General features: G+C 45.6%; 6 protein-coding genes and 1 pseudogene across 6 annotated transcripts in view; all 7 read left to right on the forward strand.

Moving 5' to 3' along the window:
* LOC121461250 (apolipoprotein L6-like) overlaps positions 1 to 413 on the forward strand; it is a 761-nt gene extending 348 nt beyond the window's left edge. Inside the window, exon 1 of the mRNA XM_041672231.1 lies at positions 1 to 413. This exon is cut by the window's left edge and continues 348 nt beyond it. Within this exon, the coding sequence (XP_041528165.1) occupies positions 1 to 164 (164 nt within the window). The 3' untranslated portion in view covers positions 165 to 413.
* Positions 414 to 26,561: 26,148 nt separating this feature from the next.
* Positions 26,562 to 33,457, forward strand: LOC121461467 (apolipoprotein L6-like). Its single transcript, XM_041672550.1, has 3 exons — positions 26,562 to 26,682; positions 30,326 to 30,512; positions 32,668 to 33,457. Exons 1-3 carry the CDS (start codon positions 26,562 to 26,564, stop codon positions 33,455 to 33,457), a joined length of 1,098 nt encoding a protein of 365 aa, XP_041528484.1.
* A 10,497-nt stretch (positions 33,458 to 43,954) lies between these two features.
* Positions 43,955 to 64,542, forward strand: LOC121461346 (apolipoprotein L3-like). The gene is made up of 4 exons (XM_041672381.1): positions 43,955 to 44,090; positions 57,066 to 57,168; positions 60,477 to 60,666; positions 62,760 to 64,542. Exons 2-4 carry the CDS (start codon positions 57,156 to 57,158, stop codon positions 63,574 to 63,576), a joined length of 1,020 nt encoding a protein of 339 aa, XP_041528315.1. The 5' UTR covers positions 43,955 to 44,090; positions 57,066 to 57,155; the 3' UTR covers positions 63,577 to 64,542.
* Positions 64,543 to 76,730: 12,188 nt separating this feature from the next.
* Positions 76,731 to 83,168, forward strand: LOC121461533 (apolipoprotein L3-like). Its single transcript, XM_041672636.1, has 4 exons — positions 76,731 to 76,892; positions 78,006 to 78,097; positions 80,449 to 80,575; positions 81,072 to 83,168. Exons 2-4 carry the CDS (start codon positions 78,085 to 78,087, stop codon positions 81,934 to 81,936), a joined length of 1,005 nt encoding a protein of 334 aa, XP_041528570.1. The 5' UTR covers positions 76,731 to 76,892; positions 78,006 to 78,084; the 3' UTR covers positions 81,937 to 83,168.
* A 14,750-nt stretch (positions 83,169 to 97,918) lies between these two features.
* On the forward strand, positions 97,919 to 106,794 carry LOC121461532 (annotated as a pseudogene).
* A 6,362-nt stretch (positions 106,795 to 113,156) lies between these two features.
* LOC121461386 (apolipoprotein L3-like) lies at positions 113,157 to 120,524 on the forward strand. Its single transcript, XM_041672461.1, has 4 exons — positions 113,157 to 113,277; positions 116,324 to 116,412; positions 117,530 to 117,656; positions 119,183 to 120,524. Exons 2-4 carry the CDS (start codon positions 116,400 to 116,402, stop codon positions 120,075 to 120,077), a joined length of 1,035 nt encoding a protein of 344 aa, XP_041528395.1. The 5' UTR covers positions 113,157 to 113,277; positions 116,324 to 116,399; the 3' UTR covers positions 120,078 to 120,524.
* Positions 120,525 to 123,404: 2,880 nt separating this feature from the next.
* The window catches only part of LOC121461232 (apolipoprotein L3-like), a 10,502-nt gene continuing 7,118 nt past the window's right edge, over positions 123,405 to 126,788 (forward strand). Inside the window, exons 1-2 of the mRNA XM_041672191.1 lie at positions 123,405 to 123,569; positions 126,547 to 126,650. Coding sequence (XP_041528125.1) covers positions 126,638 to 126,650 — 13 coding nt within the window. The 5' untranslated portion in view covers positions 123,405 to 123,569; positions 126,547 to 126,637. The remainder of the gene's footprint in view (positions 123,570 to 126,546; positions 126,651 to 126,788) is intronic.

Raw genomic sequence — 126,788 nt, forward strand, 5'->3', positions numbered from 1 at the left:
CAGGTCTCACCCTTGTGCTAGATGTGGTCAGTCTCATAGAAGACTCAAAGCATTTGCATGAGGGTGCAAAGGCAGAGTCTGCTGCAAAGCTGCGGCAGAAGGCTCAGGAACTGGAGCAGAAGTTGCAGGAGCTCACCCAGTTGCATGACATCCTGACTCAGTGACCTCTTCTTCACTGCAGCTCAGAACTGTAGGTAGGTGCTGCCCTGAACAAGGCCACAGACACATGAGAGGCTCTGACTGTATCCCATCACAGCAATGCCCCTGTGGCAGGAGTGTGTGCTAGAGGGAGAGGACACAGTCTGGGGAAGTGATGAGGTTTAATTGCTATTGAAGTTTAAAATCTGCTGCAATTGGATGAGATCTGTTGAGATGCACATGGAGGGCTAACCTTATTCTATAACATTTGAAGAATAAATTTATAAACACTGACCTGTCAGACTTTGTGTGTTTTTTCCAAATGATAACATGTGTTTTCTAAATTGTTGACTATAAAGAGTTAATAATTGCCTCCTGATTTTTATCGTGATTTTAAAAACTTGTCTTTCTTGTGGTTTAACAAGAATATTTGAAATTTATACAAGAACCATTTTCCTTATTTGTGTAGCGCTCCCCATAGATGCACCCTGAAGCTGGAAAGGAGCGGGGTCCACTTCTCCCTTTGCAGCTCAAGCAGCCTTCTTCCCAAGGTTCTGAACACTGGGCTGAGAGATGACTTGTGTGTATTGTAGGTCTTATCTGTTAGAGGAACATTCTTCTGCTTCTCAACCCCTTCGATCCTTCCTTGGACTGGAATGTCTGGTAAGCGAAAGCTTGATGTGGACAAAACCATCTCCCTGGGGTGCCGAGCAGTGACAGAATGGAGTGCTGGCCCGGACAAAATTAGAAAAGTACCTACCTGTTTCCTGAGCTGCCCAACAACTTGCTCCTCAGTGCATGGCGTCCTCTCTACTGCTGAGCCCATTTACCCATGTTAGTGAACACTGTGCCAGGGCTCAGATTCTGACCCTGAACAAACTCAGGAGCCATCACCAGAGCTCACCACATCCTTGACCTTGAACCCTGCACTCTCCCCTGACTCCATCAGTCTGGCCCTTAGGGCACAGATTACTTGAAGAGCCTGTGCCTTTGTCACTGCACTCTTCCAGGCTCTCAGGACTCTCAAAACAACTGCACCATAGCCCTTTCAGTGAATGACCACTTCCATATTGCTGCCCACCTAGGAAGACACTTTCCTTTATGAAGGAGAAAACTAAGCCATGGAGGATGTGGCAGAAGAACTGAGACAGTCCATCATGACTTCTCATAGATACAGAAACTTTATGGGTGATGAAAGTATTATTCTAGTAGGTAGCAGGATATTATCAAAATAGAGATGCATTTAAAAAGTACTTAAAATGAATGTATGTGATGTAACAATGTATCTCAGGTGTTAGAAGTGCTATTAGCAAAAGAAAAGGCTATGGACAGAGACCAGTGAGGCTCAGAGATGAGTAGAGGCCCAGAAAGGGACAGGGGAGATGGACAGGGTGAAGGAAGGACAGTGCAGAGGAGGAGCTGTGACCAGGTCTGTCCTTGCCTAACACAAGTGACAGGCAGCAGGACTGTGCCTGCAGCTGCTGCCCCTGGGGTCTGTGTTCAGTTCAGGCACCAGGGGTGTCCTGTATGTGGGAAGATAGGATGGTCCTCATGATGGGCTGTGACTCCTCAGACACGAAAAATGGAAGGATTCATGGTGTCCACAGCACTGCAGATGGCTGTCCCTGGCACGTGCTCAGTCAACACAGACCCAGCTGTAGCGGGTGTGACATCTGAACCCAGCTATAAAGATAAACTATTGAAATGGAAATGATGGAGGAGAGGAGAGTTGGGCGGTTGTCCTGTGAAGTAATAAGGGCGGCGGCGGGGCTGCGTCCCCAACACCCCAGCCGCCTGCCTGGCTAGCTTATGCCCCAAAATAATTACACAGACACTGTATTCTTTTAAGCACTGCTTGGCCCATTCTCTTCTAGGCTAATTCTCACATATTAATTTAGCCCATTTCTAATCATCTGTGTATGGCACCCCAAGGTGCGCTTACCAGGAAGATTCTAGCCTACGTCCATCCTGGGTCGGATCTTCATCCTGGGAGCAGGGCATGGCGTCTCTCTTAGGCGTCTCCTCCCGAGCGGAGAGCTGTCGAGTCTGAGCTCACTTCCTCTTCCTCCCAGCGTCCTGTTCTGTTTACTCCTCCCACCTATCCTCTAACCAATAAAATGGGCCAGGGCAGTGCCTTTATTAGCCAATGACCTTCCTCCATCATTTCCCCTTTTTCGGTTTAAACAAAAAAAAAAAAAGGCTTTAACATAGCAAAATTACATATAACAAAACAGTTATCAAGTAAAAGTTACAATAATCTTTATCATAACTAAGGAAAACTGTAACTATAACTAACTATTCTTAACTCCATCAAAGACTCCAGAAAGATATATTACCTAAGTAAACAAGAACTAAGAAACTTCAAACTCTAGAAATGACAAAGACATCTCGCTGCCTGGACAGTCACCCAAAGTTCCTCTGTACCGTTGGGGCATCCATCTTCAGCCTTCAGGCCCATGGTATCCAGCAAACATTTCCATAAAGCAGGAAAATTCAAAGTCAGTTCAGTCACTATCTGTTGTGTCCTGCAGAATGTCTCGCAGACTCTTTCAAAATGAATCAGGAACCCCGAAAGATCATCTCACCTTAGGCAAGTTCAGTAGTCCTCTCTCTGCGGGTTCTCTGTGTCCAGTTTATGCAATAGTTCAGGCAAGAGCAGTTTCTTGCCCAAATGGCTATCAAACTCCATAACGAGCCTCTTCGATGCCCATCTTCCTCTTGAAGTAGATTGGTGCTGCCAGGAGCAGAGTGTCTCATTGTCATGAAAAGTCCTCAGTTATTAAAACATCAAATGTCCTATTCTGTAATCTTTGAAAGACATGAAGAATGTCTATCTAAAATATATCTCTATATATCTAGAAAATCTAACTAACATGACTACAAGCTTTACTATTATCGATGATTCTCCATTAACAACCTATATTTCTTAATTATACAGTACATATTTAAATGAACTACACAATCACAATACCTTAATCAAAATCAGAAACACTTATACATATAACAAAATTGACCTTAAATCTCTATCAATAAAGCAAAATCTATACTAATGCAAATTATTTATATCTATATCATATCCCCCTTTAAATGTAAAAGAACGTTTATAAACCATATTTGGGAATATGGGCGCAGTTTTTTCTCTCCAAACTGCCTCCTGCTGAATGGGGGCGTCGTTAATTAGGTCTTTTATGGTATAACCTGTGTGCTAGTTTCATCTCAGTTGGCAGTTGAGCGAAGCAATTTTTTGAAGATGTTTACTGCAACCCTTCAGGAGGACGTGGTCCATCATACCAAATCGGAATAGAAGAAATGAAGAGCGTCTCATCCTCTGTGAAAACAAAATAAGAAACTCCTTTCCAAAGTATCATGTCCTTAGATCCAAATTCATAATATCTATGTTGGATTAGTTCAGCAGTATTTATAAATAAATATCTTTTAGCATCTGTTTCTCCTTCCTCAGCATTTAAACAATTAAAAGAGAGCATAATAGCATACAGTATCAAAATTCTCTGTGTATTTTTCATCTTTGTGCAGCTTTGTTTTAACCTCTATTTTGTTTATTTTTACTTTTAACTCTTTGCTTTTTGAGACAGGTTCTCTGTATCTTTGACCTGAAGTAACTCTGTAGACCAGGCTGTCTTTGAACTCTCAGAGATCCGCCTGTCTCTGCCTCCCAGGCATTCGGGATTAAAGGTGTACACTACTACACCTTGAACTCACAGAGATCTGTTTGTCTCTGCCTTCTAGGCACTGGGATTAAAGGCGTGTGCTACCACACACAACAACTCTCTTCCTTTTTTTGTTTTTTACTTTAAGAACTTCAACTTTTAGTCTGCATATATTTTTAACACACTGTAAACCATTTAAAAATTTTCTTTGTCTTTGAATCTCTCTTTACTGTATATCTCTCTTTTTCTGACCACATGAGTCTTTAATTTACCAAGCAGTATCAGTAGGATTACAGGCGTGGCTTTGCCGGCTGGATCCAGCCCATTCCTTAGCTTTCCAGCCTCATGACTGAGGTACTGGCTGTAGCCAGCAAGCGAGCTTCAGCAGCCTGTACTTGCAAACCGCACAAACCGCCTGCGTAAAAGAGTCAGAGTTTGTCCTGGCAGGATAGCCCAGAAAGCCGGCATTTTTAAACGGCGCAGCTTTTTTCCTGCTACGGCTAAAAACCGAAAAGCATGCGTTCAGCTTTTCGTCAACACCGTTTAAGTGTTTCGTGGCAGGACCTCTTAATGAGCTGCAGGCTTTGCAGCTAAAGCTGAGTCAGGAAGCCTCTCTTAGATGAGGCGCTTGCTTGCCTCTAGCAAGCAGAGTAGAACCGAGAAATTGCTGCTACCAAGAAACCAGGCACAATGCTTTCATTTTGTTCTATAATTACTTCCCAAGCTGTCTCAGGCTTATGTGGAAGCAGTTGTCCACATGGGTGCCATATGAAGTAATAAGGGCGGCGGCGGGGCTGCGTCCCCAACACCCCAGCCGCCTGCCCGGCTAGCTTATGCCCCAAAATAATTACGCAGACACTGTATTCTTTTAAGCACTGCTTGGCCCATTCTCTTCTAGGCTAATTCTCACATATTAATTTAGCCCATTTCTAATCATCTGTGTATGGCACCCCAAGGTGCGCTTACCAGGAAGATTCTAGCCTATGTCCATCCTGGGTCGGAACTTCATGGCATGTGTCTGCCCGGAAGCGGGGCATGGCGTCTCTCTCAGGCGTCTCCTCCTGAGCGGAGAGCTGTCGAGTCTGAGCTCACTTCCTCTTCCTCCCAGCGTTCTGTTCTGTTTCCACCTCCCACCTATCTTCTAACCAATAAAATGGGCCAGGGCAGTTCCTTTATTAGCCAATGACCTTCCTCCATCAGTCCTGTGTACAGGGAGGGCACAGGACCCTCAAGGATTATCACCAGGGTGTCACTTTATGGTGATAGACTGTTCTTTACCTGATTGTCACAACGGCTCTACGAACCCATGTCTCTGATGAGTAATCAAGGACCCTATGAGCACATGGACTGAGTGCAGTCACAGCGAGGAAACTGAAGCTGTCCTGAGGTCAAGCTCACTGGGCAGGCATGGCAAAGGCAAGTGTTTACCACATGGAAGCCGTGAACAAGGAGTGACAGGAGGAGACACAGTCAAGAATTAGCATTCGATGACATGCTCCGAGTGACCCATGGTCTCCAAGTGTAGCCCACTTCCTTACAGACTCCAGAATTCTACTCATTCAGTAAGTTAAGCAACTGATCAGGTCAGAGCCTTCTAGAACAATCTCTGCAATTCAGACACAATGAGAGGCATGCGCTATTAACACACACGCTGTCTGCAATTCAGTCACAATCACTATGACATTTCACACCTCACCTTCTTCCCTGCTATTTCTCCATGATGAGTTCTGTGCTATGAGAGGAAAAATGGGAAGATTTTTTTTAAAGAACTCAAACAAGTTTTAGGATGAATTTATAGAGTTGATCTTCTGCTCCCTGCTGGGTGGAGTGTGATGGTGGCCTTGTTCTAATGCAGTCCACATGACAAAGAAAAAAAGTAAATACTAAAGAAAGTGAAGTGACTGTGGATACCTCTTACCACAGGGTACCCTGTACATGGTGGGCAATGAAAGATCTCCGAAGAAAGATCTCATCTGGGATAATAGTTATGAGATCCTCAAGAGACAGATCCAAGTATCAGTCACCAAGTTGGCTCAGGGCCAAAGGCTGAGTATGGACAGAGCAAGTGTGCACAGTCGGGGTCTCCTCCCCACAGAGCCATGAGCCCTAGCATGGGGGTCCACACCCAGGTGCTATTACCTCCATTGATATTAACTATTATGGCTGCTACACACTGGTCCCTCCCCCAGATGCCAGAACATTGCCATCATCTCTCCCATGTGCCCATTCAATCCCTTGCCATTGCCACAACTTGAACTGACCAACTTTTCTTGGATCCGAATAGGACAGGAGGTCACTGTCTTGGCTAGGACGACCACAGCTGTCAGGACCACTTCTGTCGTCTGCCAGTTCTGTGACTTCGGTAAGGTCATTGCCACTTCCTGACGTAGTGCCACTGCTATTGAAATTTAGTTTTAGAGGAACAGGATCATGACATGGAGTGCTCAGAATATGGTCAGCATACAGTAGGTGCTCCTGAAAGTTACCATTAAAAGCCTAGAATGAGAAAAACAGAGTCAAAAGTCTTCTTGTAAGTGAGAAGACTCAAGAACTCATTTGGGGACAAGTCAGAAAGGTGTAGACATGATCAACCCATGTCCCCAGGTTCTGTCTCAGTCACTCTCCTCCCATGTGAGGAGCTGTAACAACAGCAGGATCCTCTGGGCTGAGGAGGCCGAGACCCCCCAGTGCAGCAGCACAGAGCTGGGCTGACCCTGACTGTCTCTACTGAGATTTGGAGCCCCAGGTATGCTTCATAGGAATGGAAATGCAGGCTGATAGGACATGGTGGTGACAGCCTAGGATAAATGATAGGTCAGGGATGGAAAACCAAATGCCAGCTCCCTTCCCAAAGCCCAGAGAGTCCAGTAGCAGTGTCATAGTCAGGGTTCAGGAGATACTGTGAGTGACCCTAGATAGGAGCTGTAGGTGGAAGGCTGGGAAAGCAGGGCAGGAAAGAAAAGGGGGGGGGGGTTGACAGGTGTCTCTTAGAATAGACATGGCAGAAACTGCTGGAACCTTGCAAGGCCTCCTTCTGAAGGCATGCCTCACTGCAATGGATTTCTACTCTAAGAACTCTGTGCAGGGAACAAATTCAACACTGTTGTTCAATCCATAAAACAGTAAGAAAACCCAGGTTGAGGCTGGACTTTGCAGAGCACTGGCTGGGTCCAGGTCAGACAATGAAAAATAAACCCGAGCTCACCAGTCTCTATGTGCTTCTTGCTTCTTTGCTGGACAGTTTCTACACAACAGCACATTGGGTGCCTGGTGAGTGCAGACAGATTTTATCAGAAGCCAAACAATTTGTGGTGTGTGGTGTCAACCAATCAGAGGTCAAAAGACATAATTTTGGCCTAGCAGGTTGACTCAAAGGATGAAGGCACCCTCCTCCTGTAACACCCGATTTGGTGTTACACCCTCGGTACAGTTCGCGCGCCACTGTACCAAACGCGAGTCCGGCAAGGGCCTGGAGATTGAAAAGAACACACAGAGAGACCAGGGTCATTCCAAAGGAGATCAGCCGAATGCCACTTTATTCAGCCTTGGGGAAGTCCTTATCTACCTAACTGCAGCACAAGGATCTCTGCCCAGGCAGGTGGGATATTACCTTATTAACAATGGAGTGAATGCCCTGCAGCTAACCACCAGGCAGGGCAGAGATAGCACAGAAACACACAGGAAGCTTAGTTAGTTGATCATAAACTGTCCCCGCGAATGCACCCCAGGAATAAGGGAGACCAGGACCCTACATCCTCCAAACATGGTGATGTGAACTGATCCTAGGGACACCCATGGTGGAAGGTGAGCACTGACTTCTTCAAGTTGTTCTCTGACACCCCTAATATGGCACTCCCTACAAAACACACACCAATACTGAGTTAATAAAAATAATGAAATATTTTTTTTTAAAAAGATTTTGAGATTATCTGAAATTGAAAGAAAGGAGGAAGCACAGCCCATGAGTCTTGGGTTCTTCCTGAACTGGGAATGGGATGCTGGCCAAGATGAGGTCTCAGCTCACCCATCTCTGACTCTCTGATGCTCTATAGACTTGGGTAGAATAAATGGCATTTACTGCTCAGGAAAAATAGATGCAAGAACAATCATACAAGAGAAGGTGGCATGGGAAAAAGAAAACAGGATGTGTTGGAATGCAACTTACTGTATATAGTCTTTATTGGAGAGCTATGGACGATGTGTGGTCAGGGAATCAGGAAGCCTGGTGGCCAGCCAGGGATTAGAGGGAGGCCTTTGGGGTGAACAGGATAATGGTGACATTCATCAGAGCCAGAAAGTGGCTGTTATTGTCTCATTAACACTGAGGACGTCAGGCCCATTTCTAACACAGACAGCACAAGGGTCCTGTGGTAAAGTCCCATGTGCCACTGAAATGGCAAGGAGACCCTACCGGGAAAGTAGGGTGGGATTTCCCATGGACACACTTGATGGTTGTATCTCAAGATGGCTGCAGTCAAGCCAAGTTGGGTCTCTGCCATGACACACTGAACCTGTGTAGTACTGGCTGACTGATGACCTTGGTCCCAGATACCTAGCTTCCCTTCATTGTGAAACTTCTCCCAGGGAGTCAGAGAATTGAGTCCTCCATGGCCTTCCTGTGTGCTCACTCTCTCTCACACAGGCACTTTCTTTGGCCTCTGTCATCTACAAACCCCTCTGGAACAATGGATGAAAGCCACACCTGTCTGCTTGGCTGGGCACAAGTGCATTCCTCACCACCCTGTAAGGCCCAGATCGCCTAGACTCAGGGACCTGTATAAAGGGTGTGTGAGGGTCAGTACAGAGAGATGAGAGATAATTAGACAGCAAAACTCCTCCTTCAATCTGCTTTTGGCTCCCTCCTTGACCTGCAAGAGTGTTCAAAAATTTCTTCTGTTACTGCACCTGCACATTCTCCACAGGGGCCTTCTTGACCTTGAGAACACAGATTTGTTTAAATACTTGCTTGCAACCCCCTAATAGCTTCTACTTCCCTTTAGACAACCCCTACAACCTCATGATAAATACAGGTGAGTGCTGTACCCAGGGGGTCCTAAGGCCCCTCCAGGGTAAGGATCACACACAGTGGCTTGTTAAGGACAGACTCTGGGGCCTGCTGAGTGACGGTGAGGAGTGAGAGAGGGAAGAGCATTGGTGACAAAATGACATGGTCTTCATTCCCTCTTCACATTGACGAATACACCTGCCAGAACTTTCTGAGGAGGCGGTAAGGGACCATTCTCAGAATCTTCTGTTTGTGGAGAAGTGGCAGGGCTCTGTGTGAGCCCACACTAGGGCATCGATTCCCATATATCCATGCAGGTTACTGAGTAGGGTAGTGGGTAACACATTTGCTTTTCAGGCTGTTGCTGAAGTCTCTGCCATGTCAAAGCCTAACACACGTACACATGGCAGAGGCCGGGCCTCCTGCTGAGATGATATCTGGTAACGGAGACATCCTTAACCAATTTCTCATGTACCCGGGTTACCTGAGTACCATTCCAGTGGACGTACTGCAACAGGCTCATGTCACAGGCATGCAGGTTTCTTGCGATTCCTAGCCGATTTCAAAATGGCCTCGGCCGGGCCGTGGTGGCGCACGCCTTTAATCCCAGCACTCGGGAGGCAGAGGCAGGCGGATCTCTGTGAGTTCGAGACCAGCCTGGTCTACAAGAGCTAGTTCCAGGACAGGCTCCAAAACCACAGAGAAACCCTGTCTCGAAAAACCAAAAAAAAAAAAAAAAAAAAAAAAAATGGCCTCAAGTGGGCATTTACAAACATTTTAAAATTGGAACCCTGATTGCTCTTCGAGCAGATGAGGGGGGGGGACTTGATCGGGGGAGGGGGAGGGAAATGGGAAGCGGTTGTGGGGACGAGGCAGAAATCCTTAATAAATAAATAAATTTAAAAAATAAAAAAAAATTTAAAAAAAAATAAATAAAAAAAAATTGGAACGATCTAACTTACAACAAATTATACTCCAAAGCGTGTGTTTTTTTTCCAGGTGCAGCGCTCTCGTTCTTCCCCTCCCCTTCTGCTTTTCTTTCTCTGTTCATTCGTGACCATGCGGTTCATTCCACCCCCACTTCCATCTCTCTTTGTGTGTTCATTCACTGATGGCCCTTTTGTCTCACTCTGACTTATAGTCCCACCTCCCGCTCAGATCCTGCCTAGTGGCTGGGACCTGGTTCTCAATTGCCTTTTTATCCCACCTGATTCCCCCCACCCCAGCTCCCACCTAGCGCAGAGAGCCCCAGTGACTCCCTCATGCGGCATAGGAATGCTCAGGCTCCACTCCACAGACAGCTCTTTTGTCCCGCACCCACTTCTATCTCTTTATGTCTGTTCATTTGCTGATGGTCTTTAGTCCCACCCCGACTTCTGTAGTCTCCAGTACATGGACAGCATGGCTATGAGGGGCCCTGGCACAGGCCGGGGGCTTGGCCTTATGTTCTGCATAGCTATTTCCCTGGTCTCTGCCATCCACGCTCAGGCCACTCTGGCATCTCCATTGCGGCCCCGCCATTCCCCGCTGACAACAAATCCGTTTTTCCCCGTCTTTCTACTCTAAAACTCTGTAAATAATGTTTCATCCTTATGTTTCTGTACCCTCTGGAAATTCCTAGTCAGCTGACACAGGTCTCTAAGGCTGTTCTATTTGTTTCTCTATTAAAATAATGTGGCCACAATGTGTTTATGTAAGTATGAAACTGTGTTTTTGTGATGTGAATTTAAGTTTTGTGTATATGTGTGCTTCCAGATTACAACAGCTCTAAAAATTTAGCTTATATGCCCAGTTAATACCAGGTAATGGTACCTGGTTCTCAAGTACCTCTATAGAGCTGAGATCATGGCATCTTAACAATAATAGAGCTTTTAACACAGAGACGTGCCAGTTTTGGCAACACCCTATGTGTCCTCTAAGAAGACAGAAGACCTTCCACCTTGCCTCTGGGTTTGGCAAAGCCACCCACACAGAAGTATAAAGAGGCCTTTTACCACTCCAGCTTCCTGGACACTTCACCTGGGGAATCGATCTGCTCATCGTGCCAAGATATGTAGACTAAACCTTCTCCCTCACAGGAAAATCTTTGGGCCTGATAAGTACAGCTTCTAAGACTGATGTTCTCCAAGGGTAAGGAGAGGACTTGGGATTGCCTCCTAGCCAGAAGCTGTCTTGTTTTTGCTCATCTATTCCTCCCAGATCTGTCTAAAGGCATTTGACAACTCAAGGTACTGTACTTTAACAGGCTTCATAGTCCAGGATTAACAGGTTTCACTCTTCAGAGGTTCAGATTCCCAATTTCCTCGAATAGCCTTCTAACCTAAAATAATAGCCTTTTGTTATGACACCAAGAGATAAAATCTGTTCTAGTTCTCTTACAGGTTCCTGGAAAAGTTCTATCGCTATATCAAAATCAGGTCTGGTAAAATCCAAGGTTTTTAATTTTTAACCCCAGCCAGTTTGAAGCATTTTTTGCAGGTTACTCCTGCTGCCAATGTCAAGATCAACCAACAAAGCACTCCCAGGATAACACCAAAAGCATCTTTACCAGTCCTGGGAATTTACCATTGTTACCAGCTCTCCTGGATCGGGACACTTGCCAACTCTTCTGGATCGAGGACACCTACCAACTAAACTCTGGTTTCATCTGCTATTGTGTCTCATTCCATGGCTAGTCCGATTTCATAGGTCCAGTAATAACAATATTTTTTTCTCCTAGACACCTGCCTCTTTACCTCACTCAAGAAACAAATGCCTGGCATCTCCAGGATGACAGTGAACAGGATGCCTTTCCCGCCACAACTCCCACTGAGCGTGAACCCTCCAACTTTCAGCTCTCCCCTCTACTACATCGTCCCATGCCCACAGGAAGTAGTCAAACTTGAGTCTATGCCCTTTTTCCAAACAGAGCTTAAAATGTTGGTCATAATTATTGCCTCAGCTGTTACCCCTGTATCCAAAGAGTCTGGAATGTTAAGTTGGGAGCTTAACCCAGCCCTACCCAGCCCTACCCAGCGTCTGGCATCCATACCAGTCCTCTGGCCTGGGAGTTGCATTGGTCAGGAGTCCAAATCCCAGCATGCCAGGTCCAGATCTCTCCCCAGGGGAGGGTCAGGACCACCCCCACAGGGTACTTAAGTGGGCTCGCAGAGGAGGAACACGCGGATCCGAGTTTGCGTGTGCTCCCCACTTTCCTGTCTCCCTTGCCACACTCTTGGCAACCTAAGAGTGCTGTATTTAATAAAACATGGTTATAATTTGGTTTAATCTTACCTAATTGGATTTCTTTGCTAAGGCAGAGCAGCTCATCTTAGAGACTGGCACCTAAATAGCAGCTTGACAAGGGTGTCCCCAGGATCATAGCTGCTGAGCAGCTGTGAGTCCACTTGCTCTACTCAGGCTGGAAACATTGGCCTTGCGCTTGTCTCTGTCTGTGACTCAAATGCACAGCCAGGGACTGAACACACTGCTAAGGAGAGCTGTGTCCATCTAACGCAACCAGAAGATTCTTCCGTAAGTAGGGAGATATCTGTCTATGCCCACGGTCACTCTTAAAAAGACTAATTCCCCCATTTTATAAAGTGAATTAGGTATTGGCCAGGGTCACAGATTCATCAGCCTATGGCTGAACTAGCATCCAGGTTGGAATCTGGCTGCTTTCTCCTCTGCCTTAGAAATCAGCACAAGAGACTGTAGGACACCCACAGATGGGTTCACTGAGGGGTTCAGTTAGTTCCAGACAGCCTGATGTGTGACTAGGGCACCTCAGAGGGAAGGTGGCTGTTCTGGGTGCCCTCTGGGAAATGGGGGGATTGAGGATGTGAATGGAGAGAGCAGAGAACCCAGAGTCCTCCCATTCTTGTGTCCTGACCATCCTGGAGTTCCCTAAGATGTTGCCACAGGAACGAATGGGGCCAATGTGGACGTGTGAGATACAAGGAGCCCAGAGACTGCAGCGTGAATCTCCCAGTATGTGTGTCTGTGCCAGGATCCATGGTGGAACCTGAGGCCCAGAAAAGAGTGTCCTGTTCTGGATTCTAGAAGGAAAGAAGTCAGTGGATGTCCAGCCTGCACCCCCTGGCCTTAGCCAGGCTCTCTTCAGTCTGTGGGACTGCAGAGGGGGTCAGAGGATGTTCTGTGTGCTGGGTGGAAAAGACTGCCAGCCTGGGGACCCAGAGAGCAAAGTGCACAATCCTGCAAAAGTGTCAAAGGCTGTGTGTTTGAGAGATCAAAGGGCAGAGCCAAGAGAGAGGCCAGCCATGTTTCTGTACAAGCAGAGAATATTCTAGAAACTTTGGAATTATTAAAAATTACATGTTCCCCTCAGGATCAGAATCAGCTGTGTGACATCGTGCACAGTACTTTCCCTCTCAGAATCTCTGTTTTTCTTCAGATAAACAGAGTTAGGATTGGCTGCTCTGCTCATCCCTAGCAGGGCACTGCTCTCCTTGGTAGCCTGATATCTGGCAAACTTTGTACCACAGGCTTCAAAACGTGTTTCTTTTTTAACACTTTGTTTCTGTGTCTTGGTGTCCTTGGGTTTCGTGAACTCTAGTTGAGTGGTGTGTGACTAGTCTTGGTTGTCATCTTGACTACATCTGAAATTAAATTAAAACCAAATGTAGGGCACACCTGTGAGGAGATTTTACTTAATTTGAAGTGGTGAGGCTCACTTTCAAGCCAGATATTTAAAGTTGTAAGATGCGTCTTTAATACAGATCTATTGTGGAAGAAAGCCCTGACTCTAAGCCATGCCTTCTGCTGGAAGCCTATATAAGGTCATAGAAGAAGGAAGTTGTTGATCTTTGGCTCATTGTTTTCGCCTCACTAACAAGTCCATTCCTTCACCGCATTACAGCCTCCTTCTTCAGGATTCCCGCATATACTGAAGACCAGCCGAGACATCCAGCCTTGGGGACTGAGCAGCATCTGGAGTCTTCAGCCTTCCATTCGTAGGCAGCCACTGTTGGACCAGCTGAGCCACAGCCTGTGAGTCATTCTAATAAACCCCTTTCTATGTGGAAACATGGATTCTGTAAGTTCTGTTACTCTAGAGAACCTGACTAGTACAGATGGTCACTTCTCCCCAACTTACCCTACTTGGGCCTTAAGCAAGTTACTCTGACCTGCACCATGCATGCCAGCAAAGGTTTCCATGAACTCACATTCCTGTTTCTCTGCTGCATAGCTGGGGAGCTGCGGCCCCACCTGAATGTATTACAGTCCTGGGTGGGTGTTGCTGACTGTCCTACAAAACTCCACAAGCTTCCACAGTTGACAACTACAGTGAGGATGTGTACCCACAGCTGGACCAATGGGCACCTTCCAGATGTTTAAATCCTTTGGTCATTAAGTTATTTTTAAGTTTCATCTCTGTGTTAATGTGATTTTTACGAATCTGGTATTAATGATATGACTCCATCACTGTCACCCTGATCTCAGTCAGGGTGTTAGCATTATTGAAAAGATATGATATTTGCCCTGAGGAGCTGCCCCAGACTTCACATTGGGGAGGGGAGTTCACAGCACCTGCCATGTCTCAGACTTCGACCAGCTCCTGTTTTTGAAATATTCTTTTTTTTGTTTTGTTTTGTTTTTGTTTTTCAAGACAGGGTTTCTCTGTGGAAGCCTGTCCTGGAACTAGCTCTGTAGACCAGGCTGGTCTCGAACTCACAGAGATCCGCCTGCCTCTGCCTCTCAAGTACTGGGATTAAAGGCGTGCACCACCATCGCCCGGCTTGAAATATTCTTTATTTCATTATAAATTCATGTGAGTATGAGAAGGCTTGAACAAGGGAGAGGCACAAAACTGGGATTCTAACACTTGGGTGTGGCAGGTCTAAGATTAGGAGTTCAGGATTCTCCTGGGCTACACAGTGAGTTTGAGGGCAGCCTGGGCTATGTACACACTTGGAGGGTTTGGGCAGAACACTTAGCCATTAGTTACAAGGTCAGAGTGCAGTCCTGAGAGTGAGCCGCCAGTATCTTCAGCTCTTCCCACACCAACAGGTCATTCACTCTCGTTTTGATCAGGTCCCTGGAGGAGCTGATGCCTCCGACCCACACTGCTAAAAACATGTTTCTTTCCTTCCCAGCTTCCAGGAAATCCCAGTGCAGCTTGTGTTTCTATCTTAATGAAGTCTTCCCCACTCCCAAAGACTCCTGAGGACTGGTCAGAATGAAGGAATGAGCGTCCTCACACACTGGCTGTGTTAACGCCCTTAACCCAGTTCTTCTAATCCTACAAATGTCATAAGGAAATTAGCACAAATGTAGGCTCTAACTGGCAGGGAGAACATTCTTTGCATCACTATTAACATAATGATTAGGATCACCACAAAGTCCCGGAGTCAGGGAGAAGAGCAGGGTCAAAGACACGCACACACACACACACACACACACACACACACACACACACACCAGGGCTGGGGACAGGCAGGACTCTAGGTCCTGATAGGACAAGGATATTGCAGAAGCAAGGAGGTTGTGGTCCCTTTGAATCACAGAGGACCCCAGTGTATTTACTAATATGTGGACCTGATACTTGGCACAGGGAGTGCTGTGGAAACAGAAGAACCATTTATAACACACACAGACTATGATGCACACATGTAATATAAAGAGGGGGGAATGCAGTTGTGTCTTTAAGACAGTGGAGTTTAGTCATCTGAGAGTGAGGTGTGGATTACCATGTTCAGGGTTCAAGTCCTCCTCTGCCAATACTGAAAACTCACACACATTATCGAAATATGTGCCTGTCAACCTCCATGACATGGAGTCTCAAGAGTCTCAACCTGATAGAGCATGTCCAAAGACTCCTATGTGTGAGTAAGAAGTCAGAGCATCATGGACAGTAAGTGTCTTGGTTTGGAATAGGAATGGCCTCCATAGGCTCATACATTTGATGCCTGGTCGTTAGGGTGTGGGGCTACTTGAGAGGGATCAGGAAGTGTGGTGTTGCTGGATTAGGTGTGGCCATGATGAAGGAAGTGTGTCACTAGGGGTGGACCTTGAGGCTTCACAAGCTCAGGGCAAGCCAGTGTCTCTTTCCTGCTACCTACGGATCTGAATGGAGGATTCTCACCTATAAAAGCACCAGGTCTGCCTGCGTGCCACCATGCTCACGACATGAAGATAAATGGACTAAACCTCTGCAAGTGTAGACAAGCCCCAAATAAATGCTCTCTTTTGTAAGAGTTGCATTGGCTATGGTGTCTCTTCACAGCAGTAGAACAGTGACTAAGACAGTAAGCTTACGATATTCCAGCCAGTCATTGGTTACACATGCCTTTAATCCCAGCCCTCAGGATGCAGAAGTGTTGTAGAATATTATTTTAATGTGTGCTACTTTTTTATGCTTTAGAATATTTAAGTAAAATTCACCTATCAAGTTTCAGGAGGTCTCCCTTGATCAAACCTGATCCATATCGTTCCTAAAGAAATCAACAACCTCTCATCTCTTTTGGGAACAAAACACTAAAGCATTTTGATATCTACTTGGAAAATACATATTTTGACTTCTTTTCAACTTAAGGTTTTCCTAAAGTTCAGTTTTGCAGTCAATTCACAATCCCATTCTCCCAGCAGCTGTCTCTTGCCCATCAGCCATCAAAAAATTCAAAATCAACACACAACTACACAGGATCTAGACTCCCTATGGATTTCCCATCTTATGTGACTTTTTCCTTTTACTCTCTCTTTAAAGACTTAAGTGTATAAATTTTGCATTTTTATGATTATTCACTTCTTCGTTCTTTCTTAAGCCTACATACCTTATAAAACACACTGGAACCTGGTTAGAGGTTTCTCCATCTGGACCTCTTTTATTGTGTATCTTTTCTGACTGCACGAGCAAACTTTAAAACTGCTAACATACACCTGGATCCTCGGGCATGGCTTTTAATGGTAGGATCTTCCCTATTTTCAGGTTAAGAAAGCTAGGGCTAAATCCCCAGCCTGGTCATAGGTAGGTGAACAAGAACTGCATTGGCCCTTTCTAGAGCTCTAGAATTCCAATGCTTACACTGTGTCAGGCATTTTTACTTTTTTAAATTTTTATTGATTTTTATTGAGCTCTATCTATTTCTCTGCTCACCTCCCTGCCTCTCCCCTCCCCTTCAACCCTCCCACAAATTCCCATGCTCCCAATTTACTAAGGAGATCTTGTCTTTTCTACTTTACATGTAGATTAGATCTATGTAAGTCTCTCTTAGGGTCCTCTTGTTGTCTAGGGTATCTAGGATTGTGATTTATAAGCTGGCTTTCTTTGTTTTATGTTTAAAAAGCACCTATTAGTGAGTACATGTGATAATTTCTTTCTGAGTCTGGGTTACCTCACTCAAAATGACGTTTTCTAGCTCCATCCATTTGCCTGCAAAATTCAAGATGTCGTTTTTCTTTCTGCTGTGTAGTACTCCATTATGTAAATATACCACATTTTCTTTATCCATTCTTCAGTCAAGGGACATTTCGGTTGTTTCCAGGTTCTGGCTATGACAAACAATGCTGCTATGAACATAGTTGAGCACATGTCCTTGTGGCACGGTTGAGCATCCTTTGGATATATACCCAAAAGTGGTGTTACTGGGTCTGGAGGAAGGTTGTTCCTCATTTTTCTGAGAAATCGCCACACTGACATCCAAAGGGGTTGTACCAGCTTGCACTCCCACCAGCAATGCAGGAATGTTTCCTGTACCCCACAACCCCTCCAGCATAAGTTGTCATGAGTGTTTTTGATCTTGGCCATTCTTACAGGTGTAAGATGGAATCTCAGAGTTGTTTTGATTTGCATTTCTCTGATGACTAAGGACGTTGAACATTTCCTTAAGTGTCTTTTAGCCTTTTTAGATTCCTCTGTTGAGAGTTCTCTGCTTAGGTCTGTACTACATTTTTTATTGGATTATTTGTTCTTTTGATGACTGATTTCTTGAGTTCTTTGTATATTTTGGAGATCAGATCTCTGTCTGATGTGGGGTTGGTGAAGATCTTTTCCCATTCTGTAGGCTGTCATTTTGTCTTGTTCACCGTGTCCTTTGCTTTACAGAAACTTCTCAGTTTCAGGAGATTCTATTTATTAATTGTTTCTTTTAGTGTCTGATGTGGAGTTGGTGAAGATCTTTACCCATTCTGTAGGCTGTCATTTTGTCTTGTTGACCGTGTCCTTTGCTTTACAGAAACTTCTCAGTTTCAGGAGATTCTATTTATTAATTGTTTCTTTTAGTGTCTGATGTGGAGTTGGTGAAGATCTTTTCCCATTCTGTAGGCTGTCATTTTGTCTTGTTGACCGTGTCCTTTGTTTTACAGAAACTTCTCAGGAGATCCTATTTATTAATTCTTTCTTTCAGTGTCTGTGCTATTGGGATTATATTTAGGAAGTGGTCTTCTGTGCCATTGCGTTCAAGTGTACTTCCCACTTTCTCTTCTATGAGATTCAGCGTGGCTGGCTTTATGTTGAGGTCTTTGATCCATTTGGACTTGAGTCTTGTGCATGGTGATAGATATGGATCTATTTTCATTCTTCTACATGTTGATATCCAGTTATGCCTGCATTATTTGTTAAATATTCTCTTTTTTCCATTTGATATTTTTTTTGCTTCTTTGTCAAAAATCAGGTGTTCGAAGGTATGTGGATTAATATCCGGGTCTTTGATTCAGTTCCATTGATCCTCCTGTCTGTTCTTATGACAATACCAGGCTGTTTTCAGTACTGTAGCTCTTGTAGTAGAGCTTGAAGTCAGGGATTATGATTCCTCCTGAAGTTATTTTATTGTCCAGGATTGTTTTGGCTATCTTGGGTTTTTTGATTTTCCATATGAAGTTGAGTACCGTCCTTTTGAGGTCTGTGAAGAATTTTGCTGTGATTTTTCTGGGCATTGCATTGAATGTGTAGATTGCTTTTGATTAGATTGCCATTTTTACAATGCTGCATACCCAAGAGCATGGGAGATCTTTCCACTTTCTGGTGTCTTCTTCAATTTCTTTCTTCAAAGATTTAAAGTTCTTGTCATACAAGTCTTTCTCTTGTTTGATTAGAGTTAGTGCAAGATATGCTATTTGTAGCTATTGTGAAGGGTGATGTTTCTCTGTTTTTGTTCTCGATCCATTTATCATCTGTGTACAGGAAGGCTACTGATTTTTTGGTTAATCTTGTATCCTGCTACATTACTAAAAGTGTTTATGAGTTGTAGAAGTTCCTTGGTAGAATGTTTGTTGTCGCTTATACAAGCTATCATATCAATAGCAAATTGTGAGAGTTTGACTTCTTTTCCAATTTGTATTCCCTTGATCTCCTTTTGTTGTCTTATTGCTCTAGCTAGGACCTCAAGAACTATATTGAATAGATACGAAGAGAGTGGACAACCTTGTCTTGTTCCTGATTTTCAGTGGAATTGCTGAGAATTTCTCTCCATTTAGTTTGATGTTGGCTGTTGGCTTGCTGTATATTGCCTTTATTATGTTTAGGTATGTTCCTTGTATTCCTGCTCTCTCCAAGACCTTTATCATGAAAGAATGCTGCATTTTGTCAAAAACTTTTTCAGCATCTAATAAGATGATCATGTGGTTTTTATTTCATAGTTTGTTTATATGGTGGATTACGTTGACAGATTTTCATATGTTGAACCATCCCTGCATCTCTGGGATGAAGCAGAATTGATCATGGTAGATGATGGTTCTGATGTGTTATTGGATTTGATTTGCCAGAATTTTGTTTAGTATTTTTGCATTAATGTTCATGAGTGAGATGGTCTGTAATTCTCTTTCTTAGTAATGTCTCTGTGTGGTTTGAGTATCAGGGTAATTGTAGCCTAATAAAAAGAGTTTAGCAATGTTCCTTCTGTTTCTATTGTGTGGAACAATTTGAAAAGTATTGGTATTAGTTCTTCTTTGAAAATCTTGTAGAATTCTGAGCTGAAACCATTTGGTCCTGGGCTTTTTTGGTTGGGAGACTTTTGATGACTGTTTCTATTTCTTCAGCAGTTATAGATCTGTTTAATTTGCTTATCTGGTAGTGATTTAATTTTGGTAAGTGATATTTATCAGAAAGTAGTCCTTATCCCTTTACATGTTCCAATTTTGTGGAGTACAGGTTTTTGAAATATGATATGATGTATTTCCTCAGGGTCTGTTGTAATGTCCCCTTTTTCATTTTTGATTTTGTTAATTTAGATATCCTCTCTCTGACTTTTGGTTAGTTTGGATAAAGGTTTGTCTATTTCGTTGATTTTCTCAAAGAACCAACTCTTTGTCTCACTGATTCTTTGTATTATTTTCTTTGTTTCTATTTTGTTGATTTCAGCTCTCAATTTGATTATTTCCTGCTGTCTAGTTCTCTTTGGTGAGTTTGCTTCTTTTTGTTCTTTCATATGTTTTCAAATGTTCTGTTAATTCACTAGTGTGGGATTATTTTCAGCTTCTTTATGTAGGCATTTAGTGCTCTCAACTTTCCTTTTAACACTGCTTTCATTGTGTCCAATAAATTTTGGTATGTTTTATGGTCATTTTCATTAAATTATAGGAAGTATTTAATCTCTCCTTTTATTTCTTCCTTGACCCATTGATGATTCAGGTGAGAATTGTTTAATTTTCATGTATTTATGGGCTTTCTGGAATTAGTATTACAGTTGAATTCTAATTTTTAGCCATGGTGATCTGATAAGATACATGGGGTTATTCCAATTTTTTTTATATTTGTTGTGGTTTGTTTTGTTACTGAGCATGAGGTCATTTTTTGAGAAGGTTTTATGAGGTGCTGAGAAAAAGGTATATTCTTTTGTGTTTAGATGGAATATTCTATAGATGTCTGTTAAGTCCATTTGAGTTATAACATCTGTTAGTTCCCTTATTTCTCTGTTAATTTTTTGCCTGACTATACTGTTTAGTGGTGAGAATGGAATGTTGAAGTCTCCCACTATTAGTGTGTGCGGTTTCATGTATGATTTAAGTTTTAGAAGTGTTTCTTTTACATATGAGGATGCCCTTGTATTTGGGGCATAGATGTTTAGTATTGAGAATTCCTCTTGATGGATTTTTCCTGTGACTAATATGAAATTACCTCCTTTGTCTCTTTTTATTGATTCTAGTTTGTAGTCTATTTCATTAGATATTAGGACAGCTAATTCAGCTTGTTTTTTAAGGTCCATTTGATTGGAAAAAATTTTCCCAACCCTTTACTCTGAGGCAATGTCTTTCTTTGAGGTTGAGGTATGTTTCTTGTATGCAGAAGAAGGATGGATTCTGTTTTCGTATCTAATCTGTTAGCCTGTGTCTTTTAATAGTTGAGTTGAGTCCATTTATATTAAGGGATATTAATGACCAGTGATTGCTATCTCCTCTTAATTTAGTTTATATTGTTGGTGATGTTATTGTGTGTGTTTTCCCCTTTTTTGGGATTTGCTGCTGTGATTTCATCAATTGTCTGTGTTTTGTTGATGTAGCCAACTTCCTTGGGTTGTAGTTTTCCTTCTAGAATTTTGTATAGGGCTGGGTTTGTGGCTAGGTGTTGGTTAAATCTGGTTTTGTCACGGAATATCTTGTGTTGTCCTTCTGTGATGATTGAAAGTTTTCCTGGCATAATAGTCTGGGCTTGCATCCACCGTGTCTTATTGTCTGCATAATGTTTGACCATGATCTTCTGGCTTTCATTGTCTCCAATGAGATATCAGTTGTAATTCTGATAGCTCTGCCTTTATGTTACTTGGTTTTTTTCCTTTGCAGCTCTTAATATTCTTTCTTTATTCTGTATGTTTAGTGTTTTATTAAGTGCCAAGGGAACTTTTTTTCATCTAGTCTGTTCGTTGTTCTGTAGGCTTCTAGTATCTTCATAGGCATATATTTCTTTAGGTTGGGAACGTTTTCTTCTATGATTTTGTTAAATATATTTTCTGTGTTTTTGAGTTGAACTTCTTCTCCTTCTTCTATACCTATTATTTTTAGATTTGGTCTTTTCATGGTGTTCCATATTTCCTGAATATTTTGGGTTAAGCTTTTGTTAGATTTAATGTTTTCTTTGACTGGTGAGTCTATTTCCTCTATAGGATCTTCAGCGCTTGAGATTCTCTCTCCCATCTCTTGTATTCTGCTGTTTATGCTTGCATTTGTGATTCCTGATCTTTTTCTCATGATTTCTGTTTCTATAATTCCCTTGGCTTGTGTTTTCTTTATTGTCTCTATTTCAGTTTTCAAGTCTTAAATAGTTTCTTTCATATGTTTGATTGTTTTTTCTTGGTTGGTTTTCTTTAATGGATTGGTTGATGTCTTCCAATTTTTTTGTTTGTCTTTTCTTCCATTTCTGTGAATGAATTTCTCATTTCCTCTTTAAGAGTTTCAAACATTCTCCTCAAGTTATTTTTTAGGTCATTTTCTTCTGCTTCATCTATATTTGGTGTTCAAGTCTTGCTGTTGTAGGGTCTCTAGATTTTACTGGTGGTCTGTTGTTCTTTTTGTTGTTGCATGTGTTCTTACCTTGTGTATTCATCTTTTCCTCTAATGGGTGTGGTCATGACTGTCTGTGATTCTGATGATTAATCTTCTAGGTGCCAGTGAATCCAAGGCTCAGGTGGTTGTTCCTCATGGTACAGTTAGTGCCACAGTTCTAGTTACCCCATTGGTCTTATTCCTGGAAGTTGCTCAGTACTCCTGTGTTGTAATAGGAGCGGCAGGGCTGCGTCCCCAGCACCCCGGCTGCCTGGCTAGCTTATGCCCGAAATAACAACACACAAACTGTATTCATTTAATCACTGCTTGGCCCATTTCTATCTAACCTCTTCTAGGCTAATTCTCACATATTAATTTAGCCCATTTCTAATCATCTGTGTAGCACCCCTAGGTGCGCTTACCGGGAAGATTCTAGCCTATGTCCATCCTGGGTCGGAGCTTCATTGCAGCCTGGGAGCTGGGAGCATGGCTTCTCTCTGAGGCGTCTGCTCCCAAGAGGAGAGCTGTGGAATCTGAGCTCACTTCCTCTTCCTCCCAGCGTTCTGTTCTGTTTACTCCTCCCACCTATCTTCTAACCAATGAGGGCCAAGCAGTTTCTTTTTATTTAACCAATGACCTTCCTCCATCACTCCTGGGCTTTGCTCTGCTCCCATGGAGTTTTCTGTCTCAGGCCTGCTCTGGCCTAGGTATCGGCTCAGGTCTGTTTCTATAAAAGTTTCTGGCCAGGATCCTTTCCTGCAGAGGTCCCTGGCTTGGGGTTGGTCCTGTAAATGTCTCTGGCTCTGATCTTCTCGCTCAGAGATCCCATACTCAGGTGTGCTCAGACTCCCAGAGGATCTGGCTCAGGCCTACTCCCTTAGATGTCCCAGACTCACACCCAGACCCATAGAGGTCCTGGCTTAGGCCTACTCCCTCAGAGGTCCCAGACTCAGCCTGGACTTGTAGAGATCTCTGGTTCCTGCCTACTCCCTCTGAGGTCCCAGACTCATGCCCAGACCCATAGTGGTCCTGGCTCAGGTCTACTCCCTCAAAGGTTCCAGATTCATGACTGGACCCACAGCAGTCTTTGGCTCTGGCCCACTCACTCAGTGGTTGCTCCCTTCTATCTGCTCCTGTGGAGTTCACTGTCTCAGGTCTGCTCTGGCCCAGGGCGCTGGCTCAATCCTGCCTCCACAAATGTTCCTGGTCTGGATCTGCTCCTGTGGAGCTCGCTGTCTCAGGCCTGCTCTGGCCTAGGAGGTTGGCTCAATCAAACTTCTGTAGAGCTCTCCACTTTAGGCCTGCTCTGACCTAGGTTGCTGACCCAATCCTGCTTCTGCAAATGACCCTGGTCTCTGCCCGCTCCTGCTCCCATGGTGTTCACTGTCCCAGGCCCACTTTGGCCCAGATCACTGGCTCAGTATTGCTCCTATGGAGTCATGACCTCATGCCTGCTCTGACATTTTTACTTTTTAAATTTGTTCCTACTTAATATACTAGCTGCTCAAGGTATCAGTGTCTCATACAAACTCTTTCTTTGTTGTTATTTTTCAAGACAGAGTTTCTCTGTAGTTTTGAAGCCTGTCCTAGAACCTGCTCTGTAGACCAGGTTGACTTCAAAGGCACAAAGATTCCACTGTCTCTACCTCCCAAGTGCTGGGGTTTAATGTGTGTGCTACCACTGTGTGGTCCCCATAGAAAGTCTTAAGGAGCCGTATCCTCCCTTTTTTTTTTATTCAACTTTCTCAGGCCATATGGAAATATAGCCCACATTAGTTTGCCAAATGTGGTTGGGTTTTTTATGACTCTTTTGGGAGCCGGCCATCCAGCTACAAAGCAAGCCATGAAGAGTAAAATTTACTGAAGTAAGAGAATGGAAAAAGCCAAGAGGTAAAAGAGAAACAGGTTAATTTAAGTTACAAAGAGCTGATAAGAAACAAGACAAGCTAAGGCTGGTCATTTATAAATAAGAATAAGCCTCCATGCGTGATTTATTTGGGAACTGGGTGGCATCAACCCAAGGAAGTAAGAAAACCAACAACACACAGGTATGTGGAATTCAGTGAGTCAGAGACCAGCCTGGTCTACAAGTGGGTTCCAGAACAGAAAGGGCTACATAGAGAATCCCTGTGCCAACTCCCCCCCCCACCAAAAAAAAAAACAAGAAAGAAAGAAAGAAAGAAGGAAGGAAGGAAAGCATAATCAATACTAACAGGGTACTGTGAACAACCCCCATGTGGCTACCAAAACATTCCTCTCCATCTTTCATTCAGTGTTCAGGGTCTGTTGTTTCTCCATAGCTGTGTCCTCAGCTGACACCTTCTCCACTGTCCCCAGAATGCCATTAGTCCTCCTCCTTGCCTGGACAGAGGGCAGCAGTGCTGGAGCCACAGGACAGGCTTCTTGAATAGCAGTCACAGCACCTGGAAGCAGACATGTTTGAGTCACTTTGTTTTGGCCCTTGGCAGTCATCATCGAATCTGTGCCAGGATCTGTGGGTCACCAAATCCCTGGTCACAGCAGCTGTCCTCATTCTGTCCCACAGGTTATTATTTCCTCTTGTAGCCTGGCACCCGGTGAGCTGTAAGGAAACCTCTCAGGATCCTCTGAGTGACACCAAGACCAAGCAGCTGTCATAGGCTCCACAGGTAATCAGTCTATTCTCTGCTGCTGCTCATGGCCTAGGACTGCCAGGGCCTCCCTGCTGAGGCCTGCTGAGGAGTCAAAGATGCAGAAGGAGAACCCCAAGGGGAAGCAGAGAGTTCCCCAGTCCTGGGTCAGAGCAGCCTCCCTCCTAGCTTTGTTTTGGGATGCATTCTCAGGAGTAACTTCAGCAATACCCAGTCTGAAAAATGGAAGCCAAGGAGGTTGGAACGGAGGGAGCAGGAGGCAGGGAATGTGAAGATGGGAGACAGCTCCAGCCCTCTCTTGGTGGCTCGCTCTCAGCTGATCCTGTGGCGCTGTCCCTGAGGAGGGAGCCCACCCTGCACCAGCTCAGACACCCACCTGTTCTAACTGCTTCAGCAGGAAGTTTCTACACCCACAGTCCATATATGTTACCTGGAGACTGTCTCTTCATATTACCTATTCAGGGCCAAGTGTCCCCATGTGTCCAGGCAGGCTGGAGTCTGCTGCAGCCTCTACTGCACCTCATTAACTTCAGGCTACCTAATCCCCATCCCCTGCACAGCCAGGACCAGAGCTTGTTTACCAGGTGTGTTGGTCTCAAGTCAGGCCTGGTTTTTCTTTTGTCACGTTAAAAAAAAAAAATGAAGTTGAAACAGAAGACCAGAAAAAAAACAACAACAAAAGTCTGCTCAGAAGTGACTCTACCCAGGAACAGCCCCCTACACCAGCCCTTGATCCACACTGGTGTCCTGAGCCCTGTGCTCACTGTCTTCTTCCCTCACCTCTGCTGCTTAGGCGGTCAAGTCATTTGCTCAACTTGACCAACACACACTGCACAGCAGGCATGTTAAAGAATGAGAGAGAAAAAACTACAGAGCTGTGCACTGGGTCAGGACGTCAATAGAACTTCAATGTGGCCAACTTATCCCAGCCAAAGATGTACTCCCCAAAGAGCCTCCATGTGTGCGTTAGAGAGGAGCTGGGGCCTTCATGGCCATCACAGTGAGATTCACAATAACTGAGACATGGGAAGAGCAATCCTGCACATCAACAGATCATAGAGACAATGCGGTGCGCATGACGATGGAATTTATTCAGACATAGAGATGAATGAAAGTGTGCCATCTGCAGGACAATGGTGGAACTGTGGGGCATCCTGTTGACCAAAATAAGTCAGATTTAAAGACAAATATTGACTGTTTTCTTTCAAATGTGGAACCTAGACTAGAGAGAGAGAGAGAGAGAGACAGACAGACAGACAGACAGACACACACACACACACACACACACACACACACACACACACACGGAGAGAGAGAGAGAGAGAGAGAGAGAGAGAGAGATAGAGAGAGAACATAGAGGGACATAGAGGGGAACTATTAGCCAAAGGCAGACTAGTAACTGGAGAAGGTACCGAGTGAATATTGCCAACACACATGATAAACTTGACTGAAATGGTGTTTCAAAACTCTCCACACTGGACAATAAATAGACGTTAATAACAGAGAAATCATGCAATAGAATAAAGAAGGGAGGAAAGCTTAGATGTGGGGCACTTAGAGCATGCAGGAGGCTCTAGGGTCCATGAGGAAGGATACAGAGCACGTGGAGTCTGCAGGGTAAGTATTCCCTTCTAAATGGGGAGGCCTGGAAAGCCTGGGCAGGTGCTGGGGTGCCAGATCCTGACACACGAGGAAACCAGGGTCAGCATGGAGGGTCCCACCAACCAGAGACCCCCGTATGCTGCTGATCTTAGCGTGTCCATCACAATAGCAGAGACCCCCGTATGCTGCCGATCTGAGCGTGTCCATCACAATAGCAGAGACCCCCGTATGCTGCCGATCTGAGCGTGTCCATCACAGCAGGAGTCTTTACTGGCACTTGATCTCAGTAGTGTGTCCTTGAAATGTCATTTTGAACCGTGAGAGGCACACCCTCCAGGTATGTTACAACACAGCTCGTCCTCACTCCCTTCTCTTTAATATCATAACCCCCACATCGCGTGGGCAGGAACTGACCTCAAGTGACCTGAGAAGATTTGCAGCCATTACAATGTTGGTCTCCTTTAACGGGAAGTTCATGTTTTCTTTGCCGCCTTTACTGCCAGAACTGCCCCGTATGCCTCCTCCCTTCTTCTTCTTCATTCTCCTTTTCTCCATACCCCTCTCTTTCCCTCTTCCCTCTCTCTTCCCTGTCACTCAAAAGAAGTCTTGCTATGTCACCCAAGTTGACTGCAAACTCACAATCCTCCTGTCTCATCTGCGATGTGCTGGGTTATGGGTCTGCACCATCATTTCAGGATTCCATTTATCATACATCAGAAATGCTGACTAGGAGCCGGGCGGTGGTGGCGCACGCCTTTAATCCCAGCACTCGGGAGGCAGAGGCAGGCGGATCTCTGTGAGTTCGAGACCAGCCTGGTCTAGAAGAGCTAGTTCCAGGACAGGCTCCAAAACCACAGAGAAACCCTGTCTCGAAAAACCAAAAAAAAAAAAAAAAAAAAAAAAAAAAAAAGAAATGCTGACTAGGGCCGGGTGGTGGAGGCCAAGCCTTTAATCCCAGTAATCATGAAGCAGAGGCACAAGGAGCTCTGTGAGTTCAAAGCCAGCCTGCTCTACAGGGCAAGTTTTAGGACAGCTATGGCTGTTACACAAGAAAACCTGTTTCAAAAAACCAAAAAAATATTCGTCAGTATTGCTATAGGATAGGGTCATTTCAGGTTCCCTATCTTCATCTGGTGATGGATGGAGATAGAGACAGAGACCCACACTGGAGCACTGGACTGAGTTCCCAAGGTCCCAATGAGGAGCAGAAGGAGGGAGAACATGAGCAAAGAAGTCGGGACCACGAGGGGTGCACCCACCCACTGAGACAGTGGAGCTGATCTATTGGGAGCTCACCAAGGCCAGCTGGACTGTGACTGAAAAAGCATGGGATAAAACTGGACTCTCTGAGCATGGCTAACAATGAGGGCTGATGAGAAGCCAAGGACAATGGCACGGGGTTTTGAACCTATGTAATGTTCTGGCTTTGTGGGAGCCTAGCCAGTTTGGATGTTCACCTTCCTAGAAATGGACGGAGAGGGGAGGACCTAGGACTTACCACAGGGCAGGGAACCCTGACTGCTCTTTGGACTGGAGAGGGAGGGGGAGAGGAGTGGGGGGAGGGGGAAAAGGGTGGGAGGAGGGGAAGAAGGGTGGGAGGAGGGGGAGGGAAATGGGAGGCTGGGAGGAGGTGGAAACTTGTTTTTTTTTTCTCCTTTTCTCAATAAAAAAATGGAAAAAATAAATAAATAAATAAATAAAAGCAGAATCATACAAAAAAAAAAAACCAAAAAAAGAAATGCTAGGTAATTCGATATTTAACAATAATTAATTGGATATTTCAGAACAGGTAGTGATAGTGAGAATTGAATTTTGAACAATCTTTTTTAATGATTTATTTATTTTAATTTTATATAAATATGTCTTTTTCCTGCATGTATTTCTGTGTGAGGGTGTTGGATCTCTGGCGCTGGAGTTACAGACAGTTTGTGAGGTGCCTGTGGGTGATGGGATTTGAACCCGGTACCTCTGGAAGAACAGCCAGTGCCCTTAACTGCTGAGCCATCTCTCCGGCCCTATTTTGAACATTCTAAAGTAAATGATAAAATTTTAAACTAATAACATGCTAATTTATCATGAAATATCCTACTGTGTTACATACATACATACAATTACAATGGGACAATTAAAAATGAATATTCAAAAATCACTTAAAATTATTGTTAAAAATTTAAATTCTGAATTAGTAGAGTCTTGGCATATGTGTGTGTGTGTGTGTGTGTGTGTGTGTGTGTGTGTATGTATGTATATATATTGAATAATCCACAAATACTCATTCTTCCTGTCTTCTTTGTCTGGTATTGCCAAATCCAATTCTTTTTAATGTTTTGTTTGGGTTTTTTTCATTTATTTTTCAATACAGAGTCTCACTTCGTAGCTCTACCTCTCCTGGAACTCCCTATGTGGACCAGCCTGGCCTAGAACACACAGAGACCCACCTGCCTCTCCTCCCGAGTGCTGGGATTCAAGGTATGCACCACCATGCCGGCCTGTATTGGCTTTGTAAAATTCTTCTCTTGGCTCTGAGACCACTCGCTCATTTATTCTGTACAAGTTAGTTGTTAAAGCTGACGTCACTCACTTTTGTCATTGTTGTAAATAATGAAAGCAGATTATCTCACTGACAATATTGCTTATTTTGGTCCATTCTGGAAGGGAGGCAGGCTGGGCAGTCCACATCATGGCGCACAAAAGCAGTAACATGAAAGGCCAAGACAAGACGGCAATCAGCCCCAAAGACACATCCCAGCTGCCCTCCTGACCCCAGCCAGGCTCAACTTCCCAAGGTGCCTCAGCTCAGTCTGAACCACTCATGCACTCAGAGAATTAGGATCTGTTATTTCTGGGAACTCCCTCACACCCCACCGAGAGAAGGGCTACTGATCTCCCAGATATTTATTAACCCAGTGAATTGAAACACAGGATTAATAACTGATCATCCAAGTGACAAAGTCAATTTGGGACTAGAGAGTGGCTCAGCGGTTAAGAGCACTGGCTGCTCTTTCATAAGACATGGGTTCAGATCCCAACGCCCACATCAGGTTCCCAGCAGGCTGTAACTGCAGCTCCAGGGGACCCAAGGCCCTCTTCGGTCACCAGAGACACACATGGTGCAAAGACATGCGTACAAGCAGGCAAACATTCCCATACATAAAATAAAAATCAAGGGAAAACATCACATTCAAGGACTGGGCCCCAGGCACACAGTAGATGGATGCCATCACTGGACTCTCCCTCTTCCTGGGGATGAGAGACTCACTTTCTAACTGTTCTGAGCTGAAAACCATACATGTCTCTGCAAAGCACCAAGACAGTTCCCTGGTATATCTGTCCTCTCAGGATGCCATCACAAAGTGACACTGGGTAGGTGGCTTAAAGAGAAAAGATCTCTTCTCTCACTGTTCTGGAATCCAGCAACCACAATCAAAGTGTGGCAGATTAGCCCTGGGGGGGGGGCACTCTCTTCCAAGTCGGTAGAGGGAGCCCATACCCTGTTCTAGCCCAAGGTCTCTCTTGTGTGTCTGGAGAGAAGAGAGTAAGGGAAAGGGAGAAAGGGGAGGGTGGGGGAGACAGAGAAGGAGGGAATGGAGGGAGGACGCTTCTTCTGGCTGCTGTGAGGACACTAACATTCTGGGTCAGGGACCTCGCTCACAACCTCACTTGCTTCCTTCTCTATCTCCAAATACAGTCACCTGGGGAGAGAGCTTTAACAAATGTGTTAAGAGACATAACTTAGTCCCTACCAAAAGTGACACCAGATTATACCTGAAGGGACAGATGCTCAGAACACATTTTAAAACCTAGTTCCTGAAGCCATTCAGGGTCTCCAGCATGCTCGTCTAACCATATTCCTTTTCCTTCACATCTAGAGAGGAAAGGCTTCATCATGTCTGTGGTTGAGTATCTCTGGGACAAATGGAGCACAATGGCCCTACAGCTCCTGCCGATCAAAGACAAATTCAGAAAACAACTTGTGGAAAGAGCTGGTCTGTCCAGTTTCTCTCCATTTGATTTGATGTTGGCTGTCGGCTTGTTGATTGTTTATATCATATTTAGGTATGTTTCTTGTATCCCTGATCTTTGCAAAATTTTTATCATGTAGGGGAGTGAATTTTGCCAAAGGCTTTTTCAGCATCTAAGAAGATGATCATGTGGTATTTATCTTTCAGTCCATTTATATTGTGGATTACACTGACAGATTTTCTTACACTGAACCATCAAGTAAGAGATGAATCCTACTTATTCATGATGAATGATTTTTTTAAGTGTTCTAGGATAGAGTTTGCCAATATTTTATGAACTTTTTGCATCAGTGTTCTACATGGAGACTCTTTCGTTGTTGCATTGTTGTGTGGTTTGGGTTAAGGTAACAGTAGCCTGATAGAAAGAATTGTACCTAGCTTTTCTATGTGGACTCTGGAACACAGAACTCAGGTCCATGTGTTTGTATGGCATACACTTTACCAAATTAGCCACATCCTAACGGTGCATCTAGATATTAAGGGAGAATTGTCTGCTATCCTCAAGACACAGCACAGTTACGTGAGAGCTCACACGGGGTGACACACACCAGGAAAGATGCGTTGGCAGAGAAGCCGTATTCTGACACGAGTTAGCAGTCAAGAAGGAGCTGTTCAGGACTGCTGCCCTAAGGGAAAGAGACAGAACACTTCTGGATAGGCATTCAGCTGGAGACTCTGGCAGACAAGCTGAGTGAGGGGCAGTAGTGAGCAGGGAGCAGGGGCACTGTGAAGCTGACCTCATGGGATTCCTCCTGAAAGAGGTCAAGACTAAGACATCAAAAGTTAAACACAGGAACTTGATTGAGTATTGAGTATCAAAAGCAGAGCAGTCTCACAACCTGACTTAAGATTCTTGACAAGTCTGGGCAGGGAACATCAACCATCCCAGAAAAGGCATGGAAAGCCAAGGTTGAGCCACACTATAAAAGTAGCTTAGAAAAGCTTAATAAAGTTGACCAAGGAAAAGTATTTGTCCACATAAGTCTCAGTGTCCAGAAGTTTTTTGGGCCTTGATCACATACACAGTCCCCATGAGAGACCTGGGGTCTCCCTCCCTCCTGGAGTCCATGCCTTTAGTGTCTAGATTCCCTGGAGGTCAGAAATGACAGCAAAATCTCACCACACATCACCTTTCTCAGCCTGGGAATTCTAGCGAGAGCTAGGGAACCTACATGTTGTGTTTTCTCTGTTTTGCCTGCAATGGAAACACTTGCATAGGCACAGTGAGGTGCCTTGGGGATAGGACCCACATAGAAGTGGGGATCCACTCATGGTTCTTTATCTTATGCTCACAGCTGGAAGGGAGCTTTGTGTGCTGGGCTTTGAGGGGAAGGGTCTTAGCTGTGAGCAGCCCCACCAGCTCAGGTGTACACACAGCTGCAGGGCAAAGAGACATCAGCTTCAGAGAATACCTGTTCAGGGTTTCTCTCTCAGGGGTGTGCAATATGTACACACTCAAAATTCAAGTCCCCAAGCAAATGTGGACATCCCTGACCAGCAGGTCACTGTAGGGTAGACAGGTCAGTTCCCAGTAGCTGATGCCAAGAGAAGGTTTTTATTTGGGCAAGTGTTCTCTTCAGTGAACACTGACTTACCTAAAATAAAGGGTTATTTTTTCTCTAACCTCACTTCTCTGTGTTTTAGAGTTCCTACAGAGAAGTATGTTGGTAGTGATGACATTGGCCTTGAGGAAAATCCATCTTTATTAAATCTTTTAAAAATGCATTTAAAAATGTGTGGTAAGTGACTTGAGATAACTCAGGAGTTAAGAGCACTGGCTCCAGATGACCGAATTGCAGTTCCCAGCATCCTCATGATGGCTCACAACTGCCTGTAACTCTGGGTCTAGTGATCCAATTCCTTCTTCTGCCCTTCATGACACCAGGACTGCAGATGGTACACACACACACACACACACACACACACACACACACACACACACACAAAGGCAAAACACTCAAACAAATAAAATAAAAATTTTAAAGGACTCAGTAATATGGTTTTTAACTCATTGTGTCCTTAACAATTAAATGTTGTGTGGTGGATCCAACCTGCTCATCAATGCAAGAACGACATTATACAGCTGTAGCACTCTCCTCCACTTCACTCCAGCAGATGCTCTGATTGCCACAGGACAGATCTTTCCAAATTCTCGTCCTCACTCTGTTAGTTGGTCTCTCCCTTTACAGGAAAGTGAAAGATGCCTCACGTGAGAAGGAAAGGTTTCTGGAAGTTTATCCACAGATGAAACGGGAGCTTGAGGAGAGCATCAGGAAGCTCCACGCCCTTGCAGACATGATTGACAAGGTTTACAGGGGCTACACCATCACGCAAGTGCTGGCCAGCTCCACCAGTGCTGTGTCTGGGTTCCTGACAATCCTTGGTCTCGCTCTGGCACCTGTGTCAGCAGGATTCAGTGTGGGACTTTCAGCCACAGGCTTGGGGCTTGGGGCAGCAGCGGCTGTGATGAGTGTTTCCGCAACCATTGTGGAAAAGGTAAGCATGGTGTTCGTGGAAGCTGAAGCCAGCGAGCCAAGAAACAACGACACCGAGGAGAACATACAAGACTCTTTGAAGGAGATCACCACCAGGCTTGTTTCTGTATCTAAGAGATTTGTTAACACTGTGGATGACATAAAGAAGAACATTGATGCCATCAAGCTGACCAAAGCCAACCCTTGCCTAGCAAATAAAGCTAAGCGTCTAATGACCACAGGTAAGGTGTCAGCCAAAAGCACTAAACAGGTAATGAAAGCCTTTGGAGGCACTGCTCTGGCAATGACCAAAAGAGCCCGGATCATGGGTGCAGCCACTGCAGGTCACTCCCTAGCGCTAGATATAGTCAGCATCGTAAAAGATACAAAGCATTTTCAGGAGGGTGCAAAGGCAGAGTTTGCTGCAAAGCTGCGGCAGCAGGCTCGGGATCTAGAGCAGAAGTTGCAGGAGCTCATCCGGGTGCATGACAGCCTGACTCAGTGACCTCTTCTTGAGTGCAGTGCGGAGGACTGGGGGTGGAGTGTGCTGGGCAGAGCCATGGACACTTGATGGTTCCTGAATGTATCCTCTTTATACCAATGCCATAACAGTGGTAGTGCCTGCTAGAGGAGAGGCCAGATCAAGAGAAAGGAAACCAGAACACAGAACACATATGGGACAGGCTTGTTATCTCCCGCTAGACTCTACCTTCATCTTAGATCTAACAACCTCCAGCATCCCATATGAGGACCATGCTCCCAAGCTGGGAAGAACATCCAAGGCCTGACTAAGCCACAGCACAACTGCTCCCCAGTCCCACCTACCACACTGTCCTAACAGAGGCTCACCATCCTCACAGTTCCCCGAGCTGCCAACTTTCCCACTGCTTTCATATTGACCTTTTACTTCTTCGTAGTTCTGCCTCATTCTGTGTTTTTCCAATTATTTCCCAATCTTACCATCAGATTCTGGGTGTGAACCCCACTTCTGTCTTCATGGTTTGGTCACATGGAGTGATGGATTTTGGTGGAATGCTCAGAGGGTGGAAAGGAAGGGAGGCTGGGGACACCATCTGCAGGGTCATAACAGGTTCTTGGTCCTATGTGCCAGCCGTGGGCTCTACAGGAAGGAGGGGTGACAGGATGTGGTGGTGAGTTCTGCTCTCTGTAAGCAGACTCTTGGGAAAATCTCAAGGCTTAATTTCTACTGAAGTTTAAAACCTGCTCTAATTGGATGAGATCTGCTGAGATGCACGTGAAAGCTGCACTTGCTCCATTATATGTGAAGAATTAGTTTGTAAACACTGGAAACACTGGCCGGGTCATGCTTTGTGTTGTATGAAAATGATATCACGTGTTTTCTAGATTGTTGACTACAGAAAGTTGATCATTGTCTCCAGATTTCTATCATCTCCTCTTTTTAAAACTGTTTTCTTTATTGTGGATTAACAAGAATATTTGAAATTTAAACAAGAACCGTTTTCATTCTTGATCTCACCCTCCCCTTCTGGCAACAGAAGCACCCTGAGGCTGCAGCAGTGAGCAGTGTCCCCTCGTTCCTTACCACTCAAGTGGCCTTTTTCCCAAGTTCTGAACACCTGAGGCAGAGAGATGACCTTTGTATTCCTGGGTCTTGTCTGTTAGAGGATCATTCTTGGGTCACACAGCCCCTTCTGTCCTTCCTTGGAAGGGATGTCTGGCCAAGGGACAGCTGGATGTGGACAAAGCCATTGCCCTGGGGACTCAGAGTGGGAAGAGAACTGAGTAGTGGACAAACATGGGAAAGAAATCAATCTGCATCATGAGCTGCCTAGCAACTTGCTCCTCAGTGTCAAAATTCATGGAGTCCTCTCTACTGCTGAGCCCATGTGCCTGTGTTATAGTGAACACTGTGCCAGGGCTCGGATTCTGTCCCTGACCAAACTCAGGAGCCATTGCCAGAGCTCACGACATCCTTGACCTTGAACCCTGTCCTCTCTCCTGACTCCATCAGTGTCCTAAGGACACAGATTACTTGAAGAGCCTGTGCCTTTGTCACTGCACTCTTCAAGGCTCTCAAGACTCTCAAAACTACTGCACCATAGCCCTTTCAATGAATGATCACTTAGGTGTCCAGTGCCCAGAGAGCTCCCTGCAGCTTCCAGTCCATGGTCATTTCACCTCCATGGTTCTGCCCACAAGGAACACACCTTCCTTTACGAGAGAGACAGACAAGCATGGTGGGTGTCGGTGAGAATTGACACAGCCCATGGACACTTCTTATAGATGCAGCATTAGTTCATGTGTGGTGAAAGTATTCTAGTAGGTAGAGAGATACTTTCAAGATAGAGATACATTTAAAAAGAACTTAAAATGAATTTCTATGATGTAATAATGTATCTCAGGTGTTAGAAGTGCTCTTAACAAGAGAGACCAGTGAGGCTCACAGATGAGTAGAGGCCCAGAAAGGGACAGGAGAGATGGACAGGGTGAAGGAAGGACAGTGCAGAGGAGGAGCTGTGACCAGGTTGTCCCTGCTGAACACAAGTAACAGGCAACAGGACTGTGCCTGCAGCTGCTGACCCCAGAGATGTCTGCACTGAGCTCAGGCAGCTGAGGGGTGTCCTGTATGTGGGGAAGATAGGATGGTCCTCATGATGGGCTGTGACTCCTCAGCCACAAGAAGGGAAGGATTCATGGTGTCCACAGCACTGCAGATGGCTGTCCCTGGCACGTGCTCAGTCAACACAGACCCAGCTGTAGTGGGTGTGACATCTCAACCCAGCTATAAAGATAAACTATTGAAATGGAAATGATGGAGGAGAGGAGAGTTGGGCGGTTGTCCTGTGTACAGGGAGGGCACAGGACCCTCAAGGATTATCACCAGGGTGTCACTTTTTTTAAAAATATTTATTTATTTATTATGTATACAATATTCTGTCAGTGTGTACGCCTGCAGGCCTGAAGAGGGCACCAGACCCCATTACAGATTGTTGTGAGCCACCATGTGGTTGCTGGGAATTGAACTCCGGACCTTTGGAAGAGCAGGCAATGCTCTTTACCTCTGAGCCATCTCTCCAGCCCCCACCAGGGTGTCACTTTATGGTGATAGACTGTTCTTTACCTGATTGTCACAACGGCTCTACGAACCCATGTCTCTGATGAGTAATCAAGGACCCTGTGAGCACACGGACTGAGTGCAGTCACAGCGAGGAAACTGAAGCTGTCCTGAGGTCAAGCTCACTGGGCAGGCATGGCAAAGGCAAGTGTTTACCACATGGAAGCCGTGAACAAGGAGTGACAGGAGGAGACACAAGAATTAGCATTCGATGACATGCTCCGAGTGACCCATGGTCTCGAAGTGTAGCCCACTTCCTTACAGACTCCAGAATTCTACTCATTCAGTAAGTTAAACCACTCATTAAGTCAGAGCCTTCTAGAACAATCTTTGCAAATAGAGATACAAACAGAGACAAGCTCTGTTAACACAAACGCTGTCTGCTATTCAGCCAAGGGGACAAGCACGATGATATTTTACACCTCACCTTCTTCCCTGCGATTTCTCCATGGTGAGTCCAGTGTGAGGAAAAATGTAGATTTCAGACAAGTTTCAGAATGGACTCATAGAGTTAGATGATCTTCTGCTCCCTTCTGGGTGGAGTGTGATGGTGGCCTCATTCCATTGCTGTCCACATGACAATAAGGAAAAAAAATATAAATGGAAGGGAAGTGGCTGTGGGCACTGCTTACCACAGAATACCATCTACAGGGTGGGCAGTGAGGCCATTCTGAAGAAAGATCTCATGTGGGATTACTGTTGTGAAATCCTCGGGAAGCAGAGCCAAGTATCAGTCACCCAGTTGGTTCCAGGCAAGAGGCTTAATGTAGACAGAGCAAGTGTGTACAGTCGGGGTCTCCTCCCCACAGAGCCATGAGCTCAGCATGGGGGTCCACACCCAGGTGCTATCACCTCCATTAATATTAACTATTACGGTTGCTACACACTGGTCCCTCCCCCAGATGCCAGAACATTGCCATCATCTCTCTCAAGTGCCCATTTTATTCCCTCTCGTGGTCACAAGTCCAACTAATGAACTTTTCCTTGAATCTAAATAGGACAGGAGGCCATTCTCTTGGCTAGGATGCCCACAGCTGTCAGGACCACTTCTATCATCGGCTAATTATGTGAATTTTGCGAGTTCCTTATCACTTCCCAACTAAGTGTCATTGCTACTGCTATTTAATGTAAGAGGAACAGGAACACGACATGGAGTGCTCAGAATATGGTCAGCACACAGTAGGTGTTCCTGAAGTTACTATTGAAAGCCTCATGTGAGAAAATCAGAGTCAAAAGTCTTATAAGCGAGAAGACTCAAGAACTCATTTGGGGACAAGTCAGAAAGATGTAGACATGATCAACCCATGTCCCCAGGTTCTGTCTCAGTCACTCTCCTCCCATGTGAGGAGCTGTAACAACAGCAGGATCCTCTGACCGAGACCCCACAGTGCAGGTGCACAGTGCTGGATTGACCCTGGCTGTACCTACTGAGATCTGGAGCTCCAGCTCTGTTCAGTAGGAAGGGGAATGCAGGCTGATAGAACGTGGTGGTGACAGCCCAGGATGAGCAACTGGTCAGGAATGGAAAACCAAATGCCAGCTCCCTTCCCAAAGCCCAGAGAGTCCAGTAGCAGTGTCATAGTCAGGGTTCAAGAGATACTGTGAGTGACCCTAGATAGGAGCTTGAAGGACCCAGCGATGACAGTCCAATAGAGGCCTGAGTCTCAATAGTTTACCTGAGGCAATACAGGGTTGCAAGAAAGGCTACAAACTGAGACCACCCAGGAACCACCCAGGAACAGCCCATCTGAAGGAAATTCCAAACTTTGTAAATAGGATCACCTTCCAGCACACCTCCATCCCTTTTCACCAGCACACCCCTAGACAAATGTCAACTAGTTAGAGTCTTAAACCTTAGAAATTCCTCACCCCTACCTTCGCTACTACAAAAACCCTACCCTAACTGACATCAGGGCTCTCCAACTATTCCAATATGATGGACACACAGAAAGTCCAAGTTTGCAAACTTGTGTAAGAATAAAGGCTCTTTGCTTTTACATACAGGACTCGGTCTCTAAGTTGGTTTTGCGGGGACTCTGTGATCTGGGCATAACAGAGCTCTAGGTAGAAGGCTAGGACAGCAGATCTGGAAGGCAAGGAGGAACTGACAGGTAGTTCTTAGAACAGTGTAGTGATATGAGCTGCGGGGCTGTGTCCCCAGCACCCCAGCCGCCTGCTAGCTTATGCCCCGAAATAATTACACGGACACTGTATTCTTTTAAACACTGCTTGGCCCATTAACTCTAGCCCTTACAGGCTAATTCTCATATTCCGATTAACCCATCTCTAATAATCTGTGTAGCATCAGTCTTACCGGGAAAGATTCTAGCCTACGTCCATCCTGGGTCTGAGCTTCATGCGTCTGCCCAGGAGAGGGGAGCATTGTGTCTCTGAGCTCACTTCCTCTTCCTCCCAGCATTATGTTCTGTTTATTCCACCCACCTATGTTCTAACCAATAAAACGGGCCAAGGCAGTTTCTTTATTTTTTAACCAATGACCTTCCTCCATCAGAACAGACCTGGCAGAAACTATTGGAACCTTGTCAGCCCTGTGTCTGAAGGCATGCCCAGCTGCAATGATTTCCACTCTAAGAACCCTGTGCAGGTGGCTACATAGGGAACTAATTAAACACTGTTGTTCAGTCCACAAAAACAGTAAGAAAACCCAGGTTGGAGCAGGAAACTGCAGAGCACTGGCTGGGTCCAGGCCAGACAGCGAAAAATAATCCTGCGCTTCCCCGCTGTCTGTGTGCTGCTTGCTTCTTCGCTGGACAGTTTCTGCACAACAGCACAATCGGGCCTGGTGAGTGCAGACAGATCTTACCAGAAACCAAACAGTTTGAGGTGTCCCTATAGAATTGGAAAATATCTTTACTAATCACTAATCCACTCCAAAAACATAAGAACTCTGGAAATTAGTCATTAAAAGAACAATTAATCCAATAAAAATATATGCAACAGACCTAAACTGAAAACTCTCAATAGATGAACTTAAAATGACTGAAAGACATTCAAAAAATGTTTAAACATAACATCCTTAATCACTGGAGAAATGTAAGTTAAAACAACTTTGAGACTCCATCTTATCCCTGTAAAAATGACCAAGATCAAAAACATTGCTCACAACTTATGCTTAAGAGAAACTCCTCCACTGCTGTCAAATTCTCAGAAAATTAGGCAACAAACTATTTTAAAACTGAGCTATACCTCTTTTGGGCCTATATACAAAAGATGCTCAACCATGCTATAAGGACACGTGCTCAACCATGTTTGCAGCAGAATTACTTTATCATACACAGAATCTGAAAACAACCCAAATGTATCTCTTCTACACACATCATAAATGAGACAGCCACAAATACCATAAATATCTTTGAGTAACTCTAATCCCACAAATTGAAAAACCTGTATAACAAGTACTTTAAATCTTTGAAGAAAGAAATTTACGCCATCAGAAAATGTAAAGAACTCCTATTCTCTTGTAAAGACAGCGCCAACATAGCAAAATTGACAATCTTACTGAAAGCAACCTACAGATTTAGTGTAAATGCCCATTAAACTTATAACAAAATTTTTCAGACTTTGATAAAATAATCCTCCACCTTATGAGAAAAGACAAAAACTCAGGATAGCCTGAACAATCTTAAAATCCTGTCCAATCAAGGAACTTTTGAATGTATCACAGTCTCTGACTTTAAACTTCACTACAGAGTCATAGTACTGAAATCAATCCACCTTGGATACGAATTCCCCTGCCTACAAACAGCAGACTTTTGACAAAGAAGCAAAATTGTGAAACAGAAAAGAAGCATTTTAACTTGCTTATTTTAGAGGCTACCTTAATTTAAATCTGTCCTTTTTTTTTTTTTTTTTTTAGTTGAAGCTGTGCTATATGGCATAGGGTAGGACACAGGTTTACTTTGTCTGTTAGACTGTCTTTCTGAGCTCTGTAGGCGGATTTTTAACATCTGTTTTATTTTAACTTGTAAATCATAAAATTAGGAGAATTTTTGAATTTCTTCCTTTGTTTTATAGACTGTGTAAGGTTAAACTTGTTCTCTAAAGTTACTTTTGTTTCTGTTTGTTTTTTACCCACAGGTGGGTTAGATTAACTGGCTACTGTGTGCACATGGCACCTCAATCCTAGTGGTAACTTTGTGATTTTGGGGCCAAAAGTCATTTTTTTTAATTTTTTTACTTATTGAGCAAGCAATAAAAGTTGTAATTTTGTGTCTATTATGCTTACAGATTTTTAATAACTCTGCCATTGTTTCTGCTCCATTTTTATTTTCTTTAGTTACCAACATATATAACCAAATACTTTTTTATTCCATATAAGTTATTTACAATTTTTTTTCCAATTTAAATTTTGTCCTGCTTTCTTACATTTTTTTTTTATTCTACATCTTTATTTTTGAGTGCTTCCTACTCATGCATCCACCGATTTTTCTCACGGGTGCTGGTCACTTTTTTCATGTTTTGTGGGGGTACACAAATCAGCCTTATGTTCTCCTCCATCCATTCTCCCATTTCTCTTGGGGATTTAGCGATCAGCATTTATGATCACTCTTGTGTTGTCCCTTCTCCGGGGTCATGGAGTTCGGCGGTCAATAGCACATTGTCTTTTTCATACTTCTTGTTTTTCCTCCAGCATTTCTTGGGGGTCAGTAGTCAGCACCACATTTCTCTTTAATCTGGGGGTTTAGTGGTGCCCCACGTTGGGCGCCATTATGTTTGAGCCCATGTTGCTCCAACACAGATAACTATTTTCTCTAACTGGACTGAAACGGAGACACAAAGAATAATCAGACGCAACTTACATGGTCATCATGGAAGGGCATCTCAGGGTTCTTTCTCCTGACCATCTTCCCACGTTTATTATCCAAACAGCTTATATACCATCACATAAATTGAGTGGAAAATACATTAGGCTGTCTCCTAGGTAACCAGGTGAATGGCCTTTTGTTACGTCTGCATCTACCTGTTTGCCAAGTATGCTAGCTGTCACATAGGCCTGAATTAGCATCTCTATAAGAAAGATATCCTCCAAATTACAAAGGAAGGAGCACCAAACATCCTGACCCTTTAAGTCATCAGCTTCAGCCCACACCTCTCCTCAGGTGATCTACATTTATAACAGAAGAGAAGGAGCAGCACATCCTGGCTATTGTTAGGCAGAGACAGCTTGTCTGCAGAGCTATGTGACCCCTCGGATGGGGCCTATGGCTTTGTCACTTGGCTGCCAACACCCTAGAGAAATATGGGCCTACACCTCACCTGCATATGTGTGTCAAACTGAGGTGAGTTATCTGCACTTTGTCATTGAAATAGGGTAATTGTGGGTTACACGCCATTCTCTGCCTACAGTCCCTCTACGACCCTCCTGGAAATTGGCGCTTCTTTATAGGCTTCTTCCTGGATTCAGACTGTCCTTCAGACTCAGTGGCTGGGGTAGTGGCTGCCTCTTCTACTTTCAGGTGGTCACTTAGAGATGTGAGCCCTGGATGAACTTCTCTTCCCTGTGTTTTGCAGTCCTGGGATGTTTGTCCCTTGAATAACTTCAGATGCCCCATTTCATATGGTTGGAAGACTCCTGTCCCTACTATGTGATGTCCCTAGAGAAAGGGAGACCAGGAGAGAGGTGGACGCATGTTTTGGGCACCTAGTACCAGTGTGCAGCATGTTTGAGTTGAGCATACTCCCCATAATGTTAACTGGATGGTTGTAATAACCAGGGAGCCTGGATGCCATGGCTGCAGAGCCCTCTGAGGTCCACTAGGTGGTGCTGGTGATCACCCCTTCCTCCCAAAGCCAAAGCAAGTTTACTTCCCTTTGCATTAAGGCCACACTCCCAATGGCTGCAATTGCATCTGGAGCAAAGGTCTTTTCGGCATCCCCACCTCTGGAGTGGCAGCCACACTGCATGACATTTTTTGTCATGTCACTGGTCTGTGATCCATTTTTTTGCATTATCTTCAGGATGTCCAAGTGAGATGGTTTCTCCTTGTTTACCTGGAGGTTGATATTTTTAGTTCTCTCTTTCAGGCAAATCTGTAGACTGTCCTATTGCTCCATGTTGACTCTCCTCATGACTGTATTAATGTTCTGGTTCATTCTACGCTCTGCTCTGAGACTCCCTTCCAGGCTGTCACTCAGCTTTCTGTGGACATTTTAACGATCTGCACCTGACTGCGAATTTCTCACTCTCAGGCTAAAGCCTTGGTGATGGAGGGAAAAGAGACAGAGCGGGGGAGTGTGGAGAAAGAGAGCAGCAAAGAATAACTTTACATTTGATAATCCTATTGGTTCCCTCTGTGTGTGTGTGTGTGTGTGTGTGTGTGAGTGTGTGTGTGTGTGTGTGTGTGTGTGTGTAAGTGCCTGGTTGTCTGTGTGTGTGTGTGTGTGTGTGTGTGTGTGTGTGTGTGTGTGTGTTAGTGGTGCCTGGTCGTCTGTGTGTACTCCACTTGTGTGCCGTGCCTACAGAGGTCATAACAGGCTGTCAGCTCCTCTGGACCTGGAATCACAGGAGGCTGTGAGCTACTTGATGTGGGTGCTGAGACTGAACTACCCAGACTCCAAATAACTTCAAGGTAGAAAGTATGGTCACAAGAGTTTAATGTCTGATGGTAAATCTTGGCTTGGGCTTGGAAAGTCTCTGAATCCTGAGATTTAAGCCATTACCTCTCCCAGTAGCTCAGTATCCTCAACAGAAAGTCACAGCGCTCCCTCCATATTAACACAATCACTGCTGTCTGTTATAAACCAGGAAAGTTCTGGATAATAAGAAATGATGCTTAAACTCCAGTCCGATGTGGAAGTAAGCGTGTTGGCAGCAGTAGTGTGGATCTCTCAAGAGTGAGGATGGCCACCAAGCTCCAAGGACACACGAGTGGAATGGAACCTGTCCTGACACAAGGGTCAATGGCCAACGACGTCCAGCCTTGTTTAAATCCCATGCAGCATGGAACAAAGCTGACTTGTTCCACAGTCGTCACTACCTGTTGTTGACTCAAACTTCCTGTCTGCAGTGGGCTTTGGCTCCTCTATGCAAGGGGTCATGTGATCCAATGTGTGGCAGAAGTATCAATATTGGCAGGGGGCCGCTATGCACTGTGCCTGCCACCATCAGTAGCTCTGTCCTCATCAAATATCTGGGACACGGAGGGACATTCTGCTGAAGTGCAATAGGGGATGGGAAGGTTGGTGCAGGAGAATTGTCTGTATTCTGTCAATCATGTTTTAAATAAACGCTGATTGGCCAGGTAGAAAGTATAGGTGGGAAAACCAGGCAGGAAGTAGAAATGGTACAATGAGAACAAGAGAATTCTGGGAAGGAGGAAGTTGATTCCTCCCACTCCTGCCCAGATCACCGAAGCAGCAGGATGTGATCTGCCCCACTGAAAAAGGTACTGAGCCACATATCTAACACAGATCAGAAAAATGAGTTAATCAACATGTGAGAGTTAGCCAGTGAGAAGCTAGAGCTAATGGGCCAATCAGCTTATAATTTATGGAGACCGATGTGTGATTTTCTTTGGGGCTAAACAGTTGTGGGGTACCAGGCGGGACCAAAACCACAACAAACAGCAGCCTGGCCCTCGTGTTACACACGGGGGGAGGCTTGCCAGAGCAGGAAGGGGTGGGGGTGATCTGTGCAGGGGTCCTCAGTTTGTGCTGGTATGTCTCACCGCTGTGGGGAGCCCACCAGAGATGGGGTTGGCCAGAGCAGAATTGGGAGTGTTAAGCTGAGGTCACTCTGTTGACTAGTATGGTGGGCAGGGCTGTGGGTGGCACCCTCCAAGTGTCCATTCCAGTGTGTAGATTGGATCAGGGCTGCCCAGGCAAGACTTTCGCTTTCCATTTCCCAGCAGGGTCCTTCAGGCCAGAGGCTGCTGCTCCAGAGACTTTTGCTTTCCATTTCCCAGCAGGGTCCGTCAGGCCAGAGGCTGCTGCTCCTTCTGACTTATGTTCAGCCGTGACCAGATCTACACAGCCTAGAACATCTGGGTCCTGGAAAACTCATTCCTGCAGAGACTCCTTGGTAAGCTGAGCCTCCTTGGCTGCTCTGCCTCCTCATCCTCACAGGTTTACCTGGGGAAAGAGGGATAAATGCCTCATTGTAGGGATGAGCCCAGGGAACTCAGGCATCATCGCCAGCCCAGAGTTCAGAAGAACCTGCAGCCAGGTTGGCATCTGGATATTTCCCTCTGCACTAAACACAAGAAAGGATGGGCAAACCCTCAGATGGGGTCAGCATATGGTCTAGGGCTCAGCTCAGGGTCTAGGATGCATAGGGTTCCAGACAGCAACTCCTGACAGAAAGCAGATTCTGGGTGTCCAGCAGCTGGGGAAATGGAGAAACTGAAGGGTGTGGAGGAGGGCAGGAGACTCAGAACTCGCTGATCCTTGAGAGCATCTGACGTTGGGCCAAGACTATGGCTGCCTAGACCAGCTGGGGACAAATGCTGATTTGGAGATACAGGAAGCCCAGAGGCTGAGCCACCAACTGTCTCTGAGTATGTATCTCTGTCATGCCATGGGGAAACTGAGGACCTAGGGAGTGGCTTTTTCTGAAGAGTCTGTGAAGAGGCTGAACAGGTGGGTGTCAGACCTGACCTCTCTGGGCCCTCCCTGACCTCTGTCCAGCCTGTAGGGGATGGAGGAGAGAGAAATGGTTCCCTGTGTATTAGCTGGGGAAGGGTGTCAGTGTTGGGGCAGGAAAGGAAAATGTGAACAATCAGGTAAACAACTCGCTGAACTGTGTGTTAACCACAAGGTCAAAGATCAGACTTCAGGTGTGTGTTTAGGGAGGGGGTTTAGTCCCCTGTGCCCGTCGAAGAGAACATTCTAGAAACATTGGAGGATTAGAAGAGGCAAGGAGGACAGAGAGGATAGTTAAAAAGCAAGCACTTGTTATCCTTTATTGATGCCATGTCCTCAGAAATTGGTGACTCTGTGTCCAATAAATGTCTCCCAGAGCCCAGATCAGGGGCACTGTGGGCTCAATAGGACAGTATCCACTTAGATGGATCTGGAACCAGCATTGGGCTACTACTCGGAACATGGCTCACACTGGTGCTGGACCAAGACTAATGGAGAGAGAGGCCCAGGAAAACACTGTGTTCAGTCCACAGAGGGAATGCAGAAGCCAGTCAGAAAGAGGAGGCCTGGGAGATTTCAGTGGGTGGAGGATGCAGGCATCTTATGGGGAGGAAAAGGCTAGGATGGGCCTGAAAAAATGGAAGTTGCTTGAGGGGATTAGCAGGAGGGACTGCAACAGGCTGGGACCTCTGAGAAAGGTTCAAGGTCTGGAACCTGACCCTGGTGAAGGAATGGACTTGTTAATGAGGCGAAACCATGGAGTCAAAGATCAACAACTTCCTTCTTTCATGACCTTATATAGGCTTTCAGCAGAAGGAGTGGCTTAGATTAGAGTCAGGGCTTCCTTCTTCAACAGGTCTGTGTTAAAGAAGCATCTTCCCACTTTAAATATCTGACTTAGAAGTGAGCATTGCCACAACAAATTAAGAAAATCTCTTCACAGGTGTGTCCAACATTTGGGTTTAATTTAATTCCAGATGTAGTCAAGTTGCCAACCAAGACTTGTCACACACATCTCTACCAAAGTCCACTAACTCCAGGGAGTGCACTGCCACCAGACACAGAAATTAAGTGTTAGGCAATAAACACTTTTGAAAGCTGGTGGTACAAAGTTTGAAACATAGTTTCGTTGAGCTAAGGCTGACTGGGAAGTGTGTGTGTGCCTGTGTTTATGTGCACTTTGTGGGATGTTGTTTAAATTAGTTAAAGTGAAAACAGTTTATATTTTAACAATCTACACCCTGAGTCCTTGACTGATCTGGGATCCAGGATTTGGGGCCTGGCTTCTTCCCTCTGAGCATCTCCAGCATCAGAGACAAGCTCCTTCTTCCTGGTACCCACTTTCCCATGGCCTCTGCGGCCAGGTATCCAGCTACCAAAGAGAGCAATGCCTGCTAGGGATGAACAGAGCAGACAATCCTAACTCTGTTTATCTGACGAAAAAGAGATTCTGAGAGGGAAAGTACTATGCACGATGTTACTCAGCTGATTCTGACTTTCAGGGGAAATGTGATTTTTAATAATTCCAAAGTTTCTAGAATATTCTCTGCTTGTACAGACACATAGCTGGCCCCTCTCTTGGCTCTGTCCTTTGATCTCTCAAACACACAGCCTTTGACCCTGAATCCCCCGAAGGTGGCTTTTAACAGTTGGATCTTCCCTCTTTTCAGGTTAAGAAAACTAAGGCTAAAATCCAAGCCTGGTCATATGCAGGTGATCAAGAACTGCATTGACCCTTTCTAGAGCTCTCAAATTCCAATTCATTTCATGGGCATGGTGGCATGCAGGCAGACCTGGTGCTTTTATAGGTGAGAATTCTACATTCATATCAGCAGGTAGCAGGAGAGAGAGAGAGTCTGGCTTGCCCTGAGCTTGTGAAGCCTCAAGGTCCACCCCTAGTGACACACTTCTGATGGAGGAGGGTCATTGGCTAATAAAGGAACTGCCTTGGCCCATTTTATTGGTTAGAAGGTAGGTGGGAGGAGTAAACAGAACAGAACGCTGGGAGGAAGAGGAAGTGAGCTCAGACTCGACAGCTCTCCTCTCGGGAGCAGATGCCTCAGAGAGACGCCATGCCCCGCTCCCGGGCAGACACAGGCCATGAAGTTCAGACCCAGGATGGACTAGGCTAGAATCTTCCTGGTAAGACCGGTTCTCACAGATTATTAGAGATGGGTTGATCGGGATGTGAGAAATAGCCTGTAAGTGCTAGAGCTAAAGGGCCAAGCAGTGTTTAAAAGAATACAGTGTCCATGTAATTATTTCGGGGCATAAGCTAGCCGAGCAGACAGCCGGGGTGCTGGGGAGGCAGCCCCGCCGCTCTTATTACTACAAATGGCGCCCACGTGGACAACTGCTTCCACATAATGCCTGAGACAGCTTGGGAAGTAATTCTAGAACAAAATGAAAGCATTGTGCCTGGTTTCTTGGTAACAGCAATTTCTCAGTTCTACTCTCATCTAAGAGAGGCTTCCTGACTCAGCTTCAGCTGCAAAACCCTGCAGCTCATTAAGAGGTCCTGCCACTAAACACTTAAACAGTGTTGATGAAAAGCTGAACGCATGCTTTTCGGTTTTCAGCTGTAGCAGGAAAAAAGCTGCGCCGTTTAAAAATGCCAGCTTTCTGGGCTGTCCTGCCAGGGCAAACTCTGACTCTTTTACGCAGGCGGTTCGTGCGGTTTACAAGCACAGGCTGCTGAAGCTCGCTTGCTGGCAGGGACCTTAAAATGCCATAGAGTTGTGGCAGTAAACATGGCTACAACTGGTACCTCAGCCATGAGGCTGAAAAGCTAAGGAATGGACTGGATCTAGCTGACAAAGCCACGCCTTTAGTCCTACTGAGATTGCTTGGAAAATTAAAGATTCGTATGGTCAAAAAAAAGAGAGATATACAGTAAAGAGAGATTCAAAGACAGAGAAAATTTCTAAATGGTTTAAAGTGTGTTAAAAATATATGCAGACTAAAAGTTGAAGTTCTTAAAGTAAAAAGCATAAAAAAAGGAAGAGAGTTGTTGTATGTGGTAGTACACACCTTTAAGCCCAACACTTGGAAGGCAGAGGGAGATTGACCTCTGTGACTTCAAAGTGTGGTAGCACACGCCTTTAATCCCAGTGCCTAGAAGGCAGAGATGAACAGATCTCTGTGAGTTCAAGGTGTAGGAGTGTACACCTTTAATCCCGAATGCCTGGGAGGCAGAGACAGGCGGATCTCTGAGAGTTCAAAGACAGCCTGGTCTACAGAGTTACTTCAAGTCAAAGATACAAAGAACCTGTCTCAAAAAGCAAAGAGTTAACAGTAAAAATAAACAAAATAGATGTTAAAACAAAGCTACACAAAGATGGAAAATACACAGAGAATTTTGATACTGTATGCTATTATGCTCTATTTAAATTATTTAAATGCTGAGGAAGAAGCAACAGATGCTAAAAGATATTTATTTATAAATGCTGCTGAACTAATCCAACATAGATATTTTGATGCCTTGACTTTGAAATTTGGACCTAAGGACATGATGCTTTGGAAAGGAGTTTCTCATTTTGTTTTCACAGAGGATCAGACCTTGTGGATTGCATTTATCCCGATATGGTATGATGGACCACGCCCTCCTGAAGGGTTGCAGTGAACATCTTCAGAAAATTGCTTCACTCAACTGCCAACTGAGATGAAACTAGCACACAGGTTATACCATGAAAGACCTAATTAACGACGCCCCCATTCAGCAGGAAGCAGTTTGGAGCGAAAAAACTGCGCCCATGTTCCCAAATATGGTTTATAAACGTTCTTTTACATTTATAAAATGTAAAATATAAAAGGGGGATATGATAGAGATATGAATAATTTACATTGATATGGATTTTGTTTTAGTGATTTAAATTTAAGGTCAATTTTGTTATATGTATATGTGTTTCTGATCTTGATTAAGGAACTGTGATTGTGTAGTTCATTTAAAAATGTAATGTATAATTAGAAATATAGATTGTTAATAGATAATCATAATAGTCAAGTTTGTAGTCATGTTAGTTAAGATTTTCTAGATGTACATAGATATATTTTAGATAGGCATTCTTCATATCTTTCAAAGATTATAAAATATGGCATTTTAAATGTTTTAATAATGTTTCATGACAATGAGACACTGTGCTCCTGGCAGCACGAATCTACTTCAAGAGGAAGATGGGCATCGAAGAGGCTCGTTATGGAGTTTGATAGCCATTTGGGCAAGAAACTGCTCTTGCCTGGACTATTGCATAAACTGGACACAGAGAACCCACAGAGAGAGGACTACTAAACTTGCCTATGGTGAGATGATCTTTCGGGGTTCCTGATTCATGAAAGAGTCTGCAAGACATTCTTCAGGACAAGCAGATAGTGACTGCCTTTGAATTTTCCTGCTTTATGGAAATGTTGGCTGGATACCATGAGCCTGAAGGCTGAAGATGGATGCCCCAACAGTACAGAGGAACTTTGGGTGACTGTCCAGGCAGCGAGATGTCTTTGTCATTTCTAGAGTTTTAAAAGTTGCTTTTTTCTTGTTTGCTTAGGTAGTATTGTATCTTTCTGGAGTCTTTGATGGAGTTAAGAATAGTTAGTTATAGTTATAGTTTTCCTTAGTTATGATAAAGATTATTGTAACTTTTACTTGATAACTGTTTTGTTATATGTTATTTTGCTATGTTAAGGTTAAAGCCTTCCTTTTTTTGTTTAAACAGAAAAAGGGGAAATGATGGAGGAAGGTCATTGGCTAATAAAGGAACTGCCTTGGCCCATTTTATTGGTTAGAAGATAGGTGGGAGGAGTAAACAGAACAGAACACTGGGAGGGAGAGGAAGTGAGCTCAGACTCGACAGCTCTCCTCTCGGGAGCAGATGCCTCAGAGAGACGCCATGCCCCGCTCCCGGGCAGACACACGCCATGAAGCTCCAACCCAGGATGGACTAGGCTAGAATCTTCCTGGTAAGACCGGTTCTCACAGATTATTAGAGATGGGTTGATCGGGATGTGAGAAATAGCCTGTAAGTGCTAGAGCTAAAGGGCCAAGCAGTGTTTAAAAGAATACAGTGTCCGTGTAATTATTTCAGGGCATAAGCTAGCCGAGCAGGCAGCCGGGGTGCTGGGGACGCAGCCCCGCCGCTCTTATTACTACACACTTCCTCCATCATGGCCACACCTACTCCAACTGTGTCGGGCATTTTTACTTTTTTTAAAAAATTTTTATTGATTTTTATTGAGCTCTCCATTTTTCTTCCCCCCCCCCAACATATCTCTCCCCTCTTGTTCAACCTTATCCCATGGTCCCTATGCTTCTAATTTACTCAGGAGATTTTGTCATTTTCTACTTCCCATGTAGATTAGATCTCTCTTAGGGTACTCGTTGTTTTCTAGGTTCTCAGGGATTGTGATATGTAGGCTGCTTTTATTTGTTTTATGTTTAAATACCACTTATGAGTGAGTACATATGATAATTGTCTTTCTGGGTCTGGGTCACCTCACTCAAAATGATGTTTTCTAGCTCCATCCATTTGCCTGCAAAATTCAAGATGTTGTTATTTTTTTCTGCTGTGTAGAACTCCTTTGTGTAAATGTACCACATTTTCCTTATCCATTCTTCAGTCAAATGGCATTTAGGTTGTTTCCAGGTTCTGTCTACGACAAACAAAGCTGCTATGAACATAGTTGAGCACATGTCCTTGTGGCACGATTGAGCATCCTTTGGAGAGATACCCTTAAGCAGTATTGCTGGGTCTTGGGAAAGGTTATTTTCTAATGTTCTGAGAAATCACATCACTGACATTCAAAGGGGCTGTACCAGCTTGCATTCCCACCCGCAATGCAGAAGTGTTCCCTTTACCCCACAGCTCTCCGGCAGAAGTTGTCATGATTGTTTTTGATCTTGGCCATCCTTACAGGTGTAAGATGGAATCTCAGACTTGTTTTGATTTGCATTTCTTTGATGACTAAGGATGTTGAACATTCCCTTAAGTGTCTTTCAGCCATTTTAGATTCCTCTGTGGAGAGTTCTCTGTTTAGGTCTGTATGATGACAATGTCTTGATTTCTTTGTATATTTTGGAGATCAGCCCTCTGTCCGATGAGGGGGGTTGGTGAAGATCTTTTCCCATTCTGTAGGCTGTCGTTTTGTCTTGTTGACTGTGTCCTTTGCTTTACAGAAGCTTTTCAGTTTCAGAAGGTCCCTTTTATTAATTGTATTTCGCAGTATCTTGGCTACTGGGGTTATATTTAGGAAGGTCTCCTGTGCCAATGCAATCGAGTGTACTTCCCACTTTCTCTTCTATGAGGTTCTGTGTGGCTGGCTTTGGTTGAGGTCTTTGATCCATTTAGACTTGAGTTTTGTGCATGATAGATATGGATCTATTTGTATTCTTCTACATGTTGATATCCAGTTATGCCAGCACCATTTGTTAAATGTGCTTTCTTTTTTCTATTTGATATTTTTTGCTTCTTTGTCAAAAATCAGGTGTTCGAAGGTGTGTGTATTAATATCTGTGTCTTTTATTCCATTGGTCTTCCTGTTTGTTTTTATGCCACTACCAGGCTGTTTTAGTACTGTAGCTCTGCAGTAGAGTTTGAATGAAGTCAGGGGTTGTGATGACTCCAGAAGTTCTTTTATTGTACAGGATTGTTTTGGCTATCCTGGGTTTTTTGCTTTTCCATATGAATTTGAGTACTGTTCTTTCAAGGTCTGTGAAGAATTTTGCTGGGATTTTGATAGGCATTGCATTGAATCTGTAGATTGCTTTTGGAAGATTGCCACTTTTACTATGTTAATTCACCTCCCCAAAAGCATGGGAGATCTTTCCGCTTTCTGGTGTCTTCTTCAATTACTATCTTCAAAGATTTAATGTTCTTGTCATACAAGTTTTCCACTTGTTTGGTTAGAGTTACTCTGAGATATTTTATGCTATTGGTGGCTATTGTGAAGGGTGATGTTTCTCTGATTTCTTTCTCAGCCTATAATGTTTCTGAGTTAACCTTGTATCCTGTTACATTTCTGAAAGTGTTTAGGAGTTGTAGAAGTTCCTTGGTAGAATTTTTGGGGTCGCTTATGTAGACTATCATATCATCAGCAAACAGTGAGAGTTTGACTTCTTTTCCAATTTGTATCCCCTTTATCTCCTTTTGTTGTCTTTTTGCTCTAGCTAGGACCTCAAGAACCATATTAAATAGATATGGAGAGAGGGAACAACCTTGTCTTTTTCCTGATTTCAGTGGAATCATTGGGAGTTTCTCTCCATTTAGTTTGATGTTGGCTGTTGCTTGTTGTATATTGCCTTTATTATGTGTAGGTATGTTCCTTGTATCCCTGCTCTCTCCAAGACTTTTATCATGAAGGGATGTTGTATTTTTTCGAAAGCTTTTTCGGCATCTAATTAGATGATCTTGTGGTTTGTTTTTTTTTTTAATTTCTCAGTTTGTTTATATGGTGGATTACATTGACAGATTTTTGTATGTTAAACCATCCCTGCATGTCTGGGATGAAGCCAACTTGATCATGGTGGATGATGGTTCTGATGTGTTGTTGGATTTGATTTGCTAGATTTTTTTTTTTCAAGACAGGGTTTCTCTGTGGTTTTGGAGCCTTTCCTGGAACTATCTCTTGTAGACCAGGCTGGTCTTGAACTCACAGAGATCCGCCTGCCTCTGCCTCCCGAGTGCTGGGATTAAAGGGGTGCGCCACCACCGCCTGGCGATTTGCCAGAATTTTATTTAGTATTTTTGCATCAATGTTCATGAGTGAGAAGGTCTGTAATTCTATTTCTTAGTCGTGTTTTTATGTGGCTTGGGTATCAGTGTAATTGTAGCCTCATAAAAAGAGTTTGGCAATATTCTTTCTGTTTCTAGTGTATGGAATAATTTGAGGAATATTGGTATTAGTTCTTCTTTGAAAGTATTGTAGGATTCTGAGCTGAAACCACCTGTTCCTGGGCTTTTTGTGGTTGGGAGATTTTGATGACTATTTCCATTTCTTCAGCAGTTATAGATCTGTTTAATTTGCTTATCTGGTTTTGATTTAATTTTGGTAAGTGATATTTATCCTGAAAGTTGTATATTTCCTTTAAGTGTTCCAAGTTTGTGGAGTACAGGTTTTTGAAATATGACCTGATGATTCTCTGTATTTCCTCCAGGTCTGTTATTATGTCCCCTTTTTCATTGCTTATTTTGTTAATGGGGATATTCTCTCTCTGCCTTTTTGTTAGTTTGGATAAAGGTTTGTCTATTTCGTTGATTTTCTCAAAGAACCAGCTCTTTGTCTCATTGATTCTTTGTATTGTTTTCTTTGTTTCTATTTTGTTGATTTCAGCTATCAATTTGATTATTTCCTGCCGTCTAATTCTCTTGGGTGAGTTTGCTTCTTTTTGCTCTAAAGTTTTCAAATGTTCTGTTAATCCACTAGTGTGGGATTTTTCCAGCTTCTTTATGTAGACATTTAGTACTACGAACTTTCCTGTTAACACTGCTTTCGTTGTGTCCCATAAATCTGGGTATGTTATGTGGTCATTTTCATTAAATTATAGGAAGTCTTTAATTTCTCCCTTTATTTCTTCCTTGACCCATTGATGATTCAGTGAACATTGTTTAATTTCTATGTGTATTTATGGGCTTTCTGGAATTAGTAATACTATTGAATTCTAATTTTAAGCCATGGTAATCTGATAAGATACATGGGGTTGTTCCAATTTTTTGTATTTGTTGAGGTTTTTGTTACCAAGTATGAGGTCAATTTTTGATAAAGTTCCTTGAGGTCCTGAGAATAAGGTATATTCTTTTGTGTTTGGATGGAATATTCTATAGTGGCTGTTAAGTCCATTTGAGTCATAACATCTGTTAGTTACCTTATTTCTCTGTTCATTTTTATGTCTGACTAACTTGTCCAGTGGTTAGAGTGCAGTGTTGAAGTCTCCCACTATTAGTGTGTGGGGTTTAATGTATGGTTTAAACTTTAGAAGTGTTTCTTTTACATATGACTGAGCCCTTGTATTTGGGGCATAGATGTTCAGTATTAAGATTTCCTCTTGATGGATTTTTCCTGTGACTAATATGAAATGTCCTTCTTTGTCTCTTTTAATTGATTTTAGTTTGAAGTCTACTTTGTTAGACATTGGGATAGCTACACCAGTTGTTTCTTAGGTCCATCTGATTGGAAAATTTTTCCCTACCCTTTACGCCGAGGCGATGTCTGTCTTTGAGGTTGAGGTGTGTTTCTGTATGCTGAATAAGAATGGATTCTGTTTTTATATCCAATCTGTTAGCCTGTATTGAGCCCATCTGTATTAAGGGATATTAATGACCAGTGATTGCTATCTCCTGTTAGTTTACTTTTCCTTGTTGGTGATGTTAATTTGTGTGTTTTCCCCTTCTTTGGGATTTGCTACTATTAGACTATCAATTGTCTGTGTTTTTGTTGATGTAGCCAACTTCCTTAGGTTGGAGTTTCCCTTCTAATATTTAGTAGGGCTGGGTTTGTGTGTAGCTATTGGTTAAATGTGGTTTTGTCGTGGAATATCTTGTTTTTTCCTTCTATAGTGATTGAAAGTTTTGCTGGGTATAATAGTCATGGGTGGCATCTGTGGTCTCTTATTGTCTGCATAATGCTTGACCACGACCTTCTGGCTTTCATTGCCTCCAATGAGGAATCAGGTGTAATTCTGATAGGTCTGCCTTTATATGCTACTTAGCCTTTTCCCTTCACAGCTCTTAATATTCTTTTTTTATTCTGTATGTTTAGTGTTTTGATTATTAAGTTGCAACAGGACTTTTTTTTATCTAGTCTGTTTGGTGTTCTGTACCCTTCTTATATTTTCATAGGCATATCTTTCTTTAGGTTTGGAAAGTTTTCTTCTATGGTTTTGTTAAATATATTTTCTGTGGCTTTGAGTTGAACTTCTCCTTCTTCTATACCTATTACTCTTAGGTTTGGCCTTTTTTTATGGTGTCCCATATTTCCTGAATATTTTGGGTTAAGCTTTTGTTAGACTTAATGTTTTCTTTGACTGAGGAGTCTATTTTTTCTATTGTATCTTCAGTGCTTGACATTCTCTCTTCCATTCTTTGTATTCTGCTGTTTATGTTTGCGTTTGTGGTTCCTGATCATTTTCTCATAATTTCTGTTTCTATAATTCTCTTGTCCTGTGTTTTCCTTATTGTCTCTATTTCAGTTTTCAAGTCTCAAATAGTTTCTTTCATCTTTGATTGTTTTTTCTTGGTTTTCCTTAAGGGATTTGCTGATGTCTTCCAATTTTTTGTTTGTCTTTTCCTCTATTTCTTTGAGGGAATTTCTCATTTCCTCTTGAAGAGTCTCAAACATTCTCCTGAAGTTATTTTTAATTCATGTTCTTCTGCTTCATCTATATTTGGTTGTCCAATTCTTGCTGTAGTATGCTCTCTAGATTTTACTGGTACTGTGTTGCTCTTTGTGGTGTTGCATGTGTTCTTAACTTGTGTACTCATCTTTTCCTCTAATGGGTGTGATCGTGACTGTCTGTGATTCTGATGATTAATCTTCTAGGTGCCAGTGAATCCAAGGCTCAGATGGTTGTTCCTCGTGCTACACTCAGTGCCACAGTTCTAGTTACGCCATTGATCACTCCTTATTCCTGGAGGTTGCTCAGCACTCCTGGGCTTTGCTCCACTCCCATGGAGTTTGCTGTCTAAGGCCTGCTCTAGGCTAGGTTATTGGCTCAGATCTGTTTCTGTAAAAGTCCCTGGTCTAGATCTTCTCCTGCAGGGCCCCTGGCTTGGGGTTGGTCCTATAAACGTCTCTGGTTCTGATCTACTCCCTCAGAGGTCTGAGACTCGAGTGTGCCCAAACCCGCAGAGGACCTGTCTCAGGCCTACTCCCTCCAAGGTCCTAGACTCACGCCCAGACACACAGGGATCCTGACTCAGGTCTAGTCCCCCATAGGTCCAAGATTCATGCCTGCACCTGCACCAGTCTCTGGTTTTGGCCCATTCGCTCCCTGTACCTGCTCCTGTTAAGTTTGTTGTCTCAAGTCTGCTCTGGCCCAATCCTGCCTCCACAAATGACCCTGGTCTGTTCAGCTCCTGCTTCTGCTCCTGTAGCATTCACTGTCCTAAGCCTGCTTTGTCCCAGGTCGCTGCCTCAGTCCTGTCCTTTTGGAGTTTGATGCCTCAGACCTGTTCTGGCCTAGGTTGCTGGCTCAGTCCTGATTTGGCCTAGGTCACTGGCTCAGACTTGCTCCTATGGAGTTCACTACCTCAGGCCTGCCCTGTCCTAGGTCACTGGCTCGGTCCTGCTCCTATGGAGTTCACTACCTCAGGCCTGCTCTGACATTTTTACTTTTTAAATTTGTTCCTACTTAATATACTAGCTGCTCAAGTTTTCACTATCTCGTACATACTCTTTCTTTATTGTTGTTATTTTTCAAGACAGGGTTTCTCTGAGTTTTGGACCCTGTCCTAGAACTAGCTCTGTAGACCAGGCTGGCTTCAAAGGCACAGAGATTCCACTGTCTCTGCCTCCCAAGTGCTTGGATTTAATGTGTGTGCCACCACCATCTGGCCCCCATAGAAACTCTAAAAGAAGCCATATCCTCCCTTTTTTCAGCTTTCTCAGGCCATATGGAAATATAGACCACACTAGTTTGCTAAAATGTTGTGAGGTTTTTTTTTTATTACTCTTTTGTGGGCCAGACATCCAGCTACAAAGCAAACCATGAAATAAGAGTAAGATTTACTGAAGTAAGAGAAAGGAAAAAGCCAAGAGGCAAAAGAGAGAAAGGTTAATTTAAGTTAAGAAGAGCTAAAAAAAAAAAAAAAAAAAAAAAAGACAAGCTAAGGCCGGTCATTTATAAGTAAGAATAAGCTTCCATGTGTGATTTATTTGGGAGCTGGGTGGCAGTCCCCCAAAGGAGTAAGAAAACCAACAACACACAGGTATATGGAACTCAGTGAGTTAGAAGCCAGCCTGGTCTACAAGTGGGTTCCAGAGCAGCCAAGGCTACATGGAGAATCCCTGTGCCAAAACACAAAAAAACAAAGAAAGAAAGAAAGAAAGAAAGAAAGAAAGAAAGAAAGAAAGAAAGAAAGAAAAGAACTCATAATCAATACTAACAGGGTACTGGGAGGAACCCAAAGGTAGCTACCAATATATTCCTCTCCATCTCTCATTCTGTGTTCAGGGTCTTTGTTTCTCCACAGCTGTGTCCTCAGCTGACACCTACTGCACTGTCCCCACATTGACAGAAGTCCTCCTCCTTGCCTGGACAGAGGGCAGCAGGGCTGGAGCCACAAGGCAGGCTCGTTTACATAGCAGTCACAGAGTCTGGGGAGCAGACATGCTTTGAGTCACTTTCTTTCGGCCCTTGGCAGTCAACATCGAATGATCTGTAGGTCACCAGATCCCTGGTCACAGCAGCTGTCCCCATTCTATCCCACAGGTTGTTATTTCCTCCTGTAGCCCGGACACCCGGTGAGCTGTAAGGAAACCTCTCAGGATCCCGTGAGTGACACCAAGACCCACAGCTGTCATGGGCTCCACAGGTAATCAGTCTGTTCTCTGCTGCTGTTCATAGCCTAGGACTGCCAGGGCCTCCCTGCTGAGTGCCTGCTGAGGAGTCAAAGATGCAGAAGGAGAACCCCAAGGGGAAGCAGAGAGTTCCCCAGTTTGGATTAGAGCAGCTGCCCTCCTAGCCATGTCTTTGGATGCATTCTCTGGAGTAACTTCAGCAATACCCAGTTTGAAAATTGGAAGCCAAGGAGGGAGGAACGGAGGGAGCAGGAGGCAGGGAATGTGAAGATGGGAGGCAGCTCCAGCCCTCTCTTGGTGGCTCGCTCTCAGCTGACCCTGTGGCGCTGTCCCTGAGGAGGGAGCCCACCCTGCACCAGCTCAGACACCCACCTGTTCTAACTGCTTCAGCAGGAAGTTACTACACCCCAGAGAGACCTTGCCCACAGTCCATCTATGCTACCTGGAGATTCTCACCTCCTATAACCTATTCAGAGCCGAGTGTCCCCATGTGTCCAGGCAGAGCAGAGCCTGCTGCAGCCTCTACTGCACCCCATTAATTCCAGCGGACCTAATCCCCATCCCCAAGCTGTGTCAGGGCACCTGCCCTACACAGCCAGGACCAGAGCTTCTTTTCGAATGTGTTGGTCTCAAGCCAGGCCTGGTTTTTCTTTTGTCATGTAAAAAAGTGAAGTTGAAACATAAGACCAGAAAAAAACCAATAACAACAACAAGAAAGGTCTGCTCAGAAGTGACTCTACCCAGGAACAGCCCTCTACACCAGCCCTTGTTCCACACTGGTGTCCTGAGCCCTGTGTTCACATGTTCTGCTGCTGGTCGTGAATGAAGGCCTTTACTGCTGGAACTGCCCCGTGTGCCTCCTCCCTTCTTCATTCTCCTTTTCTCCCTACCGCTCTCTCTCCCTTGTCTCTCTCTCTCTCCCCTGTCACTCAAAAAGTCTTGCTATGTTTCTTAAGCTTACCGCAAATTCACAATCCTGCCTCATCTGCAATGTCCTGGTTATGGATCTGCACCATCATTTCAGGATTCCATTTATCACACATCAGAAATGCTGACTAGGGCCAGGTGGTGGTGGCCAAGCCTTTAATCCCAGCAATCAGGAAGGAGAGGGGCAGGTGGATCTCTGTGAGTTCAAAGCCAGCCTGCTCTACAGGGCAAGTTTTAGCACAGCTATGGCTGTTACCCAAGAAAACCTGTTTCAGAAAACCAAAAAAAGAAATGCTAGCTAATTTGATGTTTAAGAGTAATTAATTGAATGTTTCAGAGCAGGTAGTGATAGTGAGAATTGACTTTTGAACAATCTTTGTTAATGATTTATTTTAATTTTATGTAAATTTTTCTTTTTCCTGCATGTATGTCTGTGTGAGGGTGTTGGATCCCTGGTGCTGGAGTTACAGACAGTTTGTAAGATGCCTGTGGGTGATGGGAATTGAACCCGGTACCTCTGGAAGAACAGCCAGTGCCCTTAACTGCTGAGCCATCTCTCCGGTCCTATTTTGAACATTCTAAAGTAAATGATAAAATTTTAATTTATCATGAAATATCATACTGTGTTTCATAATACATACAATTACAATGGTACAATTGAAAATGAATATTCAAAAATCACTTAAAATTATTGTTAAAAATTTAAATTCTGAATTAGTAGAGTCTTGGCATATATATATGTGTGTGTGTGTGTGTGTGTGTGTGTGTGTGTGTATGTATATATATTGAATAATCCACAAATACTCATACTTCCTATCTTCTTTGCCTGGTATTGCCAAATCCAATTCTTTTTAATGTTTTGTTTGGGTTTTTTTCATTTATTTTTCAATACAGAATCTCACTTCGTAGCTCTACCTCTCCTGGAACTCCCTATGTGGACCAGCCTGGCCTAGAACACACAGAGACCCACCTGCCTCTCCTCCCGAGTGCTGGGATTCAAGGTGTGCACCACCATGCCGGCCTGTATTGGCTTTGTAAAATTCTTCTCTTGGCTCTGAGACCACTCGCTCATTTATTCTGTACAAGTTAGTTGTTAAAGCTGACGTCACTCACTTTTGTCATTGTTGTAAATAATGAAAGCAGATTATCTCACTGACAATATTGCATATTTTGGTCCATCCTGGAAGGGAGGCAGGGTGGGCAGTCCGTTTCGTGGCGCACAAAAGCAGTAACATGAAGAGCCAAGACAAGACGGCAATCAACCCCAAAGACACATCCCAGCTGCCGTCCTGACCCCAGCCAGGCTCAACTTCCCAAGGTGCCCCCAGCTCAGTCTTTGAACCACTCATGCACTCAGAGAACTTAGGATCTGTTATTTCTGGGAACTCCCTCACACCCCACCGAGAGAAGGGCTACTGATCTCCCAGATATTTATTAATCCAGAATTAATAACTAATTAATTAGAACTCAGAATTAATAACTAATCATTCCAGTGAGGAAAGTCAAGTTTGGGACAAGAGAGTGGCTCAGTGGTTAAGAGCGCTTGCTGCTCTTTCATAAGACATGGGTTCAGTTCCCAACGCCCACATCAGGTTCACAGCAGGCTGTAACTGCAGCTCCAGGGAGCCCAAGGCCATCTTCCGTCACCAGAGACACACATGGTGCAAAGACATAAATACAAGCAGGCAGATCTTCCTATACATGAAATAAAAATCAAGGAAAAACATCACATTCAAGGACTGGGCCCCAGGCACACAGTAGATGGATGCCATCACTGGACTCTCCTTCTTCCTGGGGATGAGAGATTCACTTTCTAACTGCTCTGAGCTGAAAACCATACATGTCTCTGCAAAGCACCAAGACAGTACCTTAATATATCCTCTCAGGATGCCATCACAAACTTACACTGGGTAGGTGGTTTAAAGAGAAGGCCTCTTCTCTCACTTTTCTGGAATCCAGCAACCACAATCAAAGTGTGGCAGATTGGCCCTGGGGGTTGGCAGAGGGAGCCTGTACCCTGTTCTAGCCCAAGGTCTCTCTTGTGTGTCTGGAGAGAAGAGAGTAAGGGAAAGGGAGAAAGGGGAGGGTGGGGGAGACAGAGAAGGAGGGAATGGAGGGAGGGCGCTTCTTCTGGCTCCTGTGAGGACACTAACCCTCTGGGTCAGGGACCTCACTCACAACCTCACTTGCTTCCTTCTCTATCTCCAAATATAGTCACCTGGGGATAGAGCTTTAACAAGTGTGTTAAGGGTCACAACTTAGTCCCTATCAAAAGTGACACCAGATTATACCTGAAGGGACAGATGCTCAGGAACAAATTTAAAACCTAGTTCCTGAAGCCATTCAAGCTCTCCAGCATGGTCTTCTAATCATATTCCTTTTCCTTCCCATCTAGAGAGGAAAGGCTTCATTGAGTCTGTGGTTGAGTATCTCTGGGACACATGGAGCACAGTGGCCCTGCAGCTCCTGCCGACCATAGATGGATTCGGACAACAACTTGTGGAAAGAGCTGGTTTGTCCAGTTTCTCTCCATTTAATTTGATGTTGGCTGTCGGCTTGTTGTTGATTGTTTATATTATATTTAGGTATGTTTCTTGTATCCGTGATTGTTGTAAAACCTTTATCATGAAAGGGGGTGGATTTTGCCAAAGGCTGTTTTCGGCATCTAAGGAGATGATCATGTGGTTTTTTTCTTTCAGTCTGTTTATATTGTAGATTACATTGACAGACTTTCTTACATTGAACCATCAAGTAAGAGATGAATTTTTCTTGTTCATGATGCATGATTTTTTAAGTGTTCTACGATTAAGTATGCCAATATTTTGTGAAGTTTTTGCATCAGTGTTCTACATGAGACTTTTTCATTGTTCCATTGTGTGGTTTGGGTTAAGGTAACAGTAGCCTGATAGAAAGAATTCCACCTAGCTTTTCTATGTGGACTCTGGAACACAGAACTCAGGTCCACGTGTTTTCCTGGCAAACACTTTACCTGATTAGCCACATCCTAACGGTGCATCTAAATATCAAGGGAGAATTTTCTGCTGTCCTCAAGACATAGCACAGTTGTGTGAAAGCTAACAGGGAGCGACATACACCAAGAAAGATGCCTTGGCAGAGAAGCCGTTTTCTGACACGAGTTAGCAGTCAGGAAGGTGCTGGTCTGGGCTGCTGCTCTAAGGGAAAGAGACAGAACACTTCTGGAGAGGCATTCAGCTGGAGACTCTGGCAGACAAGCTGAGTGAGGGGCAGTAGTGAGCAGGGAGCACGGGCACTGTGAAGCTGACCTCATGGGATTCCTCCTGAGGGAGGTCAAGACTAAGATAGCAAAAGTTAAACACAGGAACTTGATTGAGTATTGAGTATCAAAAGTAGGGCAGTCTCACAACTGACTTAAGATTCTTGACAAGTCTGGGCGGGGAACACCAGCCATTGCAGAAAACACATGAAAAGTCAAGACCAAGCCACACTATAAAAGTAGTGCTGAATAGTATAATAAAGTTGACCAAGGAAAAATATTTCTCCACATAAGCCTCAGTTTCCAGAATTTTGCAGGGCCTTGATCACATACACAGTCTCCATGAGAGACCTGGGGTCTCCCTCCCTCCTGGAGTCCATGCCTTTAGTGTCTAGATCCCCTGGAGGTCAGAAATGACAGCAAAATCCCACCACATGTCACCTTTCTCAGGCTGGGAATTCATTCTAGGGAACCCACATGTTGTGCTTTCTCAGTTTTGCCTGTTACTGAAACACTTGCATAGGCACAGTGAGGTGCCTTGGGGATGGGACCCACATAGAAATGGGGATCCACTCATGGTTCTTTATCTTCTGCTCACAGCTGGAAGGGAACATTTTGTGCTGGGCTTTGAGAGGAAGGGTCTTAGCTGTGAGCAGCCCCACCAGCTCAGGTGTACACACAGCTGCAGGGCAAAGAGACATCAGCTTCAAAGAATACCTGTGCAGGGTTTTCTCTCAGGGGTGTGCAATTTGCAGAGTCTCAAATCACAAGTCCCAAAGCAAATGTGGACATCCAAACCAGCAGGTCACTGTAGAGTAGACAGGTCAGTTCCCAGTAGCTGATGGCAAGACCAGGATTTTTATTGGGAAAAGTGTACTCTTTGGAGAACACTAACTTTCCTAAAATACAGTTTTTTTTCTAATCTCACTTCTCTGTTTTTTAGAGTTCCTACAGAGAAGTATGTTGGTATATTGGCCTTGAGGGGATGCCATATTTATTAAATGTCTAGCAATAAAAATGTGTGGTAAGTGACTAGAGATGACTCAGGAGTTAAGAGCACTGGCTGCTCCTCCAGGTGGCTGACATCCAGTTCCCAGCATCCTCATGATGGCTCACAACTGCCTGTAACTTTGGGTCTAGTGATCCAGTTTCTTCTTCTGCCCTCCATGACACCAGGACTGCAGATGGTACACACACACCTGCAGGCAAAACACTCAAACAAATAAAATAAAAAATTTAAAGGACACATTAATATGGTTTTTAACTCATCGTGTCCTTAACAATTAAACATTGTGTGGTGGATCCAACCTGCTCATCAATGCAAGAACGACATTATGCAGCTGTAAAACAATCCTCCATTTCATTCCCAGCAGATGCTCTGATTGCCACAGGATCTTTCCAAACTCTCTTCCTCACTCTGTTAGTTGTTCTCTCCCTTTACAGGAAAGTGAAAGATGCCTCACGTGAGAAGAAAAGGTTTCTGGAAGTTTATCCTCAGATGAAACAGGAGCTTGAGGAGAGCATCAGGAAGCTCCACGCCCTTGCAGACAAGATTGACAAGGTGCACAGGGGCTGCTCCATCACCCAAGTGGTGGCCAAGTCCACCGGTGCTGTGTCTGGGGTCCTGACAGTCCTTGGTCTCGCTCTGGCACCTGTGTCAGCAGGATTCAGTTTGGGACTTTCAGCCACAGGCTTGGGGCTTGGAGCAGCAGCGGCTGTGACGAGTGTTTCCACAACCATTGTGGAAAAGGTAAGCACAGCGTCATTAGAAGCTGAAGCTAGACAGCTTCTGACAAGGAGCAACGACACTGAGAATGACATTAAAAGCAACAACATTGAGAAGGACATTACAGAATCATTGGAGAAGATCACCACCAGGCTTGTTTCTGTATCTAAGCAATTTGTTAAGAATGTGGATGACATAAAGAAGAACATTGATGCCATCAAGCTGGAAAAAGCCAACCCTCACCTAGCAAATAAAGCTAAGCGTCTAATGACCACAGGGAAAGTGTCAGCCAAAAGCACGAAAGAGGTGAAGAAAGCCTTTAGAGGCACTGCTCTGGCAATGACCAAAAACGACCGGATCTTTGCTGCAGCCACTGCAAGTCACTCCCTAGCACTAGATATAATTAGCATCATAGAAGACACAAAACATTTGCAGGAGGGTGCAGAGTTTGCTGCAAAGCTGCGGCAGAAGGCTCAGGAACTGGAGCAGAAGTTGCAGGAGCTCATCCGGGTGCATGACAGCCTGACTCAGTGACCTCTTCTTCAGTGCAGCTCAGAGGACTGAGAGTGGAGTGTGCTGGACAGAGCCATGGACACTTGATGGATCTGAATGTATCCCCTTTATAACAATACTACAATGGTGGTAGTGCTTGGTAGTGGTGCGGCCACATCAAGAGAAAGGAAGCCAGAACACAGAACACAGATGGGACAGGCTTGTTACCTCTCACTAGACTCCACCTCCCTCTTAGATCTAACAACCTCCAGCATCCCATATGAGGATCACGCTCCCAAGCTGGGGAGAACATCCAAGGCCTGACTAAGCCACAGCATGGCTGCTCCTCAGTCACACCCACCTCCTTACAGAGGCTCACCATCCTCACAGTTCCCTGAGCTGCCAACATTCCCACTGCTTTCTGAATGCTTGGGTAGAGACTTCTCCTCCTTCCTAGTTCTGCCTCATTCTGTGTTTTTCCAATTGTATCCCAATCTTATAATCAGACTCTGGGTGTGAACCCCATTTCTTTGTTCATGATTTGGTCACATGGAGTGATGGATTTTTGTGGAATGCTCAGAGGGTGGAAAGGAAGGGAGGCTGGAGACATCATCTGCAGGGTCATCACAGGTTCTTGGTCCTATGTGCCAGCCGTGGGCTCTACAGGAAGGAGGAGTGACAGGATGTGGTGGTGAGTTCTGCTCTCTGTAAGCAGACTCTTGGGGAAATCTCAAGGCTTAATTCCTACTGAAGTTTAAAACCTGCTCTAATTGGATGAGATCTGCTGAGATGCACGTGAAAGCTGCACTTGCTCCATTATATGTGAAGAATTAATTAGTAAACACTGTAAACCGGCCTGGTCATGCTTTGTGTTGTATGAAAATGATATCACGTGTTTTCTAGATTGTTGACTACAGAAAGTTGATCATTTTCTCCAGATTTCTATCATCTCCTCTTTTTAAAACTGTTTTCTTTATTGTTGATTAACAAGAATATTTGAAATTTAAACAAGAACCGTTTTCCTTCCTGATCTCACCTTCCCCTTCTGGCAACAGAAGCACCCTGAAGCTGCAGCAGTGAGCGGTGTCCCCTCGTTCCTTACCACTCAAGTGGCCTTCTTCCCAAGTTCTGAACACCTGAGACCGAGAGCTGACCTGTGTACTTTCTGGGTCTTGTCTGTTAGAGGATCATTCTTGGGTCACACAGCCCCTCCTGTCCTTGCATGGAAGGGATGTCTGGCCAAGGGACAGCTGGATGTGGACAAAGCCATTGCCCTGGGGACTCAGTGGGAAGAGAACTGAGTAGTGGACAAACATGGGAAAGAAATCAATCTGCATCATGAGCCGCCTAGCAATTTGCTCCTCAGTGTCCAAGTTCATGGAGTCCTCTCTACTGCTGAGCCCATGTGTCCGTGTTATAGTGAACACTGTGCCAGGGCTCAGAATCTGTCCCTGAACAAACTCAAGAGCCATTGCCAGAGCTCACGACATCCTTGACCTTGAACCCTGCCCTCTCTCCCACCAGTGTGGCCCTTAGGGCACAGATTACTTGAAGAGCCTGTGCCTTTGTCACTGCACTCTTCCAGGCTCTCAGGACTCAAAACAACTGCACCATAGCCCTTTCAGTGAATGACCACTTTAGGTGTCCAGTGTCTGTCCACATAGCTCCCTGAATCTTCCAGTCCATGGTCACTTCACCTCCACAGTTCTGCTCACCAGGAACACACCTTCCTTTATGACAGAGACAAACAAGCATGGTGGGTGTCCGTGAGAATTGACACAGCCCATGGTCACTTCTTATAGATGCAGCATTAGTTCATGTGTGGTGAAAGTATTCTAGTAGGTAGAAGTATATTTTCAAGATAGAGATACATTTAAAAAGAACTTAAAATGAATTTCTATGATGTAACAATGTATCTCAGGTGTTAGAAGTGCTCTTAGCAAAAGAAAAGGCTATGGACAGAGACCAGTGAGGCTCACAGATGAATAGAGGCCTAGAAAGGGACAGGGGAGATGGACAGGGTGAAGGAAGGACAGTGCAGAGGAGGAGCTGTGACCAGGTTGTCCCTGCTGAACACCAGTGACAGGCAACAGGACTGTGCCTGCAGCTGCTGCCCCTGGAGGGGTCTGTGTTCAGTTCAGGCATCTGAGTGTGTCCTGTATGTCACCAACCCATGCTTTGCCCATCGGAAAGTGACCTCTGGATGTGACAGTGGTGGTGGTGGTGTTGAGGGTGGTAGTGGTGACAGCAGGGAGGGTGGAGCCCTTGGCAGGGGTCAGGGCACCTAAGGGACCAATGAAATTAAAATGGATCCGCATGTGCAGGGCTGGGACAGTGGAGGTGAAGGAGAGAAAGAAACACGGGTTACACATTTATCACCTTTAATGGGCACCTGGTGCAGTCAACCTACTGTGTACACGCGGAAGCTTAGGTAACAATTCCTCCTCAAGGGAATTTAATTATGAAAAATTAAAACTTCACTTCTAACGAACTTAGGATAAAGTGCTCACCTCAGACCTGTGTTCTTGTTGCTTCACTTGAAACCCAACTGTACCTTCACTTCCCCTGACTTTGAAACGGCTAACACTTAGGAAAGCTATCTCTTCAATTAGAAACAGCAGAAACTGCTGGAACCTTGTCAGCCCGGCTTCTGAAGGCATGCCTGACTGCACTAGATCTCCTCTCCAAGCGCCCTCTGCAGGTGGCTGTGCAGGGTATGAATTCAACACTGTTGTTCAGCCCATAAACACAGTGAGAAAACCCTGGTCTGGGCTGGACTTTGCAGAGCTCTGGCTGGGTCCAGGCCAGACAGTGAAAACAGCCCTGAGCTCCACAGCCCTCTGTGCGGCCTGATTCTTTACTGCTCAGCTTTTCCACAGCAGCGCATTCAGGGCCCAGTGAGTGCAGACAGATTTTATCAGAAGCCAAACAGTTTGTGGTGTGTAGTGTGCAACCCCTTGGGGTCGGAAGACATGGTTTTGGCCTGGCAGGATGGCTCAAAGGATGAAGTTACTTTCCTCCAAACATGGAGATGTGAACCTGATCCTGGAGGACCCCCTTTGTGGAAGGTAAACACCGACACCTTAAGATGTTCTCTGACACCCCTAAGCCCGCCATGGCACCCACTCATTCCCTCCAAAACACATGCACACACTGAGTTAATAAATGAAATTAAATATCATTTATAAAAGATATTGAGGTTATCTGAAATTGGAAGGAAGGAGGAGGCTCAGCCTATGAGCCTCAGCTTCTTCCAGAGCTGGGAATGGGGTGCTGGCCTAGACAATGTCTCAGGTCACCTGAGTCTGTCTGCCTGATGCTGTATAGACTTGGGATGGATAAACATCAGTTACTGCTCAGGAAAAATGGATGAAACAGTCAACCATGTAACAGGAGGCTGCGTGGGACAGAGGAAATGGACAGGAAGTGTTGGAATCCCACCTGCCATAGTCTTTAATGCGGAGCTATGGATGATGTGAGGTCAAGGGAAGCAGGAAACCTGGTGACCTCCAGGGATTAGAGGGAGAGTTTGTGTCCTGAGCAGGATAATGGTGACATTCACCAGAGCCAGAAAGTGGCTGCTCCTGTCATTAGTATTCAGGCATCTCTACTGGCCTGCCCTTGGGGTCCTGACAGGATCCGTCCTCAGCTACAGCCACTAACAGCACCTCCTGTGCACATCTGCTACATTCCCTTTAAACGGTGGGCCTTGCCCACCTACCGTCTCTCTCTCTCCTCTCTCTCTCTCTCTGTGTCTCTTCTCTCCTCTCTTCTCTCCCCTCTCTCTGTCTCTCTCTGTCTCTCTGTGTCTCTCTCTGTCTCTCTGTGTCTCTCTCTGTCTCTCTGTGTCTCTCTCTGTCTCTCTCTGTCTCTCTGTGTCTCTCTCTGTGTCTCTCTGTGTCTCTCTGTGTCTCTCTGTGTCTCTCTGTGTCTCTCTGTGTCTCTCTCTGTTTCTCTCTGTCTCTCTGTGTCTCTCTCTGTGTCTCTCTGTGTCTCTCTCTGTCTCTCTCTGTCTCTCTGTGTCTCTCTCTGTCTCTGTCTCTCTCTGTGTCTCTCTGTGTCTCTCTATGTCTCTCTCTGTCTCTCTGTGTCTCTCTCTGTGTCTCTCTGTCTCTCTCTGTGTCTCTCTCTGTCTCTCTGTGTCTCTCGATGTCTCTCTCTGTCTCTCTGTGTCTCTCTCTGTCTCTCTCTGTGTCTCTCTCTGTCTCTCTGTGTCTCTCGATGTCTCTCTGTGTCTCTCTCCCCTCTCTCTGTCTCTCTGTGTCTCTCTGTGTCTCTTTCTGTCTCTCTCTTTCTGTATCTCTCTCTGTATTTCACCACTCTTGTCCACAGGGACCAGTCTTGCCCCATTCCTGCCCCCCTCTGCCCCTCTCCCCCTTCTCCCTCCCCTTCCAGTAAACCTCCTGTGTGAGCCTCACTGCAGGACGTGACTTCTCAGTGCAGAATTTCCCAGTGTTGTAATTTTCAAAAGCAGCGAGAGTGAGAAAGATGCCGAGCCACAGAGCTCACGTGGAGGGTGTTTGTTGGGGGAAAGGGAATGGGAGGAAGGGGAAGGGGAAAGGAGAGACCAGCCTCTGGGGACAGGAGCACCAGAAGAGATGCGGGGGGTGGGGGGGTGGTAGTGAGCAGGCCCACCTTTTACAGGGGAACATAGCAAACGTGCACAGGAGGAGCTCTTAGTGGCTGCAGTGAGGACGGATCCTGTCAGGACCCGAAGGGCCGTACAGATGCCTGAATACTAATATTTGTCTCACTGACATCCGGGATGCCAGATCCATTTTTAACACAGCCTGTGGTAAACTCTCACGTGCCACTACAAAAGCAGGGTGCCCGGGTGAGAATTTTCCTCTCTGAAGCTAGTTTTAGAGACTCGGGTCTTTTTCCTGTACAAACAGTTAATTTCCTGAGCTATGATCCTATGTTAGTTGAAACCAAGGTGGGGGGTAAATACAGAATATTAGCAGTCTGTTACGTCAGAGCAGGAGACAGTAGATTCCACCTTCCCGAGTCTGCTGTTGGAGCAGACACATTGCCTGCTGTATGAGGCTCCTTTCTTATCAGTGACAACTGTCAATAAAGAAAGTTTGTGGGGAGCATTTCTATGTAGATTTTGGCTATGAGAAAAGGACTTGACTGAATATTTTTCACACCATGGCTTCACAGTGTGGGGGGAGGTATCCAGTTAACCTACAGGAAAAGTCGATTCATACACTGCAGGGATATTATAGAAGGGAGAAATGCCATGAGTTCACAAGATTTTTACAGAATTGACAGTGACTTATCCAAAGCTTGTCCCATACATAGCTCTGCAAAAACAGGTTCTCCAGGTGGAGTGAGCATATACACTACGTGGATAGTCTGATAGATCTGTCAGCTGTCCATTTACTTATAATACTTGTGGGCTCACCTCCTTTCTCCCGTCCCACTCCTATGTGGGCACCATTGAAGCTGGATCCCCTCTTTAAACCTCACTGGCAGCATCCTCAGGTCTCAGCAGGAGTTTTGAAGGTGAGCCACAGGCTCTGTGTCAGTCACTAGAGCCTGTCTGAACTGGAATCACAGAGCTACTGCGGTCCCTCCATAGATACACCTGCCATCCCTGACCTGCATATGTGTGTCAAACTGAGGAGAGTTATCTGCACTTTGTCATGGAAATAGGGTAGTTGTGGTTACACGCCATCCTCTGCCTACAGTTCCTCTACGACCCTCCTGGAAGTTGGCACTTGTGATTTGGGCTCTGCTGTCTCATCTGAGCAAAGACATATAGGCTTCTTCTCGAAATCAGGAGGTTGGCTAGACTCAGGGCTGGGGGCAGTGAGCACCTCTTCTGTTTCCCTGTGTTCACCCAGAGCTGTGAACAAGGGATGCACTTCTCTTCCCTGGTTTTGCAGACCTGGGATGTTTGCCTCTTGAGTGACTTCAGATGCCCCATTTTTCACATAGTCAGTTGTCCCTACTATGTGATGTCCCTACTATGTGATGTCCCTAGAGAAAGGGAGACCAGGAGAGAGGTGGACGTGTTATGGGCACCGAGTACAGTGTCCAGCATGTTTGAGTCCATGGTGTGGACTGGATGGTTGCAGTAACCAGGGTACCTAGATGCCGTGGCTGCAGAGCCCACTGAGGTCCACTAGGTGGTGCTGGTGATCACCCCCTTCCTCCCAAAGCCAAAGCAGGGTTACTTCCCTTTGCATTAAGGCCACACTCCCAATGGCTGCAATTGCATCTGGAGCAAAGGTCTTTTCGGCATCCCCACCTCTGGAGTGGCAGCCACACTGCATGACATTTTTTGTCATGTTACTGGTCTGTGATCCATTTTTTTGCATTATCTTCAGGATGTCCAAGTGAGATGGTTTCTCCTTGTTTACCTGGAGGTTGATGTACTTATTTCTCTCTTTCAGGCAAATCTGTAGACTGTCCTATTGCTCCATGTTGACTCTCCTCATGACTGTATTAATGTTCTGGTTCATTCTACGCTCTGCTCTGAGACTCCCTTCCAGGCTGTCACTCAGCTTTCTGTGGACATTTTAACGATCTGCACCTGACTGCGAATTTCTCACTCTCAGGCTAAACCCTTGGTGATGGAGGGAAAAGAGACAGAGCGGGGGAGTGTGGAGAATGAGAGCAGCAAACAATAACTTTACATTTGATAATCCTATTGGTTCTCTGTGTGTGTGTGTGTGTGTGTGTGTGTGTGTGTGTGTGTGTGTGTTAGTGGTGCCTGGTTGTCTGTGTGTGTGTGTGTGTGTGTGTGTGTGTGTTAGTGGTGCCTGGTTGTCTGTGTGTGTGTGTGTGTGTGTGTGTGTGTGTGTGTGTGTGTGTTAGTGCCTGGTCGTCTGTGTGTACTCCACTTGTGTGCTGTGCCTACAGAGGTCATAACAGGGTGTCAGCTCCTCTAGACCTGGAATCACAGGAGGCTGTGAGCTACTTGATGTGGGTGCTGAGACTGAACAACCCAGACTCCAAATAACTTCAAGGTAGAAAGTATGGTCACAAGAGTTTAATGTCTGATGGTAAATCTTGGCTTGGGCTTGGAAAGTCTCTGAATCCTGAGATTTAAGCCATTACCTCTCCCAGTAGCTCAGTATCCTCAACAGAAAGTCACAGCACTCCCTCCATATTAACACAATCACTGCTGTCTGTTGTAAACCAGGAAAGTTCTGGATAATAAGAAATGATGCTTAAACTCCAGTCCGATGTGGAAGTAAGCGTGTTGGCAGCAGTAGTGTGGATCTCTCAAGAGTGAGGATGGCCACCAAGCTCCAAGGACACACGAGTGGAATGGAACCTGTCCTGACACAAGGGTCAATGGCCAACGAGGTCCAGCCTTGTTTAAATCCCATGCAGCATGGAACAACGCTGACTTGTTCCACAGTCGTCACTACCTGTTGTTGACTCAAACTTCCTGTCTGCAGTGGGCTTTGGCTCCTCTATGCAAGGGGTCATGGGAGCCAGAGAGTCTGCCATGAAAGCTCCTGGGCTTTCTCAGAGGTTCTGTGTGATGGATCTGAGCACAGAGCACAAACGTGAGGCAGAAGTATCCACATAGGTGGGGGGCTACGCACTGTGCCTGCCACCATCAGCAGCGCTGTCCTCTTCAAATATCTGAGACAGGGACATTCTGCTGAAGTGCAGTAGGGGATGGGAAGGGTGTTTGCTAGGGCACTGGGGAGGCTTGGCAGAGCAGCAAGGGGCTGGGGGTGATCTGTGGACGGCTCCCCAGTTTGTGGTGGTGTGTCTTCCCTCCACAGGGAGCCCACCAGAGATGAGTTGGCCAGAGCAGAACTGGGAATGTTGAGCTAAGGTCACTCTGTTGACTCAGCGAGGTAGGCGGGGCTGTTGGTGGAACCCTCCAAGTGTCCATACCAGTGTGTTGATTGGATCAAGTCAGCCCAGGTGAGACTTTCACTTTCCACTTCCCAGCTTGGTCCATCAGGCCAGAGGCTGCTGCTCCTTCTGATTCAGATGTGCAGCTGGTGACCGGATCTACACGCCTAGGCCATCTGGGTCCTGACAAACTCATCCCTGCAGAGACTCCTTGGTAAGCTGAGCCTCCTTGGCTGCTCTGCCTCCTCATCCTCACAGGTTTACCAGGGGAAAGAGGGATAATTGCCTCATTGTAGGGATGAACCCAGGGAACTCAGGCATCATTGACAGCCCAGAGTTCAGAAAAACCTGCAGCCAGGTTGGCATCTGGATCTTTCTCTCTGCACTAAACACAAGAAAGGATGGGCAAACCCTCAGATGGGGTCAGTATGTGGTCTAGGGCTCAGCTCATGGGCTAGGATGCTAGGGTCAGGACAGCAGACTCCTGACAGAAAGCAGATTCTGGGTGTCCAGCAGCTGGGGAAATGGAGAAACTGAAGGGTGTGGAGGAGGGCAGGAGACTCAGAACTCACTGGTCCTTGAGAGCATCTGACGGTGGACCAGGACTGTGGCTGCCTAGACCAGCTGGAGACAAATGCTGACTTGGAGATACAGGAAGCCCGGAGATTGTGCCACCAACTGTCTCTGAGTATGTATCTCTGCCATGCCATGGGGAAACTGAGGACCTAGGGAGTGGCTTTTTCTGAAGAATCTGTGAAGAAGGCTGAACAGGTGGGTCACAGACCTGACCTACTAGGCCTCCTCTGACCTCTGTCCAGCCTGTAGGGGATGGAGGAGAGAGAAATGGTTCCCTGTGTATTAGCTGGGGAAAGGTGTCAGTGTTGGGGCAGGAAAGGAAAATGTGAACAATCAGGTAAACAACTCGCTGAACTGTGTGTTAACCACAAGGTCAAAGATCAGACTTCAGGTGTGTGTGGAGGGAGGGGTTTTAGTCCCTTGTGCCCGTCGAAGAGGAGAACATTCTAGAAACATTGGAGGATTAGAAGAGGCAAGGAGGACAGAGAGGATAATTAAAAAAGCAAGCACTTGTTATCCTTTATTGATGCCATGTCCTCAGAAATTGGTGACTCTGTGTCCAATAAATGTCTCCCAGTGCCCAGAAAGGGGCACTGTGGGCTCAATAGGACAGTACCCACTTAGATGGTTCTGGAACCATTATTGGGCTACTACTCGGAACATGGCTCACACTGGTGCTGGACCAAGACTAATGGAGAGAGGGGCCCAGGAAAACACCGTGTTCAGTCCACAGAGGAAATTCAGAAGCCAGTCAGAAAGAGGAGGCCTGGGAGATTTCAGTGGGTGGAGGATGCAGGCATCTTATGCAGAGGAACAGGCTAGGATGGGACTGAAAAAATGGAAAAGGAACAGAACCAGGCAGAGTTGGGGAGTGAACCACAGCGGGTCCCACATTTAATGGTGGCTAAGACCACAAAGATTCATCAAGCACTATGAGATGAGAAGGGTCTGAGGTCTCTCCACTGAGTAGGTATTACAGAAGACAAGACTGAGGGGGGCAGCTAGTGTGAGGCTTTTCTGGGGTGTCAGCAGTCAGAATGTGTGTGACTCCTCTTGCCCTTCTCAGGCAGGGAACATTGGCCTATGCTTGCCTCTGCTTGTGACTTAGATGCACAGCTGGGGACTGGACACACTGCTAAGGACCACTGTGTCCCATATAACTCAGTTCCATAAGTAGGGAAATACCTACCCATACTCCCAGCTGTGCAGGAGGGCTGCTTGTTGGTTCCCGGACTCCCGGCTAGCTTAGACCCAAAATAATCACACAGAAACTGCATAAATTAAATCACTGCTTGGCCCATTAGCTCTAGCTTCTTACTGGCTAACTCTTACATCTGAATTTAACCCATTTATATTAATCTGTGTATGGCCACATGGCTGTGGCTTACCAGCAAAAGTTTCCAGCATCTGTCTGTGGCAGCTCCATAGCTTCTCTCTGACTCCACCTTTCTTCTTCCCAACATTCAGCTTATTTTTACCCACCTCGCTAAATTCTGCCCTGCTATAGGTCCAAAGCAGTTTCTTTATTCATTAATGGTAATCACAGCATACAGAGGGAAATCCCACATTAACTCCCCTTTTCTGTTTAAACAAAAAGGAAGGCTTTAACTTTAACATAGTAAAATTACATATAACAAAAAAGGTATCAACAAGAATTACAGTTATAATATTTTATATACTTTATCCTTTATGATAACTAAGGAAAACTATCACTATAAATTCTTCAGATCCATTAAAGACTCCAGAAGGATATAATATTACCTAAGTAAACAGGAAGTGCAGTGTAAGCAACTTCCGAAATTCTAGAATTGACAGAGACATCTCTTTGCCTGGACAGTCACCCAAAGTTCTTTTGTACCATTAGGGCATCCATCTTTAGCTTGCCCATATTATCCACCAGACTTTTCCATGAAGCAGGACATTTCAAAGACAGTTCCACCTATATTGGCAGTTTGTCAGTCACTTTCTTCTGTGTTCTGCAGATTGTCTGACAGACTCTTTCATGAAGCAGGAACCCCAAAGGACAGTCTCACTGAACTGGCAAGGTTAGCAGTCATAATTCTGTGGGTCCTACATGTCTAGTTCATCAAGCAGTCCAGGCAAGAGCAGTTTCTTGCCCAAATGGCTAACCAACTTTATAAGGAGCCTCTTCAATGCCCATCATCCTCTTGAAGTAGCTTGGTGCTGCCAAGAGCAGATGTGTCTTACTGTCATGAAAAGTCTTAAGTTCTTAACATTTTAAATGCCATATTCTGAAGGTCTCTGAAAGATTTGAAGAATACATATTGAACAGAAATATAATCTCTATACATCTAGAATATCTAACTAACATAACTACAAGCTTAACTATTATAGATGATTATCTATTAACCTATATTTTTAATCATACCGCTGGGTGGTGGTGGTGCATGCCTTTAATCCCAGCACTCGGGAGGCAGAGGTAGCTGGATCTCTGTGAGTTCGAGGCCAGCCTGGTCTAGAAGAGCTAGTTCCAGGACAAGAACCAAAGAGCTACGGAGAAACCCTGTCTCAAAAATAAAATAAGTAAGTAAATAAATAAATAAATATACATTATTTTTTTAACGAGCTACATAAACATAACTTAATCAAGAGCAGAAGTATACATATAACAAGATTGATCTTAAATTTGAATCAATAAACCAATGCAAATTATTCATATCTATATCATATCCCCATTTAAATGTAAACAAACATTTATAGACAATATTTGGGAATATGGGTGTAGTTTTCTTCATACTGCTTCCTGCTGATTGGGGACACTGTTAATCATGTCTTTCATGGTGTAGCCTGTGTGCTAGGTTCACCTCGGTCAGCAGTTGGACAAAGTAATTTTTGAGGGTATTCATGGTGACCTTTCAGGAGGTAGTAGTCTATCAAACCATATTAGCCTGGAATGAATCCACAGGTTCTCATCCTCTGTGGAAACAAAAGAAAAAGCTCTTTTCCAAAACAACATATCCTTAGACCCAAATTTTGAAGTCAAGATACCTTTATAATATACATGATGGTTTAGTTTAGCAGCCCATACAATGAAATGTCTCTCTATATTTAGTTCCTTCACAGTCAAAAAATACAAAGAAAACACAATAATATACCTAATCCAGACTCTCTGTGTATAATCCATCTTTACATGGATTATTTTCTTTACTCCTTTTAATGTATGATTGTCTATACTCTGTCTCTTTAAAGACTTTATTTTATTTTTTGAAAACCATTTACTTCTTTTTACCACTCTCTATAGACTTTTTCTTCTCTCTCCCAAGCCTACGTACATTTATCCAACACTGTGACCCATTTAGAGGTCTTTTATGAATGAATCTGTTCTATTGTGAATCTGTAATTCTTTACTGTCTAGGAGCACTTCTTAAAATGCTAAGTGCTTGATAATGCACCATTACTAGGGTATATAAGTACTTCCTGCTTGCCCCCCAAATCCAGCATGGTGGAGCCACTTGTGTCTCTGAGCCACATACACTGCCACACTTCCAGGCACACAGCCAGTCCACATTGCCACCAAGCAAGATACAGCACGCTGCTCACAAACCCCATCCAAATCTTGATTTCCTGAAAGAGTCAGAGTTTGTGCTAGCAGCACGGCCCACAGCCAGTAAGTTGCCGTTTTGAAACTGCACAGCTGCCACCACTGAATCAGTAACATTTCACCACGACTCTCTCCAAACATACGTCTGTTCCAGGTTCCATAGTGTAAAATGAGGCCCAGATTAAAGTATCTTCTTCCAAATACTAGAAGTAAGTCAGTGGATATCCAGCCTGCACACCCTGGCCTTAGCCAGGCTCTCTTCAGTCTGTGGGGCAGCAGAGAGAAGGCCAGGGTTGTTCTGTGTGCTGGGTGGGAGAGAGTGCCAGCCTGGAGACAGAGAGGGCAAGGTGCACAATCCTGCAAACAGTGACATAGGCTGTGTGTTTGAGAGATCAAAGGGCACAGTCAAGGGAGGGGCAAGCTGTGTGTTTATACAAACAAAGAGCATTGTAGAAACCTTGGAATTATTAAAAAAAAAAAACCACAAAGTCAGAATCAGCTGTGTGACATCGTGCACAGTACTTTCCCTCTCAGAATCTCTCTCTTTCGTCAGATAAACAAAGTTACTATGGCTGCTTTGTTCATGCATACCAGGACACTGCTCTCCTTGGTGGCTGGATGGTAGGCACACATGCCGCAGAGGCCATGGGAAAGTGGGTACCAGGAAGAATGAGCTTGTCTCTGAACCTGGAGATGCTCAGAGGGAAGAATCCAGGCACCAAATCCTGGATCCCAGATCAGTCAATGACTCAGGATGCAGATGGTTAACATATAAACTGTTTTCACTTGAACTGATTTAAACAACATCCCACACAGTGCACATAAACACAGGCACACACAAACTTCCCAGTCAGCCTTAGCTCAATGAGCTATGTTTCAAACTTTGTACCACAAGTTTCCAAAAGTGTTCATTACCTAACACTTAATTTCTGTGTCTTGGTACCAGTGCACTCCCGTGGGTTCGTGGACTCTGGGTGAGTGGTGTGTGATTAGTCTTGATTGTCAACTTGACTACATCTGGAATTAAATTAAAACCCAAATGTAGGGCACACCTGTGAGGGGATTTTGCTTAATTTGAAGTGGTGAGGCTCACTTCTAAGTCAGATTTAAAGCAGGAAGGCGTGTCTTTATACAGATATATTGAGGAAGTAAGCCACGCCTTCTGCTGAAAGTCTATATAAGGTCACGGAAGAAGGAAGCTGGTGATCTTTGCCTCCTTGGTTTTGCCTCATTAACAAGTCGATCCCTTCGCCGCATTACAACCTCCTTCTTCAGGATTCCCACATATACTGAAGACCAGCTGAGACATCCAGCTTTGTGGACAGAGCAGCGTCTGGAGTCTTCAGCCTTCCATTCGTAGGCAGCCACTGTTGGACCAGCTGAGCCACAGCCCGTGAGTCATTCTAATAAACCCCTTTCTATGTAGAGAGATGGATTCTGTGAGTTCTGTCACTCTAGAGATCCTGACGAGTACAGATTTCACTTCTCCTCACCCCCATTTGGCCTTAAGCAAGCTACTCTGACCTGCACCTCACACCCCAGCACAGGCTTCCATGGACTTGCTCTGATGTTTGCCTGCTGCACATGTAGGTGGCTATGGCCCCACCTGAGCATATTACTGTCGTGGATGGTTGTTGTTATCTGTTCTACAAAACTCTACCATCTTCCACAGCCAACAGCTACAGTGGGGATGTGTACCCAGAGCTGGACCAATAGGCATCTTCCAGAGCTTTAAATGCTTTGTGCATTAAATGACTTTTAAGTTGCATCTCTGTATTAATGTGATTTTTTTTACACCTTCAAATGATGAGATAACTCCACCCCTGTCACCTTAAGTCTCAAGTTACTGTTAGCATTATTGAACAGGAAGGATGCTGGCCCTGAAGAATCTGACCGTGGGTTTCACATTGGGGAGAGGACTTCAGAACACTTGCTATGTCTAAAACTCTGACTGGCTGTTAGGTTTTTTGAAATATTCTTGCTATTTCATTTTGAATTCATGTGAGATTGTTGATCTTGAATTCATGTGAGTAAGAGGTTTGAACAGGGGGCGGGCCACAAACCTGGGATCCTAACACTTGAAAAAGAAAGAAAGAAAGAAAGAAAGAGAGAAAAAAAAAGAAAGGAAGGAAGGAAGAGAAAGGAAGGAAGGACGGAAGGAAGGAGGAAAGTTACCATCAATACAAACATGGTTCCCACACCCAGGTGGCTAGCAGAACATTCCTCTCCATCTCTCAGTCTATGTGCAGGGTCTGTCATTTCTCCACAGCTGTGTCCTCAGCTGACACCTTCTGCACTGTCCCCAGCATGCCATAAGTTCTCCTCCTTGCCTGGAAAGAGGACAGCAGGGCTGGACTACAGGACAGGCTTCTTAAATAACAGTCACAGAGTCCAGAGAGGCAGACAGGCTTTGGGTTCAGTTCTTTTTGTTTTAGGAGTCACCATTGAGAGAACTGTGGGTCACCAGATCCCTGGTCACAGCAGCTGTCCCCATTCTGTCCCACAGGTTGTTATTTCCTCCTGTAGCCTGGACACCTGGTGAGCTGTAAGGATCCTCTGAGTGACACCAAGACCCAGCAGCTGTCATGGGCTCCCCAGGTAATCAGTCTGTTCTCTGCTGCTGCTCATGGCCTAGGACTGCCAGGGCCTCCCTACTGAGGCCTGTTGAGGAGTCAAAGATGTAGGAGGAGAACCCCAAGTGGGAGCAGAGAGTTCTCCAGTCCTGGGTCAGAGCAGCCTCCCTCCTAGCCTTGTCTTGAAGTGCATTAAAAAGGTATCTTCTCAATACCCAGCCTGAAAAATGGAAGCCAGAAGAGGAGGCAGGGAGAGAAGGAGTTGAGGAAGTAAACTCTACACCCAGGAATCACCCTGTACCCAGGGACCACCCTACAAACAGGGGCCAGCCTAGAACCAGGGACCACCCAACGCCCAGGGACCACCCTACAATCAAGTACTACCCTACACCCAGGGACCACCCTACACTCAAGGACTACTCTACACCCTGGGACCACCTTATACTCAAGGACTACCCTACACCCAGGGACCACCCTACACTCAAGGACTACCCTACACCCAGGGACCACCATACACACAGGAATACCCTACACCCAGGGACCACCATACACACAGGAATACCCTACACCCAGGGACCACCATACACACAGGAATACCCTACACCCAGGGACCACCCTACATGTAGGAACAGCCTACACTCAGGAATCACCCTACACCAACCTGATCCACACCAGTCCCCAAATCACTGTGTTCCCTGGCTTCTCCTGGTCTCACATCCCAGAGATCCACCTGCCTTAGCCTCCCAAGGGCTGGGATTAAAGTCATGCACCACCATGCCACCTCCATTTCTTTTTTAAAATTCTATTGGCTCAGTAGACCATTCATTCATTTATTCATTCAATCAATCACTAAAAGCTAGTTTTTAAAACTAGTGTTACTCAGAGTTGGAGAGATGTCCCAATAGTTGAGAGAACTGGCTGCTCTTCCAGAGAATCCAGGTTCAATTCCCAGCACCCACATGACAGCAAACAACTGTTTGGAACTCCAGTCCCAAGGGATCTGACACCCTCACATAGACATACATGCAAGCAAAACACCAAAGTACATTTATTGAAATTTTTTTTAAAGAATAGTGCTACTCACTTTCAGCATATTTTGACCAATGAGAATAGATTTGTTTTGTTTACAGTGTTGTATGATTTGGTCCATCCTGGCAGGGAGACAAGTTGGGTAGCTCACATCATGGCACACAAAAAGTAGACAAAGCAGTAACAAGAAAGGAACAAGGCACCTATCAGTCCCAAAGTCACATCCCAGGTGCCCACCTGACTCCAGCCAGGTCCCACTTCCCATGATGCCTCAGCTCAGTCTTTGAACCAAGCATTCACTCCCAGCACCCCTGCTCTACTTATATCTGGACGCTCCTCACAGACCGCATAGAGAAGGGCGGGTGATCTCATACATATTTATTCATCCCCTGGGGTGAAACTCGGGATTAATAATTAACCATTCCAGTGTGGAAAGTCATGTTTCGAGCTGGAGAGTGGCTCAGTGGTTAAGAGCACTTGCTGCTCATGCAGAGGACACGGGTTCGGTTCCCAGCACCCCTAGCAGGTTCACAGACATCTGTAACTGCTACTCCAGGGAACGAAGACCCACATTGGAGACCATGCACATACACAGTATATAGACATGTATACAAGCAGACAAATATTCCCATACATAAAATAAAAATCAAGGAAAAATCACATTCAAGGACCGTACGAGCAGTAAATGGAAGTGATCACTGGAATCCTCCTGCGGACAAGGGACTCACTTCCTGCTTGTTCTGGCCTGAAGACAATACCTATCTTTGCAAAGCACCATGGTACGACTCTGGTACATTGGTCTTCTCGGGATGACATCACAACATGACACTGGTTAGGTGGCCTAAAAAGAAAAGACTTCTTCTCTCACTGCCCTGGAATCTAATTTCTGCAATCAAAGTGCAGCAGGTTGGGCCATAGTGTTCATCTCTTCCTGGTGGAGAGAGGGAGCCTGTACCTCTACCAGCCCATGGGCTCTCTTATGGAGAGAGGAAGAGAGGCAAGGGCAGAGACAAAAGGGAGCAGGTTTAAGATAGAGAAGGAGGGAAAGGGAGGGAGGGAGTGTCTTCCTCTTGCTATGAGGCACTGACACTGTGGATTGGGGACCTCACTCATGGCCTCACTTATTTCCATTGCTTTGTTTCCTTAATGGCTAGATGTCCAAATACAGTCGCCTGGGTTGGGGCTTTTACAAATGAGCTAAAGCTCACAACTCAGCCTCTATCCCTAGTGACGCCAAAATATACTTCAAGGGACAGATGCTCAGAAATATTTAACCAGTGTCTTCCTGATGTCGTTCAAGTTCTCTAGCATGGTCCTCTAACCACATTCTTTTTCCTTCCCATCCAGAGAGGAAAGGCTTCGTTGAGTGTGTGCTTCATTACCTCGTGGACACGAGGAGCACAGAGGCCCTGCAGCTCCTGCTGACTAAAGAGGAAGCCTGGAAACAGCTTGTGGAAGAAGCTGGTTTGTCCAGGTCACCTCCCTAGGGATGCTAGCAAAGCCACCAGAGCCATGTGTCACTGGCTTTTTCTGGGCAGGAATTCTCTATGCAGGTAGACCAAGTAACTGGGGCTCAGGGTGTCCCTTCTCTGTAAATATTTCCTCAGTACTAATCACTAGCAGGAGACAGGCTCTGGTTGAGGAAGATGGCAGTCACAGGGGACAGGATTGTTTCTTCCATTGTTGTTCCTGTGTCCATAAGAACTTAATTTATTTCCTTCTGCTTCATTTGGGGACCATTAAATTTCGCTGTAAGAAAAAGAAGAGGATGCATGTGGGGGGCTCAGCATATGGCCAGCACGTAGTATGTGCTCAGCAGTTCATTGAAAGCTGGCTTTTGCAAAAAGTTTTGGTTTTAGTTTGTGTGTGTATTGTGTGTGTGTGCGTGCGCGTGCATGTATACTTCCTGCACTTGAGTGAGCTTATCTTACAAGCTCTCTCCCTCACTAAGTCAGTCTCTCCTGATACAGGGCAGAGGAAGCTTCCTTGCATGAAGCTCTTGCTGAGATCATTCCAGATCCAGATGTAGAAGATGAAGACGAGCTCCAAAATGACCGGCAGGAGAGGAAAAGTTTTTTAGATGCCTGTCCTCAAGTGAAATTGGAGCTTGAGGAGCGCATCAGGAAGCTCCACACCCTTGCAGACAAGATTGACAAGGTGCACAGGGACTGCACCATCACACATGTGGTGGCCAGCTCCACCAGTGCTGCATCTGGGGTCCTGACAATTCTTGGTCTCGCTCTGGCCCCTGTGACGGCAGAATTCAGTCTGGGACTTTCAGCCACAGCCTTGGGGCTTGGGGCAGCAGCAGCTGTGACAAGTGTTTCCGCAACCATTGTGGAGAAGGTAAGCATGATGTCGGCAGAAGCTGAAGCCAGCGAGCTTCTGTCAATCAGCAAGGACACAGTAAAGGCAATTAAAGAAGTTGTGGAGAAGAGCACCCCCAGGCTTATTTCTGTATCTAAGAATTCCTTCCGGAACCTGGAAGTCATCAAGAAGAGCATTGATGCCATCAAGCTGACCAAAGCCAAACCTCACCTAGCAATTAATGCCAAGTATCTCATAAATACAGGGAGGGTGTCAACCCAGAGCACTAAACAGGTGGAGAAAACCTTAGGAGACACTGCTCTGGCAATGACCAAAGGAGCCTGGATCACGGGGGTAGCGACTGCAGGTTTCTTCCTTGTGCTAGATGTGGTCGGTATCATAGTAGACACAATGCATTTACAGGAGGGTGCAAAGGCAGAGTCTGCTGCAAAGCTGAGGCAGAAGGCTCAGGACCTGGAGCAGAAGTTGCAGGAGCTTATCTGGGTTCATTATAGCCTGACTCAGTGACCTTTTTCTTCTTCAGTGACGCTCAGAACTGGAGGTAGGCGCTGCCCTAAAAAGTGCCATGGATACATGAGAGGCCCTGACTGGATCCCTTCACAGCAATGCTCCTGTGGCAGCAGTGCCTGCTAGAGAGAGAAGACACAGACTGGGGGAAATGACAAGGTTTAATTCCCTTGAAGTTTAAACTCTGCTGCAATTAGATGAGATCTGTTGAGATGCATTGGAGGGTGCCGCGGACTGACTCTCTTGGAGATCGAAGACCAAGGGAGAACAGGGGTGAAGACTTAGGAGAACCCAGGATTCAGCGAATGACAGACAGACACAACTCTAATGAGATTTGAATCTGCTGCAACTTTACTAAACTTCAAGCATCACTTTTAAGAGATTACAGAAGGAAGTTGGCAGACATAAAAGTTTCCATAGAAAAATGATTACAGACAATTGATTATTCTTAACAAGTCTTGTGGTCAGGGCCAGGTGGGCAGAGCTTTTCTTAGAAATTCATCTCACACCACTCACTAATTGTGCTTTCTCATGGCCCTAAATCATATCTGCCCTCAAGGTAACCAAAGTAACCCAAACACCATTCTCAACTGTGCTTCCTCATGGCCCTAAATCATATCTGCCCTCAAGGTAACCAAGGTAACCCAAACACCATTCTTCAGAATTCCACCCCCAGGGTTTGTTCCAATATTGAATGGCCGACTTCATGTTATCAAGAATAGCCTGCCTTTCTTTCCTATCTAAAATGCACCAGGGGTTTCTCATTCTGGCTAGCCTCTCCATAAATGGTAACTCATGCCATTCCATACATTTTCCTTCATAATTTGTTCATATTCTACCAAATCTCCTATCATGAGCTCTTTCTGTTCTAGGGTATCTGTAAATTCCCCAGAGAGCGAGCCAGAGTCTTAATCATAACATTAATGGCCTGAATCAAGGGAGGGAACTGATGCATCAGTTCCTCCGTATTCAAGGAGCCATTAGGAATGTTTCCTGGTTCCTTGAACAGACTAAGTTTTTATCAAGAGAAAAATAGAACAGAAGAAAGGATAGCAGAGTCAATGCAAGAAACCATCGCCAGGATCAAAGTGAACGAGTTCGTTGAGGCTAATCAGGCACCTCAACTCGAGCAGACCGCCAGGGAACCGCCGGGGGCCAAGCTCCAAGAAGCACAAGCCGTGGATGTGGCAGGAGGGCTGACCTTATTCCAAAATATTTGAAGAATAAATTTATAAACCCTGACCTATCAGACTTGGTGTTTTCTCCAAATGATATTATATGTTTTCTAAATTGTTACTATAAAAAGTTGATAAGTGCCTCCTGATTTTTATTATCATGTTTTAAGAAACTTTCCCTTCTCTTTGTTGCCCTCCCCTCCTGGCCACAGATGCACCCTGAGACATGCACCCTGAGACATGGAGCCATGTCCCCTCCTCCCTTGCAGCTCAAGTGGCCTTCTTCCCAAGTTCTAAACACTGGGCGAAGAGATGTCCTGTGTGTATTCAAAGTCTTTTTTTTTAAAGATTTATTTATTTATTATGTATACAACATTCTGCCCGCACGCCAGAGGAGGGTGCCAGATCTCAGTACAGATGGTTGTGAGCCACCATGTGGTTGCTGGGAATTGAACTCAGGACCTCTGGAAGAGCAGCCAGTGCTCTTATCCTCTGAGCCATCTCTCCAGCCCCCTGTCTGTTAGAAGAACACTCTTGTGTTCAACAGCCCCTCTGTCCTTCCTTGGACTGGAATGTCTGGCTAAGAGAAAGTTTGGTGTGGACGTAACCATCTCCCTGGGGGAACAGAACAGAGTCCTGGACGAACTTGGTACCTACCTGTGTCCTGAGATGCCTAGTACTTGCTCCTCAGTGTCCAAGTTCATAGCGTCCTCTCTACTGTTGTGCTCATGTGCCCATGTTAGTGAACACTGTGCCAGCTGCTCAGCATGTGTTCCTTAACAAACACAAGAGCCATCACCAGAACTCACCACATCTTTGGCATGAACCCTGTACTCTTTCCTCACCCTGTCAGTCTGGCGCTTAGGGACAGAGATTCCTTGATGAGCCTGTGCTTCTGTCTGCCCTCTTCCAGGCTCTCAGGCCTCTCAGAACCACTACATCATAGCCCTTCGAACGAATGACCACTATATGCGTGCGCCCAGTGTCCAGTGATAAGGTAGCTCCCTGCAGCTGTCCAATTCAGGGCCACCTCACTTCCACAGTTCTGCCCAAGTAGGAACACACCTTTCTTTAGGAAAGAGAAAAATAGGCCATGGTGGATGTGGGGAGAGAATTGAGATGGCTCATTGTGACCTCTCATAGATACGTGAACTTTATGGGTGGTGAAAGTAATCTAGTAATTATTATTAATCTAGAATATTTTCAAAATAGAGTACATGTTTTAAAAACTTAAAATGAAATTATGTAATGTAATAATGTATCTCAGTTATTAAAAGAGCACTTTAAGAAAGAAAACACTATGTAAAGAGACCAGTGAGACTCAGACCCCAGAAAAGGAGTGGGAAGATGGACAGGGTGAAGGAAGGACAGCGCAGAGGAGGAGCTGTGACCAGGTCTGTCCCTGCTGAACACCAGTGACAGGCAGCAGGACAGCTGTGGCTCATGGAGGGGCAGGCACGGCAAAGGCAAGTGTTTACCACATGGAAGCCAGGAAACAACAGGGAGTGACAGGAGGAGACACAGTCAAGAAACAGCATTCGATGACATGCTCCGAGTGACCCATGGTCTATATAAGTGTAGCCCACTTCCTTACAGACTCCAGAATTCTACTCATTCGGTAAGTTAAGCCACTCATCAGTCAGAGCCTTCCAGAACAAACTCTGCAAATTCAGATACAACCAGAGACAAGCTCTATTAACACACATGCTGTCTGCTATTCAGCCCAGGGGACAATCACGATGACCTTACACCTCGCCTTCTTCCCTGCTATTTCTCTATGACGAGTACAGTGCTATGGGAGAAAAAAGTGTACAAGATTTAAGAACCCTGACAAGTTTCAGGATGGACTCATAGAGTTGATCTTCTGCTCCCTACTGGGTGGAGTGTGATGGTGGCCGCATTCCATTGCTGTCCACATGACAGAGAAAAAAATAAATACATAAGGAAGGGAAGAGCCTGTGGGCACCGTTTACCATAGAATACTGTCCGCGTACAGGGTGGGCAGTGATGCCATTCCAAAGAAAAATCCCACATGGGATTACAGTTGGGGATCCTCAGGAAACAGATCCAAGTATCATTCACCCGATGGCTCAGGGCAAGAGGCTGAGTGTGGACAGAGCAAGTGTGCACAGTCAGAGTCTTCTCTCCACAGAGTCATGAGCCCTAGCATGGGAGTGTATCTGTGCCAAGTACGACGGTGAAACCTGAGACCCAGAAAAGAGTGTCCTGTTCCAGAGAATAGTAGGAAGGAAGTCAGTGGATGTCCAGCCTGCACCCCCTGGTCTTAGCCACCCTCTCTTCAGCCTGTGGGGCAGCAGAGAAAAGGCCAAGGTTGTTCTGTGTGCTGGTGGGAGAGAGTGCCAGCCTGGGGACAGAGAGGGCAAGGTGCACAATCCTGCAAACAGTGCCATAGGCTGTGTGTTTGAGAGATCAAAGGGCACAGTCAAGGGAGGGACAAGCTGTGTGTTTATACAAACAAAGAGCATTGTAGAAACCTTGGAATTATTAAAAAACACAAAGTAAGAATCAGCTGTGTGACATCGTGCACAGTACTTTCCCTCTCAGAATCTCTTTCGTCAGATAAACAAAGTTACTATGGCTGCTTTGCTCATGCATACCAGGGCACTGCTCTCCGTGGCTGGATGGCCAGCACACATGCTTCAGAGGCCATGGGAAAGTGGGTACCAGGAAGAATGAGCTTGTCTCTGAACCCGGAGATGCTCAGAGGGAAGAAGCCAGGCACCAAATCCTGGATCCCAGATTAGTCAATGACTCAGGATGCAGATGGTTAACATATAAACTGTTTTCACTTGAACTGATTTAAACAACATCCCACACAGTGCACATAAACACAGGCACACACAAACTTCCCAGTCAGCCTTAGCTCAATGAGCTATGTTTCAAACTTTGTACCACAAGTTTCCAAAAGTGTTCATTACCTAACACTTAATTTCTGTGTCTTGGTGGCAGTGCACTCCCGTGGGTTCGTGGACTCTGGGTGAGTGGTGTGTGACTAGTCTTGATTGTCAACTTGACTACATCTGGAATTAAATTAAAACCCAAATGTAGGGCACACCTGTGAGGGGATTTTGCTTAATTTGAAGTGGTGAGGCTCACTTCTAAGTCAGATTTAAAGCAGGAAGGCGTGTCTTTATACAGATATATTGAGGAAGTAAGCCACGCCTTCTGCTGAAAGCCTATATAAGGTCATGGAAGAAGGAAGCTGCTGATCTTTGCCTCCTTGGTTTTGCCTCATTAACAAGTCAATCCCTTCACCGCATTACAGCCTCCTTCTTCAGGATTCCCGCATATACTGAGGACCAGCTGAGACGTCCAGCCTTGTGGACTGAGCAGCGTCTGGAGTCTTCAGCCTTCCATTCGTAGGCAGCCACTGTTGGATCAGCTGAGCCACAGCCCGTGAGTCATTCTAATAAACCCCTTTCTATGTAGAGAGATGGATTCTGTGAGTTCTGTTACTCTAGAGAACCTGACTAGTACAGATGTCACTTCTCCCCAACTTACCCCACGAGGGCCTTAAGCAAGCTACTCTGACCTGTACCACAAAGCCCAGCAAAGGTTCCCATGGACTCACTCTTCTGTCTATCTGCTGGATAATTCGGGGACTGTCACCCCACCTGATCATACTACAGTCATGGGTGAGTGTTGTTGACTGTTCTACAAAACTCCACAACCTTCCACAGCCAACAGCTACAGTGGTGATGTGTACCCGGAGATGGATCAAGGGCATCTTCCAAAATTTAAAATTCTTTGGTCAGTAAGTTACTTTTAAGATGCATCTCAGTGTTAATGATTATTTTTGAACCTGGCATTGAGGAGATGACTCCATCCCTGTCACCCTGACCCAAGTCCCTGACAGAATTACTGAAAACGTATGATGTTGGTCCTGAGGAGCTGACCCAGACTTCACTTCAGGGAGGGGACTTCTCAACACCTGCCATGTGTCAGACTCTGATTTGCTCTTACATTTTAAAAATATTCTTTCATTTCATTGTCAATTCCTGTGAGTATTTCCAGGCTTGCACAGGGGAGGGGCACAAACCTGGGCTCCTGACACTTGGGTGGAGCACGTCTAAGATTAGGCATTTATGAGGCTGCAGGTAAGAAGTTCATGTTTCTCCTAGGCTACAGAGTAAATGTGTGGACAGCCTGGATAGGTGTGTGCCTGCAGGGTTTGAATGAGTCATCAATTACAAGGTCAGACTGCAGTCCTGAGAGTGAACCACCTGTATCGTCAGCTCTTCCCACACTCTCATTTTGATCAGGTCCCAGGAGGAGCTGATGCCTCCGACCCACACTGCTAAACATGTTTTCTTTCCTTCCTCAGCTTCCGGACAATCCCAGTGCAGTGTGTGTTTCTCTCTTTATGAAGTCTTTTCCCACCCCCAAAGACTCCTGAGGACTGGTCAGAATGAAGGAATGAGCGTCCTCACACACTGCCTGTGTTAACGCCCTTAACCCAGTCCTTCTACTCCTACAAATGTCATAAGGAAATAATCTCAAATGCAGGCTCTAACAGGCAATGAGAACATTCTTTGCATCACTATTAACATAATGATTAGGATTACCACGAAGTCCAGGAGTCAGGGAGAAGAGCAGGTGTCAAAGACACACACACACACACATACACACACACACACACACACACACACACACACACAGTAGGGCTGGGAAACAGGCAGGACTCCAGGTCCTGATAGGACAAGGATATTGCAGAAGCAAGGAGGGTGTGGTCCTTTGGCATCACAGAGGACCCCAGTGCATTTACTAAGATGTGGACCTGGTACTTGGCACGGCTGTGGAAACAGAAGAACCATTTATAACACACAATGATGCACACATGTAATATAATGAGGGGGGAATGCAGTTGTGTCTTTAAGACAGTGGAGTTTAGTCATCTGCGAGTGAGATGTGGATTACCATATTCAGGGTTCAAGTCCTCCTCTGCCAACACTAAAAACTCACACACATTATCGAAATATGTGCCTGTCAACCTCCATGACATGGAGTCTCAAGAGTCTCAACCTGATACAGCATGTCCAAAGACTCCTATGTGTGAGTAAGGAGTCAGAGCATCATGGACAGTAAGTGTCCTGGTTTGGAATAGGAACGGCCCCCATAGGCTCATACATTTGATGCCTGGTCGTTAGGGTGTGGGGCTACTTGAGAGGGATCAGGAAGTGTGGTGTTGCTGGAGTAGGTGTGGCCATGATGAAGGAAGTGTGTCACTAGGGGTGGACCTTGAGGCTTCACAAGCTCAGGGCAAGCCAGTGTCTCTCTCTCTCTCTCTCTCCTGCTACCTGGGGATCTGAATGTAGAATTCTCACCTGTAAAAGCACCAGGTCTGCCTGCATGCCACCATGCTCACGACATGAAGATAAATGGACTAAACCTCTGCAACTGTAGACAAGCCCCAAATAAATGCTCTCTTTTGTAAGAGTTGCATTGGCTATGGCGTCTCTTCGCAGCAGTAGAACAGTGACTAAGACAGTAATCTTACGATATTCCAGCCAGTCATTGGTTACACATGCCTTTAATCCCAGCCCTCAGGATGCAGAAGTGTTGTAGAATATTATTTTAAGGTGTGCCACTTTTCTTTATGCTCTAGGTTATTTATTTAATGGTGCAAAGAAGTGTTACATTTGTTTAATTAAGTAAAATTCACCTGTCAAGTTTCAGGAGGTCTCCCATGATCAAACCTGATCCAGATGATTCCTGTAGGAGTCAACAACCTCTCATCTCCTCTGCGAACAAAACTGCAAAGCACTTTTAATTTCTAGTTAAAAAAATACATATTTTGACTTCTTTTTCAACTTAAGGCTTTCCTAAAGTTCAGTTTTGCAGTCAACTCACAATCCCATTCTCCCAGCAGCTGTCTCTTGCCCATCAGCCATCAAAAAATTCAAAATCAACACAAAACTATACAGGATCCAGACTCCCTGTGGATTTCCCATCTTATGTGACTTTTTCCTTTTACTCTCTCTTTAACAACTTTATTGTATAAACTATGCATTTTATGACTATTCACTTTTTCTTTATTTCTTAATGTATGTACATTATAAAACACACTGGAACCTGGTTAGAGGTTTTTCCATCTAGACATCTTTTATTAATTGTCTTTTCTGACTGCACGAGCACACTTTGAAACTGCTAAAATACACCTGGATCCCCCGACCATGGCTTTTAACAGTTGGATCTTCCGTCTTTTCAGGTTAAGAAAGCTAGGGCTAAAACCCACAACCCAGTCATATGTGGGTGATCAAGAACTGCATTGGCCCTTTCTAGAGCTCTAGAATTCCAATGCTTACACTGTGTCAGGCATTTTTACTTTTTATTAATTTTATTGATTTTTATTGAGCTCTACAATTTTCTTTGTTCCTCTCCATGACTCTCCCCACCCTTCAGCCCTCTCCCATGGTCCCGATGCTCCAAATTTACTCAGGAGATCTTGTCATTTTCTACTCCCCATATAGATTAGATCTCTCTTGGCGTCCTCATTGTTATCTAGGTTCTCAGGGATTGTGGTTTGTAGGCTGGTTTTATTTGTTTTATGTTTAATTACAACTTATGAGTGAGTACATATGACAATTGTCTTTCTGGGTCTGGGTTACCTCACTCAATATGATGTTTTCTAGCTCCATCTATTTGCCTGCAAAATTCAAGCTGTCATTTTTTCTACTGTGTAGTATTCCATTGTGTAAATGTGCCACATTTTCCTTATTCACTCTTCGGTCGAGCTGCATTTCGGTTGTTTCCAGGTTCTGGCTATGACAAACAATGCCGCAATGAACATAGTTGAGCACATGTCCTTATGGCACGATTGAACATCCTTTGGATACCCAAAAGTAATATTACTGGTTCATGAGGAAGGTTGTTTCCTAATTTTCTGAGCAATTGCCACACTGACATCCAAAGGGGTTGTACCAGCTTGCACTCCCACTAACAATGAGGAATGTTTCCTTTTCCCCACAACCTCTCCAGCAAAAGTTGTCATGAGTGTTTTTAATCTTGGCCATTCTTACAGGTGTAAGATAGAATCTCAGAGTCCTTCTGATTTGCATTTCTCTGATGACTAAGGATGTTGAGCATTTCTTTAAGTGTCTTTCAACCATTTTAGATTCCTCTGTTGAGAAATTTCTGTTTAGGTCTGTACTCCATTTTTATTGGATTATTTGTTCTTTTGATGATCAATTTCTCTTTTTTATTGATTTTTATTGAGCTTTACATTTTTTCTGCTCCCCTCCATGCCTCTCCCCTCCCCTTCAACCCTTCCCCATCCCCTCCAGCATAAGTTCTCATCAGTGTTTTTGATCTTGGCCATTCTTAAGTTGTAAGATAGAATCTCAGATTTGTTTTGATTTGCATTTCTCTGATGACTAATGATGTTGAGCATTTCCTTAAGTGTCTTTCAATCATTTTAGATTCCTCTGTTGAGAGTTCTCTGTTTAGGTCTGTGTGATGACCAATTTCTTGAGTTCTTTGTATATTTTGGAGATGAACCCTCTGTCTGATGTAGGGTTGGTGAAGATCTTTTCTGATTCTGTAGGCTGTCATTTTGTCTTGTTGACCATGTCCTTTGCTTCACGGAAGCTTTTCAGTTTCAAGTGGTCCCATTTATTAATTGTTTCTCTCAGTGTCTATACTACTAGGGTTATATTAAGGAAGTGGTCTCCTGTGCCAATGCATTGGAGTGTACTTTCCACTTTCTCTTCTATAAGGTTCAGTGTGGCTGGCTTTATGGTGAGGTCTTTGATCCATTTGGACTTGAGTTCTGTGCATGATAGATATGGATCTATTTTCATTATTCTTCACGTTGATATCCAGTTATGCCAGCACATTTGTTAATATGTTTTCTTTTTTCTATTTGATATTTTTTGCTTCTTTGTCAAAAATCATGTGTTCGAAGGTATGTGGATTAATATCCAGGTCTTCGATTCAGTTCCGTTGGTTGTTTTTATGGCAATGCCAGGCTGTTTTCAGTACTGTAGCTCTGCAGTCGAGTTTGAAGTCAGGGATTGTGATGATTTCAGAAATTCTTTTATTGTACAGGATTGTTTTGGCTATTCTGGGTTTTTTGCTTTTCCATATGAAGTTGAGTATCGTTCTTTCAAGGTCTGTGAAGAATTTTCCTGGGATTTTGATGGACATTGCATTGAATCTGTAGATTGCTTCTGGTAAGATTGCCACTTTTACTATGTTAATTCTGCCTACTCAAGAGCATAGGAGATCTTTCCGCTTTCTGGTGTCTTCTTCAGTTTCTTTCTTCAAAGATATAAAATTCTTCTCATACAAGTCTTCCACTTGTTTGGTTAGAGTTACTCTGAGATATTTTATGCTATTTGTGGCTACTGTGAAGGGTGATGTTTCTCTAATATCTTTCTCAGCCCATTTATCATCTGTGTACAGGACGGCTACTGATCTTTTTAAGTTAATCTTGTATCCTGTTACATTACTGAAAGTGTTTATGAATTGTAGAAGTTCCTTCATAGAATTTTTGGGGTTGCTTAATGTAGACTATCATATCATCAGCAAATAGTGAGAGTTTGACATCGTCTTTTCCAATTTGTATCCCCCTTGATCTCCTTTTATTGACTTATTGCTCTAGCTAGGAACTCAAGACCATATTGAACAGATATGGAGAGAGTGGACAACCTTGTCTTGTTCATGATTTCAGTGGAATCGCTGGGAGTTTCTCTCCATTTAGTTTGATGTTGGCTGTTGCTTGCTGTATATTGCCTTAATTATGTTTAGGAATGTTCCTTGTATCCCTGCTCTCGCCAAGACTTTTATCATGAAGGGATGCTGTATTTTGTCAAAAGCTTTTTCAGCATCTAATGAGATGATCATGTGGTTTTTTATTTCTCAGTTTGTTTATATGATGGATTACGTTGACAGATTTTCATATGTTAATCCGTCCCTGCATCTCTGGAATGAAGCTGATTTGATCATGGTGGATGATGGTTCTGACGTGTTATTGGATTTGATTTGCCAGAATTTTATTTAGTATTTTTGCATCAATGTTCATGGTCTGTAGTTCTATTTCTTAGTAATGTCTTTGTGTGGTTTGGGTATCAGGGTAACTGTAGCCTCATAAAAAGTGTTTGGCACTGTTCCCTCTGTTTCTATTGTGTGGAATAATTTGAGGAGTATTGGTATTAGTTCTTCTTTGAAAGTCTTGTAGAATTCTGAGCCTAAACCATCTGGTCCTATGCTTTTTTTGGTTGGGAGATTTTGATGACTGTTTCTATTTCTTCAGTAGTTATAGGTCTGTTTAATTTGCTTATCTGGTCTTGATTTAATTTTGGTAAGTGATATTTATCCAGAAAGTTTTCCATTTCCTTTAAGTTTTCCAATTTTATGGAGCACATGTTTTTGAAATATGACCTGATGATTCTCTGTATTTCCTCCAGGTCTGTTGTTATGTTCCCTTTTTCATTTCTTATTTTGTTAATTTGGATATTCTCTCTCTACCTTTTTGTTAGTTTGGATAAAGGTTTGTCTATTTCGTTGATTTTTCTTAAAGAACCAGATCTTTGTCTCATTGATTCTTTGTATTGTTTTCTTTGTTTCTATTCTGTTGATTTCAGCTCTCAATTTGATTATTTCCTGCCATCTAGTCCTCTTCGGTGAGTTTGCTTCTTTTTGTTCTAAAGTTTTCACATGTTCTGTTAATTCACTAGTGTGGGATTTTTTCCAGCTTCTTTATGTAGGCATCTAGTGCTATCAACTTTCCTCTTAACACTGCTTTCATTGTGTCCCATAAACTTGGGTATGTTATGTGGTCATTTTCAATAAATTTTAGGAAGTCTTTAATTTCCCCCTTTATTTCTTCCTTGACCCATTGATGATTCAGGTGAACATTGCTTATTTCCATGTATTTGTTGGCTTTCTGGAATTAGTATTACTATTGAATTCTAATTTTAATCCATGGTAATCTGAAAAGATACATGGGGTTGTTCCAATTTTTTGTATTTGTTGAGGTTTGTTTTGTTACAGAGTAGGAGGTCAATTTTTGAGAAGTTTCCATGAGGTGCAGAGAATAAGGTATATTCTTTTGTGTTTGGATGGAATATTCTATAGTGGCTGTTAAGTCCATTTGAGTCATAACATCTGTTAGTTACCTTATTTCTCTGTTCATTTTTATGTCTGACTGACCTGTCCAGTGGTTAGAGTGCAGTGTTGAAGTCTCCCACTATTAGTGTGTGGGGTTTAATGTATGGTTTAAACTTTAGAAGTGTTTCTTTTACATATGACTGAGCCCTTGTATTTGGGGCATAGATGTTCAGTATTAAGATTTCCTCTTGATGGATTTTTCCTGTGACTAATATGAAATGTCCTTCTTTGTCTCTTTTAATTGATTTTAGTTTGAAGTCTACTTTGTTAGACATTGGGATAGCTACACCAGTTGTTTCTTAGATCCATTTGATTGGAAATTTTTTTCCCAACCCTTTACTCTAAGGCTATGTCTGTCTCTCTCTCTCTCTCTCTCTCTCTCTCTCTCTCTCTCTCTTTTTTTTTTTTTTTTTTGGTTTTTCGAGACAGGGTTTCTCCATAGCTTTTTTGGTTCCTGTCCTGGAACTAGCTCTTGTAGACCAGGCTGGCCTCGAACTCCCAGAGATCCACCTGCCTATGCCTCCTGAGTGCTGAGATTAAAGGCGTGCACCACCACCGCCTGGCCCTATGTCTGTCTTTGAGGTTGAGGTGTGTTTCTTGTATGCAGAAGAAGGATGGATTCTGTTTTTGTATCCAATCTGTTAGCCTATATCTTTTTACAGTTGAGTTGAGCCCATTTGTATTAAGTGATATTAATGACCAGTGATTGCTATCTCCTGTTAATTTACTTTTTATTGTTGGTGATGTTAATTGTGTGTTTTCCACTTCTTTGGGATTTGCTGCTATAAGACCATCAATTGTCTGTGTTTTTGTTGATATAGCCAACTTCCTTGGGTTGGAGTTTTCCTTCTAGTATTTTGTAGGGCTGAGTTTATGGGTAGCTATTGGTTAAATGTGGTTTTGTCATGGAATATCTTGTTTTGTCCTTCTATGGTGATTGAAAGATTTTTCTTGGTGTAATAGTCTGAGTGGCATCTGTGGTCTCTTATTGTCTGCATAATGCTTGACCACGACCTTTTGGCTTTCATTGTCTTCGATGAGAAGTCAGGTGTAATTCTGATAGGTATGCCTTTATATGTTACTTGACCTATTTCCTTCACAGCTCTTAATATTCTTTCTTTATTCTGTATGTCTAGTGTTTTGATTATTAAGTGGTGACGGGACTTTTTTCCATCTAGTCTATTTGGTGTTCTATATGCTTCTTATATCTTATAGGCATATCTTCCTTTATGTTTAGAAAGTTTTCTTCTAAGATTTTGTTAAATATATTTTCTGTGGTTTTGAGTTGAACTTCTCCTATCTCTAATATTCTTAGGTTTGGTCTTTTCATGGTGTCCCATATTTCCTGGATATTTTGGGTTAAGCTTTTGTTAGATTTAATTTTTCTTTGACTGGTGAGTCTATTTCCACTATTGTATCTTCAGCGCTTGAGATTCTCTTTTCCATCTCTTGTATTCTGCTGTTTCTGTTTGCATTTGTGGTTCCTGATCATTTTCTCAGAACTTCTGTTTTTATAATTCCATTGGCTTATGTTTTCTTCATTGTCTCTATTTCAGTTTTCAAGTCTTGAATAGTTTCTTTCATATGTTTGATTGTTTTTTCTTGGTTTTCCTTAAGGGATTTGCTGATGTCTTCCAATTTTTTGTTTGTCTTTTCTTCTATTTCTTTGAGGGAATTTCTCATTTCCTCTTTAAGAGTCTCAAACATGCTCCTGAAGTGATTAATCTTCTAGGTGCCAGTGAATCCAAGGTTCAGAGGATTGTTTCTCATGTTATACTCAGTGCCACAGTTCTAGTTACCCCATTGATCACTCCTTATTCCTGGAGGGTGCTCAGAGCTCCTGGACTTTGCTCCACTCCCCTGGAGTTTGCTGTCTAAGGCCTGCTCTAGGCTAGGTTATTGGTTCAGTTCTGTTTCTGTAAAAGTCCCTGATCTGGATCTACTCCTGCAGAGGTCCCTGGCTTGGTGTTGCCTGTAAATTCTTCTGGCTCTGATCTTCTCCCTCAGAGGTCCCAGACTCACACTTGAACCGACAGTGTTTCTGGTTCCTGCCTACTTTCTTTGGTGTCCCAGACCGAAACCCAGACCCACAGAGGTTCTGGCTCAGGCCTATTCCCTCAGAGGTCCCAGACTCATGCCTAGATCTGCAGATATCTCTGGTTCCTGCCTACTCCCTCTGAGGTCCCAGACTCATGCCCAGACCCCCAGCAGTCTCTGGATCTGGCCCACTCACTCAGTGGTTGCTCTCCTGTACCTGCTCCTGTGGAGTTTGCTGTCTCAGGTCTGCTCTGGTCCAGGTTGCTGGCTCAGTCCTGCCTCCACAAATGTCCCTGGTCTGGATCTATTCCTGCTCCTGTGGAACTTGCTGTCTCAAGCCCGCTTTGGCCTAGGTTGCTGGCCCAATCCTGCTTCTGCAAATTACCCTGGTCTTTGTCTATTCCTGCTCCCATGGAGTTCGCTGTCCCAGGCCTGCTTTGGCCCAGGTCGCTGGCTCAGTCCTGTTCCTATGGAGTTCACTATCTCAGGCCTGCTCTGCCATTTTTTAAAAATATTTATTTATTTATTATGTATACAATATTCTTTCTGCGTGTATGCCTGAAGGCCAGAAGAGGGCACCAGATCTCATTACAGATGGTTGTGAGCCACCATGTGGTTGCTGGGAATTGAACTCAGGACCTTTGGAAGAGCAGGCAATGCTCCTAACCGCTGAGCCATCTCTCCATCCCCTGCTCTGCCATTTTTACTTTTTAATTTCTTTCTACTTAATGTACTAGCTGCTCAAGGTTTCATTATCTCATACAAACTCTTTCTTTGTTGTTATTTTTCATTCAAGGTTTCTCTGTAGTTTGGGAGCCTGTCCTAGCACTAGCTCTGTGGACCAGACTGGCCTTGAAGGCACGTTAGCAAGCTATATGAAGCCACACCTGATAATCAGCTCCTAATTATGACTAAGACCTGACTTATGCTATTATCACGCAATGATCATCAGCTGCTTGCATATGCGTGGGCCTATGGGCAGTACCCACCTGGCAATCCAGGGATGGCAGCCCGTGCCTTTTTAAGGGCTGGGAGAGGTTGGCCTTGGGGGAGAGAGAGAGAGGAGAGAGAGAGAAAAGTGAATAAAGTCCTGGAATAAACTGCAGTGAGAAGAGCTCCGGTGTGTCGTGCGTCATCCTTGCGGGACGAGGCTGTCTGTCACAAGTGGTGGCCTCGTACGGGGACAAGTCGTACAGGGACAAGTCATACGGGGAACCTCCAAACCTCTCTCCGTGGAGCCCAGAACTTGCTGCAGTCAGGGGTGCACCGGTAAGATTGAGGAATCGCAATAAATGCGGGTTTTATGCTCTCACCTGTAGAAAAGGTAGAGCAGGAAAGCAGAGCCACGACCAAAGTGGATGGTTTAAAGTGAAACTAAAAGGAAGAATGGGATTTTAGAATGGGCGCTTCAACATCACACCTGATTTTTCTGGCTCTTAACGAGCTGTTATGGAGCACTTTGGAGAGGTTTTTGGCTAAATATGACACAATTGCACCTTTGTTTGCCATCTCTGGCAATCTTAATGTGTCATCCTGGGATAAGCCTGGTAGAGATCTGAACTTTGCCACTGAGCAAGGTACGCTAAGGAAGGGAGTTGTATTCACGTGGTTTGAATTACCGAGACCGCCTGAGATCGCAGTGAAGTGTGAGCAGCTGTGGCTCCAAGGCCAAGGAGCTCCAGGCAGCTCCAAGGCCAAGCAGCACTGAGGGACTGCAAAGCTGCAAACACCCGGGACCTGCCTCAGGGCGTAGAAGCACAGCACAACCACAACCACAATAAGATCCTAAGATCCGTTGGCCTAGAGGGCAACCGGCCGGACTGGGTTGGGGCCTGCCGCTCAGCCCTACCTACTGTGCCTCCACCTTACAGCTCGGTGGGGGGTGGGGAAGTGGAACCTCCGCCTCTCCCCCAGTGTTGCTGTGAGTCCGAGCACGACTGGAAAATGGCAGTAAGAATGCAGCATCCCCAGTCAGCAGGAAGTAGCCAGACGGATTGACAACGCCCAAATTCCCTATAAGATAATTTAAGCAGGGTCCCTTCAGAGCAACAAGCCTGCTTTCTCCTGAGTTCTGCTCCACCCTTCAGTGGTTGCAGAGCAGCCTGCTTTCCTGAGTTCCGCGCCACTCCATGCACCAGTTTGGAGAAGGCAGCTGGAGCAGAGCTTTGCTAAGTGGCTGTGGTGGAAGGCACATTGCCTCAGCCCAGTCGGTGTCTAGCCTGGCGGATGCCACAGCAGTGCCAAGAGTCTCAGCAAACGCAACAACAAGTGCTGGAGCTGAGACAAGCTGGAGCACAGACCTCACAGGGCTGCCCGAGAATGCGTAGCTGCGGGGAAAGGAAAAGACAATGGCAGTTTCAGGCTCTGCACGCCACTGAAGAGTCTGCAGCAGAGCGAATTTAAATCAAGAGACTGCCCTATTGTAGGAGCAGGTACCTGTGTGTTCTGTTTTAGCCAAAGGGTTGGTAGAATACCATAGCCCAAATGGGAGGTTGGGTCTAGTGGTGATTGGGGATTCTACTGCTGGCAATCTCAACACCTGTTGCCATGGGCATTCATTTTAAATCCTGTGTAAGATCAGACAATCCATGAGAATGCGGTATATGGTTACTTAGCAGAAGCAGGATCAGCTGAGCTGCTAGGGAAGCCAAAGAGGTGCATGAGGGAGTAGGTGTCTTCCATGCACTCAGCTGACAAGAATGAATGTGCCACGGGGGTATGGCAGCTGGCGTATGTTATTAGAGGCAAGTCTATAGTCTGTCAAACATTTCTATCCATCCGGGGCTGTGTGTGACCAACATTCAATATGACTCATGCAACTAATTTGTTTAAAGAATTGTCTAGATATCTTTTAGGCAATTGGTCTGGTAAATTCGAACAACTGGAAAAGTTGCAGGTGGCGATGGTGACTGCAAATTCCACATGCATGGATACCAGCCTGGCAGAAGAACTATCTTCCTGGATCACTCCATGGATCATCTGAAGGAGTGGGCGGGATAAGAGCCCTAACAGGCTTAATGGTGCTTGCCTCCCTGGTATGCCTATGGTGCATTTGTCACATAAGGGTTTCACAGCATTGCAATGCAGTTGTGATCATTCAGGCCTTCACGGCTATTGAAGCAGGACAGTCCCCTCAAGCTTGGTTATCTATATTTGAGCACAGGATGCGAGGCTTGTGCACTGCACTTGAGGTAAGCATACATCAGCCTCAAGAATAGCAAGTCTGATTGCATGTGGGTTGGTGTCTAACTCCCACCTCTGTAAAGAGACACTGGACAGGTCTAGTGTTCTCTGAGTGGATGACACCTGGACAAACACTAGTACATGTTCAATTTTTAACAGAGATCAGACCTCTACTCTTACCTGTTGCTTTACAAAACAAAAGGGGGAACTGTAGCAAGCTGCGTGAAGCCACACCTGATAATCAGCTCCTAATTATGACTAAGACCTGACTTATGCTATTATCACGCAATGATCATCAGCTGCTTGCATATGTGTGGGCCTATGGGCAGTGCCCACCTGGCAATCCAGCGTTGGCAGCCCGTGCCTTTTTAAGGGCTGGGAGAGGTCTGCCCGGGAGGAGAGAGAGGGAGAGAGAGAGAAAAGTGAATAAAGTCCTGGAATAAACTGCAGTGAGAAGAGCTCCAGTGTGTTGTGCGTCATCCTTGCTGGATGAGGTGGGGCGTGACAGGCACAGAGATTTCACAGTCTCTGCCTCCCAAATGCTAAGATTTAATGTATGTGCTACCACTGTCTGGACCCCATAGAAACTCTTTTTTTTAAAAAAAATATTTATTTATTTATTTATTTATTTATTATGTATACAATATTCTGTCTGTGTGTATATCTGCAGGCCAGAAGAGGGCACCAGACCTCATTCCAGATGGTTGTGAGCCACCATGTGGTTGCTGGGAATTGAACTCGGGACCTTTGAAAGAGCAGGCAATGCTCTTAACCACTGAGCCATCGCTCCAGCCCCCATATGTAGGGATAAGTCCCGCCCCTTAGAGGGCGTGTTCACCTCGGCTAATGTTTGCCTATAAATTTGGCAAGCATGCTCACAGCGCTTGCTTCTGCTTTCCTGGTCTCTGCAGGAACGGTAGTTCTGTAAGTCTATTTCTCCATTAAAGCTACATATGTATATATATATATATATATATATATATATATATATATATATATATTACAATCTCTCTGCATTCGTTTACGCCGATACACCCATAAAAACTCTTAAAGGAGCCATATCCTCCTTTTTTTTCAACTTTCTCAGGCCAAATGGAAATACAGCCCACATTAATTCGCTAAAATATTGGAGGTTTTTCTTATTACTCTTTTGGGGGCAAGGCACCCAGCTACAAAGCAAACCATGAAATAAGAGTAAGATTTACTGAAGTAAGAGGATGGAAAAAGCCAAGAGGCAAAAGAGAGAGAGGTTAATTTAAGAAGAGCAGACAAGAAACAAGACAAGCTAAGGCTTAAGTAAGAATAAGCCTCCACATGAGATTTATTTGGGAGCTGGATAACAGGCCCCCAAAGAAAACCAACAACACACAGGTATGTGGGACTCAGTGAGTTTGAAGTCAGCCTGATCAACAACTGGGTTCCAGAGCAGCCAAGGCTACATGGAGAATCCCTGTGCCAAAACCCAAAAAAAACAAACAAAAAAAAAGGAAGAAAAGAACATATAATGAATATAAACTGGGTACTGGGAACAACCCACATGTGGCTTCCAGAGCATTCCTCTCCATCTCTCAGTCTATGTGCAGGGCTGTCGTTTCTCCACAGCTGTGTCCTCAGCTGACACCTTCTGCACTGTCCCCAGCATGCCATTTGTTCTCCACCTTGCCTGGAAAGAGGACAGCAGGGCTGGACTACAGGACAGGCTTCTTAAATAACAGTCACAGAGTCCAGAGAGGCAGACAGGCTTTGGATTCAGTTCTTTCTGTCCTAGGAGTCACCATTGAGAGACCTGTGAGTCACCAGATCCCTGGTCACAGCAGCTGTCCCCATTCTGTCCCACAGGTTGTTATTTCCTCCTGTAGCCTGGACACCCGGTGAGCTGTAAGGAAAGCTGTCAGGATCCTCTGAGTGACACCAAGACCCAGCAGCTGTCATGGGCTCCCCAGGTAATCAGTCTGTTCTCTGTGATGCTCATGGCCTAGGACTGCCAGGGCCTCCCTGCTGAGGCCTGCTGAGGAGTCAAAGATGATAACATAAGTTAGTTGTTAAAGCTGACTTTTGTCATTGTTGTAAATAATGAAAGCAGATTATCTCACTGACAATATTGCTTATTTTGGTCCATTCTAGAAGGGAGGCAGGATGGGCAGTCCACATCATGGCACACAAAAGCAGTAACATGAAGGGCCAAGACAAGACGGCAATCAGCCCCAAGACACATCCCAGCTGCCGTCCTGACCCCAGCCAGGCTCAACTTCCCAAGGTGCCTCAGCTCAGTCTGAACCACTCATGCACTCAGAGAATTAGGATCTGTTATTTCTGGGAACTCCCTCACACCCCACCGAGAGAAGGGCTACTGATCTCCCAGATATTTATTAACCCAGTGAATTGAAACACAGGATTAATAACTGATCATCCCAGTGACAAAGTCAATTTGGGACTAGAGAGTGGCTCAGCGGTTAAGAGCACTGGCTGCTCTTTCATAAGACATGGGTTCAGATCCCAACGCCCACATCAGGTTCACAGCAGGCTGTAACTGCAGCTCCAGGGGACCCAAGGCCCTCTTTGATCACCAGACACACACGTGGTGCATAGACATAAATACAAGCAGGCAAAAATTCCCATACATAAATAAAAATCAGGGGAAAACATCACATTCAAGGACTGGGCCCCAGGCACACAGTAGATGGATGCCATCACTGGACTCTCCTTCTTCCTGGGGACGAGAGACTCACTTTCTAACTGTTCTGAGCTGAAAACCATACGTGTCTCTAAAATACCATGACATCTCCCTAGTATATCTGTCCTCTCAGGATGCCATCACAAAGTGACACTGGGTAGGTGGTTTAAAGAGAAAAGACCTCTTCTCTCACTGTTCTGGAATCCAGCAACCACAATCAAAGTGTGGCAGATTAGCCCTGGGCAGGGGGGGGGGGGGACACTCTCTTCCAAGCTGGTAGAGGGAGCCCATACCCTGTTCTAGCCCAAGGTCTCTCTTGTGTGTCTGGAGAGAAGAGAGTATAAAAGAGAGAAAGAGAAGGAGGGAATGGAGGGAGGGAGCTTCTTCTGACTGCTGTGAGGACACTAACCCTCTGGGTCAGGGACCTCACTCACAACCTCACTTGCTTCCTTCTCTATCTCCAAATACAGTTACCTGGTGATAGAGCTTTAACAAATGTGTTAAGGGTCACAACTCAGTCCCTACCAAAAGTGATAGGGGACAGATGCTCAGGAACACATTTTGAAACCTAGTTTCATGAATCCATTCAAGCTCTCCAGCATGGTCCTCTAACCATATTCCTTTTCCTTCCCATCCAGAGAGGAACGGCTTCATTATGTCTGTGTTTGACTACCTCTGGGACACAAGAAACACAGAGGCCCTGCAGGTCCTGCCTACTAAAGAGGAATCTGGAATACAACTTGTGGAAAGAGCTGGTCTGTCCAGTTTCTCTCCATTTAATTTGATGTTGGCTGTTGGCTTGTTGTTTATTGTTTATATTACATATAGGTATGTTCCTGTATCCCTAATCTTTCCTAAACCTTTATCATGAAATGGGGTGGATTTTGCCAAAGGCTTTTTTCAGCATGTAAGAAAGTTATCATGTGGTTTTTGTCTTTCTGTCTGTTTATATGGTGGATTACATTGACAGATTTTCTTATATTGAACCATCCCAGCATGTAAGGGATGAACCCTACTTGTTCATGATGAATGTTTTTACGTGTTCTAGGATTGAGTTAGCCAATATTTTGTGACGTTTTTGCATCAGTGTTCTACATGGAGACTCTTTCATTGTTGCATCGTTGTGTGGTTTGGGTTAAGGTAACAGTAGCCTGATAGAAAGAATTGTACCTAGCTTTTCTATGTGGACTCTGGAACACAGAACTCAGGTCCACGTGTTTGTATGGCAAACACTTTACCTAATTAACCACATTCTAAGGGGGCATCTAGATATTAAGAGAGAATTGTCTGCTGTCCTCAAGACACAGTGCAGTCACGTGACAGCTCACACAGGGTGACACACACCAAGAAAGATGCCTTGGTAGAGAAGCTGTATTCTGACACGAGTTAGCAGTCAGGAAGGTGCTGGTCTGGGCTGTTGCTCTAAGGGAAAGAGACAGAAGAGGTCTGGATATGCATTCAGCTGGGGACTATGGCAGACAAGCTGAGTGAGGGGCAGAAGCTGACCTCATGGGATTCCTCCTGAAAGAGGTCAAGACTAAGACACCAGAAGATAAACACAGGAACTTGATTGAGTATTGAGTATCAAAGGCAGAGCGGTCTCACAACCTGACTTAAGATTCTTGGCAAGGCTGGGCAGGGAACACCAACGTACACAGGAAAGGCATGGAAAGTCAAGACTGAGCCACACTATGAAAGTAGCTTAGAAAAGTTTAGTAAAGTTGACTCAAGGAAAAATATTTACCCACATAAGCCTCAGTGTCCAGAAGTTTGTTGGGCCTTAATCACATACACAGTCCCCATGAGAGTCCTGGGGTCTGCCTTTCTCCTGGAGCCCATGCCTTTAGTGTCTAGATTCCCCTGTAGGTCAGAAATGACAGCAAAATCCCACCACATGTCACCATTCTCAGGCTTGAAATTCATCCTTCGGAGAGCTAGAGAACCTACCTATTTGGTTTTTTTTTTCATTCTTTCTTTTTTCTATTACTTTATAAATAATACCAATCAAAGTTCCCACTTCATTCCCTCCTCCCACTTTCCTCCTGATCCCCCACACACCCTTCCCCACCCCTCTCCACTCCTAAGAGAGGGCGTGGCACCCTGTCCTGTGGGAAGTCCAAGGCTCTTTCCCCCTACATCCAGGCTTAGGAAGGTGTGCATCCAAAGAGAATAGGATCCCAAAAAGGCAGTACATGCAGTAGAGACAAATCCCAGTGCCATTATCATTGGTCCCTCAGTCTGCCCCAAATGTCATCACAATTCAGAGGGTCCAGTTTGATCCCATGCTCGTTTATTCCCAGTCCAGCTGGAGTTGGTGAGCTCCCATTAGCTCAGGCACACTGTCTCAGTGGGTGAACAAACCCCTCATGGTCCTGACTTCCTTGTTCATATTCTCCCTCCTTCTGCTCTTCAACTTGACCTTGGGAGCTCAGTCCATTGCTCCAATGTGGGTCTCTGTCTCCATCTGTCTCCGGATGAAGGTTCTATGGTGATATTCAACGTAGTCATCAGTCTGACTACAGGACAAGGCCAGTTCAGTCACCCTCTCCTCTGCTGCCCAGGGTCCTAGCTGGGGTCATCCCCATGGCCTCCTGGGAGCCCTTCCAGAGCCAAGCCTCTTGCCAACCCTAAAATGGCTCCCTCAATTAAGATATCTCCTTCCCTGCTCCCATATCTGTCCTTCCTCCATCTCAACCATCCCACTCCCCCAAGCTCTCCCTAACCCTCCCCTTCTCCCTTCTCTCTCCCTCCCTCCCATTCACTCCAACCCCCACCCCCATGCTTCCAATTTTTCCCTGGCGATCTTGTCTGCTTCCAATTTCCAGGAGGATCTATATGTGTTTTTCTTTGGGTTCACCTTATTACTTAGCTTCTCTAGGATCATGAACTATAGGCTCAATGTCCTTTGTTTATGGCTAGAATCCACTAATGAGTGAGTACATAGCATATTGATATTTTTGGGTTTGGGTTTTCTCACTCAGGATAGTGTTTTCTACTTCCATCCATTTGCATGCAAAATTCAAGATGTCATTTTTTTTAATATTTATTTATTTAGTATACAGTGTTCTGCCTGAACATATCCCTGCAGGCCAGAAGAGGGCACCAGACCCCATTACTGATGGTTGTGAGCCACCATGTGGTTGCTGGGAATTGAACTCAGGACCTTTGGAAGAGCAGGCAATGCTCTTAACCTCTGAGCCATCTCTCCAGCCCCAAGATGTCATTGTTTTTAACACATTGTATATGTGCCATACTTTCTTTATCCATTCTTCCATTGAAGGGCATCTAGGTTCTGGCTATTACAAATAGTGCTGCTATGAACATAGTAGAACAAATGTTTTTGTAGTATGATTGGGCATCTTTTGGGTATATTCCCAAGAGTAGAATTGCTGGATCCTGAGGGAGGTTGACTCCCAATTTTCGGAGAAACAGCCACACTGATTTCCAAAGTGGTTGCACAAGTTTGCATTCCGACCAGCAATGGATGAGTGTTCCACTTACTTCACATCTATTCCAGCATAAGCTATCATTGGTGTTTTTGATTTTAGCCATCTGACAGGTGTAAGATGGTATCTCAAAGATGTTTTAATTTGCATTTCCCTGATAGCTAAGAAAGTTGAACATGTCCTTAAGTATCTTTTGACATTTGAAATTCTTCTGTTGAGAATTCTCTGTTTAGTTCAGTACCCCATTTTTAATTGGTTTATTTAGAATTTTAATGTCTAATTTCTTGAGCATCTGAGGGAATGAAATGGAGGATTGTCTTAAAGCTCTGATTGCCCCAGGACAGATCTTTCCAAACTCTCTTCCTCACTCTGTTAGTTGGTCTCTCCCTTTACAGGAAAGTGAAAGATGCCTCACATAAAGCTCATGGTGAGACCACAGTGGATACAGAAGTAGCAGATGAAGAGAAACACCAAAAGGCCCTGCAGGAGAAGAAAAGGTTTTTGGAAGTTTATCCTCGGGTGAAACTGGAGCTCGAGGAGCGCATCAGGAAGCTCCACGCCCTTGCAGACAAGATTGACAAGGTGCACAAGGACTGCACCATCACACAAGTGGTGGCCAGCTCCACCGGTGCTGTGTCTGGGGTCCTGACAGTCCTTGGTATTGCTCTGGCACCTGTGACAGCAGGGGTCAGTCTGGGACTTTCAGCCTTTCCACAACCATTGTGGAAAAGGTAAGCACAGCGTCGGTGGAAGCTGAAGCCAGCCAGCTTCTGACAAGGAGCAATGACACTGAGAATGACATTAAAAGCAACAACACTGAGAAGGTCATTAAAGAAGTTTTGGAGAAGAACACCCCCAAACTGTTTTCTGTATTTATGAAATCCTCCCGGAAACTGGAAGTCATGAAGAAGAACATTGATGCCATCAAGCTGACCAAAGCCAGCCCTCGCCTGGCAAGTAATGCCAAGCGTCTAATGACCACAAGGAAGGTGTCAGCCCAAAGCACTAGACAGGTGAAGAAAGCCTTTGAAGGCACTGCGCTAGCAATGACCAAAGGAGCCCGGATCATGGGTGCAGCCACTGCAGGTCTCACCCTTGTGCTAGATGTGGTCAGTCTCATAGAAGACTCAAAGCATTTGCATGAGGGTGCAAAGGCAGAGTCTGCTGCAAAGCTGCGGCAGAAGGCTCAGGAACTGGAGCAGAAGTTGCAGGAGCTCATCTGGGTTCATGACATCCTGATTCAGTGACCTCTTCTTCAGTGCAGCTCAGAGGACTGGGGGTGGGGTGTGCTGGGCAGAGCCATGGACACTTGATGGCTCCTTAGTGTATCCTCTTTATACCAATGCCGGATGGTGGTAGTGCCTGCTAGAGGAGAGGCCACATTAAGAGAAAGGAAGCCAGGACAGAGGTGGGACAGGCTTGTGATCTCCCACTACACTTCCCTGCACTTTTAGATCCAAAAACCTCCAACATCCCACATAAGGACCACGCTCCCAAGCTGGGGAGCACATCCAAGGCCTGACTAAGCACAGCATGGCTGCTCCTCAGTCACACCCACCACACTGCTCCTAACTGAAGCTCACCATCCTCACAGGTCCCTGAGCTGCCAACTTTCCCACTGCTTTCTGAATGCTTGCATAGAGACTTCTTCTCCTTCCTAGTTCTGCCTCATTCTGGGTTTTTCCAATTATTTCCCAATCTTACAATCAGATTCTGGGTGTGAACCCCATTTTTTTCTTCATGGTTTGGTCACATGGAGTGATGGAGATTTTAGTGGAATGCTCAGAGGGTAGAAAGGGAGGGATGCTGGGGACACCATCTGCAGGGTCATCACAGGTTCTTGGTCTTATGTGCCAGCCGTGGGCTCTACAGGAAGGAGGGGTGACAGGATGTGGTGGTGAGTTCTGCTCTCTGTAAGCAGACTCTTGGGGAAATCTCAAGGCTTAATTCCTACTGAAGTTTAAAACCTGCTCTAATTGGATGAGATCTGCTGAGATGCACGTGAAAGCTGCACTTGCTCCATTATATGTGAAGAATTAATTAGTAAACACTGTAAACCGGCCTGGTCATGCTTTGTGTTGTATGAAAATGATATCACATGTTTTCTAGATTGTTGACTACAGAAAGTTGATCATTGTCTCCAGATTTCTATCATCTCCTCTTTTTAAAACTGTTTTCTTTATTGTGGATTAACAAGAATATTTGAAATTTATACAAGAACCGTTTTCCTTCTTGATCTCACCCTCCCCTTCTGGCCACAGAAGCACCCTGAGGCTGCAGCAGTGAGCGGTGTCCCCTCGTTCCTTACCACTCAAGTGGCCTTCTTCCTAAGTTCTGAACACCTGAGACAGAGAGATGACCTGTGTACTTCCTGGGTCTTGTCTGTTAGAGGATCATTCTTGGGTCACACAGCCCCTCTGTCCTTCCTTGGAAGGGATGTCTGGCCAAGGGACAGCTGGATGTGGACAAAGCCATTGCCCTGGGGACTCAGAGTGGGAAGAGAACTGAGTAGTGGACAAACATGGGAAAGAAATCAATCTGCATCATGAGCCGCCTAGCAACTTGCTCCTCAGTGTCCAAGTTAATGGAGTCCTCTCTACTGCTGAGCCCATGTGCCCCTGTGATAGTGAACACTGTGCCAGGGCTCAGATTCTGTCCCAGAACAAACTCAAGAGCCATCACCAGAGCTCACCACATCCTTGACCTTGAACCCTTAGGACACAAATTACTTGAAGAGCCTGTGCCTTTGTCACTGCACTCTTCAAGGCTCACAGGCCTCTCAAAACTACTGCACCATAGCCCTTTCAATGAATGATCACTTTAGGTGTCTAGTGCCCAGAGAGTTCCCTGCAGCTTCCAGTCCAGGGCCACTTCACCTCCATGGTTCTGCCCACAAGGAACACACCTTCCTTTACGAAAGACAGAAACAAGCCATGGTGGGTGTCAGTGAGAATTGACAGTGGTCACTTTTCATAGATACAGCATTACTTCATGGGTGGTGAAAGTATTCTAGTAGGTAGAAGGATACTTTCAAGATAGAGATACATTTAAAAAGAAATTAAAATGAATTTCTATGATGGAAAGACACCAGTAAGGCTCAGAGATGAGTAGAGGCCCCAGAAAGGGACAGGGGAGATGGACAGTGTGGAAGGAAAGACAGCGCAGAGGAAGAGCTGTGACCAGGTTGTCCCTGCTGAACACCAGTGACAGGCAACAGGACAGTGCCTGCAGCTGCTGCCCCTGGAGGGGTCTGTGTTCAGTTCAGGTATCTGAGGTTGTCATGTATGTCACCAACCCATGTTTTGCCCATCGGAAAGTGACCTCCGGATGGTAACAGTGGTGGTGTTGGTGTTGAGGGTGGTAGTGGTGGTGACAGCAGGGGGGGTGGAGCCCTTGGCAGGGGTCAGGGCACCTAAGGGACCAATGAAATTAAAATGGATCCGCATGTGCAGGGCTGGGACAGTGGTGGTGAAGGAGAGAAAGAAACACGGGTTACACATTTATCACCTTTAATGGGCACCTGGTGCAGTCAACCTACTGTGTATACGCGGAAGCTTAAGTAACAATTCCTCCTCAAGGGAATTTAATTATGAAGAATTAAAACTTCACTTCTAACGTACTTAGGATAAAGTGCTCACCTCGGACCTGTGTTCTTGTTACTTCTCTTGAAACCCAACTGTACCTTTGCTTCCCCTGACTTTGAAACGGCTAACACTTAGGAAAGCTATCTCTTCAATTAGAAATAGCAGAAACTGCTGGAACCTTGTCAGCCCGGCTTCTGAAGGCATGCCTGACTGCACTAGATCTAATCTCCAAGCGCCCTCTGCAGGTGACTGCAGGGTATGAATTCAACATTGTTGTTCAGCCCATTAACACAGTGAGAAAACCCTGGTCTGGGCTGGACTTTGCAGAGCACTGGTTGGGTCCAGGCCAGACAGTGAAAACAGCCCTGAGCTCCACAGCCCTCTGTGCTGCTTGATTCTTTACTGCTCAGCTTTTCCACAGCAGCACATTCAGGGCCCGGTGAGTGCAGACAGATTTTATCAGAAGCCAAACAGTTTGTGGTGTGTAGTGTGCAACCCCTTGGGGTCGGAAGACATGGTTTTGGCCTGGCAGGATGGCTCAAAGGATGAAGTTACTTTCCCCAAACATGAAGATGTGAACCTGATCCTGGGGGACCCCTGTTGTGGAAGGCAAGCACCAATACCTCAAGATGTTCTCTGACACCCCTAAGCCCGCCATGGCACCCACTCATTCCCTCCAAAACACATGCACACACTGAGTTAATAAATGAAATTAAATATCATTTATAAAAGATATTGAGGTTATCTGAAATTGGAAGGAAGGAGGAGGCTCAGTCCTTGAGCCTCAGCTTCTTCCAGAGCTGGGAATGGGGTGCTGGCCTAGACAATGTCTCAGGTCACCTGAGTCTGTCTGCCTGATGCTGTATAGACTTGGGATGGATAAACATCAGTTACTGCTCAGGAAAAATGGATGAAACAGTCGACCATGTAACAGGAGGCTGCGTGGGACAGAGGAAATGGACAGGAAGTGTTGGAATCCCACCTGCCATAGTCTTTAATGCGGAGCTATGGATGATGTGAGGTCAAGGGAAGCAGGAAACCTGGTGACCTCCAGGGATTAGAGGGAGAGTTTGTGTCCTGAGAAGGATAATGGTGACATTCACCAGAGCCAGAAAGTGGCTGCTCCTGTCATTAGTATTCAGGCATCTGTACTGGCCTGCCCTTGGGGTCCTGACAGGATCCGTCCTCAGCTACAGCCACTAACAGCACCTCCTGTGCACATCTGCTACATTCCCTTTAAACGGTGGGCCTTGCCCACCTACCGTCTCTCTCTCTCCTCTCTCTCTCTCTCTGTGTCTCTTCTCTCCTCTCTTCTCTCCCCTCTCTCTGTCTCTCTGTGTCTCTCTCTGTCTCTCTGTGTCTCTCTCTGTCTCTCTCTGTATCTCTCTCTGTATTTCACCACTCTTGTCCACAGGGACCAGTCTTCCCCCATTCCTGCCCCCCTCTGCCCCCTCTCCCCCTTCTCCCTCCCCTTCCAGTAAACCTCCTATGTAAGCCTCACTGCAGGACGTGACTTCTCAGTGCAGAATTTCCCAGTGTTGTAATTTTCAAAAGCAGCGAGAGTGAGAAAGATGCCGAGCCACACGTGGAGGGTGTTTGTTGGGGGAAAGGGAATGGGAGGAAGGGGAAGGGGAAAGGAGAGACCAGCCTCTGGGGACAGGAGCACCAGAAGAGATGCGGGGGGTGGGAGGGGGTGGTAGTGAGCAGGCCCACCTTTTACAGGGGAACATAGCAAACGTGCACAGGAGGAGCTCTTAGTGGCTGCAGTGAGGACGGATCCTGTCAGGACCCGAAGGGCCATACAGATGCCTGAATACTAATATTTGTCTCACTAACATCTGGGATGCCAGACCCATTTTTAACACAGCCTGTGGTAAACTCTCACGTGCCACTACAAAAGCAGGGTGCCCGGGTGAGAATTTTTCTCTCTGAAGCTAGTTTTAGAGACTCGGGTCTTTTTCCTGTACAAACAGTTAATTTCCTGAGCTATGATCCTATGTTAGTTGAAACCAAGGTGGGGGGTAAATACAGAATATTAGCAGTCTGTTACGTCAGAGCAGGAGACAGTAGATTCCACCTTCCCGAGTCTGCTGTTGGAGCAGACACATTGCCTGCTGTATGAGGCTCCTTTCTTATCAGTGACAACTGTCAATAAAGAAAGTTTGTGGGGAGCATTTTTATGTAGATTTTGGCTATGAGAAAAGGACTTGACTGAATATTTTTCACACCATGGCTTCACAGTGTGGGGGGAGGTATCCAGTTAACCTACAGGAAAAGTCGATTCATACACTGCAGGGATATTATAGAAGGGAGAAATGCCATGAGTTCACAAGATTTTTACAGAATTGACAGTGACTTATCCAAAGCTTGTCCCATACATAGCTCTGCAAAAACAGATTCTCCAGGTGGAGTGAGCATATACACTCCGTGGATAGTCCGATAGATCTGTCAGCTGTCCATTTACTTATAATACTTGTGGGCTCACCTCCTTTCTCTCCTCCCACTCCTATGTGGGCACCATTGAAGCTGGATCCCCTCTTTAAACCTCACTGGCAGCATCCTCAGGTCTCAGCAGGAGTTTTGAAGGTGAGCCACAGGCTCTGTGTCAGTCACTAGAGCCTGTCTGAACTGGAATCACAGAGCTACTGCGGTCCCTCCATAGATACACCTGCCATCCCTGACCTGCATATGTGTGTCAAACTGAGGAGAGTTATCTGCACTTTGTCATGGAAATAGGGTAGTTGTGGTTACACGCCATCCTCTGCCTACAGTTCCTCTACGACCCTCCTGGAAGTTGGCACTTGTGATTTGGGCTCTGCTGTCTCATCTGAGCAAAGGCATATAGGCTTCTTCTCGAAATCAGGAGGTTGGCTAGACTCAGGGCTGGGGGCAGTGAGCACCTCTTCTGTTTCCCTGTGTTCACCCAGAGCTGTGAACAAGGGATGCACTTCTCTTCCCTGGTTTTGCAGACCTGGGATGTTTGCCTCTTGAGTGACTTCAGATGCCCCATTTTTCACATAGTCAGTTGTCCCTACTATGTGATGTCCCTACTATGTGATGTCCCTAGAGAAAGGGAGACCAGGAGAGAGGTGGACGTGTTATGGGCACCGAGTACAGTGTCCAGCATGTTTGAGTCCATGGTGTGGACTGGATGGTTGCAGTAACCAGGGTACCTAGATGCCGTGGCTGCAGAGCCCACTGAGGTCCACTAGGTGGTGCTGGTGATCACCCCTTCCTCCCAAAGCCAAAGCAGGGTTACTTCCCTTTGCATTAAGGCCACACTCCCAATGGCTGCAATTGCATCTGGAGCAAAGGTCTTTTCGGCATCCCCACCTCTGGAGTGTCAGCCACACTGCATGACATTTTTTGTCATGTTACTGGTCTGTGATCCATTTCTTTGCATTATCTTCAGGATGTCCAAGTGAGATGGTTTCTCCTTGTTTACCTGGAGGTTGATGTACTTATTTCTCTCTTTCAGGCAAATCTGTAGACTGTCCTATTGCTCCATGTTGACTCTCCTCATGACTGTATTAATGTTCTGGTTCATTTTCTGCTCTGCTCTGAGACCCCCTTCCAGGCTGTCACTCAGCTGTCTGTGGACATTTTAATGATCTGCACCTGACTGCGAATTTCTCACTCTCAGGCTAAACCCTTGGTGATGGAGGGAAAAGAGACAGAGCGGGGGAGTGTGGAGAATGAGAGCAGCAAACAATAACTTTACATTTGATAATCCTATTGGTTCTCTGTGTGTGTGTGTGTGTGTGTGTGTGTGTGTGTGTGTGTGTGTTAGTGGTGCCTGGTTGTCTGTGTGTGTGTGTGTGTGTTAGTGGTGCCTGGTTGTCTGTGTGTGTGTGTGTGTGTGTGTGTGTGTGTGTGAGTGTGTGTGTGTGTTAGTGCCTGGTCGTCTGTGTGTACTCCACTTGTGTGCCGTGCCTACAGAGGTCATAACAGGCTGTCAGCTCCTCTGGACCTGGAATCACAGGAGGCTGTGAGCTACTTGATGTGGGTGCTGAGACTGAACTACCCAGACTCCAAATAACTTCAAGGTAGAAAGTATGGTCACAAAAGTTTAATGTCTGATGGTAAATCTTGGCTTGGGCTTGGAAAGTCTCTGAACCCTGAGATTTAAGCCATTACCTCTCCCAGTAGCTCAGTATCCTCAACAGAAAGTCACAGCGCTCCCTCCATATTAACACAATCACTGCTGTCTGTTGTAAACCAGGAAAGTTCTGGATAATAAGAAATGATGATTAAACTCCAGTCCGATGTGGAAGTAAGCGTGTTGGCAGCAGTAGTGTGGATCTCTCAAGAGTGAGGATGGCCACCAAGCTCCAAGGACACACGAATGGAATGGAACCTGTCCTGACACAAGGGTCAATGGCCAACGTGGTCCAGCCTTGTTTAAATCCCATGCAGCATGGAACAAAGCTGACTTGTTCCACAGTCGTCACTACCTGTTGTTGACTCAAACTTCCTGTCTGCAGTGGGCTTTGGCTCCTCTATGCAAGGGGTCATGGGAGCCAGAGAGTCTGCCATGAAAGCTCCTGGGCTTTCTCAGAGGTTCTGTGTGATGGATCTGAGCACAGAGCACAAACGTGAGGCAGAAGTATCCACATAGACAGGGGGCTACGCACTGTGCCTGCCACCATCAGCAGCGCTGTCCTCTTCAAATATCTGAGACAGGGACATTCTGCTGAAGTGCAGTAGGGGATGGGAAGGGTGTTTGCTAGGGCACTGGGGAGGCTTGGCAGAGCAGCAAGGGGCTGGGGGTGATCTGTGGACGGCTCCCCAGTTTGTGGTGGTGTGTCTTCCCTCCACAGGGAGCCCACCAGAGATGAGTTGGCCAGAGCAGAACTGGGAATGTTGAGCTAAGGTCACTCTGTTGACTCAGCAAGGTGGGCGGGGCTGTGGGTAGCACCCTCCAAGTGTCCATTCCAGTGTGTTGATTGGATCAGGGCTGCCCAGGTGAAACTTTCACTTTCCACTTCCCAGCTGAGTTCATCAGGCCAGAGGCTGCTGCTCCTTCTGACTCAGATGTGCAGCTGTGACCGGATCTACACAGCCTAGGCCATCTGGATCCTGGACAAACTCATCCCTGCAGAGACTCCTTGGTAAGCTGAGCCTCCTTGGCTGCTCTGCCTCCTCATCCTCACAGGTTTACCTGGGGAAAGAGGGATAAATGCCTCATTGTAGGGATGAACCAAGGGAACTCAGGCATCATTGACAGCCCAGAGTTCAGAAAAACCTGCAGCCAGGTTGGCATCTGGATATTTCCCTCTGAAGTAAACACAAGAAAGGATGGGCAATCCCTCAGATGGGGTCAGCATGTGGTCTGGGGCTCAGCTCAGGGGCTAGGATGCCTAGGGGTCCAGACAGCAGACTCCTGACAGAAAGCAGATTCTGGGTGTCCAGCAGCTGGGGAAATAGAGAAACTGAAGGGTATGGAAGAGGGCAGGAGACTCAGAACTCGCTGGTCCTTGAGAGCATCTGACAATGGACCAGGACTGTGGCTGCCTAGACCAGCTGGGGACAAATGCTGATTTGGAGATACAGGAAGCCCAGAGACTGAGCCACCAACTGTCTCTGAGTATGTATCTCTGCCATGCCATGGGGAAACTGAGGACCTAGGGAGTGGGTTTTGCTGAGGAGTCTGTGAAGAGACTGAGCAGGTGGGTCACAAGCCTGACCTACTGAACATCCTCTGACCTCTGTCCAGTCTATAGGGGATGGAGGAGAGAGAAATGGTTCCCTGTGTTTTAGCTGGGGAAGGGTGTCAGTGTTGGGGCAGGAAGAGAAAATGTGAACAATCAGGTAAACAACTCACTGAACTGTGTATTAACCACAAGGTCAAAGATCAGACTTCAGGTGTGTGTGGAGGGAGGGGGTTTAGTCCTGTATGACTGTTGACGAGGAGAATGTTCTAGAAACATTGGGAAGATAAAATGAGGGGAGGAGGAGGAAGAAGAAGAAAATTTAAAAGCAATTACTCATTATCTTTTAATGACGCCATGTCCTCAGAGATTAGTGACTCTATGTCCAATAAATGTCCCCCAGAGCCCAGATCAGGGGCACTGTGGGCTCAATAGGACAGTACCCACTTAGATGGATCTGGAACCATTATTGGGCTACTACTCGGATCATGGCTGACACTGGTGCTGGACCAAGACTAATGGAGAGAGGGGCCCAGGAAAACACTGTGTTCAGTCCACAGAGGAAATGCAGAAGCCAGTCAGAAAGAGGAGGCCTGGGAGATTTCAGTGGGTGGAGGATGCAGGCATCTTATGGGGAGGAACAGTCCAATACAGGCCTGAAAAAAAAAACCTGGAAGTTGTTTGAGGAGATTAGGAGAAGAGCCTGCATCAGGCTGGGGACCTCTGTGATAGGTTCAAGGTCCTGAACCTGACCCTGGGAGAGAATTAAGGATTCTCTCAGAGAGGAGCGTGCTGTCCTCACCCCTTCTGCCCAAGTGAAGAAGTCAGTAGACACCAGGAGATGCTTTGTTAAGAGCTTGAGCACTGATGGAGGACACAGGCTCTCAGCCTGGAACTTCAGTCGGCCAGGAGCAGAAAAGGACAGGCTCACCCTCACATTTCCTGGGACATAACGAGGGAGTCACTCATCCAAGAAGGCTCACTGTCCTGCTGGCCAGATGGAGGGCTTAATACAGGTAGAGCAAGACAAAATTTTATATATTTATTCATTTTTGTGGTACTGGGCTTCAATCCCAGGGCCTAGGGCCTGCCTGGCAAGAACTCTACCGCTGAGTCATCTCTCCTGCCCAGACTCACACAGAACTATAAGATGCACGGTGCAGACACTTCACCAATGCTTACTGTCGCCCGAATTTCCTACTTTTCAGCTGACAGCCTCTGAGGTCCTGTACCTGTGAGGCAGGAGGGAAGTGGTAGGGACTGTATGTCTTCCACACACCGTGCCTTTAGCAGGTGCCCCAAGAAACCCCTCAGGATCCTTCTTGTGCCTTGTTGGTCAGGACCAAGTCACTTAGCCACTGTGTTATTGAACTCAAGTCTGAGAAAAACCAATTCTGTGTGGAGGATAGTGGGGGCAAGGGGGTGGGGGTGGCTATTACACACAGTAGGAAGTCAGGGATGCCATCTTCCTGGGAACACCCCATGCTGCTAAGGCTTAATAGAGAAGAGAACCTTTGGCTATCCAGGTAGGGACACCTCACAGCTTTCTTCCAAGAGACAAAAGTGACTTATCTCTGTGAAGTTGATGTCCTCCAGCCCAAGGACCCAGGGACACACCTGTCATTCAGTGGAATGGTTGTTCCCAGTGGTGCAGAGGGTTCACCACAGAGGCTGGAGGGAGGGTAGATAGAACCTTCATTAGGATCTAGGCTGCGGGTGGGTGGTGCTAGCGGGAATGTCTGGATTTATGTGGAGAAGGTGAGGGCCAGATGTGCCATGGAATCTCTCCGTATCCTGTATAAGGAGACCTGAGAAAGGACCCACCAAGGTGTACTTGACCAGGAAGGGACTTCATTTTTTCTGCCATGGCACAGGGACTCGATGTGGTCATGTGACTGAAGCACAGTACCTGCAAGGATGCAATTTACAAAGAGATACTTACTGAGCTCCCTGGAGGAGGCTGGGAAGTCTCAGAGCATGGCCCAGGCCTCAACTTTAGTTTTTGACAGGATATTCTTATTACACCAAAACAAGATGTCATCACAGAGTAGGACAGAGTAAGAATGCAGACTCCATACTCTCTGCCTCTTCTCAGAGTCCTAAGCCCCAGCCTGGCTGCTCAGGCCCCTGAAGCAGAACCGCTCTGTTGATGGTAGCTGGTATTGCTCAAATACAGTTCCCACCCACGAGTTGTCGCCAGAATGTTCTTCCCTCTCTCCACTTCCTGTCTTTTTCACAACTATGTCCTCAGTGTGTCACGCTTCCCTTGGAACCCACAGGACAGTAGGCTTCTTCCCAGGCTGGGGCGAGGGAGACAGGAGGGAGCCAGAAGCCTGGTTTTGTTAAATAGCGGCTATGTGATTCAGGGAAAGACTGAGCTCTGTGAATTAAGTCACTTTGACTCTTGGCAGCCACCCTGAAGGGAACTGTGGAACAACAAGAGATGTGGTCACCCACCTTTCCTACAGTTATCCCACTTCAGCCCAACTGTGTTTCTTCTTCCTAGAGCCGGGACATCCAGTGAGCTGTCAGGAAAATCCCTCACTGATCCTGTGGCGGGCGACCAGGATCCAGAAGCACTCATGGCCTCCAGAGGTAGGCCTGACCCTCAACCTTGTTGCCCTCTGCTCTTATCTGTATAGCAGATAAGAATGAGAGCACCAGTGACCAAGGTGTGTGCCCTAGCTCTAAGTCTCTAGGGATCCATGTCCTAGCCCCGTATGGGGACATATGAGGGGTTACTTTCCCTCCACCTGTCCTCTCTGCTGTGACCAGGCGAACCCTATGATGTAGAGGACAGCAGGGCATGTGGCGCCATCACACCCCCCAAAGTCAGCGTGGTTCACCGACGTGGTACACTGATCGTGTAATTTCCAAACATCCAGAGAGGGCAGAGCTCCCATCGGGGAAGAAATACTTCTGCAATCTCGTCCAAAGCAGGTCATCATTGGCTCTGTAATCTACTTAGACATATTCATTATGAATATAAGATAACTCCAAAAATAATACCTTGCTGTGTTCAACACACTCTGATATCATTTCTGTTCCATTTTCCAATGTTGCACTTTGACCCAATAAACTGGTGTCAGAGGCAGAGAAAGTCACCTTTGGAGGTACAGATGTGGCAGATGCACAAGGTAAATGCAAACCAGCCCTGAAGTTTCCCCTTCCCCAGTGACACCTCCGTATATATCTCCTTCCCACGATATGTCTCACAATACCACAGACAGATGGAAAACAAAAGTCTGTCTTTCCTCTCAGCTCTGGAAGCCAATGTAAATGAGGAAGGTGAGGCAGGTTGGTTAGCGTGAGGCTCTCTGCCTGGTTTGCAATGGGAGCAGGCTCACTGTAAGTGCAGAAGCCTCTACTGCTGTGTTTGTATGAAAAGTAGCAGAAGGGAGAGGGAGAAAAAGAGAGACAGGGATGGAGGGAAAATAAGAGGAAAGGAGGGAGTTCTCCGGGGTGTATTAGGGACTCGGTTTATATTGCTTCATTGCAATGGCTTCACTCCACGTAGACTCTACCTATAAATATAGACACAGGGCCTCACAACTACTGCATAGACACCAAAGGACACAACACCACAACACTGGTGAATCCATCAGCAGAATGGCATGTGACAAACGCTCATGGCATGACACTAAGAGCTTTGTTCTCCATGCCACCTCAGCCCCTCTGACTTGTCTCTAACTTCATTCTTTGTTTCACGTAGAGAGCAGACTCTTCACGGGTGAAGCCCCTGGGCACCTCCAGAACACAGCAGGCAGAGATGGCCTGCATCGCCTGATGACCGAAGATGGAGCCTGGGAGGCGTTTGTATCCAAGGCCAAGTTGCCCAGGTTACCTCTCTGGGGTGCCCCAGCACTGCCCCCAAACCCCTTCATGACAGGATCTCCTGGGCAGGCACACACACTTCAGACAGTCCCAGGAGATGGAGTCAAGGGCATTCCTCAACAATCCTCGGAAACAACTCTAACATGCTGTCCCTGACAAGCAGCCACATCAGATTGAGGGGACATGGTGCCCACAGGGGAAAAGATCATTTCATTTTTGATTAGTGGATTGGAGTATGTAAGACTTGTGTAATACATGGGCACGGACACGCATGTCAAGGTCAGATGGCATTATTCTTTACTACTAATTTGGCTGAACTTGGGCAGAGCCAAAGAAACACATGGATTGGTAACAGCTGCTAAGCCTATGCTTAAGACTGGGAGGCAGCTGCTGCCCACCGCTCACATGTGGTACCAAACTCCTGGTCATGGTCTGTGCCAGGAAAAGTCATGTTCAGCCACCCCTCCTCGATAAACCAATCAGAATAGCCAAATTGGTTGTAAAGCGGGTAATGGTCATATGGGAAAGAGGAAGACCAGGGTACAGTGTCTCCTCGGGTCTGTCTCTGGGTCCTGAGTGAGATTAAACTCTGAATAGGATGCAGAGACATGAACTTGGAAGTAGTCCTAGTCAAAGACTGGTCTGGTCTTTAGAATCTTCCAGATTCAGGATGTTCAAGTTAGATGGTCTCACGGCTGAAGTGCTCAGGTGAACACACCTGTCTGGCAGGCCAGGGCTGTAGAGGACATTCCAGCAGCTGAGGAGAATGAGAAATCTTGTCTTTGGGGAAAACGATCTCTCTGCAGCACACAAAGAGTCCGTGAATGAAGGGGGCATTGATGTCATTCAGGGTTCTGTGTTCATCTGCAGACTCCCCTCAGCACACACATGGTGGTGGTGCTAGTGGCAATGAGTCAACCCTCAGCACATCTGTCTGGAGGTGATGGCGTTTACCTGGTAGTTAAGCACAATTTTGCAATGTCCACAGCTACCTTGCCTTTCAGGTTGACTACGATGAGACATGTGCAAACATGTGTGTGTTCATGTGTGTGCGAGGTGTGCATAAGTACACGGAGAGGTCAGAGGATAGCCTCAGCTGTACCTTAGGGACTGTCCTTGTTTTTGAAGCAGAGTTTCTCACTGGACTCTCGTTTGCCAAGTAGCCTGGACGACATGGCCAGTGAGTCCCAGGGTCCACCTGTCTCTGCCTCCCCAGCACCGAGATTACAAAGCCATCCCCGGGGTCCGGCTCTTTTTACTGCTGTTTGAGGGATGGGACTCCAGCTTGCTTACTCACACAGCAAGCTCCTTCCCCACTGAGTGTCTCTCCAGCCCTTATGGTGACTCCCCCCTACTAAGGACAACAAAGTTTGTCTTTGAAATACCTAATATCACGCACCAAAGTGGAACTTGCCAACCTTTAGAGTTCCTGTTGGGTGGTGACTGGATACATAACTGCAGGGGGCTGTGACCGCCTGTTTTACACAGAGGAGAGGCATCTTTCTCATGCACTTGACCTCCGCTCTTACAGGGATAAGGCAGTGGCTCTTCACAAAGTGCTGAGGGACCTGACAGCACTCTCGGCCCTAGCAGACAGAGACAGACTTCAGAGAGACCTGCAGGGCAGGAAGAGGTTTCTGAAAGCATTTCCTCACCTGAAGGCAGAGGTGGAGGAGCACATCAGGCAGCTCCACGCCCTGGCTGACCGCGCTGAGGAGGTGCACAAGGGCTGCGCCATCTCCAACGTAGTGGCTGACTCCTTTAGCACCTTCTCCGACACGCTGGACCTCTTTGGTCTGTTTCTGGCACCAGTGACAGCAGAGGGAAGTCTGATGCTCTCTGCCACTGGCTTGGGGCTGGGGGTAGCAGCTACCGTGACTAATGTTGCTACTTCCATCGTGGAGGAAGCAAGCAGGTTTTCGGATGAAGTGAAAACTGGTCACCATGATTCAACTGGCATGGATTTGTTGGAGGCTGGAGCAGCCGTGGCCAGGGTTGCCAGCAAGTTCCCTCAGGCTGCCAGAGATATCATCGAAGATCTTGAAGCCCTTGAGCGACACATGGATGCCCTCAGGCTGGTAAGAGCCAACCCTCACTTAGAAGAAGATGCCAGGATCCTCGCTAAATCAGGAAAGATCCCCGACCAGCGTGCTAGACAGGTGAGGGCCACCTTGAGAGGAACCCCTCTGGCGATGAGCAATGAAGCCCGCCTCAAGAGGGCCACTGCTGCAGGTGTGTCTCTCTTGCAAGATGTGGACAGCCTTGTGAAGACATCAAAGCATCTGTACGAAGGGGCACAGTCAGAGTCCGCTCAAGCTCTCAGGGAGCTGGCTGAAGAGCTGGAGGAGACAATGGGGAAGCTCGAAAAATTCTACACCACTCTGCTTATCTCCCAATTAGTCTCCCCATCCCCCAAAACATGCTGAGGTCAGAGGATAGGAACTGAACAGAGATGGGGACTGTGGAGACACTGTTAGAGGGGAACAAGAGTCCAGCCAAGTCCTTGGGACAGAGACGCAGGCCTATGGCTGATCATGGAAGGTTCATGTGCACAGCAGTGGGTTAAGTGTGTCCAACTGGAGCCTGAGACAGGGACCAGAGGAGGTGCCAGGGAGGGATTGGAGAGAACGGCCTCTGGACTAAACATGGAAGAAGCCAGTTATCACAAAGACTGGAAAGCCCTCCCCATCTCGGCTACCGGAAACAAAGCATGAGAAAGAAGTCACAGAACACAAACCCAAGAGAAGGTGTGTGCTATGTAGATAAGCCATGAGCCCCCAGCCCTGTGCTTTGGAGCCTGTGCCTTCCCCAGCTCCCCAGTCCATTCCTGTCCTCAGGCATGTCTTCATACCCTAAATAAACTGCTCCTGCTGTAACAACCTCACTGTGTGTATTTGTCCTGGGGCATGAGAACCTGGAAGATTTGGGAGGTATCCTAGCTCTCCGTGTTTCCTCTAACAGCTGGTGAGCCGGTCAGGGGTTAAACACAAAGGTTCCTGAACTCTTCATTAGCAAGGACACCAGGTGCAAGTGCTGTTCCCTCCTTCCAGAAGCTCAGGGACTCCAAGGAAATCTCCTTCAGGTGGCTCCATGTGTGGGAACACTCCTCTCCTCCCACCTCTCCCTTCTGTGTGTGTGTGTGTGTTTCATGGAGATGGTGCACAGTGTGATTGATCCCTCTCCTCCAACTGGGGCAGTAAGGGAACTGATGGCAGGACAAAGCAGCACAGGAAGTGACATGAAGTCCCAGGCCTGGGCTCCGGGTTGAGAGGCAGCAGCTGCTCATTGCTGTAGTCAACAAAAAATACAACTCTCATCTCAAGCGGGAAAAGACATAATTGATTGTGGAACCAAATAGGAGTGACCATGGCTCAGGAAGACAGATTTAGATGACCCCAAAGTCCATCTTCTGACATGGTAACCATTTCATGAAGCTTTTATAGTAACAGACAAAGAAAGCCATAAATGAACACATTTCCAGGATAATCGGGGAGACATTGGAGAGGGCTACAGACCTCGGGTGTCATCTGTGAGAGGTCTTAGTTTGTGGGCTGAAGGAAGCTAGTGGTCTACTGTGTTAATACATCTCAAGTGTTTTTTTATCTTAGTCAGAGTGTTAAATCCAACACAGCAGTGGCAATAAATGGATATTCAGGGGACTAAGAACAGTCAGAGACAAAGTATTATTAGGTCATGATCGGTAACATTCCAACCTCCCTGCTGCTATTGATGTCCTCATGAGCTAATTAGGATCTTAGAAGCCTCAGTTGGGATGCCTTCTGGACACTTCCATTTGTACCATCTACATTTGCTCCTGAGCTTGGAGCCAGGGTCTGTGCCCCATGAAGCCAGGTGAGGGATGGGGAGGAGTTTGTACAAGAAGCAGAGATGGCAAGTGATCCAGTGAGGGTCCCACAGTCACTGGTGGCTGAGACCACAAAGACTCATCAAGCACTGTGAGATGAGAGGGTTGCTCCTCTGAGTGGATACTAGAGATGGCAAGACAGAGGGTGGCACCAAGAGAGTGGCTTGTCTGAGGCGTCCTCTGGATCATCAGCTGCTCAGAATGTGTGACCCCACTTGCCCTTCTCAGGCTGGGAACATCGGTCCATAGCTTGCCTCTGGTTGGGACTGGGGACTGGACACACCGCTAAGGACCACTGTGTCCCATCAAACCTAGTCGGGAAAAGATTCTTCCATAAATCGGGAAATATCGGCCCATCCCCACAACCACTGTAAAGAGGACTATTGCCCCATTTTATAATTGTGATTTAGGCAATGGGCAGGGTCACAGGTTCATCAGCCTGTGGCTGAACTGCATCGACGTTATAATCTGGGTGTTTTTTCCACTCCCTCAGAAGTCTGCACAAGAGACTGTCAGACATCCTTAGATGTGTTGTCGAAGGCTGCTCATTCCTTCCTGGCTGCCCAGATCCTCCAGACCACCTGACTTATGACAATAGCACCTCAGAGGGAAGGTGGCTGTTCTGGGTGCCCTCTGGGAAATGGGGGGATTGAGGATGTGAATGGAGAGAGCAGAGAACCCAGAGTCCTCCCATTCTTGTGTCCTGACCATCCTGGAGTTCCCTAAGATGTTGCCACAGGAACGGATGGGGCCAATGTGGACGTGTGAGATACAAGGAGCCCAGAGACTGCAGCGTGAATCTCCCAGTATGTGTGTCTGTGCCAGGATCCATGGTGGAACCTGAGGCCCAGAAAAGAGTGTCCTGTTCTGGATTCTAGAAGGAAGGAAGTCAGTGGATGTCCAGCCTGCACCCCCTGGCCTTAGCCAGGCTCTCTTCAGTCTGTGGGGCAGCAGAGAGAAGGCCAGGGTTGTTCTGTGTGCTGGGTGGGAGAGAGTGCCAGCCTGGGGACAGAGAGGGCAAGGTGCACAATCCTGCAAACAGTGCATAGGCTGTGTGTTTGAGAGATCAAAGGGCACAGTCAAGGGAGGGACAAGCTGTGTGTTTATACAAACAAAGAGCATTCTAGAAACCTTGGAATTATTTAAAAAAAAAACAACACAAAGTCAAAATCAGCTGTGCACAGTACTTTCCCTCTCAGAATCTCTCTTTTTAATCAGATAAACAGAGTTAGGATTGTCTGCTCTGCTCATTCCTAGCAGGCACTGCTCTCCTTGGTAGCTGGGTGTCTGGCACACATGCCGCAGAGGCCATGGGAAAGTGGGTACCAGGAAGAAGGAGCTTGTCTCTGATGCTGGAGATGCTCAGAGGGAAGAAGCCAGGCCCCAAATCCTGCATCCCGATAAGTCAGAGTCAGGGTATAGATGGTGAAAATGTAAACTGTTTTCACTTGAACTAATTTAAACAACATCCCACACAGTGCACATAAACACAGGCACACACAAACTTCCCAGTCAGCCTTAGCTCCACGAAGCTGAGTTTCAGCATTTGTCTCATGGGCTTTCAAAAGGTTTCTTTCCTACCACTGAATTTCTGAGTCTGGGTGGCAGAGCACCTACTGGGGTTCGTGGACTCTGGCTGAGTGGTGTGTGACTAGTCTTGGTTGTCAACTTGACTACGTCTGGAATTCAATTAAAACCCAAATATGGGGCCACCTGTGAGGGACTTTTGCTTAATTTGAAGTGAGAAGATGCACCAGTGAGCTGGATCTTATGGTGGGAAGACTCTTCTTTAATACAGATCTTCTGACTCTAATCTAGACCACGCCTTCTGCTGGAAGTCTATATAAGGTCACGGAAGAAGGCAGTTGTTGATCTTTGCCTCCTTGTTTTTGCGTCACTAACAAGTCGATCCCTTCACCGCATTACAGCCTCCTTCTTCAGGATTCCCGCATATACTGAAGACCAGCTGAGACATCCAGCCTTGTGGACAGAGCAGCGTCTGGAGTCTTCAGCCTTCCATTCGTAGGCAGCCACTGTTGGACCAGCTGAGCCCGTGAGTCATTCTAATAAACCCCTTACTATGTAGAGAGATGGATTCTGTGAGTTCTGCTACTCTAGAGAACCTGACTAGTACAGATGGTCACTTCTCCTCACCCCCATTTGGCCTTAAGCAAGCTACTCTGACCTGCACCTCACACCCCAGCACAGGCTTCCATGGACTTGCTCTGCTGTCTGCCTGCTGCACATGTGGGTGGCTATGGCCCCACCTGAGCATATTACTGTCCTGGATGGTTGTTGTTATCTGTTCTACAAAACTCTACCATCTTCCACAGCCAACAGCTACAGTGGGGATGTGTACCCAGAGCTGGTACAATCTTCCAGATATTTAAATTGGCCAGTAAGTTAATTTTAAGATGCATCTCTGTATTAACGTGACTTTTTTAAACCTTTGAATGATGAGATGACTCCATCCCTGTCACCTTAAGTCCCAAGTCCCTTTTAGCATTACTGAACAGGAAGAATGCTGGCCCTGAGGAGCTGAATCTGGGGTTCACTTTGGGGAGGGGACTTGAGAACACCTGCTATGTCTAAGACTCTAACTGGCTCTTAGGCCTTTTGAAATATTCTTTCTATTTCATTATAAATTGGTGCGAATATGAGAAGGCTTGAACGGGGGGAGGGGCACAAACCTGGGATTCTAACACTTGGATGAGGCAGGTCTAAGATTAGGAGTTCAAGGTTCTCCTGGGCTACACAGTGAGTTTGAGGACAGCCTAGGCTACGTACACACTTGGAGGGTTTGGGCAGAACACTTATCTGTCAGTTACAAGGTCAGAGTGCAGTCCTGAGGGTGAGCCGCCAGTATCTTCAGCTCTTCCCACACCAACAGGTCATTCACTCTCGTTTTGGTCAGGTCCCAGGAGGAGCTGATGCCTCCGACCCACACTGCTAAACATGTTTCTTTCCTTCCTCAGCTTCCAGGCAATCCCAGTGTAGTGTGTGTTTCTCTCTTTATGAAGACTTTTCCCACCCCCAAAGACTCCTGAGGACTGGTCAGAATGAAGGAATGAGCGTCCTCACACACTGCCTGTGTTAACGCCCTTAACCCAGTCCTTCTACTTCTACAAATGTCATAAGGAAATAATCTCAAATGCAGGCTCTAACAGGCAATGAGAACATTCTTTGTATCACTATTTAAATAATGATTAGGATTACCACAAAGTCCAGGAGTCAGGGAGAAGAGCAGGTATCAAAGACACACACAGTAGGGCTGGGAAACAGGCAGGACTCCAGGTCCTGATAGGACAAAAAAGATATTGCAGAAGCAAGGAGGTTGTGGTCCCTTGGAATCAAAGGATCCCAGTGCATTTACTAATATGAGGGCCTGGTACTTGGCACAGGCAGTGCTGTGGAAACAGAAGAACCATTTATAACACACACAGACTATGATGCACGCATGTAATATAAAGAAGGGGAAATGTAGTTGTGTCTTTAAGACAGTGGAGTTTAGTCATCTGCGAGTAAAATGTGGATTATCATGTTCTGGGTTCAAGTCCTTTCTCTATCAACACTGAAAACACATTCATATTAGCTAAATACATGCCTGTACCACCTCCTTGACATGGATTCAGAAGATCTCGACCTACTAAGGTATGTGTAAAGACTTCATTATGTATGTGTAAGGAGCCAGAGCATCATGAACGGTAAGCATCCTGGCTTGGCATAGGACCGGCCCCCATGGGCACATATGTTGATGCCTGGTCTCTAGGGTGTGGCGCTACTTGAGAGGGATTAGAAAATGTGGTGTTGTTAGAGTAGGTGTGGCCTTGTTGAAGGAAGTGTGTCACTGAGGGTTGGCTTTGAGATTTCAATAGCTCAAGACAGACCCATGGTCTCTGACTTCCTGCTGTCTGTGGATCTGTTTGTAGAATTCGCAGCTATAAAAGCACCAGGTCTGCCTGCGTGCCACCATGCTCCCAACACGAAGCTAAATGGACTAAACCTCTGCAACTGTAAACAAGCCAAATGTTTTATTTTATAAGAGTTTCTTTAGTCATGGTGTCTCCTCACAGCAATAGAGCAGGGACTAAGTCAGTCAGAATAAGAAATTACAGCCAGGCAGTGGTGGTACATGTCTTTAATTCTAGCACTCAGGAAGCAGAGGTACATGGATCTCTGTGAGTTTGAGGCCAGCCTGGTCTACAGAGTGAGTTCTAGGACAGCCAGTGCTACATGGAGAATCCCTGTGTCAAAAAACAATTTCAAGAGAAAGAGAGAGGAAGGAGAAGAAGGAGGAGGAGGAGGAGGAGGAGGAGGAGGAGGAGGAGGAGGAGGAGAAGGAGAAGAAGAAGAAGAAGAAGAAGAAGAAGAAGAAGAAGAAGAAGAAGAAGAAGAAGAAGAGAAGAAATTACCATTGAGCAGCATGGTGGTGGCGCACTCCTTTAATCCCAGCACTTGGGAGGCAGAGACAGGTGAATCTCTGTGAATTTGAGGCCAGCCTGGACTACAAAGCAAGTTCTAGAACAGCCAGGACTGTTATACAGAGAAACTCTGTCTCAAAAAAACAAAAAGAAGAAGAGGAGGAGGAGGAGGAAGAGAAGGAAGAAGAAGAAGAAGAAAGAGGGAGAGAGGGAGGGAAGGAGAGAGAGAGTGAAGGAGGGGGGAGTGAAGAAGGAAAAAAAGGAAGAAAGAAGTGACCATCAATTCAAACACGGTGCCCACACCCAGGTGGCTTCCAGAACATTCCTCTCCATCTCTCATTCCATGTTCAGGGTCTTTGTTTCTCCACAGCTGTGTCCTCAGCTGCCACCTTCTCCACTGTCCCCAGCATGTCATTAGTCCTCCTCCTTGCCAGGACAGAGAACAGCAGGGCTGGAACCAGAGGACAGGCTTCCTTAAATAGCAGTCACAGAGTCCAGAGGAGCAGACAGGCTTTGGGTTCAGTTCTTTCTGCCCTTGGCAGTCACCATTGAGAGAACTGTGGGTCACCAGATCCCTGGTCACAGAGCTGTCCCCATTCTGTCCCGCAGGTTGTTATTTCCTCCTGTAGCCTGGACACCCGGTGAGCTGTAAGGAAAGCTGTCAGGATCCTCTGAGTGACACCAAGACCCAGCAGCTGTCATGGGCTCCCCAGGTAATCAGTCTGTTCTCTGCTGCTGCTCATGGCCTAGGACTGCCAGGGCCTCCCTGCTGAGGCCTGCTGAGGAGTCAAAGCTGCAGGAGGAGAACCCCAAGTGGGAGCAGAGAGTTCCCCAGTCCTGGGTCAGAGTAG

This window comes from Microtus oregoni, unplaced genomic scaffold (genome assembly GCF_018167655.1).
Source record: "Microtus oregoni isolate MIOR12 unplaced genomic scaffold, Mior012 000022F_ref0000154, whole genome shotgun sequence".
Taxonomy (NCBI): domain Eukaryota; kingdom Metazoa; phylum Chordata; class Mammalia; order Rodentia; family Cricetidae; genus Microtus; species Microtus oregoni.

Bases quoted from the DNA above. Each gene is read 5' to 3' on its own strand.
- LOC121461467 (XM_041672550.1), top strand. From the start codon at position 26,562: ATGGAGGGTCCCACCAACCAGAGACCCCCGTATGCTGCTGATCTTAGC. The intron at 26,683-30,325 runs GTATGCTGCCGA...CTTCACATCTAG, and splicing joins TCACAATAGCAGAGACCCCC to AGAGGAAAGGCTTCATCATG. The intron at 30,513-32,667 runs GTATGTTTCTTG...CTCCCTTTACAG, and splicing joins ATTGTTTATATCATATTTAG to GAAAGTGAAAGATGCCTCAC.
- LOC121461346 (XM_041672381.1), top strand. The intron at 60,667-62,759 runs GTATGTTTCTTG...CTCCCTTTACAG, and splicing joins ATTGTTTATATTATATTTAG to GAAAGTGAAAGATGCCTCAC.
- LOC121461533 (XM_041672636.1), top strand. The intron at 80,576-81,071 runs GTCACCTCCCTA...CTCCTGATACAG, and splicing joins GAAGAAGCTGGTTTGTCCAG to GGCAGAGGAAGCTTCCTTGC.
- LOC121461386 (XM_041672461.1), top strand. The intron at 117,657-119,182 runs GTTACCTCTCTG...CCGCTCTTACAG, and splicing joins TCCAAGGCCAAGTTGCCCAG to GGATAAGGCAGTGGCTCTTC.